The sequence below is a fragment of the Limanda limanda genome, chromosome 3 (genome assembly GCF_963576545.1).
Source record: "Limanda limanda chromosome 3, fLimLim1.1, whole genome shotgun sequence".
Classification (NCBI taxonomy): Eukaryota; Metazoa; Chordata; class Actinopteri; order Pleuronectiformes; family Pleuronectidae; genus Limanda; species Limanda limanda.
This window is the reverse complement of record NC_083638.1, coordinates 18929432-19073610: the sequence shown is the minus strand read 5'-3', so window position 1 is coordinate 19073610 and position 144179 is coordinate 18929432. Positions and strand designations below refer to the sequence as shown.

At 40.6% G+C, this 144179-nt stretch overlaps 8 protein-coding genes across 9 annotated transcripts; 7 read left to right on the top strand and 1 right to left on the bottom strand.

Moving 5' to 3' along the window:
* The first annotated feature begins 52408 nt into the window (after window positions 1–52408).
* Window positions 52409–71661, top strand: chs1 (chitin synthase 1). The gene is made up of 34 exons (XM_061067636.1): window positions 52409–52455; window positions 54523–54658; window positions 56793–56978; window positions 57339–57540; window positions 58834–58994; window positions 59206–59281; window positions 59550–59668; window positions 59957–60134; window positions 60296–60392; window positions 60605–60701; window positions 61119–61240; window positions 61405–61500; window positions 61981–62145; window positions 62251–62398; window positions 62774–62839; window positions 62931–63106; window positions 63264–63322; window positions 64148–64348; window positions 64497–64665; window positions 64852–64967; window positions 66443–66622; window positions 66745–66849; window positions 66957–67074; window positions 67371–67449; window positions 67535–67773; window positions 67968–68086; window positions 68297–68378; window positions 68546–68699; window positions 68870–68974; window positions 69404–69514; window positions 69920–70057; window positions 70196–70275; window positions 70626–70692; window positions 71587–71661. The coding sequence occupies exons 1-34, from the start codon at window positions 52409–52411 to the stop codon at window positions 71659–71661; spliced, it is 4269 nt and encodes a 1422-aa protein (XP_060923619.1).
* Window positions 71662–72877: 1216 nt separating this feature from the next.
* Window positions 72878–81573, bottom strand: ddx21 (DEAD (Asp-Glu-Ala-Asp) box helicase 21). The gene is made up of 16 exons (XM_061067697.1): window positions 81431–81573; window positions 80274–80489; window positions 80020–80145; window positions 79601–79673; window positions 78987–79165; window positions 78741–78858; window positions 78077–78262; window positions 77801–77946; window positions 77340–77489; window positions 76750–76911; window positions 76284–76403; window positions 75970–76043; window positions 75659–75818; window positions 74731–74865; window positions 74141–74185; window positions 72878–74018 (listed from the first exon to the last, which is right to left on the bottom strand). The coding sequence occupies exons 1-16, from the start codon at window positions 81512–81514 to the stop codon at window positions 73752–73754; spliced, it is 2241 nt and encodes a 746-aa protein (XP_060923680.1). The 5' UTR covers window positions 81515–81573; the 3' UTR covers window positions 72878–73751.
* Window positions 81574–83741: 2168 nt separating this feature from the next.
* On the top strand, window positions 83742–85768 carry mpc1 (mitochondrial pyruvate carrier 1). The gene is made up of 3 exons (XM_061067851.1): window positions 83742–83930; window positions 85367–85463; window positions 85632–85768. The coding sequence occupies exons 1-3, from the start codon at window positions 83856–83858 to the stop codon at window positions 85766–85768; spliced, it is 309 nt and encodes a 102-aa protein (XP_060923834.1). The 5' UTR covers window positions 83742–83855.
* A 2711-nt stretch (window positions 85769–88479) lies between these two features.
* kifbp (kinesin family binding protein) lies at window positions 88480–96216 on the top strand. The gene is made up of 13 exons (XM_061067793.1): window positions 88480–88964; window positions 89734–89832; window positions 90095–90174; window positions 90306–90364; window positions 90604–90728; window positions 90918–91011; window positions 91655–91767; window positions 92116–92265; window positions 92567–92641; window positions 93482–93644; window positions 93783–93957; window positions 94050–94235; window positions 94831–96216. Exons 1-13 carry the CDS (start codon window positions 88491–88493, stop codon window positions 94979–94981), a joined length of 1944 nt encoding a protein of 647 aa, XP_060923776.1. The 5' UTR covers window positions 88480–88490; the 3' UTR covers window positions 94982–96216.
* A 4916-nt stretch (window positions 96217–101132) lies between these two features.
* On the top strand, window positions 101133–109274 carry srgn (serglycin). Its single transcript, XM_061067918.1, has 4 exons — window positions 101133–101322; window positions 102973–103114; window positions 108218–108438; window positions 108532–109274. The coding sequence occupies exons 1-4, from the start codon at window positions 101268–101270 to the stop codon at window positions 108636–108638; spliced, it is 525 nt and encodes a 174-aa protein (XP_060923901.1). The 5' UTR covers window positions 101133–101267; the 3' UTR covers window positions 108639–109274.
* Window positions 109275–110643: 1369 nt separating this feature from the next.
* vps26a (VPS26, retromer complex component A) lies at window positions 110644–118317 on the top strand. The gene is made up of 9 exons (XM_061067841.1): window positions 110644–110716; window positions 112281–112430; window positions 113893–113968; window positions 114460–114616; window positions 115165–115329; window positions 115419–115525; window positions 115673–115774; window positions 115937–116046; window positions 116148–118317. The coding sequence occupies exons 1-9, from the start codon at window positions 110714–110716 to the stop codon at window positions 116262–116264; spliced, it is 987 nt and encodes a 328-aa protein (XP_060923824.1). The 5' UTR covers window positions 110644–110713; the 3' UTR covers window positions 116265–118317.
* A 2878-nt stretch (window positions 118318–121195) lies between these two features.
* supv3l1 (SUV3-like helicase) lies at window positions 121196–128691 on the top strand. The gene is made up of 16 exons (XM_061068223.1): window positions 121196–121576; window positions 121688–121765; window positions 122259–122366; window positions 122463–122577; window positions 122751–122919; window positions 123017–123128; window positions 123423–123500; window positions 123753–123844; window positions 123932–124112; window positions 124370–124463; window positions 124992–125111; window positions 125225–125324; window positions 125411–125491; window positions 126465–126641; window positions 126849–126997; window positions 127384–128691. Exons 1-16 carry the CDS (start codon window positions 121321–121323, stop codon window positions 127808–127810), a joined length of 2337 nt encoding a protein of 778 aa, XP_060924206.1. The 5' UTR covers window positions 121196–121320; the 3' UTR covers window positions 127811–128691.
* Window positions 128692–129222: 531 nt separating this feature from the next.
* Window positions 129223–139093, top strand: LOC132998929 (hexokinase HKDC1-like). 2 transcript variants are annotated; one of them, XM_061068681.1, is made up of 21 exons: window positions 129223–129504; window positions 130755–130923; window positions 131042–131199; window positions 131396–131518; window positions 131637–131732; window positions 132020–132119; window positions 133049–133232; window positions 133341–133496; window positions 133585–133818; window positions 134231–134372; window positions 134454–134610; window positions 134994–135142; window positions 135422–135541; window positions 135975–136070; window positions 136328–136427; window positions 136942–137015; window positions 137132–137295; window positions 137565–137720; window positions 137813–137900; window positions 138513–138658; window positions 138746–139093. In XM_061068681.1, exons 1-21 carry the CDS (start codon window positions 129442–129444, stop codon window positions 138879–138881), a joined length of 2811 nt encoding a protein of 936 aa, XP_060924664.1. In that variant the 5' UTR covers window positions 129223–129441; the 3' UTR covers window positions 138882–139093. The 2 variants fall into 2 exon arrangements, with proteins under 2 accessions (XP_060924664.1, XP_060924663.1); XM_061068680.1 differs by having other exon boundaries at window positions 137129–137295.
* The last annotated feature ends 5086 nt before the right edge of the window (window positions 139094–144179 follow it).

Sequence of the window (144179 nt, the reverse complement as noted above, 5' to 3'; positions counted from 1 at the left end):
GTCTGAGGTTTGCTTTCATCTCATAAGTTGGGTCTTAATGCCATAATTTATTGTTACTATTTATAAATTGTGTATTGCCAACTTGTAATTTTCCTTAGTTACACTCTGCCTTGCTGCTGTCCCATTCCTGTATGAGTGTCAGTGCTTCCCGGCTGCATAACTGTGCTGTAAGCTGCTTTGGCACTAGCACTACGCAGCAGTGCCGTGATGCTGCTGCAGAGGAAGCTAAGTCTTCGACAGATAATGGCTTATTGTCTGCTTCCCCTCAACCATCAACAGATTAGAGGCATGTAGACACACAGGCTCTCCCTTTCTCTTTATTTCTCTTGTTCTCCTCCTGGTTTTTTTCTTCTCCTCCTTGCCTCTCGCCCTCTCCTCTCCTCTCCTATCCCTCTCTTCCTCTTATCTCATTTTCCTGCTCTACAAGCCAACCCTCTCTCTCTCTGTCGCTCTCTCTCTCCTTGCACCCATCCCACAGCCTGTATCATTTTTAAACATGTTCTCTCTATTTTCAGACATCATCTTCCGTCTCTCCACTGCCAGAAACACAAGAAAACTGCTGTGTCAGGCTGGCAAACACCCCCCACCACCACCACCACCACCACCACGACAACCACTTCTCACCCTACTTCACTCTTTCCCTCTCCGTGTCTCTCTCTCTCTGTTCTATTGACCATAAAACTGTTCATAATACCTACAGTGGATGATGTGGCCGTCTGACATATAAACAAATGGTCCACGGAAGTGGCTGAGGAGATAGAGAGAAGGGAAAATGAGAGTAGAGAACGGAAGAGCAAAGAAGGACAAAAAAGGGGGGTGAGGAAGGTCGAGGTCCTGTGTTATAAAAAGGATGGAGAGGGAGATAGTCAGAGATAGAAAGAGATAGCAAACTGAGGAATATTGGCAGAGAAGCAAGAGAGCAGCACAGGAAGACGATGAAACTGAAGAAGAAAATAAAAGGTTGGCGAAGAGAGGAGGAGGAAGTGCTGGGGAGTGCAATTGGAGAATAAATAGAGAGGAAAAGAAGTAGATAGAGGGCAGATGAGACTGTGACAGCAGAGTTGTTCCAGTGGTCATATAGACATCTCAATGAAAATGCCAACAACCTAATCAAAGGACTCGAAAGGGCAGAGAGAGAGAGAGAGGGAGAAAGAGACCCCGAACGAAAGTGGGTTGGAGAAAGTTGATGAGGGAAGGACAGAAAAGGGACAGAGGGAGAGAGAGAGGTGGAGGGACGCGGAGGAAGAGAGGGAGGACAAAGTGAGCTATAAAAAGGGGGAGAGAAAAGGCAGTAAATGGAGACAGATGAGTGGTAGGGAGAGACAGAAATGAGCAGGGGGATGAAACATATGGCAAAATGTAGAGTAAAATCATCAAGGATGAACAGACAGGAGAAAAGGGGCAGAAAGATGAATCAAGAGATGAGATAAGAGAGGATGAGTGGAGAGCAAAGGAAAGAAAATGGGGTGAGCTGGAGAGAAGAGGAAATCACTTGCTTCTTGAAATTCAAGAAGCACTGCTTGAAGCTTGAAGAAGCTTATTGTCTAATGTACTGAAGATGTGCTGGGTGGACCTGATACTCTCCAGTGTTTCCTCTTTACACAGTGTTCACCAGCGGCTGCAAATTATCACCACTGTCACAAAGTCGCAATTATACAACTTTGCAATGGGCTTTTAATTTGAAACAACTGACAGAGGAAGTTGAGTTGCATGAAAATTAGCCTGCGTGACACACTTACATGTCTTAAAGCTAGGGTTGGTAATCCTGGAAAAGCAAGAGCAGGCTACACTGGCAACCAATACATTCATCCCCCTCCCATCAAAGCTCCTCATCAAAGCCACACCCACATAACACATGAACTCGACTTCTGCTAGGCAGGGTGCACGCAGGCAGGCAGGTGGGTCCGTGACAGACAGCTATAGTTTCATTCAGTCTGAATTTAGTAATTGCTACTGGGACATGAGGAGGATTTCAACAAATTAGATGAAAAGTGAACATTTAAGTAAGGATGTTAGTTGACCTGCATTGTCCCTTAAAATAAGTAAACACGAACAAAGACTGTGTACTACATGCTTGGACCAACCAGGTGTCCAGACTGGCCTTGGATCACACCGGGACAACATCAGTGGGCCTGTGAGACGTCCAAAAATCCATTAAAGAACCAGTCAGTCTCTTTAGCAGCCCTCTCTTTGTGCTTATCATGAGACCATGCTGCTTGAGTTCTTCTGAACTGGGATCATTTCACAGAGCTGACCTGAGCCCCCACCTCAAGCACCAAAAAATAATCTTGTGGTTGCATTTGAGACCCTCACATAAGAGAGGTGGGCAGACAGACAGACAAGCTCTGTTATTTAGCCGTTATTTGTCAGACAGAAGTGAGCTGCTATCGTTGTTCCGATTTAATGGCCTGTAAAGGACATTGCAGCATCAATTTTCATACAGCGTTGTGTGTGTGTGTGTGTGTGTGTTTGTGTGTTTGTGTGTGAGTCTGATAGTGAGAAAGAGGGGGAGAAAAAGAGCAAAGGTGTGTGTTAAAGTGTATATGTGTGTGCAGCTGATATTGCCACGGCTGGAGTCTTGGAGTCTTTTACAACCTTTCCTTTATTATTTCCTTATCGCACTGCTTAAGGCCTTCCCTCCCCCCCTCCCCCCCCTCTCCTTCTCCTCCTTCCACCCTCTCCTCCTCATCCTTAATCCCCTCCCCGCTGCCTTTGCTCACTCCTCCTCCTCCTCACCATTTTTCTCTGTCTCTCCATCCATCGCTCTGCCCCTGCAGCTGACACGGCGATATTGCTCAGTTTACACTTAGACGTCAGCGTGGCGTGAAAAACTCAGAGCATCAGTTTCAAACCCTTTTCATGTTGTTTTCGTTTTAAATGCCTGAACAGATTCTTTGTTTTTAATGCTGCCATTGTCCTGTCTTGACAATTCATTCATTTGGTTTGATCTACTTTGATTTAGTTTGTGGATTTGGGTGGATAAAATCCTGCTGTTTCCATCAAGGACGACACAAGGAAGCAATAAAACACATTTTAGTCTTGAACCTGAGCTTAACACGAAAACAATTTAACAACCATGATGCGGCAGGTATGTTACTCGGCCTCAGGACCCTGGAATCTCATTCCAAACCTTTTTGTAGAGTTTAACCACAGCTGAGAGACCTTGCTTTTCCTCCATCTGCTCTCTCGCTCTCCTCTCTTCTGAACCGCCATTACTAAGGTACCTTGTAAACGGCCTTCAACAATTGCCTTAGTCATTCACGTAGCCAGCCTGTAACACAACCAATCAGCCACCGAGCCAGTCAATCAACTTAACAACCAGTCCATCATTCCGTTGGTAAATCACGCTGACAGTCAGTCAGTTAGCCTGTTAGCCAGTTTCTCACCTCCTCCCTCTCCCACTGGCTTCACTGTGAGGCTGTGCTGCAGTGGCACAGTGTACCACGGGACCTTTTCAGCACAGCTCTCATGGCTTCCCCAAGCAAACATCTAATCACATCCTCCTGGTTTCTCAACTATCTCTTCCGCAGCCTCCCTTTGTCTGTCTTCATGGTGTTTGTGCCCCACAGGGCCTGATTTTTTTTTTTGTAATGTCCCTATGTTGTAGGTTCAACACTGCTTGCGACCATTACCAATCATTAAAAATTGATAGAATAAGAACGACTCTACTTGAGCAACGATAGCCTGTGGCTAATGCATTTAAACGGAGAAGCACGCACACACACAGGCTTAGTTGACGATGCATAAACACGAATGCGCACTCAAACATGCTGGTTATGAATGTCAGCATGCATAGAGATTTTCCAAATGCTACACTTGCAAGTGCAGAAACACACAAAAACACACACAGGAGCCCAACAATAAACTCCCCCTCTCTGACATTCACACATTTTATATGCTTCTATCCAGTCTGCCTGTTCAAATGAGCACAGGCAGACTTCCAGGCTTTATGTAAGTTTAAATTCCTTCACATGGACACACTCATACCCACTCATGCTAAATTGGGTAACCAAGCAAACACAAATACATAAACAAATTCAAAAATAACACATTCACTTTCAACTTGCAGCACTACATTAATATGACAAACAGCTTGTACGTCGTTCGCATGGCTGCAGTCAAAAAAGCTGTGTGTATACACACAGACACACAAGCACACACACACAACCGCACAATGCCTCGACACTGTGGGCCCCACACAACGTACTTTTAGCTTACGCATGGACATTTACACACAAAGGGGAACTCAGGCACAAAATAATCCTGTCACCGTTCCCTCCTCACACACACACACACACACACACACACACACACACACACACACACACACACACACACACACACACACACACACACACACAGATCTAACCCCAACCCTTTATTTTTCTCTTGAAGACTGAGACTAACACCCACACTCACAGACTGTTTATTCTCCCAAATGATTCATCTTCTGCAGACTTCTCTGCTTCTTTTTTACAGATACAGTGGCAAAAACAAGACTTGCACATTTTGCAGAGCAGTGAACCCATAACGTGAGTGACAGCTGCATGAAAACACTGGACTGTTCAGCAGATAAATGGGAAGCACTTTTTTTCTAAAAACACAAGCAAAGTCAGAGGGAGATGGGGGGTGCTTGTCATTGAGTGTGGAACAAGGAGCCAGAGACACTAATAAACAATCTGAACCCTTTGCCAACCTGGAGAGTAATTATTACTTTGGCTCTATGTATTTCTTTCGGTTTGTGTGTGTGTGTGTGTGTCTGCGCGCGCGCGCGTGTGTGTGTGTGTGGGTCTCACTGTCTCACGCTCTCTCTCCCTAAAAATCACATTAATGGATGAAAGTAGTTCTGCTGCTGCTGACTCGTCGCTTTGAAATGGAAATTTAACTCATTGGCTCCATATGTGGAGGGCACATACTCACACACTCAGTAGTAGTGCAGTACAAGACACACCCACACATGCACAGCGTAGGTGTGCTGTAACGTCTCTCTCACACACACACACACACACACACACACTATGCCCTTAAACCGTGGAACTAAGCGAGAGTAAAAGTGAAATAACACTAATGTAACATTAACAGACACATTAGCCTGCTTAATGTTAGCCCGGTAGCCAGCCATTAGCCTTCAGCTTATAGAAAATATCATGCTAACAGAGATAAGAAAATAATGAAACAACTAAAGTGCTTCATCAGGTCACATTTTATTGAGCGGACAGCAGGACCAAACCAAGAGACACGCAGGTTTAAAGCTGGAAGATGTCACAGTGGACTGTCACACGGGAGGTTTAGTCAAGATACAAAATCTCAACCCTGCTCAAGTGTCCATGAGCAAAACGATGAATCCCTCCCAGTCCTAAATGGTCCTCCACTATCATCACACAGTCATTTTCCCCTACCTGGATCAGTAATTACCATTTTACTTTTATCTGTGTTATTTTTACTGGCTAGCCCTAGGATACACCATAGTAAGGAGCGGATTTATCTACAGGCCGACAATAGCACCACATCAAAAAGAAGGGAAAAAATCAGCAGACGAATTTGCTGATGCAGTGAGGCCAATGCTACAGTGGGCCACGGCAGAAGAAAAAAAAACACATACACATACGCACAGAACATAGGTCCATAAAGTAAGCGGATTTCAATTCTGCCGAAACACTGTTAAATAGGCAATGTGTACCAGTTTAAATGCAAAATATTCAAAGAAGGGTTCAGCAGTGGAGCCCCTTGCTGGTGACTGACAGCATCGTCATCAGCTCAGTCATAATATACACTGTGTCCTTGAGCCCAACAACAGCATTATAACTAGAGTGGCAGGGTGCATTCGAATGCAATACAATTGCTTAGCTCAGAAAAACTGAACACACTGTATATGGCTCTTACCTGAATTGAGCAGAATTGTTCAAAATCAGCTAGAGTGAATCATAACTTCTAGCCCTATTGTACAACCCGATCATGGGGGAAGTGTAGCGGAGTGAAGTTTCAGAGGATGAAATGTAAAGATAAATATAATTTGCCACATTGATGGATTTATGGCAAACTCAGATTAACGCACAGCTTTTAGCTCAACAAGGGCACTGGTGTAAAAACAAGACCTGCTTACAAAGCAGATATACTATAGATATTGCTTTTCTATAGTTTTGACTGAGTTGTCATCAATCCCCTTTTTGTGTGTGTAATGTTAGGAACTGATACCAACCATCGACCATCTCTCTACGTAGTATTTTCTTTCCCTTTTCATTCGATTAACACAATGTGAAGAAAAACTGTTATAATGATAGTGAAAAGCCTGACTTCCCTCAATGGAGTATAAAACCTTGTGCATCGCCTCTATCTGACAAGCCTCCAACCTTGATTCAAGCTTGTATTGAAGCGTCCAACAATGCATTATCTATACCACTTATCCTTTGAGGGTCGCAGGGGGGCGGGGGGACAGACCCGATCCAGGCTGACACTGGGCAACATGCGGAGCTCACCCCATTCAGGTTTCCAGTCCATTACAGGACCAACATACAGGGACAAGCAACCATTCACACCTACAAGCAATTTAGAGTCTCTGCATGACCTAACAGGCACGTCTTCAGAGGAAGGGAGCCAAAGTACCAGGAGAAAGCACGTGGACACAAGGCGAACATGCATGTCTACACAGAAAAGTGCTTACCACTGTACCACCGTGCCACAAGCAATACATGTAAAGAAAAACTGTACATCTAGTTATAAAGTGAGGCTCATATGAACTGTATAAAGCAGGTTATGGCAGCAGAAAGTGTAATGTTTTGGAATATTAGTGCAAAGAAATCCACTGGTGCTGAAGCACAGTTCACCACAGAACAATTCATCTTTTGAGTGTAGACGGATGAATGTGAAATGTTTATGTTCACAGTTTGCGGAATTCTGAGAAAAAACAAGAGAGGTTTCACATCTCACATTTTAATGAAATAATATAGACCTCAATTTCATGCATACACTGAGCTGCCAATGTGCAGTAGAAGCTTCATAAACCCATTTAACCATTACCGGGATGCATTGCACGGTTAACCTGAACAGGAAGTTGTGGGAATAAATGTCCTTATCTGGAATTTGTAAAAAAAAAAAAAAGTCGCTTAGCTGTTGATGTACTGAATCATTTCACAAATTATATTTAAATACATGTTTTCATGGAACGACCGATCTTTCATAATGAATTCCAGTTGAGAGCTTCATTTCATGCTTATTTTTAGAGCTGGCTGAGTAATCCTGCGTTATGAAATAACCCTCAGCTCCCACCGCAGCGAGGCGTCTGCACCACAAGGTACAGGAAAACAGCAACAAACTGCTGCTCTAAAGTGGGTGCTTCAAACGCCCTGTACAAGCAATATACAAACTTTCAAGCCATAATATAAATTTGAATACTTTATAGCTTGTTACAGACCCTTGCTTATGAGATGTGAATTAGGGGATTTGATAGCATACAGTACAGCTATATTTAGATGCTGAATGTATTCAGACAAAGGGAACATTTAAAAAGATAAATTAAGTGGTCTCTGACAGCTAGGTTTACGGTTTCAGGAGAAAATAATTTATATATCTATATATATAAATATGTATAGATTTATACACTAACGTGATGGTTCAGAAAGAGCCTAACAGCTAAAGTAGACATGGCACTTACTCATACATACTAATGGCTGGTAAGACACAATTGGACCAGCAATGCAACAGCACTTTTATGACATTCATAATTCCAAGTCCGGTAATTTCATATGACAAACACATGCTCTTTTATTTCCTGTTCTCCATGCTCTCCTCTTATTTTAAATGATGGATAGATGCAGGATTCTGCAGTGTGTGATGCAGTATTTACAGCAGGCATGAAATATTTGAGTCTAGGCATTAATATCAACAGATTTTAGAGCCCTGTTTGCTCTTGCCTTCAGGTCAGCACAGTGGATTTCCCTCCATATCTGAGGTATAAATTCAGGGCGGACAGGGTTATGATGTCATTACTTAATGCCAGACATTACTAGCTGAGCAGCACAAGATGGAAAAGTCATTCCTGATTAATCGCGTGTGCTGGGGAATACATTTTAATTTTCGTTTTCGCTCTGTCTGTCAGTGCACAGCGGCGCCTCTGCTTCCTTTCCATCTTTAACACACTTGTGCTGATCTCGGCCCCTATCTGAATTTCTCTCTCTCTCCGTCTTCACACATATTCTCCTTCCCTCTGTGTGGGTGTCTCTCACTTGGCCCTTCCCCTGCATTAGTCTCCTGTATGTAGGCCACAGCTCTTTTAAAGGTTCTGTCATTTGAATACTATAAAGATGGATCACTTGCACATTTTTAAGGGCTTAATACTTTCTTTCCCAGCTTCACGAGCATAATAATTTCCCATGTATACTTAGCACATACTTTGCGTGTCCACACTGATGGTTAATTCTAATCTGTGACGCTAACAGCAGCACTCTTTTTACTTCATATGTTCTGCATGTATAATGGTATCGGCTAGATTTAAATGTCAGACTTGAGAGGATAAAAATCAAATGGTTCACAGCTCCCAGTGTTCATTACAGTTGTCCGCAGCCTCCTCTCTGCAGCTTCTTCTCTTCTCGTTCACACACCACCTCTTTGCTCTCCATTGAACTGTGTGCTCTGAGGTAGTTAACTGTACTGAAGTGTATGTGTATTCTCTGGTCTCCCTGGACAGCGAGAAGGACCCTGAAGTACCTGAACATCGTCAGTACTCAATGAGATATCTCACGAAAGCACACACTCTCACACACACAGTATTCCCTGCTCTGTTGTCGAGAACTGTTTGTGGTTTTCAATGTGGCCGAGGAGAAAACATAGATGAACATTTCACTATTTCTGTTTGTGTATGTGCGTGTGTGTGTGCGTGTGCGTGTGCCTGTGCGTGTGCGTGTGCGTGTGCGTGTGTGTGTGTGTGTGTGTGTGCGTGTGTGTGTGCCCACCTTTTAGTCTGTCTCTCCCACGTGAAGGGGGACGTTTTAAGTGCTCCCATGCTTCTCGTATACAAGAATCAGAAAATCATAAAAAAATACACAAGCACACACATATATCCATAAGGAATCTAACACAAACGTGCACACAGACAAACCATTTTTCAATGGCTTTAATAATGTAATGTAACAAAGTATTTTCAACAATTCGATCTTTTGTAAAACATTGCTTAAAGAACTGCAAATGTATTTTACTAAAATGTAATTCATTATCTGTTTTTACACTTTTGGGTAGTCACAAGTTCAACTTAAGTTTAAGCTGTTGACAAATACATTAATTAAAAGAGTATTTGTATTCAACTATACTAGTTTGTTATAAATGCATTTATAATATGTTAAAACTTTTTTGTTGAATTCTTAATGAGAGGACTTTAAGTGATTGCCCTATTCATCTTTGTTAATTAATATTGTTTTTCATTGTCCTTATTTTCAGGTATTGTTTTGTTATTCTAATTTTTCTTTGTTGATATATGTGCGTAAAAAAGGTGATAATGAGAAAGATCAAATATGTAATGAATAGTCTTTGAATGACTCTTAGTAGAAATATTTAAAGAAGGATGACATTAAATTAAGTATTCTAAAATGTTCTATATGTGGTGAATATTATGATTCCACTTATTTATCTGGTCCCAGAGCCTTCTTCAGCGAATGGAATGTGCAGGTGGCATCACATCACCTTAGTCATGTGACAACAGGTGGTCACATATGGAAGGAAGATCATGTCAAATGGGGACATCTGAGAAACTCACCGAAGAAGGCCTTGGCCTCCTGTCAAAAGCTGCTAAAGGACCTAAGTGGATCCTCTATTTAGAATATCTACCACACACACTTAATGTGTCCCCAAGGTCAAGAATGAATTTTTAATCAGTGTCTGACACACACATCAATTTATTTCTTTCACATTTTATTATGCCGTCTGAATTTTCACTAGATTCATTGACACATTTCACATTTCTCCTTTATGTCTCATTCCCTCAGTTTTGTAGACCTACAGTGAATTTGGATTGGGCAGACAGCTCTGTTTTAATTAGCGTGTGTGTGTGTGTGTGTGTGTGTGTGTGTGTGTGTGTGTGTGTGTGTGTGTGTGTGTGTGAGAGAGAGAGAGAGGGAGACAGACAGACAGAGAGAGAGAGAGGATTTGTGTGTCTCCCATGTGTGTCATATTAGTATGCCAGACGGGGGGACAGACAGCAAGTTCCAATATCTTGTTGTTTGGCATCGATTCAATGTCGGCTAATTGTCACCGTGTGCATTGTCGGAAATAGAGACATTTAATCAGTTCTCAATAAAAAGGGAATTAAAATAAGTCTCTCTAATGTCCTACTGAGTGTGTGTGTGTGTGTGTGTGTGTGTGTGTGTGTGTGTGTGTGTGTGTGTGTGTGTGTGTGTGTGTGTGTGTGTGTGTGTGTGTGTGTGTGTGTGTGTGTGTCCCTATGTCAGGGAGTTCTTTGTGTGAGTGATTTAAAAAGCGATTCATACTCTAAAATTAAAATGAATATCTCAGACAAGTTATTTCATTATGTGTGTGTGTTTGCACGGTTTCGCAGCAAAATGTCTTTAATTCCATTCCCTGTTAACTGTAGTTAACATTATTTTAATTATGTAAGCACTAGCTGAGTTTAAGTGGATCATCATCACAGTTGGACACTTGAATGTTTCTTGGCTGAAACAACCTGTTGATGAATTTGTTTTGTTTCTCCAAGTCTTTTCTTTGGTAGCAGAGAAACAAAGTTTGACAGGTTAATTTAAGTATAAATACTGGAACAGTACAGGCTTCATTAATCTATTTTTGTTTTTACATGTTTGAGAACTATTTGAGAACACCCAAGTTCTTTAAAAGAAACCAAATTTGTTATATTCAATTTTTCAATACTTGTCAGATGCTACAGGTGTGAGTGGTGATTATCCCACGGAAAATCCTAAATAACATTTTCAGAGTCAGAACAGAGAAATATTTAAACAGCAAAGAGGAACGGGTTTCAACAAACTTTCTATTGTTAAATAATGGAAAATATTCACTAGGGCTGCAGTCTCCCATTCGACTAGTTGATAGGTCTGTCGGTCGATATGTTCTCAACTTAAGGAATGAAAAGCGATTGATCTAACTTATTTAACATGTACAAAATGTTGTAGAGTGGAATTAGCACCAATGTTTGACACCATATCGTAGAAGACGGTGAGGCTGTATCTTGTTTAGACGGGTTCACCAAAAGTCGAGTGCAAACAGTTCAGAAACCCATAAAGTATTTCATCAGAAAACATCTGCATCAGGAAACTTCATCAACTTTGTGTTACCATATATTTGGCTTACTAATTAGGTTCAATTATTTAATTTGCCCTAAATACTATGTTTGTTTATAATTGATTTAGGCTAACAAGGCTACCAGATACATCGCAGTTGGCGTATTGTGGCAAATCTAGTTTATCCAGCCTAATCAAATGGTTGAAGAATATGTACGATTTCAGCCGTCTGAGGGTTTTTTTAAGTTGATACAGCGCGAATAATCACCTGTGTCTTCAAACTTTGTTCTCCAGCTTGACGCCACATGCCTGGCTCTCATATTGGCTCTTCGGTTTGTGTCTGATGACATCTGACTTTTTATGACATTTTTAGGTGACATTTCGAGCCAATCAATAATTTGTTATGTAGTGGAATTTGAAAAGCGACATCGGATTTAAGAGGCTGACAACCATCTGGGGTTTGAGGTTTGATGGAATAAATAATTGCTAACCTCCGTCTGTCTTTCCAGATGTCTGTCTGTCTGCCCTTTAATTTAGTCTTCGACTCCGTCTCTGTGTGTGTTTGGTTCTACCAAATAGCTGCTGGTCTGCTGCGTATCCCACTGTAATAATGTTTTATAATACTAAAGGACTTTATGTGTGGCCATAATAGGGATCTCTGTGTTGTTGTTGGTTGGGCAGGTAAATTACTCTTCACACTCTACTATTTTTGTTTGAACTGAGAAGAATAACAAAAGCAGCCACTTTAAAATCTGTTTACGGTGGGGGAAAATCCAAAGGCGAAAAATGCAGATTATAAAGCTGATATACAATGAGGGGAAACAAACACACACTGATGTGAAAGATAAATCCCAGGTGATAAGAAGCAGTTGCTTCAATCATAAACAGCTTAAACGCACCATCATCATATTCATCAACATGCACAATTCTCCCACAATCACACAAATCCTTTTCTTTCCAGTTTTACAGTCTGCGTGCATGGCAGGGAATAAAGATAACAGCCACACACACACACACACACTCACACACACAATCTTAACACACGTTAGGAAACTTCCTCTGCAGAGGTAAAATAGTGTAGAAGCACAGCGACTGACGAGGAGTAAAACAAATAACTGTTACCTACACACACAAACAATTATCAGGAATCTTAACACTGTTGGAAACTATTGTCCTCTTAATCGCAGCGGGAGATACCTGACTGGTTTGTGCGCGCGCGCGCGTGTGTTTGTGTGTGTGTCTGTCTGTGTCTGTGTGTGTGTGTGAGGGAGTAGATTAAGTGAGAAACACAGAGGGACAGGCATTGAGACAAAGAGGGAGGAGAAGTGCACACAGAGAAGCTATTGATAAACAGTAACGCTCCCACCGAACGAGCGGAATGTTAACACTTTCTTCCCCGTCCTTGCACAACGTGGGCAACCCTCCATGGCCGCAGACTCCCCATCATCCCAGACCTGCTGGGCTCCTGACTCACAGCATCCATCCTCGTCATGCTCTCCACAGGCTCTGAGACAACCGCTCCACGGTGAGAGTGACTCCACAGAATCCCGTTTCACTGCCAGCCCGGTGTTTCCTCTCTACGTGCCCTGCAGATGACAATTTCACCCCCTTCCCGTCTGTGAGACTCTGTCCAGTCTCGGCTTATACTTTGTTTCCCGTGACACAGGTGATGGAGTTAAACACGCCGAGCGTCGTCTTCCACACCAAACCGGATTTGCTGTGCACACTTGGGATGGAACCACATGGAATCCGGTTTATTTATTGGGATGAGAATGCCTGCACTGTTTCCCAGATGTGATGTTGCGTCCAAGTTGAGCACTGCACTCTGCACACTGTCTTCCACGCGCACGCACGCACACGCAAGCACACACACCAATCTCCTGTGTGTGTGTGCGTATAGGCGCGCTCTTATTCTCTCGTTTGCACTCAGTATCTCGAGCACGCACGCAGAGAAAGCCGCGCACACACACACACGCACACACACGCACACACACACACACCTACACACACCTACACGCACGCACACACACACACACAGTCCGCAGGAACGACTGCAGGAATGATCCACCTCCCCTGACTCCGACCTGCTAACAGTCTGATCCCGTCCGTGCATGATTGCGTGCGCGCGGGCACGTACACGCACACGAGCCATACAAATCGAAAAGCCTCCCAAACTCACCCTTGGACGAGGAGAGATCCCCGATGAGGAGCCCCAGCAGGAGGAGGAGAAGCGGGAGGTCGCGTCCCAGCCTCCCCCTCATCGGCAGCAGCAGCAGCTCGGTCGCTCCCCAATCCGTCATGTTGCTGTTAAATAAAATCCAAGCTCGCTTCAGTGTTGAAGCCTGATCCCCACCTCGCTGCTCTGCGTGGCTGAAGCAAGCGGAGGGGGGGTACAAGAGGACGGCCGCCCCCCTCCTCCTGACTCTTCTTTTTATATGTATAAAAAAACAAAATAAAAAAAAAGATCACACCCGAGGATCAATCACGAATGTCCCACACACACATGTCCATGTCAACGTGTGGACGGGATAACCGGTGGCGGGTTGACGGTCTGAGATCGGGCTGCACGCCGCTGGTGTGAGCTGTCATAGCAGAGACCGGTGGAGCGCAGGAAAGAGAGAGAGAGATGAAGAGATTCAGTGGAGGAGAGTAGAGAGGTGGTAGGTAGGTCCGCACAGCACGGCGAGCGAGCGACGACTGAGAGAGAGGGAGAGACGGGTAGAAAGCACGGGAGGGAGAGAGAGAGGCAGGGAGGGAGAGAGAGAGGCGAGGAGAGGTGAGTTAGTCGAAGTAAGAGGCTGGGAGGAAAAGTGAGAGACGGTGGAGGAGGGATGGGGAGAGAAAGAAGGGAAATAGAAGACTTGGAAGAAAGTGAGGGGAAAGGGAGGAAGGGCGAAGAGGGGAAAGGAGGGAGAAAAGAGAGGGGGCAAGAGAGGCAAGCGGAGAGAGGAAAGAATGAGATTTAGGGAAAGACAGAGGGAGGACAGAGGAAGAAAAGGAGCGAGTTCAAGAATAGAGGGAAAGGTTTCCGTATAAGCAGTAAGAGAGGGAGATGGAGAGTGATGAAAAGAGGGGGGAGGAGTGATTTCAAGAAATAGGTAGGGATGGACGCAGAGAGAAGAATTTAAGGAGAAAGAAAGGAGCGAATTGATAAAAGAGGGATAGCAGGAGGGATTCAGTCAGGGAAGGATCAAGGGAGGGATATTATCAGGAGAGAGAGTAGGACAAAGGACGGATGGAGTGTGGAAAGGCTCAATGACAGAGGAGGTAAAGAGAGATGAGAGCTGAGAAGAAAGTAGGAGGGCAAGTAGGAAAGGGGTAAGAGAGGAACGTGTGAGGTTTAAGGAAAACAAAAGAGGTAGAAGAGGAAGAAAAATTCTATAAAGAGAAATGTCATGAAAAAGATTTTATTTAATAGGTGGTAATGGAGGGAGGAAGGGAGGAAAAAGAGAAACATTTCAAGTGAAAGAGAGAAACAAAAGGATAAAAAAGGGATAACAGGAGGGATTCAGTTAGGGCAGGTGGCAAGGGAAAAATGGTTATGAGAAAATATAAGGATTTAGGAGGGAAGAAGGAAAGAGGGGTGAGAGCTGAATAATAAAGGAGGAAAGGGTGATTCGGGAAAGACAACGACAGAGGGAAGGAGGAGTGGGGATGGAAAAGAGGGAGACAGAAGAAGGGAAGCTGTTTCAGAGGAGGGAGCGATAGAGACAGAAAATGGAAAAAATACACAAGAGGGCAAAAATCAATTACAGGAGAAAGAGAGAGATAGTGTGAGTGAAGAAAGAGGGGGGGAGGGAGAAGAAGAGATGCAGTCATAAAGTGGAGAGGGGGGGAGTAGAGGCAAAGTGAGAGAAAAAGAAGTGGAGAGACGAGGAAATTAAGGGAGGTAAAGGCTTAAGGAGGAAGTGTGTGGTTGGGAGAAGAAGAGCAGAAAGAGAGGAGGGACAGAACAGAAAGAGGGAATGAGCCACAAATAAAGAAAAGAAGAAGTGGAAAGAAGAAAGTGAGGTATAGAAAAAAAGAGAGAAAAAAGAACCAGAGGGCAAAAGGACAGTCTGTCTCACTCCTCCTGTGGAGACCACCCATTCATTAAATGCACTCTCAGCAGCATTCTCAACCGGGACCCCCAAACCTTTCAGCTCTCGTCCCCCAGGGGGCGTAACTGAGCCAGAGATGTGAGACCCATCACCTCCAAGGATATTTATCTGAGATGGTTAACAAAATAAAAGCACTATACGTGCAAGTGTAGGTCACATGGAGACAAAGGAAATCAGAAGGCTGATGATTACTTGCTTGCATCATTTTAAGGTTAATTTGTATTTTATTAGCTTTTTGAACAATTATAGCTCAAATGTGACACTTGGAATTGTTTTTAAATTGTGTCCTTCTGTGTCTTCCGACCCCCTGGGGGGTTCCAACACCTATTTTGGGAACCACTGCCCTATATGTGACAACTAAAAGCCTAGTCTTAAACTTTACCTTAATTGTAACTTGATCCCTTAAATCAAGTCCTCATGGAGCAGGCTGGACCCGGGGGGACGTCAGGTTTGTCCCCACGAGAGACCCCCAGGGGTGAGTGTGCATTTAGTTTAGTCCCCACCTTGAAATAAACCGGACCCCAAACAGTATCGCAGAGATTAACAAATCCCAGTGGTGGTTGTTCCGTGGCACTGAGATTGATTGGCAAGAAGTAGAGTGTGAGTGTGATAATTGTTTGTGTTTACAATTGTGTGCCCAAAATAAAGTACTCTAAAGTATTGGTGTGTGTGAGTGTGTGAGTGTGTGAGTGTGTTCTCCCTGCACCCCAAATGGAGCCACGAGCGACTTATTGATCCCGGTCCCTGGTGGAATGTGCAGAGGATCGCGCTAACAAGATTACAACGGCGCAAACACGACGTGGAGACTTAGCCCGCTGAGCCACCGAGACGCCCAGCAGCAGCAGCAGCAACATTTAGAGGCAAATGCAAATTACATATGTCACTCTAAATGTGATCCATTACAGTATTTCACAGCAGGTGTCACCTAATACTTTCATAGCATGAAAAGAAAAGCCAGCGAGAGGGCGGCCGGAGCACGGAGTGTGGAGATTGACATTTAGCGTTTGTGATATCACCTAGATTTCTGAAAGATGTTTTTCCAAGTTTAGATTTTTTGAGCATTGCTAGAGTCAAAATCATGAATGGTGATTCATAAACGATTCTACTATAGAACACGATATAGATACTCTTATAGATACTAAAGAGACAGGTCTGTATTTGTTGCAAGTAGAAATGGGAAACAGACATTCTGCTAGTTGCTTCGACATTAAAACACAACGATTTTGAACTAATTCTCATTTTGCTTCAGACCCCTAACCAGCACCTTAGGATCCTACAATCACATGTTACAGGATTTATAGGCTTGTTTCTGCTTTAAACAGTTTTCATAATAGATTCGTTGCTAATCTCTTACTATGCTAATTCACACTCATTTTGATGCACTTGGCAACCTCCTTCTTCCTTCAGAGAGTTAAGCAACACATCATTGATAACACAGCCAGTGTCTGTGTGTGTGCGTGTGTGTGTGTATGTGTGTGTGTGTGTGTGTGTGTGTGTGTGTGTGTGTGTGTGTGTGTGTGTGTGTGTGTGTGTGTGTGTGTGTGTGTGTGAGAGAGAGAGAGAGAGACATGGGTTACAGTGTGCGTGAGCCTGGGTGTCATGCTGCATGTGTTAGTATGAGTGTGTGTGTTTCGGTGAGTGGCTGTGTGCGTGTGGGTTGAGCCATTTCACAGCATTACTGTGAGTCATCCATCAAGCTGGTAGCTCTCCGTGCATTGGACTAGGTTAGTCATTTTATATATATTAATAAAAAATAGATTTTTTACATCTACTGGTGGGAGTCTTTATTCAGCATACGCTCCTAAAAGACGATCGCTTTCAACCTCGACAAGAGGGTCGTTTTCACTTCTGCTGCTGCTGCTGCTCGTCAACAGACAGAAAGACAAGACGACAGGAGGGGGGGGCAAACAGAGACTGATACATAGCTATAAAGTATATACAGACAAAGAGATAGACAGGTAAACATGGAGACACACATATAAATAAATGGACAATTTAACTTATAGATGGATAGACATATAGATAGATAGAAGTATAGACATAAATAAAAATAGAAGTATAGACATATAGATAGATGGACATGCAGACATAGATATAAAGATATTTAGACAGATAAATATAAACATAGATAGACATATAGATAGATACACATATAGATAGACAGATAGATAGACATATAGATAGACTTGCAGATAGATAGACATATAGATATATCATCATTTAGATGATAGACATATAGATCACTAAATAATCAGATAGATAGATAGATAGACATATGTATCGACAATAGACATGTAGACATATGGACAGAAAAATAGATAGAGTGATGGACATATATGTATAGACACACATAGATAGATATATAGATATAAATACAGACATATGGATAGACATACATACATATATACACATACATACATAAATTGAGTGATAGATTGATTGATTGACTGATTGTAAAACCATTAGTCATTCGGTCTGTAAACCACCCAGACTCCGAGGGGATCACACATTCAGCACCATGGACAGCTCTTTTCTACAGCTCTGTGTAGCAAGCCTGCCATCTATTGGTCAAAGATGAACTGCAGGAGAGGAGTGAAAAGAACGGCAGACTGGGAGGTGGGAAAAGTTCAAATTCTAATGGTTGGAACAGAACAGACTGAGTAAAAATAAAATAAAATATATTTTTTTCTCTCTGGAGTCAGTGTTGTGTATTTGTCTAAAGGCATCGCTGCATGAGTAAATCCAAGTGTGGCAGCCTTCACATTGTTATTGAGACATTTTGACACATGAGCACAAAGATCCACTGAGCAACATTTGAGCAAATTTATCTTCTAGGGGTCAAACAAAAGGTGATCTGAGAGGTTTACCTGAACCAGGAGCAGCGCAGCGCACACAGATGATGCAGGTGCTCAGAGGCAGCTGAGGTTCATACTATAGCTTCGGGCCCGGCCCTAGATCTATATACTAGTCTTTAGAATACCTCTCAAGCACTGTGAAGTGTATAATGCCCTTGCGATGGTATTTGCTGAAATTGTGCAGTAACAACACAGTAATGCGGCCGGGACATGAGGCGCAACAGGAAATAGTTGCACTATAATATCAGCTGGAAGAAGCACAGGTTGGAGATCTAAGTTTAGATCTGCATTATTGTAGAGGTAGTGAAGTTTTAATCACAAAGTCTATTTCTGAGCAAACCATACGCAGTATATGTACTGAATACTAATGAAGTCACCCAGGGTTGTGTATTCTATTGTGAGTGGACAAAGGAGGGAAAACAAGGTGTACTCATTCACACCAAGGTTACCAGGAAATGTTCACCTATAGCAACAGAGAGTGACGTAGACAAATATATTGCAAACCATTGTCTGCACTGATATTATTTGAAAACAGGAGAAAGACACTGTTCCCTCCCGCCGCAGATATATTTGTTTGCCTTGTTTTTGACCTTGTTATGCAAGAACTGAGAGTACATCCAGATCTAAAGTGTATTTCTATTTATGACTGCTGGGGGGGAAATAGATTGGTTGCTTTGATAATGATGTTTGCATGTTTTTAATAAGAGGTGTTCCTTTATGAAATGTGTTATTGAACATTCTTGCACCCCATGATAAGCAGGACTTACATTACCTGATGGGATTCAAATGTTCACTATACAAAGTGACAGGCCTATACATCAGTCATTTTAAAAACGTATAATTACACAAGAAAAACTGGAAAAATACTAAAGGTACAACAAATAATGATAAGGTTGGTGTTGGTAATCATACCTGTCTCTAGCTGTTCAGTTAAACATGTGGTACAACATTAAAGTCCAATTAGACAGTCACGTACACAAACACTTACATTTCTCATTCATACACTTAATTATAATAATAATAATAATTAAATCTATTCTAAAGGAAAGTGGATGCCTGGTACAGGGGACGCAATATAAAAAACATTTCCCGTTCTACAATGAGTTATTTCATTTTTAATTTGAGCTTCTTTTTGTGTTCCATGAGACCTCTGGAAATTATCTCACAACCACCTTGTCGGTCAGAAACCCAAGGTTGAGAACCACTAACCTAAATAGTATTGTATTGCTAAGCACTGAGTGAAAACAAGCATGTCTAGTAAATGTCTTGGAATCAACAGTACATGCTCAGTAAACTGAGAGATATGAGGTTACAACAGGGAGGCTGCTCATTCTGATGAAAGTGATACTGTTGGTGTTTAATTACAGCTTGTATTATGCTTGGTTTTGGCATAATCAGTCAAAGGGTCCAGCAATGTTTTCTTTTCCAAATTAATTTCCCCCAAACTTCCAAAAGGCAGCATTTCCGCCGGAGACCTCTGTTTTCTACTCTTTTCATTCTCAGTGAAAACAAGTGCGTCTGTGTCTCCAACAGCTTGAACATGTTTGCTTTTTGAGTTCCGACCACAAAGGGCCAGAAGTTAAAATATTCCAACAGCTTTTTGTTTCATTTGGGGTTTGAGACGGATTCTGGGCAACAACAGAAAGCACAATCAACACATGACCCAACATCTGGGTAGCTGAAGATTATTATTCCGCAATTCTGTATTTTTTGTGCATTTGACAAGAATAACAGACGGTCTGAATCAGTAAACTCTGAAACTGTTAAGCATTCAGATATTTTTGCAGACTTTTAAATTGAATTTATTTCAGATTTGAAAGTTAAATCCACTATTTAACTTAATATCTATCAAGCCTAAAATGTGTCTATATTATAATTTTAAAGCACATGGTAGAAATGCCCTAACTCTTATTGAAGGGAACAAATAAAGAACACCACTCTATACCTGTAGTAAAGTTTTAGAAAACAGGCAGAGGAACGCAGTTCTTGTGATTGTGCAGTATTCACCTCCTGACAACAGCTCAACAGCAGCTCAGGAAAAAGAAAAAAAATCACACAGCATCTATTTATAGTTCCATGTTTCACTGCCTTTGAATCCCCATGAGCTTCGTGACTACATCCCCCCCTAACAACTACACCCATAATCACTGATACAGGTGTGTAAAGGGGGAGGTAATGCAGTCAGTTCAATAGTCAGTTAATGTACTGGGTGAGAGGATGAGTAATGAATGGAAAAAGAAGGTTCGTCGTTAGCAACTAACATCTCTGCTGTAGTGAAGCCAACCTTTTGTCATGCTCATCACCTTAGTTTATGCAAATCAACCCAAAACAGCTAGCCTTGCCCCTTACAAATCAGCAGCAGGGAGGCTTTCAATACTACTTAATGTTTGTAAAGTTATTTGATCCCCCTTTATCATACAATATACATACACTTTGTAAAGCTGCAACAACTTAATTATCATGAATTCATCGTAAATTGTTGAATTTTCTTTATTCAACTTCAAAAATCGAACAAGGACAAGAATCACCAGAATGATAGTATAGCGTTATTTTGCCTACAGCAGCACACTGACACATTGGCACCTTTATGGTTATATTGTGCTCAACAGGTTTACTGCTGCTAGCTTCCATTCACACCTAATTCTATGCGGGGATGCTAACGTTGCGATGGATCCAGAATTACTTCTAACATATAGAACTCTCCGTCTCAATCAGCCAAACTAACATGGAACTTTAAAAATGCAGCTCATGTAATAGACCGTTGGAGATACATAAATCCAACTTAGCAGAAATAGTCTTCTGTCTCTCAGCCACACAATTATTTTTCATGGACTTTAAATTAATTTCAGCAGTGAAATATATATCCCACTAAAACTGCAAAAAAAAATTCCCGAATACAGTGTAGATCCAGAACCTGGGAAATGGACAAAAGTTTCCAATCGAATTACACACACATTGAATTCATATGATCCCAAATAGCTTCTTAAATGTTTTTAAAAGTATGTTATGGGAAGCACTAGAGGCCTACATTTGTGGCCAAATAATCTCCCACTGAGTTCAATCCTCTCTCCGCATCAGAGACTACTAAATTAATAAACTGCTCCAGAGGTAAATATCGTGAATATGGAAAGAAAATAAGGAAACATCGCATCGGAGTAAGCTATATGAGGGATCGAGATAATAGATGAGATTATAAGAGAAGATCAATAAGAAATTATCCAGTGATTTAAAAAATGTTATCTGAAATTTACACTCAAACATTGTTTACTAGAAAAGTCAAGCTCCTGGAGTTTTTCTCTCCTTCTCGTTTGATAAATTAAATATGGTTGCTGCTATAGTCAGTGTTAGCAGTTTTACAGCGATTATATAACTTGCCCATGGGCATCGGACCCACCGTCTGTTTAGTTTTTTTATAGACATAAAGCCTATTTGCTTAATTTTTCATCAAATAAATAAATAAAAACACTCTTTGCTAAATTGGCCACAGAGGAGCAGAGAGTGCTGAACACTGCTCCGAAGACACAACACAAAACACAAGGTTACTTTTCCACATTATTACAAAATGTTGAACACACACATTAGACAATGGCGAACTGCCCCAGTCAGTGGTTTTAAAGGAGGGGGAGCATAAAGTTTTATGTTATGTAAATTTTTTATATTTATACATATTTTTAATATTTCTCAATCCCAATGTTTTGTTTTGAGGATACTTGGATATTTGAATTAAAGTTTATTTAGAATATATAGTATATTCAAAACTTTTGAAAACATTTTTACATCAATGTTTTTTATCAATCAAATATGTTTTATCTCAATTTGGAATACAAAACTAAAGACCCTTACACCTCCCAACCCTTTACAATGCCTTGTTTTGACAGAGAAAGGCTAAGATAATATAAAACAGAGAAAGGCAGAAAACGTAAGAAGTGGGAATTGTTTAGCCTGAATAATAAAAACTTAGTGACAAGAATGGGGACAAAATTATTAATCACTTGACAAAATAGATGCATATTAATCTGCTGAACTTTATACCTCTAAAATCCGGTCCCTTTAAAAACAGGATGTGTTACACAATCTTGACATTGCATTTTATTGCCCAATCGTGGTTGTGAAGGCAAGGAAAGGAAATCCCTTAAGGCCAATTTATGCCTCTCTGTTTTTTCTATTACGGACAGATAAGACCACCCTATCCGTCGTGAAACGCCCTCTCCGAGTGCTTCGGACAGCTTTTCGTACACGTCTGATTTTTCTAACTATCCGTCTTCATGTTGGAGACCCGACGGACCGCTCTTGGCTGTGATTGGTCCGCGAACTACATCATTTCCGTATGACGTCATTTCCGTATTTCCGGACCTCAAACTTCCGGTTTACTTGTAGCCACAAACACCAACACAACCACAGATATGAACACAACTATGATTCTACGATTAATGTGACGTGTGTGTTAAGCCAGCGGAGTTGTCCGGCTGACGGTGGCTCGTTCGAGCACTGAGGGCATGTGTGCACGGTCACATACGGTTATAACGAGCTTTCAAAACGGCGCTAGCAGGCTAGGCTAGCGGGCTAGGCTAGCCACCATGCTAACTGCGGTGGTAACAGTGCAAGAACCCGCCGTCACGACTTTAATTCCACTTCTATCATGACACTGTTTCTATAATACCGTCAGGTTAGAAGCAAACACTGGATAGTAGTAGTTAGTGTCGGGAGTCCCTGCTGACTGTGTGTGGAAGCTGGGGGGGAGCTTGCTCCGTGTAGCTTGTAGCTACATGTAGCCTCAAGCAGATTCAAGCTGTGGAATCAGCAACACAGTTCGGAAACAAGACCGGGGAACCGCTGCGCTAAGAAACGATTACATCAGCATCTTGACCCGCTGGGTGTCACTTTATTCAGTTCTGTTAGTTGCCATGGTTCAGTGTGTGGGGACGAGCCGATAGATATAAACAGACACACGTGGACTTCTTCTTCCCAAATGGGGTAGGCTTTTCTGAGCTCGTCTTCCGTTGCGCCACCTATGGGTTTGGCGGGGAATTGTTTTTAGACGGATAGTCGTCGGAGAAGTAAAAATCAAAAAGACTCTTTGTCCCCCGCTGAGACCTCTCCGAGAAACGGATACGTAGAAGTATATAAGAGCCTTTAGAGTCTATGAGGACAGGGTAGCACCCATGCCCTCCAGAAACTCCAGAAAATAATTTAGAAATGTGGAAGTGAAAAGGGTAAGCAGTTTCCAACAGTTTGCACTTAAACCACGGTATCATCGACACCCAATTATATTATGCTCTGCATTCAACTGCAAGCTGTGCTGTGGGACTTGTTCACAACTCCTACTCAAATGACAGAAGCACTATTAGAGCTCACTGCCTTTTCTTCTCGTGTTTGAGTCCCCAAGGGAAGGAGCTGGTTTCAGTATATCTTACTGAGCTAGGGTCAGAGTAGGAGACTCTTAATTGACTCCAGTTGGGTCCCTACAGGTCAAGAGAAGCAGCACATTTTAATGAGCACAGGTGTCAAGGTAAGAAACTGTATTTAATCAATTTGACGGAAATAGTTTCATGTTCATGCGAGAACACAACGTGGAACTACTTTGCGGTGCTGGACTATACCCCAGCTGCTTCCCAGTGTAATCCAATACACACCAGGTGTGTGTGTGTGTGTGTGTGTGTGTGTGTGTGTGTGTGTGTGTGTGTGTGTGTGTGTGTGTGTGTGTGTGTGTGTGTGTGTGTGTCTGTGTGTGTGTGTGTGTGTGTGTGTGTGTGTGTGTGTGTGTGTGTGTGTGTGTGTGTGTGTGTGCGTGTATGTTCCTGTACAAATATCTTTGTGAGGACCATTTTAAGCATACACTATTTTTCAATGGACTTACAGAGGGTGAATACTTAGTTTTATGGTAATTTAAATTATATCAGTAAAGACTTTCAACTTAAATAATTCATTCATCAAGATCTAAAGTTCGATGAAAGTGTCCCCTTCATATTTTTGAGCAGTGTACTATGTCAATGAGTGTGTGTGTGTGTGTGTGTGTGTGTGTGTGTGTGTGTGTGTCTTGCTTTGAGCTAATAGAGAGCACAACTGTTCTCCTGAGACAACACAAAGTCAAACACGACGTCTTTTTGAGAAAGAAGGGAGGGAATATTAAAGTCAGGGAGACAACAAAGACTTTGGAAAATAAAAAGTAAAGAGATGGAATTTGTGAAAAACCTAAACTTGTATACAAGTTTAGACACACAGCAAAGCCGAGGTAGGAAAGGGCAGAGACAAACAAAGCAAGAGATGGTTATAGTTGAGAAAGAAGAAAAGGGGGAAGAGGAAATGGAGAGAAAAAACTAAGCAGGAACCAAGAGGGATGAGAGAAGGGAAAGGAGAAGATACAGTATGTGATGACGATGAGAAGAACAGAAGTCCCTGGTGACTCTAACAAAAACATCTGGCTGCCTGATTAAAACTCCGGTCTCTTGTACGTTCCCTTCATCTCCACAGCAATAAAATGAGTCCACAGTGACTTATCAACCTTGGAGACACCTGCTGACTTTAAATATGACTCTTTAATTAACTGAAGGAAAGATTTACAACCAGGTTTGAAGTCCCAGTGCATATTTGGCCCTGTCCAAATCCCTCTGAGTGATTTAATATGATGGCTGGGTAAACAGGAAAACCTTACATTATTCAGATTGAGTGTTTACGTATTACTCCAAAATGCGTTGCTTGCATTGCAGTTACATGATATAAATGGCCTGAATTAGCTAATCTTCCTTTGTTTTGTGTTTGGTTGGGTTTAGAGTGAAATAAAACCGTCTTTTACATTTGCATGTTTGTTGGTATAAATATTTATATTGGAATTCATGTGGCTGTTACTGTCAGGGAAGGAGACGGCTTCGCAGCAGTCTCACCGCAGGATTGTTACCACTCAGGGAGGAAATTCCTGATATCTGTTTTTTGACTATACTGTTCATAATTGCTGTCATGACATGACAGCAGGTTAGTGGTTTACAAGGAAGAATGCACTGAAAGAAAGAAAAGAAAAACTATCAAGAGAGTTCAAAAGAAAATTGACGGATTACAGAATGGCAGAAATGACAGAGGAGGAGGATTGAGAAGGTGAAATGTGATGGCACTGATGAGACAGTGATTATGTCAATGATTAGGTCGGAGGAGGAGTGGGAAAATTAGTTGTTTTATGAAGCGTTTTAAAAGCAAGGGGGGGAGAGGAATACATTTCTTAACCTGTACAAAGATTCCACACTGCCTTGGTGATGTCAGTCAGAGCCAAACTCCGAGCGGGCTCCAATGATAACGAATGGGAGACAAACTTTACAGACACCATGGCAGCGTCCGGAGAGTTGTTTAGAGCAATATTGTATCAATTCAGGATTTAGTGGTGCCGTGGCAACCGCACAGCACTGAGGAGAAAAGACATTATAGGTGCAGAAATGCTTGGCATTACGACTTGCAAATTAGGATACTACCAAGTTACTGAGGGAGGGAGGGAGAGAGCAAAAAAGGGAGAAGGGTTAGAGAGAGTAAACAGATTGGGAGGAGGTGGTGATGATAATGATGAAAACTGTGTGAGCGTGGTGGGATATGGTGTGGTACTGTAAAGAGGCCCCAAAAAGAAAGGGATGTATGGGAGGAGGGGAATGGTAATGATAGTGATAAGGAACAGATGAGACGTGGTTAAATAAGGAATGATTTGCAAAAAGAGGAGGGGAGGAGGGGGAGGTAGAAGCTCCTTCCATGATCTAGGTATTAACGTGAGGGAGGAGAGTAGAGAAAGTAATCAACAAAAGAGAAGAGGACACTGGAGGAATTGAGGGGAATGAGTTGGAGGTGAGCGAGCGAGGTACGAGTGGAGGCTGGGTGAGGTGTTTGAGTACACACAGCGTGCTATTGACTGAAGGCTTTTCCCGTTAATTGCATATTCCCTGTGATTGCACTGTGAATTGCTGAGCTGAATGAGAATATTTTTTCTCTCACTCTTCTCTTTCAGATAGAGTGACGGATAGAAAAAGGCATAAGTAAGACATGAAGTTTAAAAGGCTATACGGCAGAATTTACATTCATTAGGGATGTCATGATACCAAACATTTAGTAGTAGATACCGATACCGTCAAAATCCAATTCGCTACCACTGCAAACAAAACAAAACAATAGATCCTATTTACATCAACACACACATATGTACATACATACATACACATATATATACAGACATATACATATATAATAATAGTATTGCACGGTTTACCCTTTACTAGAAAGGTAAAGCGATACCCAGCCCTTTAAAACGTTACGATACATAATTTGATTTGTTGCAGTGCCTTCCTGTGGACCTATTTCTTCTCTTGCTGCAGCTGCAAAACGTCCCAGGCAAGGCATGACTGAAAGTCGTGACGTGCGTTCTGCAAACTGATCCACGGCTTGTAGAAAGGTATATAGGTGCCAGTATATGTAGTTAAGAAGCTGGGTTTGAAACCTTGTAAACAATCTGGACAAATGGTATGACCTCCCCTCGAGAAACGTCTTTATGTATACTGAAATTCCCAAGATGTATAATGAGACAAGATCACCAAGACACTAAACCAATTTTCTCCTGCACTAGGGATTCTCTGTACCAGCAGAACTGTCAACACATACATGTCTGTAACAGCCCAGTTCATAAAACCATGCTGGGAAATGAAATCCTGGAGGCTAGATTTGGCCAAAATATCTGGTATCACAGCCGACAATGCGTTAAACGACCTGGATGCCCAGTTTGGGACATAATTTGCATCTTTCAATCAACAAAGCCATGGACATTGATCATGTGGCAAGCTGTCTGTTCCAATTCCACAATATCCAACAAGTCTCCTGAAAGATGAACAGAAAAATTTTAAAGCTGCCACAACACATACTCATTCACGATGAGCCCACCCGATGGGACTACACCTATGATACGGTGGAACGATTCTGTGAGCAGCAGCAAGCCGTCTCTGCTGTTCTGGCTGAGGACAGAAAGAAGTGGCGCATGATTCCCACAGACACGGGCATGACTACTTTAGAAATAGTGATGGGTGTCCTGGATCCACTCAGTGATTTCACTGTAAGTGGAGAGAAAGAAACCACTCTCTCCTCAGTCCTGCCACTCACATGGAAAGAAACAAGCCTGCGAGCCTGAGAATCAGAGATGGCTTTGAAAAGAGATACAATGAGCACAATCTGAAGATGATACTAAACATCTCCACTTTCCTAGGTCCAAGATTCAAGAGTTGTTGTGTTTTCATGGAAGAGGCCAGTTGAGCTTTATAGGGAGCAGCAGCAACCACAAGACACAGAGGAGTGAAGAGGAGGAGCTGCTGCAGGAAAGAGAAAAAGAAGTGACCTCTGCAGTATCACTTCAGAAATAAAGGGAGCAGACTGTTTCAATAAAACACAACACCCCTCTTTACCCACAACACCCACAGATAAATTAAAATTAAAGAAATTAAAGAAAAGTTGTTCAGAGTAAAGATAGAGCTCAATGGCTGCGTTCTTGACAGAAAAAAAAAGATGCTGCTGTTCTACTTAACGCAGATTACTGAAAAGTCTCAGATTATCCGGTTATTTTAGTTAACAACGAATATTGTGATAGTTTGAGCTTGAAGCATATATATGTATACAAATATACATTATATATAGATAAATACATGCATATACTGTATTGAGAGTGAAAACCAATGCCACCTGGTATTGTTTTAGGGCTCACATGAAAACTAAACAATGTCCTTTTAAATAAACGCTGGATTCCCTATATAACAGCAGAGAAAATATTGCCACACCTGGTTCATAGATTATTGAAAGTTGAGAAGAAACGGATGTTAAGAATTTAGGATTTATTAACAGCAGGTGCTTGCTGTGGGAAGCTATTTATGTCCATGAATAGCTCCAGTCCATTTTCAATGCCCCTGCTGATTTCGTTTATACCAGAGGAATTTGTATCATTTTTAAATTAGAATGCCTTAAGCCCAGAATGTAATGGAGAATTTGATTTGATTCATAAATAAGGTTACAGACAGACACAGACACAAATAATGCAATCCAATAAATCCGTCCAAAGAAATGGTTAGATTTCAACATTCACATAATGACATGGATAAAGTAATTTTTCTTCCTTTCAAGAACCATTTCAATTACTGAGAGCTATACTACATAATGTAACAAATGCTAATATAACGTCTCTGATGCAATGGCAGGAACTGTTTTTCTTTGCTGAAATGGGCGTCTGATGTCAGATGGCAGTGATGATGATGCTACTCACACTTGGTTCTCCACAGCAGCCACAAGGGTTCTTCATAAATTCTCTCATTAGCTGTCTCACTCTCTTGATCATTGCACAATGGTCAGACAAACTCAGCAGTCTGACTTTCCTTTTACTTCAACAAAAAACAATAATTTGTTCATTTTATGTGGAAACAGCGCCACTCTGCATCTACTTTCTTTTCATGGCTGTCACAATGATGCTTGTTGCTTGCTATAAATAGCTTTTTAATTACTGGTGTATCTAAGATGTCTCACAGGCCGAAGCCCTAGAGGCCAGAGGTCATCACCCCTGCTTTTGAAGGTAATTCTTTGGAAATTAAGTTCAGCCAAAGATAAAACACGGTCAAATGGTTGCAAGAGGGATCCAGCGGTAATCAACACTTGAAAATATTTGACCCTTGTCAAATAGTATCTGAGCAAACTCCATAAGTCCATAAGTGTTTAATCAATCCGCCTGATAACCTCTCGACTCTCCCTCTCTAACATGAACACGGACACACTCTGCACAAAGTTCCTGCAGATATACACAACCATGCACCTCTACACATTTCCTGACATGACAGCCACCGACACACACAGAGACACACACTTGTCTCTGAGATCAATTTCAATTCTCCAGTTAGGGAACAAATGAGCAGGGAGCCTTTCATTTCTTCAGCCTCTCTCCCTCTTCCTCTACACTGCCCACTTTCTATTGATCTCTGTCCCTCTCTTGTTGTCCGAGTTTTCGTCTCTCTCTTTTTCCATCCTCTCATTCCTCATGTTCCTTTTCATCTATTTTCTCCTTTGCCTGTCAATTTTTCCGTCCATCTTTCATTCTTCCTCTACATGTACCTCCCTGTTAGGTCTCTCTGTCATCCTTGATCTCTCCTTTGTCTCGTTTCTTTATCTCTGTGGGTGTCTCTATTTTCATTCCTCTGTGTTCTCGCTATCTCTAATATCCACGCCCCCCCCCCCCCCCCAACACACACACACACACACTCCCACTCCCACACCTCTCATTAAATGAAGTTCATTTCCAATCCATGAAGAGCTATTGACCCGCTACAGAGGTTGCACACATTGTCAATTTGTATTGAGCAGTGCGTTCTGTCTGCCTGTCTCTTTGATCATCTGTCTTCCTGTCTTGCAGCTCTAGCTGACTCGTGTCTGAGTTTGTTCCTGATGATAGAAGTGGAATTTATTTACCTGAACATGGTAATCCCTTGGTATTTTTCTCTTTTGGCATCACTTTTGACTGATAAACTGTCAGTGCTGTAATGTTTATGCTCTGCAAATCCCTCAGATCACCTCTTAGTCAGCATGTGACAGTGATGTCTTTTTCAATGTATTTCCAGTTGATTTTTTCTGTGTTTGCTCTTGCTAAACCCTCTTTATGCTGCTGCGGCTGTCATAAATAAAACCTTCAAAGCGAGAAATTTTTAGGAAGAAGTGGCTGTCGGAGGCCCTGGGAGATACGGGGCAGGGCCACTTTAATGAAGACAGACTTCATAAATTATCTTCATATAAAAGTGACAAAACATCTGAATGAGGAATGAGATGTTAACGAGTGTTTGAAGTATTTCTAAAGAATTAATAACAACTTTCCGTGGCCACACTCTGCTCATGCTGCTATCTGAACCAACTGAAAATCTGTTAAATATTAGGACACAATAGGAATGGTTGAAGTAACTGTATGTACAAACAACTTTTCATTATATATGAATAGATTGAAGGTTCTTTTAATTAGCATCACAAGGACTGAAAAGGATACTGTGCTTGTGAGTGAACAAAAGACAACAACAAGATGGAGGACATTAAAGCTCCCCAAAAGTGGTATCAAAGCATATTGATCGCCACCTGGTGGCTGGTTGCATTAAGGTCATAAACTACATATTGGCGAATGGGTCAAGTGTATATTTTCTTGGGAAATTTAGTTTTACTATTTGATGCAGAAAAAATTGGTAAAAATGTCATGATTGAGCTGAGACTGACTCAAATTTTCAAGCACCTTTACCAGGGGGACCTCGTCACAGAGGTTCCATCCCTACTATGTTTTTGGATACTGGAAGGAGGAGGAGGAGGAATCATGTAATTTTTCTCTCATTTATTGGCTATATGAGGTCGGTTTGTTTCAAGTTGCTTTCTATACAGAGTCCATAAAAATGCATTCCTAGATTCAATCTGGAATGTTTAGAGTAGACAATACCACATCAGCATTAAATCATATTTCCCATGTTATTGTCATGTGTACTGCCAAGTCAAGTCAAAACAGCAACCTCTGTTTCTGCACACCGTACACGCTTGTGTCTTCTAGCTTCTGTTCTCTTCGTTGTGTTTACGTTTCTTTTTATTCATTAGTTTGCTGATTTATTTCTTGTTTGTTCGTGTTTGTAATTAGGGTTGCAACTATTAACACCTGCTAAACAATTACTTTTAGCCCCTTTGCTACATAAATTACTTTAATGATTAGTTGATTATGAAAGTAGATTTTCAATCAGCTAATTCGTTTATTGACAAAATCTGCATTAAGACAGTGTCAGATCCAGCCATCCGACATTGTCTATTAAACACTTAACCTCACTGCATCGTGATAATCTAATTCTAAAAAAAAAAATTGCCACTGTTATCAAATCAACTACACTCAACAAAATGTAAATTGCTTTTCAGGTTTAAAATTGTTCTTGCAGTGTCCCAAAATATTCATCTTGATTGTTTTTACGGAGCAATGCTTATCTCTTGCCACCCATAAGTAAAATAGGACTTACAAGGTGAGGAGTCAAAGGTTTTTAATGGAGTTGAAACAGTCTTTTAGTAGATTAAAAGGTATTTCATGAGTCGATATACAATCATGGAGATCAATATGACAAAGGGTATCGCCTACTTAACTCCTTAACCTCCTTTGGAGCACAACACAATCAAAGTCCTCTCTGATTTTTATTTAATTATTAGAAAGAGATTTAGGCCCTCATAAGAAACTAATGTCCCTGGAAGAGAAGTATCTGGTGTAAAGATGCACAAGGTTATACATGTTGACTTTTAGGTTCTTCACCTTCTGTGATCACCTTTGCCTCCCGGTGGCTGGCTGCAGTATAAGTCATTAACCCTGCAATGATAGTCAATAGGACATGGTACAAATTAAAAAGTCCATGTACTTTTAAGTTTGGTTTGGTGAGCCCATCACCTAAGTTTTTAACGTTAACATTTAATATGACCTCAGCCTTTGTGAGGTTTCTGGTATATCTACAGTATTTCCTTGTATAAAAGTAGTCCTGTGTACTCAAATAAATACCAGCACAATACAGTATGATGCCCAGCATCTTCCGCTCCTGCAAATATTTAAAAAAAAAACTCTTAAAAACAAAGGAATGGTTTCAGTCAACACTGGAGTTCTTATATTCTGAAATGGTTAGGCTACGGGAAGTGTTGCAAATATTTATGTTCTTGACATATTTAAACATTGGCATTGAAACTTGCGAAAAGATAATTTTTTCTGTCTATTCTGCTGCGATCCGCATTCGGAACACGGGAAAAAAATCTGCAAGACCCAAATCTCTGCAAGAGCAATGCGGCTTCTGTGGCTGAATCGCAGCTGAACCGCGGCTGAACCGTAACCAGTGTGGCGGCTCTAATCTTTTAACATGAGCATGGAAATGAAAAGTAAGCCGTTCCGCGGTACAACCGCAGCCGTTGTGGCCCCAGCGTCAGGGATATTTTGGCTCCAAGGAAGTGGAGATGTGTCATCAATCTTCATTACAATCTATGGTGTAAAACAGACAAACAGCAACCAGTGAATTATCTTCTTTTCCTTAACTTTATTGATAATCTAATAAATGGTAATTTCCAATTACTTGAAAGTATGAAACGTTAGGTTTGCAGTTATGTTCGCATATCTTTAATGGCCCCTCCACTAATTATCAAACATTTAGAAGGGGCCTCTGAAGGTCCCTGCTGCGTTGGACTAATGGCCTGTGTGCATGAAGCATGACAGCCTTCTAAATTAAGACATCCTCTAAAAGCAGGTCAGCCTCAGTGGTAACCATGAGTGCCCAAAACATGACTCACGTGTCTCTGCCTTCATGGCCTAAAAAGCTTTGGATCTGATATCCTGAAAAAAGAAAGTACACATTAATGAATTTTCTACCTTTTCTCTCACCGAGGTCTAATTAAAGTAAACACATGATGTCTTGCTCAGATGGTGGAGGAAAGGGGAAGAATTGAGGGTTTATATGTGTCTGGACTTCTCCAGAAGGCATCTCTCCTAACAGATGTTGTAAAGGAACTAAACACTTTAAGGGAAGTGAGAGAAATTAATTGGTGGTTGAAGGTAAATGCACTTAATTTCAACTTTTATAACCCTAATTTAATGCTCTGCATGTCAGATTTTTTTTGAATTTGCAGTTTAGGAATTATCTTTTCTATTAAAATCTATCTCTAATCTAATCTTTAATGTAGCAAACAGATGTTTATTTCATACTATGACCACATGCTCAGGAAACAGAAGTAACAGAACGTTTTTTAAAGGTTCAGTGTGTAGAATTTAGTGACATCTAGTAGTGAAGTTGCATGTTGCAGGAGAATACCATTCACCTCACCCTCCCCTTCTTCAATTCCTGCGAATAAATCCCTTTCACCTAAATCTTACACACTGAACCTTTAAGTCGCTGTTTGGAGTTAGCAGATAAGAATCCTTTTCCAGCTCAGAATTACTACATTCGTTGCCATTCACTCTCCTCCATGTTTGTTGTGTGTAGCCTTCACCTCCAGACAAAGCACAATCTAAATGATGAACAATATTACCATAGTTTTTATCAAGTTGGGTTTGCAGCATAATGGAAATAAGTGGTAAGAGAATGAAATAATGAAATCAACATTTGACATAATGAATCCAAAATTACATATTAGATGAAGTGACATTGTTTACAAAGTTGATGAAGTATGTCATACATCACAGATATCTACAGCGTCTCCAAAATGTAAATATTAGTACAATCCACAGTGAGCTGTTCTCTTATTAGCACATGTGACAGGAGTTAATTCAAGCATAAGACCCACGCTTTCACGCTCTTAGTTCCACTCCCTTTCCTTTTCTTCTTCACATTTGACTTTCATCCTCCCTTCTTCCTCTATATCCGTCAATCTGTGTACAAAGTATTTCAAAATAAATCAGTAAAGTAATACATACAACCTAAGATAATAACAGGCCACTCTTTGAATGTTGACCGAGTCTTGATTGAATGCTGCAGCTCCGTGACGTAGGTGAAGCTCAAACAATGAAATCAAGCATATATTAAACTGTGCAGACGTCTGCCTGCCTTCCTTCCTCCCACTCTTTCTCCCCCTCTCCCTCTCTCCCCCTCCAGGTGATTGAGTATGATGCTGACATTTTAAATATGGTGAAAGATGGTTGGTAATTATATGTGTACACTAATGGTCAAGTTATTGAACAGCCCTGTTGTTCCACTTTTTATTTAAAATTTAAATGTTTAGTTAATCAAAAAAGAACAAAACTTGCTTTTGAAAGGTTGGAACCAATATATAATTAAATAACTTTAATCAGTTATGAACATAGTCACCAATTACTTTGTTATTGATCAACTAATAGATTATTTGGTAAAGCTTTACATAAAATATTTAACATTAATCAGCCAGTACGTTTAGGTTCATGAGGACAGATTGTTAAAGGGTCTATAAAGTTGACTTTAAACCAGGGGCGTCGTTAGGCCTGTTTTAGGGGGGCTGAAGCCCCCCTAAAATGTTCTTCAGCCCCCCCAAATAATTATTGGGATTTTTTTTTTTTTTTTTTTTTTTTTAATTTTTTTTTTTTAAATTAAACTATTGTTTTACACATGGACAAGTTATTTATAACTCTAACATGCTACATATCTGAGTGCGTTTCTGGTTTGTATGTTTTCTCCCCCTTCAAATTACAATCCAATAGCCTCTCATCATATTTAACAATAAAAGACCGGGCACTAGGACCTTGGGGAGTCTGCATCGCTGCTGCGCTGACTTTCTCACTCTGCCAAGTAACGTCTCTCATCAAGACAGCAGGATTACAGCCAAGGAGTTTAGCTCATAGTAAATGATGCACAGAGTGAAATTGTAAGTACAGGTAGTTACAGAATATGGCTATCTGTAGTTGTTAACGATTGTTACCTGCTTAAATTTAGGTTTACTTGAGGCAAATGAAAGGGAATATTGTAATGAGCTATGTTAACACTAAGCTAGCTAGCTAGCTATTTTGTTAGAAAAGGTCTCCAGTGAGCAAGAGTGTGAACGAGCAAATTTGAAATGTAAGAAATAACTATCAACAGCTTTCTATTCTTTGCATTAATATCTATCTCTAGTATTTTAAAACAATAATATCAGTGCCTTTAGAATGTTGTTGTTTATAATCAGTTAATGCTAGTGGAAACTAAATGTCATAGTGTCCCTCATAACGCTATTGTACCGGTATATCATCCAATTCATTGACCAGATGGATATAAGAAGATTCTTTAGCAGAGGTGACAGCTCCGCCCTAGTCAAAACAAGTATATTCGTCTTTCCTTTACAAGCAGGAAAAATATTTCTCTCTATTTGTGTTGTCAAATTTCACAATGACCCTGAAATTCTGTCTCTTCTGTTATCTTATACTGAATGAATGCAAGCAAAGATACACAGAAAAATCACACTCTTTCTGATTGAACCAATCTATGAACTGTCTGAAACAATGGATATCCTCAGCCCCAAATGAGCCCAAAAAAAATTGCTGCAAACATTCATCTTTCTTAGGGGCTAAGCCCCCCCTTTCTTTCAATCCTAGAAACGCCCCTGCTTTAAACATAGCTTGATGACCTTGGAATGAGCTGAACCACCTCCGCTCCAGGTCCATTTAATCTCTTGGACCATAAACTTTCTCAGCTGAGGGTGTTTTGAGAGCAAGCAATTACAAACTTGTGAAATGTTACAAAGGGGAAGAGCCACTATTTTTCTTCTACTAACACACATTTTGGTGTTCACTTAGTATTGTGTCATGGATAAAACTCCACAGGAGCATGACTACAGAGGGGAGGGGGGGGGTAGAGATTTAGGATTGCATCACCTCCACTTTGACCCCCGGGAGGAGAGACGCTCCCCCACTGAGTGAGGTAGAGGTCAGTGGAAGTTGGGGGGAGACACGACACAGACACAAGAGAAAAAGTGAGACAGAGGAAAATGAGGGTGGGCTGAGGACAGTCGCACATCCACTGAAGGAATTATTCCTCAAATAGAGAGAGAAAACAGAGGCTAAGAGGAGAGGGGGAGAGGTAGGAAGGTAAATTGACTTTGAGGAGGTTAAACTTTGAGTCTATGCCCAGAAGAGACTGATTACGATAAGGAGAAGAAAGGAGAGAGAGAGGAGACACATATTTCATTAAGGAATGGGAGGAGTGACGCAGAGGGAGGGGGGGGGGTGTTGCCTTTTTATTTCTTCTGTCATTTCCTCTTTCCCTCCTTTACCTGCATTGTTAGACAAGCTAATTATGTTAGCAGCTAATTAGCTTGTTTTGAATCACTAAGTCACCTTGACCTACACTTTGACTCATACTGGCAACAAACCGTGCAGTCACACACTGTCAGGCAAACAATAAACACACACTTGCACAAAGACAAAGGCAAAATTAGAAACATGCTCACACGCACACACACAAAACCATGTACAGACACATACACACCTTTGTGTAAGTAGCAAGGAGACAGTTATATTGGATTTGTTTGGAAGGTCAAGCCCAATGAAATTAATCGAGTTCCCTTGCACAATTAAAAAAGTCTCTTGAATGCCTCTCCTTCCTCTCTCTCTCTCTCTCACACACACACACACACGGTGAGGCTTCCCAGGTGATGCATTAGTGTAATTATAAGTTTATAACTCACAACAAGTAATCGGATCATGTCTTACGGAAAGGGAAATCAGATTACACATTACTGTAGTTGGACGACACAGGGATAGAATTACACCATAAAAGAACGTTAACATACCTGAGTGTAATCATTTCATGGCCGTCCCAGTTAGACAGAGTGAGAGTCTGACAAAGGTCTTGTCTACACTACTAGGAATATTTGTTTTTGAACGGATATTTTACCATCCCTTTATTTCGAAGGAGTCTCTGTCCACACGACCCTCGTTGAAGACGATCAGAACACAAAAACAATTACAAATAACGAAACATGCATGCAGGGCCAGTAGGTGGCGATAAAGTCAAAATGAAAGATCAATTGAATACTTGTGAACACGCCAGTAATATTGAGCGAGACAGACGCCTGTGATTACTGCTGCACGATATTTCGTAAAAAGTATCATGATCGCGATATCATCGTGTGTTATATTTACCTATCGCAAAAGACGGCTTTAATTGCGATACATGGTGTTCCATGTGCCCTACATTCACGTTCTGCATGTCAATATACGCAGCCAATCAGATGGAGCTCAGCTGCCCTAGAAAATAAATTAAAGATATTCAGAACATTGTCGGAATAAGAGAATTAAAAGAGAATGGAGAGAAAAATTACGAGCTACTTCTATCAAATCTAGCTCTGCCTCCTCTCGACTAAATTCTACTGTGGAAACTTCTAGTGATCACGTTTGTCTCGGGTCAGATTCATCACTATGAGCAGTAGATTGCATCAAATAATTGTGTAGCTTATTTTTGATCGCAGAACCTAAGGGGAAAGTAACACACACACACTTCATAATGATTTTTCAGGTGTTTAAATGCTGGTTTAGCCTAAAGCATTCATATCAATGTGGTTATTTCATTGATATCATAATATACAATACATGCATACTGTAATATAATACATGCCAATTCTATTTACACCTCTGATTACTACTCTTTTTCAGAGGAGCTGACCTTTATCTTAAGCAGTGACGCATCCAAAATGAAAATTGTTCACCACTACACACATCAAGACTTACTGATTACAGGCTGACATTAACAGAAGGCAATCCTGAATATGTTGTTGCTTTCAGTCATTAAGGAACACAGCTGCATCAGCTGCCACACTTCACATAACCTAAACTGTGATGACTCTGACATTTATAAATCTGAAAACGACACATGCACACACTCATCAGTCATCACATCCTAAACCCTTTCCTTTCCTCTTTCACATATACTAAAGAAATACATATATGAAAAGAATAATAACTTGAATTCTATAGCGCCTTTCATGAGACCCAAGGACACTTTAGATGTGTCAGTGGGGACAAAAAGAAAAAAATACTCTATATATAGATATATAGTACTGAGTCAATAAGAGCAAAATGATCTATAATGAGTGGGCAATCTTGTGCTTTTAAGAAAACCTCCGACTGTACAACAATTTTAAATGCACTCCCACACAATTCCATCCACATGTCTGTCACTAATCTGATGATGCCAGTAGTCACAACAAACAATCAAGACAGAAACCTAATACAGATAAACCCACCTGAGACCTCAACACATAGCCCCTGTCAGGTCCACATTGTTCTTCCTCTAATTCAATGTTGGAGACTGTTAAATCACATAGTGTTTTGGCCAAACGCTTACTTATAGCACTAGAAGAGACGAATGACAAATATTCAAAACTTTATATGTAAAACCAAAGCGCAAATACTGTGATATAAATTCTATTTAGATGCCAACTTGAGATTGGGCTCTTGGCTCAGAGCCGCTCAGTGTCTAAGCACATGGTCAGTTTTATTTTCATATGTTTAGTTGTAGCAAAATCATCTACTATTAATCCCCCCTATGCCTATGATTCACATGAATTAGTCTTGCCTGTTCAGTTTGATCATAAATTTGTCAAGAAAAATGTAACCTTTTTCTTGACAAACAGTCATTACCTGAATGTTGGTGCTGGGGAGTGCACTGTTTTTGAAGGAGTGAGAGAAGATGGATTAATGCCAGTGCAGTCAAACACCCACTGACAAATTTACTCCACAAAATCCCACTTTGTTTCTATTGGCATCACAGGTCAACCTCATGCCTCTGGCCTCAGAAACACCAGACACGGACACCATGCTCTGCGTGATCTCTGCAGTTGACTACACTTTGCACCTGTGCCATTTCTTCAAAAACAAAGAAATCACAGTAAAGTCCTTGACCTAACTTTCCCTCTAGCCATGTTTCACCCTTCTGTCAGCTTTATCATCATCCAGTTATCTCTGTCGTTCATCATGTCTTCATCACATCATTTGTCTTCACACCAAAGAAAGCGATTGATGAAGCCTGCCTGGTTTCTTTTACATTTATATATCACTACTCAGTATAGGTGTTGTCAGACCTTGGCATCCAAGCCTTCAGCTCTGAATGTTATAGGAAGTCAATCAATCAACTTTTCTTTATTTTGAATAGAACTTTTCATCCACGCAATGTAACAAAAAGTAATTTACAGATTAAAATCAATAAAAATATGCATTATAATGTAAGGATCAAAACTGAGATCAGAGTTAAAAAAGACTCAGAAGTGGTTCACTTGTTTACTGGGATTTAGTGCCAGGGCTTGCAATGTCACACTGAGTTTGAAACTTTGAGCTTCATAACGAATGTCTGAATATAAATTAATGAGTTGTCAATAATTCTTCCCATTCTTGGCCTCTAAAATATAATATAAAAGGTAAACCAGTGGCCGTGGATCAGCAGGATACAGAGCAATGTAAAGCTGTGTGTCATCAGCATGGAAATCGATGCCATGCCACCTAATGACATTTCCAAGCGGCAGCATGCACAGGTTAAAAAGTGAAGGACCTCAAATTGAGCTTTGAGGAACACCTCATTTAATTGTATTGCTTTTATATTGATTTTCAATCAATATAAAATATTTCATATTTCATATTCATCCATGAAGATTCTGTGAGTAAGAGAAGATTTGAACCGAATAAAAACCAGAGAGATCAATCAAGTTTTTCGGTAGATTGCATACTGGTCTGTAGTTATGTAACATGGAGGAATTTGAATTATTCATTCCTATTCAGACAGACGATTAACTCTGGTGGTCCTAAGAGCAGTCACAAGAACTACAGGATAATCATTAACAATGTTGAGTTAATCTCAATTTTAAAAATGTATATACAAAATGTTATTTTAAAAGGAATGTGAGAACAGGGTGTAAAAAGCCAGAAGCTTTTGGTAAAGCATGGTTTATTCAATTTAATTTAAAATAACTTGAAAATGGTAATGGTAACGTTTTTGCCCACATGCTGCTTCCCACATAACTCACAGCAAGACCTTGCCCTTTGATCTGCGTTTTATAGGAGCTTGACGCAGACAGATTTGTATATATTGTTGATTTATTTAGTATTTAAAATACATTTTTCAGATTTTATTCCTGCCTATTCTCTCAATTTTGCAGCAAAGAAAAAAGGAGGACAATCCACGGACTATTGAAGAGAGAGGGGCTGTTGAAACACCATGATTATCAATTTGGTATTTCACCAATAAGCTGCATCTGAATTGAATGGCAGAAAAATCCTGGTGGGATGCTTATAAGCTTATGGTTCAACAGAATAAATATACCTGAATAACATTATCCTGCAAAACATCTAAATCTGATTCCTATCTATTCCATCTGCTTTCTTTATGAGCTCTGTTTGCCTAAACAAATTGGATCGTAGCTCTGGAAACTGTCATCATACATCTCATCTTACAGATGTTGTACTGCACATCTGGGCCTTTGTGTGGGACATGCGCTCCCATGTCAGTGTCGACTAGAATCCCCTGTTGTTTGGTTGCTGTGTCTGGCAGGATTGCCAGCCTTTGTATAGAGAATTTACCCTATATATCATTCTCTGACACCTCATTGTGTTTTTTTTATGGGAATCATTATGACAGATGAGATTGTTCAGGTGTTCAGAAATGACTTAAGTGATACGAGTAGTTGCATCAGAGCACAAACCTCCTTAACATTCAGTCCTTACATGTACATGTCATCATATGACTATGAATCAAAAAAGCAACACAGATTGTGTGTATGACACTAACAGGACATTTTGGTCTGACTTGGTTTCTTTGTATATACAATTTCAGAACTGATTTCACCCAACACACTCGCCAGAATGTATAACCATGCATTTTTAATGTAGACTAAGAATGATGAGGTTTTGGATGGACTGCAGCGATGTACAAGATAGAATATAATGAGCATATCGTACGATGCCTCTGTGCCTGTATCACTGCCTAATGAAAAACCTTCATGCACATACAAAGCATGCTTGTCTAAAGCCAGAAGCTTGTAAACTGTGATTCAACTTTCAGCCTGGATGAACAAGACAGGCATTTCCATCTGATTTCACTCTTTCATTCTGTCGCTCTTTCAGCCTCCTATTCGTTTGCCCTCCTCTCTTAATTTGTTTTGCTACCCTATCTCCCTCTCACACACTCTTTGTCTTTCTAACGCCCTTTTCCACCAACCCAAGTCCTTACTTTTCTCCCTCACTGGCTTTCAATTAGTCCTCTTGCCAATTCTTATCACCTGCCCTTAATTTCTTCTTCGCTCTCTTCATCCTTTCAATTCTTTCTTCCTTTTTTCACTTTCACCCTTTGATTTTCTCTGTTTGCTGCCGCAGCTCCTCTCATCTCTCTCCCTTTGCTTCATTGCCCCTCTGTCCTTCTCATCTGTCAGTCTGTCTTCCTTCTGTCCACACGTCAGGGTTCTAGGGCTGCCTAGGTGTGCGGTGTGCGGCCCGCCTCAAGTTGTTTTTTTTTTGGGGGGGGGGTCCTCGTCCACGGCGCTTCACGGCGTCGCTGGTGCGGGGGCTTCCTTTCTCTTGGACCGCGGGGCGGTGTCCGTCGCAGGTGCGGACGGCGGCCCTGGACGCGAGTCGGGTCCTTCTCGCGTCACCTCAGCTACGGCGCCCGCGTGGGGGGAGGGGGGGCCGCTAGACTGAGTCCAGAACATGTGGACATGCTGACATTCTTACATTACAACACGCATGTCTAACTAACGTTTGAGTTTGATTTTGAGCTGGACACCATTGTTTCTTATACTTTAAACTTGTTGCACTTTGTTTAATATGCAGACATAACTTTTTTATTTTGATAAGGGGTTAAATAGAAACTTTGATATCTTTTTGAGTTGCACTGCTGACTTAACTTATATGCCCTCTTTTTTATTTATTTTTATCACGTTGGAGTTGCTAGTTTAAACCTTCAGTTTTGCACTTTAATATTTGAGCCTTTGTTTACATTTTGTTTTGTGCTGCATTATACGATGACATACAGTTTGTTGTTGTCAAAATAAAATTAACTGAAATGAAATGGTCAATTTGATTTTTTTGGAGGAAAATTAGTCGTTTAGATTAATCGACTAATCGATAAAATAGTCGTCCGATTAATCGATAGAAAAATAGTCGTTAGTGGCAGCCCTACAGGGTTCCCTCACCTTCAACATCAAATTCAAGTACTTCTCAATGACTTTCCAGGGTTCAATTCTTTCACATTCAATGACCAACCTCATTTACACAAAGAATGTTTAGAATAAGACAACGATTTTTTTTTTTTTTTAAGACATCAATGAAAGGCTTTTTATATGGGCACCTGGTGTCAACATAGGGGAGCCAACTTGTAAAGAAACATAATGACAGTGGGAACTACGGGTAATCCCCCAGATGAAAGACCTTTTTGCCACAGATAAATCAGGATTAGGTTAAACAGTCAGCTGCGTTGGTCTAGATTAGTTAGACTGAGGTTACTACGAAAACTCATAATGCATTAACAACCGTACAACACTGTGCGGATGAAGACAGAAAATGATTCTTAGAAGAAATTCATATTTTAAATCATGGGTTTTATAAAAACATTATTGGGCCAAAAATGGCTAGGACATGGCAAAACAAATTATTTATGAAATAGCTCTACAACACATTAAAATATGATTAAAAAGCGTTCGGGTAAATAAAATGGCAGCAACAACAACTATGCAATTCCAATATCATCTTATGATTTTACACACACATTCTGAAGATAGAAATTCAAAGAGTCACTGATTAAATTATCATATTATTAGAAGAATGAAAAACCATAACTTCAAACGCCGATCATTTTAACCAAAAATAATCTAAAATCAAGGACTATTTTAATTCCCAAGTCTATTTTGAACAATTTGTCATATTCTGTCAAAGGTGCTTTTACTCATATCTACTGATCTTCTAATACGTGGCAGCTAAAATAGGCCATTTAACATTGGTGCTGTCTGATAAGTAAGAGATAAATGCCACTGATGCATCATGACTAAATATGTCTAATAACGTCTCTGGTACGACAAAAGAAAATGGAGAGATGCGGACGCCAGAAGAGCTGCTGACAACCCAAAACAGATCTCTCACTTTTCCCTGCTCCTTGAATATATTCACCTGGTTGTGGGGACTGTATGATGTTAGGATTATTTTTATGAAGATGAAACTAGAGGATCAACTTCTCCCACAAAGTAAAAAAATGGAGATGCATTCGTTCACTCCACTTGCTCCATTGCCCACGTGCCTGTGGGCTTGATGAACTGTGTTACAGTGATTATAGACTATATGGTCGCTTGCTTTCACTCGCAAATCAACATATTACTAATATTAATATATTAGAGCAATAAGACAGAGACATATTTCACAACACAGATGCAGACAGTTGCACATATACAAAGATTTTTGCACAAAATACATTCATTCAAGCGCTTTTAATGTCTCAGGATTGTTTATTTCCATTTTTTCTGAAGCGTACAATGTTGTTTTTCAGAAACTGTCAAGGATTTTAAGGACCCATGAGAAACCTGTCACTCAGTTTTTCATTCCTGTTTGTGTCCACCTGCTTGTCTTGATTTACTGCACACACACCCAACCATCCGCTTTCTCTTTAATTCACGCTTTTGTTAATTCTCTGGTGAGTAAGTTTGGATTTTCTAAAACAAAGCAAACCCCAAATGGGATTTTGGGAAAAATTCAGAAAGCTTTTTTCTTTTGCTTGCGGGCAACACAGTGGCTCGGTGGTTATCACTGTCACATTACAGCACGGTGGTCTTTGTGGAGATTTCATGTTCTCTGCACGACTGCACAGGTTCTTCTGGGTGTTCTACTTTCATCAGAATCTAAAAATGCAGGTTACAGCCGGTGGGCTGTACACTTTATGTTGTGGGAATGTGGCATGTGCCAATAAATAGAGCATGTGTGACAGGCTAGTCCCCTGCCACTTTCCCACTGCAGGTTTGGATTGGTTTCTACCCTCTGTGACCCTGCACAGTATAAACAGGTAATCAATAGAAGGATCAATTGATTTTGCTTCCTCGGTTGGTTTCATACACTCTGAATCCATGCATTATTTCAAATCTGTGAAATGCATTTCACCACCAGCAACTTTGTAAAGAGGTGGGGAAAAAAACATCTGTACCACTAACAAGTTACAACAACATCTAAGTTAAAACAAAATTTTAAATACGTGGTAAAAACAGAAAATTATACACTTTAACAGGATAGCAATTGCAGGCATGTTTTAATAGATTGCAATCAGTTATACAGCTGACGTATTGAGAATATATCAGTGTTTAAACACCTGCTGGGAAAAAAGGGTCAAAGACAACTCACCAACTCTGCAACAGAAGACACAGGTTCCCATGGTGGTCTCAGAGTCAAAGCATCAAGTATTGCACATTGATTTTGGACGAAATTCAAATCCTGAATCTCACATTTAGTGCAGTCAACAAAACCTCTGCCAGAATTTACCTGGCTCAAAGAAGTTCCTCAGATCTGAGACTAGAATTGTGAGTCAGCAGATAATCTGCAGGAGGTCCAGCAGCTCTGACTGAGGCAGGTGTCAGAGGAGATCCTGAATCCCATCTGTACTTTTCTTTCATCCGTGACTGGACTGAACAATTTCTTATGGGATTCAAAAAAAAAATCTCATCTGAAAACCCCCTGCTGGTGAGTGTCAACAAAGAAAAATCTCTAACCAGGTTCTCACGACTACAGCAGGTGACAAGGCCAGTGACAAAAGTCAGAGTTTGACTGTTTGCTGTTGAAAATTAAAGAGATATTCTGAATAAAATAAGAGTGCAGATGGAGAAATGGGATGGACAGGTGAAACGGTGAGGGTTGTGTTTTTCCATTTCTTTTTCCAACGTTTGTGGAAAGACAGAGTGAGAGCCTGTGAGTGTGTGGGAGTGTTTAGACAATATGTCAGGGCTCAACTGATTAATTTCCTTTCAATATTTCATTACAAGTCGCAAGTCATTTTTTTTTATCTTTCTTTATTGCCATTTAAAATCAAAATATATTGACCCTCTATAACAACTAGTGCAAACGGGGCAGTTTCATAAGACAGTTGTGGTGGTTATGCATGATTATTGGACAACAGGAGGAAAGAACAGTTTCCTCAACAGTGGAAACTTTCTCATAATGATTTGATTTGAATTAGGCCAACAACAATAAACTTTGAAGAGAGATAATCTGGTGATTTAAATGAAAATGAATTTACCCAACCACTTCTTCAAAAAACAAAACAAACATATTTGTTAATTTCATTTCACGCTGCAAACAGAAATCTGATCGCAAACCCAGACAGACGGAGAAGGAAAGGCAAACTGAATACAGAGAGGTGAGTCAACCAAACAACACATCCCAAGCCTTTTCTTTTTTTTACAGCTGTTACACACATCACACAAACGTCTTCTGAGAGCACATCGTCGTCTCCAGCATCTCTCTCTGCAGGACAGCAACAGTATTTTAATGTGATTCTGTCCTGAGATGAACAGAAGGTGGAATATGTCACTTTGGGACTTGATAGAATTGCAAATGACAGTTGGGAGTAGACAGAAACAGACCCGAGGCCGGGCTCACAGCTTGTTCATGACTTGATCAGTAGAGTTCACCCACTGTACACACAGCACCATATGACATTTTGGGGGCCTTTACTATGAAATACATAGTTTGTGTCCTCTGTTCTCATTGAACGAGTCACGCACCAAGCTGTTGGGCGAGAGCAGATGAACACACACCTGTGGCATCAGAGACACTTCCTGTCTTTCTTTTCTCTGGCCTGTCAGAATACTGAACTGACAATCTCTGAGATGCTTCTACTGCAGTGTCACAATTTTGAAATTGCTGCTTGGTCGATGAAGGACATTGAATAATACACAATCCTTTGATGAATAAAAAAAAAATCTATTAAAAACATTAGCCCTTTGAGTAAGGACACAAAGTGGCCATCTCTTTGTAATATCCATTCATCAGTATTTTAATTTAGCTTTTGCATTCTTTTCATTGTGAGGACATGTTCTGTTTCTCATTGAAATGAAATGTCGTAATGGTCTCTGAAACAGGCTGCAATAGATCCAAACTCTGCTGGGAAAAATATCTATAGTCCAGAACGTAACCTATAATATGGAGGCAGTACCTCAGTTTACATAGAGGAAGTCCCTTCGCTGCCTTGTATACTTTCATATACTGCTATTTTACCACAATTCACCATTAGTATAAGAGGAAAAGAGATTGCCCAACAAAGTTCACCGATGTGTGGTGGCAACTCATGTTCAGCAAACGCAGCGCTGCTCTGTCTCAAAACCTGACGACTTTATATATTCACGTTTTGAAGCATAGTTTAAATTTGGTTATTAAGGCTCACATCTTACAATCGGCATGAACATAGCAAAGGCAGAAGCTTAAGGCAGCAGCTAAAAATACTGCACTGTGTTTTTGGTTCTTGTCTGAGTTTTGTACTAAGAACAAAATGCTCTGAATCCAATTAATTTAAGGAAGGCTTCAATCTTTGTTAAATTACTGTTATGTTTTCATGGCCTGAGCTGAAAATGAAAAGAGAAAAACTTGCCCCTGTGAGGATGAAGGTGACTTAGACATCTTTGGTCTCATTGATAATTTACTATCCAGTCTGAGTAATGTCTGCGGTAAGTCTGCAGTCAACAATGACAAGTTACACAGTAAATCTAAATGTGGATGTAGGTCACCAACGTGAGTGAGGCTCTCTCCATTTCAAACCAGTCAGTGACATGCTCACCTTGACCAGACACAGACTCCGTGTCTTGCTCAACGACATGCAGCCTGGTTGAACTACTAAACCAGATATTACTGGATGACCCACTGCACTACTTTACCCTGTCGCCTGTATGTGGAGTGAGACCCCAGTGGCACTGTCAGACATCACCTCCACATTCCAAGATTCAATTGGATTTGATATCATTCAAAAACCATTGTGGAGATCTAAACCAGTTCAAGAGAGCCTGTAGCACCAATATTTTGTCATCTCTACACAGTCAGATGTTACTCTGTTCTAAAAGTCTGACATAGAATAACAGGAACGTAGAGGTCAGTTTCCTGCTCTGCTTAAAAGCGTATTTCGTGATTAACAGTTTATTCGTGGTCTCTCAGAGAATTAGACTCCCACTTTTTCTCTACTGACTGTGAAATCATATCATAGAAGGGGAAAAACACTGTCAGGTTCACCGTTGAGTGGAGAAATTTAATCATGAGTATTTTTGGCTTTGGTCAAGGTGAATTTAAGCACCGCCGGCTGGATGTTTCAGGGAAACAGAGGGTTTTGTAGTTCTACAAAAGACAGCACATAACAATTTTCAAAATACTTTCTGGTAGATGGAACCACACGTGAAAAAACAAACACTGTACACCAGGGATATAGACATCCCTGATCTATCTAGTGTTGCCCAGAATAGCGGATCTGCTACGTGTATGACGCCACTTCGCAGTCCATGATCGTGTTTTTTTGTACAATCTATCCTTCTCATTACTACTACACTGCTAATTGACTGCAAATAGATTACTTCCATCTCTTGCTCCTGGCATAAACCTAATTCAGTGATGCTATCTGTGTAGTCAGTGGACAACTGGTTTACACAACCTGAGGATTTCCACTCAGGTCCTGTCCTGACTCGACCCTTCTTTGCCGTGATCTCAGAAAACAAGTAGGTGCTGGTCCTGGTCATAGTCCTGGTCCAGTAAGTGTAGAACTCTGGCGCAAGGGTTTTCATAAGCAGTAAGCCCTGGCAGCCCATCATCCTGACCCTCTCTCCCCCTTAATGGCTTCCGATTGAGGCCAGAATGAAATATAAACTCCTCCTTCTCACCTACAAATCCCTCCATGCCCTTGACCCACCATATCTAACTGACCTCCTCCACCCCTAAACTCCATCCTGGCAGCTGCAGTCCTCAGACACTGCTCTTCATCTCCCCAAACCAAACTGCTCCTTCCTGCCATTAGTGGTGTTTATTTTCGGTGCTGTTCGGTGCTGTTTCTTCTCTTTTCTCTTTTCTTTATATCCCTAATGACACATGTGAAAATGTCTGTTGGTCTCTTGAGAGGCACTTTATACATTTTAAGTTATAATTATACTAAATTCTACTTTTATCAACTTCCTCTTATTCAGTTTTTATTAAGACTGTTTCAACTTTTGAATGATTAATTTCTGGGTTTCTGATGTACTGTGTTACATGGTATTCACCATAGCCTCTTTATAAAGATGGATGACATGACAGCTCCCCAAAAGGTGAACCCTGAGCGTCTTGATCTTCCGTATGAGACTAGCTGTAATATATAGATCATGAATCCCACCTCCTCCACGTTAGTGGATGGGACATGGTCCAAACTAAAAAGTCAAAGTACCTGTCAAATGTTTCTCAAAGAAGGTTTCTGTCAATTCTTCATCATCGATAGAATGATGTATGTTTACGTACTCACTTTTGCTCTAAGTCTTGGTTAATTAGATATTTGATGCTATAAAAACGGGGTGAAATATCATGAGTGACAGCTGAGACTGGGTCGGGATTGGTGGAGCTCATGTATCGACAGGACCTAACTACCACAGCTCCATCTTCAAATTGCTAATGAGCAGACTCTGGCTCCAAATTATGTCCCAGTGCAGGATGGCAGCACCCGCATCTTGGTTTATAAAAACAAACATTTAAACTATGAAATAAAGCCTCAGATTAATGAGGATTGAAAGTTAAATCAATCACATACACAAGTGAACGTGATCAATCAACTTGAGCTTTTTGTTAAATATACACTATAAAATAATATTCAACAGAGATAGACAGTACATCATGCGCATACTAGTTATGTCTGCATCTAGACTGACCTTTTGAACGAGGTTGACAAGTCTTGTGTTTGCACCATGTATGAAAATAATCTTTCATCTATAATCTCACTGGATGTGTTTTTACCCAGAAGCCTGCAACCTAATAAATTGCCCGGAAAATACAATTCTGCTATGGACATTTCACAGCATTTTATCACTGCAATTGTGTCGACAGGATTGTGCCAATTGTGTTATGTCAAACAGTTTCTTTCCTGTGTTTGAGATTGTAGGAATTTCAAGTGTAAAGTGTAATTTTAAGATTGAGGCCTATGATGAAAGACACTAAAAAAACACTAAAAGCAGACTGATCATTTTGTTGTTTGATTTTGTTTCAGACACAGAAAGCATTTGCACTACATTGTGATGGATTTGATTCTTCTAAACAACAGCACTCTACTTTTGTTTCACTTGATGAAATGTCTTTGTGTCGTAGTGTGTCTGCAGAGTTGCTCTATGCCATTGTTTTGTCAGACTGTAAACATCCACGTACATGTTGATCCAGTATCAGTAATAAAATCAAGATTCTATAGTGGGTGCAACAACCAAAATGCTGAGAAGAAAATGGATTTTAACTGTTAATTTTGTTCACAGTATAGATTGCTACCTTATAAGCAATGTGAGGCTGTTTATCGGAGTGTGCGTGTGAGTGTGTGTTGGGGGAGGGGGGGGCTTACCTCAGTTGATTCTTAGCCAAACAAGAAGTCTGATCTGCACAATCAGAGCAGATCAGTGGCCTCCGGCTTGTGTAGAGTTCTTGCAGTGCATAATTTTCAAAAACTCTCTGATTGTGTCTTCATGTTTCCTTCATGTACTCATCAGCGGTGCCTCCCTTTCCCTTTCATCCTGCTCGGTGGCAGTGCAATTCTACTGTCTGGCTACTGAACATATACCTGCTGAGACAGTTAGAAACTCCACATTGTTGTTTTTTTCAGGAGTACACATCAGTTGTAATGTTCTTTCAAAGCTCCCAACGAACTCACACCAGCGAGCCCTTGGATAATGCACCAAGTTATTGCCTGAAAGTGATTAAAGATCAATATGAGCATTTCACCAGAGTCCTCTGTCTGGCCGATTTCTGAATTTATGGTGTGTCTTATTTTCAGTGTTTTTGTAGCTTTGGTAAGGTTAACTGACTGCTGAGAAATCTGTAGGTCCCCTCGGCTTGTTGGATGTGTAGCTTCTTTTCTCTTCCACCAGCCTCTAAATTACTTCAGGTCTCCATCGTTTCACCCTGAACAGGCATTGCACAAACCGGAGATGTGAGCTGGAAGCAGCTGCTCCCTGTCTCATGTAAGACAATCTAACCAAACGGACCAGACACAATGGGCTTTAAATTGGATTGTATCTACATATATACAGCTGCAGAATAGGCAGTGGCAGTGCCAGGAACTGTTCCGTATATTTTAAGATGTAATGTGCGACAATTCTTTATTAAAATGTCTAAAAACGACTAGAACTATGTTTCATTTTGTTTACTTGTGTGTTTACATTTTCCAAAATGTTTAATTAGATTGACCTTTTAATTGCGTCACGTCCACTTTACCTGTGACTTTAACCCGTCTCTGCTTTAACTTCCGGGGTAAACAATGAATGACGAAGGAAAAACACACTGCTAGCCAGTTAGCCAAGCAACTTTTTTATCTATCTGCTAGGTCATAAAGAGTTTAGGGGGTTCACAGTAGATATTCTCACTATGTTTGATTTAACATTTTACTCATGACCCTACTCTTGCCCTTGCCATGTAACAGCCTCTGAAGAGTTGTTTAATAGGGAGAGTAAACATAGCCTCTCCATGTGTAACTATACAGCAGGTAGTTATTCTCGACACACGTCCATATGGCTGCTAATTACAGTTTGTCATTGAGCCGTTCACAGTGTCCACATCAGAGCCAGGTACTGGGTACCTGTAGATCTACGAGGCACTGGCTGGGAATAGCGGTAACACTGCCCTCGGTCATAATATCACGATGATGTGAACAATATCTCACAGACCACGGAGCAGCACTGTGGAGCTGAGATCACGGCTGCTGAGAACTGACAGATGTCCAACTCTTGACTGACACAGATGCCTGTGCTCTGTGAGCTACCACCACCTCCTTTCAGGGAAAAAAAAGGAGTTCTCTTCTGTGATGACTAAGCTTACAAATTAACTTGCTTTTCCAAATAAACCCATTAAATCAGCTCGATCTCCCACCTCGCTCCCTGGCTGCTGTGTGTTATTATCGTGGGACTGTTCTGAAACTCAACCACCTGAATGTGTGTGTGTGTGTGTGGGGGGGGGGGGGCGGGGGGGGTCACCATGTTGACCATATGGCCGGCTGATTATGCACTGGCAGACCATCTTAATGAGAGTCCACAACCTGACAGAGATATTCTTTTGAGCCGACACACACACACACACACACACACACACACACACACACACACACACACACACACACACACAGACACAGACACACACACACACGCACACACGCACATGCACACGCACACGCACACAACATTGTGAACAATCATAGACATCGGCTGCCATCAAAGCCCTGCACTGACACCTAGTGGCAACAGTCCCACTTACCAACAAGATCAGTCCTTAGTACTGATTAAAGCTTTATTTAAGGTCAATGATGAATTATACATTTTCATAAATGACAGGTTACATGGTAGAATGACATTAAGCCCCAAAGACACTGATATAACCTGTTTAGTGAAAATAACAAGTTGAACAAGGCAAATAAGGACCTTTACTTCAAGTGTGAGACAATAAAACTGGATTTAGTTTGTGATTTACAACCGAGTTCTTGTTTCCAAGGTGCTGGGTGAGCTTTAGATGAAACATAAGCTTTACAATCATTATGTGGGATAAAGGATGGATAAAACCTGGAGTTTCATGCTTCTATTGGGCCGCTGCTCCCCAACCTGAACACAAATTTCAGACACAGAAGTAAACAAAGCTCAATCCATAATACTATGTACTTGCCACATCAGGGCCACAAATAGGGATGGCATTATATTATATTGGATCTGATGTAGGAAACATGTCAGACGCCCAAATAAAACGCCAGTCATCTTCTTGCCAACACTTATCTTTAGTACAGAACACTAAGTTAAATGTTAGCTTAAGCTAATTAAAAACACTACAGTGTGTGTGAGCAGTGCAAATGATCCTTGTACTTTTTACTGGCCCTCATAAAATGGTTATAGAGGAAATGCAATTTTTAGTCAGTGAGAAACTAACACACTTCCTGGTTTTAATTTATGGCTTACATAAACTCTGATCATCAGAACACGCACACGCACAAACACACACACACACACACACACACACACACACACACACACACACACACACACACACCAGGGGGCTGGCCTTTACTGTCTATGGGTGTTTCTTTCATAAACTGGTGATAACACACGAATAGATAAACTAAGGACAGCTTGACGGACTCACAGACTGACGGGAGACTCGTAGTCACACGTACTTTCGATCCCAAAACTAAAACTTTTCAAAAGAAATCCATTTAAATTACCTACATTTGTTTTCATGATTTTGGATTTCACCGCTTTTAGCTGTACTTTGGATGAAACTTCTTTCCTGTGGATACAAGTTTTGCGCGGCGTCGAACAGAAGGTATAATTTCTTTGAAGCAATACAAGACAAGACAGCTGAGGTGTTTGGTGAAGACTTGGGGATCTAATCAATAGAGGAATTCTCAAGATATCAAGGTATAGTATTTCTATTTTCTTCTTATTCATCTATTACACGCATATTGTACTAATTTACAAAACGTCTTATTCGGGTAATTGTTTTAATATGTTTCCTCTTTGACAAAGACTCTATAGGTCACTATAAAGCTGGAGAAGTGGAGGAGATAAGATGATGGACGAACTAAAATACAGAGGGAAAAAAAGAGAGGGAAGACACAGGTGAAAATGACTCTACTCTGGTTGTGGCCTTTTTTTAAAGGTCATTTTCAATTGAAGGCAATGACTCCGATCTAACAGGTTAAATAAAAGAGAACAATAAGTTGTATTTAAATACACAACATATTTTCTGTAAGCGGAAGCCCACTGATCCCTGCCTGGTCAAATATATTCAGAGAAAAAAAAATTGTCAAGCTGACACTTTTGTTTCAGGTAGCAGAAATTATTCTATGGCTACATTGATGTTTTGTGATCCTTGCCGTCTTTGTGAGGCTTTTTGGCAAACTTGATAAAGAATTTGGTTCTGTGCTGTGGCAATATGATAGTTTGCTCCTAAAGTCTCATCTGTATAAATTGTATCCAGATTAATACAGGAAGTAAGCTTGGCCGACAATGATTTACTGATGGAAAAACCTGTCAATGATCTGAATGTCTTTATTTTATTATCTAGGGCAACAGGGCGTCATCTATATTTTTATATTAACATGCAAAGAGTGAATGCGTGGCCCCTGGAACCCCATTGATCGCAGTATGAGCCGTCTTCTGCGATAAGTGTATTGCATACGTTGATATCGCGATGACCATACATTTTCAATATATCATGCAGCCCTAGTCATGAAACCGATTTAGAAACAAATACATTCAGAGCATGTAGCTTTAAAATTAGGCAGCCGTTCCACATCCACACAGTTATTCAACACTTCATCAATATATATTCTTATCATGATGGAAATATGTCATAACATAAACATAATTCCCTGTGTCCTGCCATGCTTCTCTTTACTGCTGTGGCAGATGTACTCCCACAGATACTGACCACTGTTAATGGAGTGTTCCTTCATTTCAAATGTTAAATACTTTTTGAATGACATTCTAAATATATATAGATATATCTATCTCTCTCTATATATATACACACAAAGCATTTGTTTGCTTCACAATAGGCCAGACAAGAAGCCAAGATAAAAAAAAATCAATGAAGGCTCTCTGCTATAAGTTTGTTAAGTAATTTTATCAGTGTCTGTTTAGATAAAAAAAGAAATCTTATAAAATTAGGAGTGGCTTTATAGCATCTAAACGCCCTGATAAAACTGTTTATCATTCTGACGCATACGCCCTAAGAAAACTATTGATAATTCTTACATTTATTGTCATTATTCTTAGATGTAACTATGTGGTTGGGTGAATATATATGTGCGTTATGTTGCTATAAAATAGTGTGATTGAAAATGATACACCGAATTTCTTCCAGCCTTTTAGAACTTGTGAATTAGCTGAAGGTTCTTTAACAATATATCTTAGGTCTTCTAAAATCAACAGTTTTTCCTCTTAAACAATGTAATGACTGAGAAGATGATTTACTGAAGGAAAGTTCACACGCACACGTTCTCATATCACAAAACAACAGCAGCACTATTAGCCAATATTCGATAGCTGCTATGGCAAAGTCAAGGATCAGGCAAAGTGTTATCAACTGAAGGAAGAGAATCCTCACCCTGTAATTATTCTGCACTTTAATCACATTAATCAGCCAGCAGCAGGGGGAGGGGGGGGTGACAGAGGCTGATCGATACTCAAACATGTGTTGGTTCACAGGGTATAATCAGACCTGCTCAGTTTAGTCAGTGTGACTGTGGTTGTCTTGGGTTAAAATCCTGGGACCCAATCACCTGTCATTCAACCGTCCCCTTGTGCTTATCCCATCTGAAAAAGACCTTCATTAGGTCTTGTCAAACTACTTGTTACAGACGAATAGACCCTGTGGGTTACGTTTTCCCCACATATCATCCTTTGGTAGACTGCAATCAGTCTCATCCATATGATCTAATAAAGAATAAATTACAGTTTTTGATATTTCGACCTCTGCTTTTTGGGAAGTAAACTGGCCCATTCTGCAAACTGCAGAGCACAAGGTTTTTACAAAGGTGAAAACTAAATCCCAACATCAAAAATATGTTTTTGAATGTAAGGCAGCAGTCTATAATTCAATGGTTCTCAATAGCAGAATTTGATAAAAGCAAAAGTGACTCAATATACAGATATGTTTGTGCATTGTGAATCTGGATACAGGGATACATGGGATCCATTCCAGCTGAACCCAATCGGAGCTGAGAAGGAATCGAAGAGAAGATGTTTTCAGCTGGCCCAGTATCTGATGGCTGTTATTGTCGGGTTAGCCGTCTTGACAAGTGCTGTTGTCTCTAAGGTAGGATTATCTTCTTGTCTATATACCAGCATGGGTGTCAATACATTAATTTCCACTTCTCTGAGGTGCTGGAGCAAAGGACAATCCCCTGCACGAAAAATAAGTAACTAATGTCAGAAGCCTGAAACATTTTGGTTTTTGATACGATTTTTTTAACTTTACCGACACCACCAAAACCACATTTTAATCATCTTTGTTAAAAGTCAGGGGGCAGCCCTTTCTCTGACAAATGGAAAAACTTATATATACCTTAATCACCATTAGGTTCAAGTATTATATGTTTTTTGTTTCGGGCGGACCCATTATATCTTTTCCTATTATTAAAATTTTTTGTGTATCCATCTGTAATTTAATGTATTTTATTTATACACATAACAAATTTTGTTCAATTGATTGAATTTGTTCACCAAACAGTATTGCTAGTTCTAGGTTTTCTCTGGTGAGGCTGGAGTTTCTGTAAATGCTGTAAAGTGTGTAAATGATGATTCAGTGTTTAAGAGCATTAAATCTGTATAAGAATTAGAATAACAGGATTATTGTTAACTACAAGTTTTGACTTGAACTCCCATTAAGTATTACTGGGGTCGACATTTTGCATTTTGGCAGGTTAGAAATGTATGCTGTTAAAAACAAAAATTGGCAGTTCAACAAACCATTAAATAAAAGCTGTTGTAAATGTATATGAAGTGTTTAATGTGAAATGAATCGGCTATAGACAGTCAAAAACAGCAAAAACATGCCTGAATATATATATATATTTATTTTCCATTTTAAATTCAAAATTTGGTGCAGTGATTGTATATCAAATGCTTTTTCCATGAGGACTTTTAAAGTTTACAAAAACAAGCCTCTTATCTGTCTGTGCATGCCTACTCACAATAACATGAACAATATCGCTGCTATTTATGATAGGGCAAGGCTTACACTTGATCCCTTTGTACCCAAGTCTATCTCTCCGGTGCTTTATCTCTTTCTGTCTCTGTGTGCATTTCTGTCTTCCACTTTGCAGATGCTATCTTCATTTTCTCTATCAATCTTTACCTCTGCAATATGTGAATGTGACGACATCATCCACCTCCTTGCTTTTGTCTCCATTTCCTCTCAGTTTTTAATATACCTCCTGCAGCCTTGTCTTTCAGTCTATTTCTTCGTGATGAATCACTGGACTGTAGTGAATCACAATAACAACCAATTCCCTAAACATTATGCAATCCGAAAACTTGTTTATTTCTCAAAGTGATGAGCTTTTCGTAATGGGTGTGGTTAAAGTTATGAGGTGTCCTTAAAGGCACTGTGTAATGAAAAATACATTGGTGAGGGCCAGCTGTCGTTTTAGTTTTCAATGCTGATAGCTATCATCAACTTGTCAGACACTACCTATGACCATTTCCACCACAGCTTAGTATTTCCGTTGTCTTATATCATAGCCTTCTGTCGTGGCAATTTCTACAATCCCACTACCAATGAAGAAACGAGTCTCAAAAACTCTTACAGTATCGTCACCTTTAATGCTCGAGCATGGTGCATACCACAGGGTTTAGTTTGTAATATGCACCCAGATAGAAAACAGTTCATTACTTTTATACATTCGGCTAACCCCTCCCACTCTGGGGGGGGGTTTGATAAACAGGAAAAGGTTGAGATCCTTTGATCACATGAATACAACAATGCCTAGTCTAGAGCAATCAGAGCAATATGCATTCAGTAGTAAAGGGCTGTGTCTAGAGAAAATCAGGTTACAGTGTCTATGGTAATCAGGCCAATACACATTTAGTATCTACAGGAAGAAAACAGCATAATCAAGGAGAGCAGAGCATTGTAAGAGATGCAATCATGATCAATCAAAAGGGGAAATAAACATGATTATTATGGTCAACTGTTATATTTCGCTTACACTTCCTAATATTTACAGTATAAACAAGATCGGCTACACGCAGGACTTTGCTACAACAAATGATGATAAAGTCAAAAGAAGAGGATCTTTTAAAGTCTCTCTAAAAAAGTTACCCAAAGAAAGAGAGACACACATATAATAATATAACACAATGACATGACACCGCAAACGTTGTCAGTCACAATAAGTCATCTGCCTCATGCTCTGTTGTTAACATATTTGAGTTGTCTGTCCAATCAGGGCTCTCTCCTGGTGTTGTCCACCATGTCATCTCCGACCTCCATGCGCAGCCCAAAGGAAAAACAGTTCTACATGCTGATGCTAGTTTTCTGCTTGGTCTTCCCCAACTTCATGATGTTTGTCAAGTCGCTGTGGAAATGTGCCTTCAAGAGCTTCGTACAGCCCAACATGAAGACCCTGGCCTTTGTACGTGTTTATGAGTCATGCTTTTAGTATGTTAATTGTCTGGCATGTAATAATGAAAAATGAACTATATATCCTTTTGTCTGATTAGATTGTTTACGAGGGACACTCTTCAAGTTTTGATCAAGCAAAAAGTGATTCGACTTTAAAATAAAATAACTTTAAAATTTAGAGGATTTAGAGGTATTTTAAATATGACAAGCTTATTTGCACTTATCTGACGTAAAATCAAATTGCATTGTCAGTCTTATTTTTAACATTTGGATTTTATTCCATTCCTGATAACAAACCAGTTTTCAACCACCTGTAGCCCCAACAAATACTGAATGGGTGGAAATTATGTCATATTTGTGTCTTTTCCAGGTTTGTGCTATCGAGTGTCTGGTGTCTCTGGGCACTTCAGTCCTGGTGCTCGTTGTTATGCCTCAGTTTGATGTGTTGACTAATCTCTTCATCAGTGGAGGAGTATGCATTGTGTCGGCCATTCTGCAGATTGTTTTCAGACTACAAAGAAAAACATGGAAAATTGTCTTCCCTATATGCTCCCTCATTCTCACTGTTGCAGGTAACTACCTTTTTTTCTGAACTGCAAGTCATTTATTATCTATCTCTGCCCGTCTGTTTTTGTTTGTTTGTTTGTTTTTCGAAAAGTTATACTACGGCAACACGTTAAGTTTATATTCACAAATCATAACCTCTCAATGTCATTCACATTAGTATTGTTCAGTGTTCTGACCAGTTTGTTTCTTAGTTCTTATTCCATTCAAAAAGAAAATCAGATTATGGCTGATTTAACAAATCACTACTTCACAAAAGCAGAACATTTACTTCTGTTAAAACCTGAGTCATGTTTATTTTACATCCCTCTTGTTTTGATTGGACACATTTCTGCAGTTTGTGACTTCATGATGTAACTGAACCAATGTGCCTCTCAAACGATCAGTCCCCTCACTTTCTTTCCATTGTGATTTTTCATTCAAGCCAATGTTTGGTGTGTTTAATCTGTAACTGTACGATTTACTAACTGGTACAACACTGACAAACTAAATAGCATTTTCTCAGTATGTTAACTTCCACAATGTCCTTTAATATTAAAACCAGCCTTCAAGAAGTTTCTTTTGAAACTTACTTGCTCTTCACAAATGTATTAGTTGTATTTGACCAAATTTTCTCGGAAGATACATGAGCAGTTTAAAGGGACTCTTACCTTTGTTGCATTTGAGAATTACAGCACATTCGAATCATCCCGCCTTCCTCCAATGCCCCACCCCCTCGTTCCCATCCGCGGTGTTTTTTCTTTTGTTTTTCCCCCTGGGAGCGGCTGTTTCAGTACGCCGTGGACCACTTTGGTCTGCCATCGTCAGTCGCTACGGTCGATACGGTCGCTACTCGCTACTGACTGCCGTGGAATCAAAACAAACCCTATAGTTGAGGACGCGCCTTGAAGACGCGGGCCCGAATGCGCGACAAGAAGCAGACGGGCTTCCTGTCTGTTTCCATGCAGCAAACAGACAGGTCTGTCGGCCAATAAGGTCCTTCGGTCCGAAGAATTTTATTGGTTGAAGTTTTCACTAAATATTACGAGAGTGAAATAATTGTTTGCTTTAACTCCTGGTGGGTCTGTCTTGCATTTTAGAGTGTCATTACCTTATTAATACCAATTTAACCTTATCCACAAAAAGTGTAAAAATGCAACAAAGGTAAGAGTCCCTTTAATGTCTTATCCAGTCAGAAGCTGAAACATGAAACCACCGGTTTGACAACTACTTCAATCCTGCATTTTCTTTAATACACACAGTGGCTTGCATGAGCAAAACAGGTACAATGTAAACTTACTTGTTTACTGATTAACTAACAGGTTACTGTCTCGTGGGAGTTGACTACTATGCGCGTGTGACATCAAAAGTGGATCTACAGAAATCCGACTGCTTTATCTATATTGGACTTGGAATTTTCTCTTCACTCCTCATCTCCCTCTGCTGGTGGGAAAATCCACTGCAAGCTACAAACCGAATGCAGGTATAATGCTTTTTTATTGTTCTGTCTCCACTGCAAAGACACTACTTTTTAAATGTGTTTCGACTCTGTAATATTTTGTAATCTCTAAATGGCAAGCTGCGACTTCCCCTAGAGCTGGTACATGTTGATCTGGTTGGACCTGTATATTTGTCGTGAACATAAATAATGACTTGACATGATAAGTGAGACTCTGCCCTCCATTTCCCTGCAGAAAAAACTGTCAGAACTGGACGGGTTCAGGGACTTTGTGTTTGTCATCAGCAGTCTTCTGAGGATAATCGTGATAGGTAATTATCTGGCATCCATTTTTGCAGCCACACATAATACTCAAAAAAGGGTTAGGGTTAGGGTTAGGGTTATGCTCTTAAAATCTACTGTATTACTTGTTTTGCCATGCTTGGACTGTAAAACATGTCATTTCAAACATTAACAGTGGAGAGCAAACAGATGTGTGTGATGTCAAGGGTGCAGATGGATTTCAAGGGATATTCTCCTGCTGTGATGAAGTCTTTAATTGTTGCTACACTTTGTTTAATGTTTGTTGTTGTGTTGTAGGAGGTGTATACCTGTTTTACCATGTGCTTATCGATAAGTCTATCGTCTGGGCTGACTATAACATGCACGATGATGACTGGCAGTTACTGCAAATAGGACTGGTGCTGTTATTCTTACAGGTAAGTTGGAGGAGGTAATACAAACAGACATTGTTAGAGCCAGACAGATAGAGTGTCTAGCACTGAGGACAGTTGGTTTATATTGTCCGCTGTTGCTCTGTTGTCCTTGGGGGATATTAATTAAGGATTCTTTGACAGGTCAAATTGCATTTTTAAAAGTAATTCATTTTATTAAGTTTTGCCTGACCAACATTTTGAGACATGAGACTGAATAACTCTGACAGTTTGCATACAGTCACTGATTCCTGAGCTGCCATCTTCACTGACATTCCCGTTCTCTGGTCTCAGGCGTTCTGCTCGGCAGCCTGCCACTGGTTCGGGGTGGTGGCCTGTAAGATTCATGCAGTCAGGATGAGCTTTGCGTTGCCAGTATGTTGCGCGGGGCCTACAACCCTACTGTTGGGACTGATACTTTTCATAACCGAGGCACACAAATTGGATGGCGGAAAACATGGGAGTATCCAAGGTCAGTTTATTTACATACATCAAGACAAGGGGAAATGTGTGAATGTTTGGCTTCAAGTTACTCACGTACCTTTGAGGAAACATCTGTACCAGGAAGCTGTGTCAAGAGTTAAAATAATTTTGTTAAAAAACCACAACAACATTTTGTTGTTTCTACTGCAGCGTTTTGTGAAAGCTTGGTCCACCTGAGTCAAAAGAACACAACCCCTGTGGTCATACTCGAGATTACCAGGAGCATCTGTCGTACTTCTCTTAACAGGTACATGTGATCTGAACCTTGGAATAAATCAGTGACTCAGTGTTTGTGTGTGTGTGTGTGTGTGTGTGTGTGTGTGTGTGTGTGTGTGTGTGTGTGTGTGTGTGTGTGTGTGTGTGTGTGTGTGTGTGTGTGTGTGTGTGTGTGTGTGTGTGTGTGTGTGGTTTACATGGTTTGTAAATGTGCTTGATCTGAGTTCATTTTCTATCCGACAGCTATTATCTGCAATGGCCCTTTTCAATGCTGGCACTGGAGGGAGTGTGTATGTGGTCAGGCTTTGTCGCATGTACCTACTACGTGTGGAAGATCAAGGTACCAGTATAACATATACAAACATACACACACAGTCGTGTCTTTAACTTCAGAGGACATTGCATTGACTTCTTTCTTTCTTCAACCTTTACCACAACTACAACCCTTAACAAGTGTCTCTACCTTAAAGTTTCATGGTTTACATTATGGTTACTTTCTTTTTCTCCCTGTAAGGAAAACGGGTTCTCATAGTGTAACTGTATAAACAGATCAGATCCCCACAACTTGAGTAATACCATCCCTCTGAGATTTCTGCCACAAGCCAATAAAATAGATTTCAAACTGTTTGCAGCAAACCCAGATGGACAGTAGCAGTTGAGTGGAAGGACTTGCTGCTATTGACGTTTTATTGATGTTTTATTGATGTTTTTAAATGACTTAAACCTAAACGCTCCTATGGATTTCTATGGTTTTCAGGTGCAGCGTATCGAGAGAACCGCCCAGCTCTTTGTTCGTCGTCTCTATGAATCTGCTTTCATTGACCTGTCTCTGCTACTCAACACTAAGATGAAGGTGCCGCGAGCCCGAAACGAGGAGAGGTGGGATGAAGTACATTGTTTTCAGATTGCATAATAATATATAGCAAGTGCATGTGTGGTATCTGTATGACTGGCTCCATAACAGATCAACTTTTGTTTTCTGGACTGCTGAAAGACGTGTGTTCACAACATTAAATGCTTTCCACCTCTCCTCTGCTCTACAGCCATGATGACATTCAGGAATGCGTGATCTATCTTTGTGCCACCATGTGGCATGAGACCTACGATGAAATGCTCAAGATTCTCACCTCCATGTTCAGGTTTGGCACATGGCCACCTCGATGTACCAGCCTCACATACACAACATGGGCTTCATTTCTTTTTCATGTCGCTTTAGAGAGCAACTCCACATCTTAACGTGTTGCTGTCACTGACTTCCACTGTTTAATTTGTCAACTTGCTGTGGTGACGCCAAGGTAACCTCAAGGGTGTGTCCAGGTAATGCAGCCTTATTGTTGGGTGTGAATGCAGACAACAGGGTTCACCTTCAGCAGTGCAAGATGTGAGCTATCTTTAAGCAGCAAGGCAGTGAAACATCGGGTTTCAGCCTGTTGTTATGTTGCTTTCTATAACGTTAATCATGAATTAAATGTGTCTATGACTTAAGATATAACAGAAATTAGAGGCTTAATATGTTTCTGCTGGAATTGTATTAATTGTATTCTTACTTTGACAGTTTGTACAAAAGAAGAAAATAAACTAAGCTAACAGGCCTCCGTTGCTGCAATTTGTTGTTTCAGGTTGGACCGCTATCGAGGCGATCCAAAGGAGGAACACAATGACTGTTTCGACTTTGAGTGTCACATTTATGTGGATGATGCCTTCATGACTGAGGACGACACGAAGAAGAGGCTGGTTAATAGTTATGTTGATGACTTGATCAATGTTGTCATAGAGGTTTATAGGTGAGATTCTGCATCTGTCTACTATTTATCTATACACGTAAACATTTATCTGTTCAACCACACATCTTTGTCTCTAACCAACCATTTATCTATCCAACAACTCAGGGTGTTTACCAACAAAGAGCCAGACGACGTGTCGATCATTGAGACTCCCTACGGAGGCAGGCTGATGTTTGTAATGCCTGAAGGCAACATGCTTTATGTTCACCTAAAAGACAAAGTAAAGATCAGGAACAAGAAGAGATGGTCCCAGGTATGGAGTGCTTATGGTGGTTGTGTCCGTGTGTATACATGTATCTTGATATGTGCATGTAAATCATAAACGTGGCTTTACGACTGACAAGAGACCGACAAATAATATTGCTAATGTACCAAATACACCGATATGTTAATTTAACATCTCTTTATGGATATCATTGTCCTATATTATCTATATCTGTAGAACTCTCTTTAGTTATAATTGAAGAATGCTTCATAATAATGTGGATACAATCACATTGTTGTTCTAGTTTTTATTATGGTTCCTTGACAGATCAACTCTGTTCCTCTGAAACAAACAGACTTACTTAACCATGTCCTTAACAGCTAGACTTGGATTTTCACATTGTATTATGTCTATGACCTTCAGATCATGTATATGTATTATCTACTCGGGTGGAAGGGTTACATTGTCAAGAACCCTCAGAAGATCCCAGTAAGACTTTTGCCATTTGTTTAAAAAGTGCAATTATTAGTACTTTCACATCATGCATTTAAAATATTGCTCCGTGTAATTCTTTTCACAGCGTCAGAATAACCTATGCAGAGCCAGTCTGATCTCTTTAGATGGGGAAAGTTACCTGTTGCCTCAGTATGACAACGACTACAAGAGGAAATTAATCTCAGATGACCACACTTATATCCTGGCTCTAGACGGAGACACTGACTTCCAACCCAAAGCTGTGATTCTGCTTATAGACAGGTCAGTAACAGACAAACCCTCCAAGTAACTTCTACCATCATCGTTCAGGACAAACATCTCATCCTTTAACAACTTGAGTCATCGATAAACATGCAGACAGTGTTTCACTTATTAAATCATTTTTAAGATTGGTAATAACAATTTTTTTTATTGATAGGTTGAGAATGTATGAAAATGTTGGTGCAGCATGTGGTAGAATCCATCCTACCGGTATGGGTAAGTAGTCTTTTAATTTAAAAATGTTCTTTATCATTTATTTGATGGCTTTATTGTTGTACTGGCACCTTAGGCTGAGGAACCCATCTACTTATAGGACATGTAATCCAGCTACAGGAGATGAACAACACAAAGTCATGCCCTGAATATCACATCGAGAAGCACCATGTGTCTTATCTATACCTTCATTCTTATTTTGAAGCAGACATCAAAATGTAGCTACTACACTGGCAATGCCAGGGGCTTTCTGGGTTCAGTTAGCATTCTCCTCAAAGTCTAAACATACGTAAGTCAGAGGGTTTTATCTAGCTAATCTTTTTTAATACACTTCAAAAAATATGTGCACTCTAATTACACCTTGTGTCGTAAGGATCTCTGCACTATGTACTGAGAAATTCCCGAAAAAAGTAAAAAGAATTATCAAATCATATGAATCAAATCCGATCCAAGAGTTAATGGATCCTAAGTTACTAACCCACCCTTCCAAATAGTTTCAGAAAATCAGTTCCGTAGTTTTTGTGTATTCCAGTAAACAGACAGACAGACAGACTAATGGCAATGCAAACATAATCTCGTTGGAGGTAAAAGGTGGATGGGGGGCTGGTTCAATGTCAGATAATAAGAAATGGACTGGTACAATCCAGCAAACACCCAACGTGTCTCGGAAAATACTTCAGCTTGAAATAACTGAGCGGAAATGATGAACTGATGAACATTGTCTCCAATTCTCTTATCCTCTGCCCTCTGTTTTTTTTCTTCCATGTTCCTGTTAAACTCGTCTCCATGTCGCTCTCTGCTCACCCCCACGTCGGCTCACCATCCCAGGTCCCATGGTGTGGTACCAGAAGTTTGAGTATGCCGTTGGCCACTGGCTTCAGAAGACAGCAGAGCATGTGTTCGGCTGTGTGCTGTGCAGTCCGGGGTGCTTCAGTCTGTTTAGAGGGTCGGCTTTGATGGACGACAATATCTTAAAGAGATACACAACAACTGCGACAAGAGCTGCAGAATATGTGCAATATGACCAAGGTTGGCTCACAGACACAATGTGACAGGCCAATTTTTAACATCTCCTAGTTTTGTCTCATTACCTTTTTTTGGTCTGTTCATGTCCATATAACTTAATCTCTGTTTTGTCCTGTTTTATCCTAACCCTAACTCATGAATACTTTTGTAGGGGAGGATCGTTGGCTGTGTACTCTGTTACTGCAGCAGGGATGGCGCGTCGAATACAATGCTGCATCAGATGCATACACCAACTCTCCACAGGAGTTCAAGGAGTTTTACAACCAGAGGAGACGATGGGGACCATCAACACTGGCTAACACACTGGACCTTCTGCACAGGTCATTACATAAAAGTTTCATTCCATGGCCAATCAATTTCAAAATATTACGTTCAAATTGGACAAATTTCTGGGGTTTCAGACTCATATGTACAAACTTCACCTCCCCCGATCATCTGTTTACTCGTATATTGTGAAATTTGTTGTATTCATAAGCACTCTTTTGTGGTTGGGATTTCAATTATAGTGGTGGAGAGACGGTGAAGAAGAACTCCTCAATCTCCAGGCTTTACATTTTCTACCAGATGTTTGCAGTCGGTTCCTCGATCCTTGGTCCAGCATCAGTGACTCTCATGATAGCAGGTAGGTTAAAGTGTAATACCTCATAGCTCTTCCTTATTGGTGATCATTCAATGACTGCAGAAGGGTTAACAGCTCTTATCTCTGATTAATAACTTACGTCACACATTTTATGAGTCCTTGAACTTCAGCAAAACATTTTCCCAGAATCTTTACAGGACCAGGATTCACAACACTACCTGATACAGATAACAGTTGTGAGAAATTAACTTCTTCCCTATGCAGACAACTGACACACTTTGTCTCAAAGAACTTCACAAATTTGATTCTTCCAATAAATTTGACGTCATCATGAACCCAAGCGAACTCTTGAGACGCCTAAATCTCTGTTGCACTGTGCGATAAAATTTTATGACACTGCATGTCAAATATCTAGGTCTCACATTGGTCATAAAATAGTGGTCACACCTTTTTATCTGTGCTGTATCAGTTTTGAGTCGTGTCAGAGGGTGCAATAAATCCCTGCTGAATCACAGTTCAACACAGTATGTATTTGGTTGGTAAATGTGGACTGTGGCAGCAGATGCATTATGGGTTTTTGGTTATCAATTTGTCCACATGAATGCAAACTATTATTAGAAACCTAATTGAACTTAACTTCTGCAATGTGAACCCAAAGCGCATTGTATTGAAGTGAACCTTAACTGGGAAGCATCTATGCAGTGAAGGAACACAATCTATTCAAGTTTTCCGCTACATTAATTTTGTAGCAGTGTCCCACCGCTGCTACAGAATATATATTATAGGTCCGGTCTCCTTTTACTGTGTCAAAGTCTTGAGTGTCCTTCATCCTCAATCCCAGCTGAACTTGCACTCACTTTACACTTTAACGATAAACACCATCACTATCAGACGTTATCACTCTCACTTTAACCCTGATTTCCTTGCTGTGCACGTCTCATGTTGAGTGTGGCAGGTGTAACTGCATGCGCACAAAACGTTGAACTGTTTTTTTAGCAGAGAAATGTGTGTCTCTTAAACTCAAGAGTGAATCAAACAAACACCAAGTAAACCTCAAATGCTGTACGCGTCCCTGAGGTGGTCTGAGAATTGGAGTGTTCACATATGCGCCAAAAATGCTGACTCATCGCTCTGAGTTTGTTTGATGGGCTGAAAGGGACCAAGTGGGAAAACGTCCGAAGATCACAGATGCAATGACCAAAGTTTTCTTCATGTTTCTCTCACAATGCTCATCGTTTATCTGAAACATCCCAAAGTTGTAAAGTATGTACTGTAAAGTGTAAAAGGTGATATAAGCAGGTTAAATTAATGCAACAGCAGATTGTAAGGCTGCAACATGTTTTCATAATATATCCATTGACTTGACTGAATCAAGACAGACTTTGTAATAACCTTATGTCACTTTACTGGGACTTGAAAGGCAAAACTTCCTCCTTTAGTTTCCACCTAAATAACTTCAACTGTCCATCGTCCTGCATCTGTTTGACCGTCTCTGCATGTCTCTCCGCTTCTCACAGGTGCCTTCCAGTTTGTCTTCAAAATCGAAGGGACACTTTCCATCCTCATCGCCAGCCTTCCCCCTGTGTTCTACGTCATTGTCTGTTTTGTAGCCAAGTCTAATAATCAAATAACCATAGCTGCCATTATGAGTGTGTTCTATGCGTTCCTCATGACCGCATCCCTCTTCTCCATCATCGGTGGGTAAAACATTTAAATAAATACAAACTTGATTTCATGTCACTGACATTTTTATGAAAATATTTGAATATGTATGCTAAACCCTCAATTGCAAAAAATAATCAACATTTTCACTTTTTAGGTGACATAGTGATTCAGGGCACCTTCCTGACCCCTACTGGTGTGTTTTTGGTTTCTATGACAATCATGTACTTGGTGACAGCCCTACTTCACCCAGAGGAGTTTGGTATGATTCTATTTTATAATTCTAAATATTATCAGTTTTTAGTATTTTCCTGAGTTAAATGTTTGATGTTACCAATATGTCACTTATGTTATTTTTTTCTCCCACAGTGATGATTGTCTATGGTCTGATGTACTTCATCTGTATTCCAAGTGGATATCTCCTACTGACCATCTACTCACTGGTTAACATGCACGTTGTAACCTGGGGCACAAGAGAAACCACTAAGTAATGCACTGATAATTATTAGAATGGTGCTTCCGGCTGAAAACGATCAAGTCTAGCAATTTAAATTAACGAAAATACACTAAACGCCACGAATAGTGCTTAGTTGTATTGATTGATATGAAAAGTTATTCTTAACCAATAATTCACTTATCTATCAGATCTATAAGCTGAGCAGAAGGATAAGGGAACTAATTTGTTTCCATTTCAATCTGCATCAACAATAATAATCCTCCATGTCTGTCCGTATTTTAAAATTAGCTTATTTTAGTTTTTTACTTTGTTCCTTTTGTCTATAGGAAAGAAGACGTGAAGAAGAACACAAATATTATGTGTGACAGAAGCTGTACAATCTGCTGTTGGGACATGAAGTGTCAGGTACTGTTACCAACCAGTCACAGAAAACCTTACAAGTGGAGGAATAGATGTCTGGATAAATGTATTTCATCCTTTTGCTTTGCAGGTAACACAGGAAAGCGAGAATCTGATGCTTCAACAAATCACTGGCCAGAAGGCACAGCCTGCCCCAAACTCTCTGCTGACCAACCTGCAATCAACTCAACAAGGGACTGTAAACCTGGAGCTTCAAGTCAAACCTGAAACCACCATGGAAGAATTTTTCGGAAGAGCTCAGTCCCCTCCCAGAGACAAACACAACAAGACAAACAGGGACAAAGACGATGACACTGATTCCAGTAGCAGGTATTTCTCTCTTTTTTCTGTCTTTCTCCAAACCTGTCACGTCAGTTGCTTGGTCAATCAGCCAAACTGTTAGTCAATCATTTTGAGATTTAACTTATCGTCTGTCCTCATATAAGAACACAAAACAATATACTGGAATTATGAAATGTATATTCCCCAAAATCCACAAAAAGTGTCTGTGTGCATGTGCGCAGTGATGACAGCTTTGAAAAAAAGACCCTATCAATGAGTGCATCAATGAGTGCAATCGATGAAGATGAGGATTTCATACTGACTGGTAACCAAGAAGAAACAGAGGAGCTCCCTGTTAGTGGTGAGAAGCTCCTTTAAATTGTATGTGTTCATAATACCAATACTACTAATTATTGCAATTCAATATGAAAAGCCCATAGCATAATGTGTGTGTGTGTGTGTGTGTGTGTGTGTGTGTGTGTGTGTGTGTGTGTGTGTGTGTGTGTGTGTGTGTGTGTGTGTGTGTGTGTGTGTGTGCGTGCGTGCGTGCGTGCGTGTGTGTGTGTGTTAGACTGGGTGACGCCGGTGAAAGCAGAGTTCTTGAAGAAGCTGACTTACGCTAACATGAGAAGGAATCTACAAGCACAAATACGGTAAAAACATTTTTTTGTATAGCAACAGGCCCAAAAAGTGTCAGTGTTTGTGTAAAAGTTATTATTATGTTGTGTCTTAAATTGGTCTCAAATCACTGTTGTATCAAGTAAAACTATACATGCAACTGTATAAAAACGGTTATTCGTTCTTGCAATCTTCTCCTCAGATACACACTTCGCAACAAAAATCAGGATGACCTGTGCGAGGAGTTGGTCTTGATGTTGACAGATACTCTCAATGTAGAGCTAAGTCATGTAGGGCCTGAAGATGTTCTGACAACAAGCCAGCTGGAGGAGTTACAATATGCACTGACAGAGCGGGTGATGACAACTGATTTGATCATCATAAAAAAACAATGTGTTGTTCTTAGAAATGCATAAATATGTATTTTTTATTTCAAAGGCTTTCAATTTAAATGCAAACCAAATTTCACAATTAACTGCAGCGGAGCAATACCTGAATCACTGAGTGAGAGACTCTTATCTTTCAGGCTCGGCGTATCATTAAGACCAGTCAATTGAACAGACTGGAGAAGAGAGTGATGAGAGCCATTGAGAAAACACTCATCGCCCCGCAGGTGCAGAAACTAGATGAGGTAAGATCCTGATTCAGCCCCTCGGTCTGTGAGAAGCAAATACTGAACAGCAGCTAGCAGAGATGAGTCAGCGTCATTTACAACACAAAATATAATTTTCCTTACAATAAACAAACAGCAATTTAAGTATTACCACAACAACACCTCACCTCTGACACGTCTGAGAGGTGTTCAGGTCTTAATGCGGATAAATGTTCCGTTATTATTTTCAATGATTCGTTTATGAGGGTATATTAATAAAAAAGAGGAAGCAACCGACATGAAATACCAAGATTACTTTGTATTGCCTCAGGCAGATGAAAACTCATATTTGGAAAAAAGAGCGATTAGGTCAGTGAACCCTTAAGTTCCTTCTTTCCACTTTTGCCTTAATGTAAATGAATCCTGCAATAAAATCCTGTGCATACGAATTTGTGTTTGTGTGTTTAGGGTGAGGAAGACTTCTGGAACAAATTAATCGAGCGCTACCTAAAGCCTATCGTTGACATCAAAGCACATCAAGACGAGGTGACCAGAGAGCTGAAGTCCCTGCGCAACAAGGTCAGACTTACTGTTACTGAACTGTGGTTATACAATCATATTTACTCTACTGATAGTAATGTCTATTACACCAAACTAATCTTTATTGTTTTTTTGTGCAATTTTATTACCTGGTGGTCAACATGCAGACACCAGTATCTGTTTTCAGTTATTATCACACGGTAATACTGGAACTGCTGACTGCTCCTGTTATGTTATTCAGGAAACCTCCGCTGGTTGGGTTGTTGGGAACTTGACATTAACAATGGCTCATGGGGATTTTAGACTTAGAATTTCTGTCCATTTTGAGGGGACACAAACTTTTTTTACTATTTTGTCGAGCTACGATTACAGTCCATAAAAATGTTTGGTATTTTACTATAGAGTTTCATAAAAATAGCATTGAATTCTCTTTCCTCTCGACAGGCTGTCTTCCTGTATTTCATCATCAACGTGCTGTGGGTGGTAGCTACCTTCTTCCTGCAGGCCATTGGAAATGACGTCATCAGCATCAAGATCCCTAAATACTATCCAAATGGAACTGAAGCTGACGAACCCCTCAAGGTTGGAGCAAACAGACAGAGTCCTAGATGCATGTGCTGCAGACACAGAGATAGTAATCGGAGGACTCTAACATATTTTTGAATGTCTATCAGTGCTGCTGTAAATCCGACTAACAGTTATCACTCCTTGTGCTGACAGGTGGAGCCGCTCAGTTTGATGTTCCTGTTGTCTTTTGCTGTTCTGCTCATTATGCAGTTCCTGGCTATGTTATATCACAGGTACGTGTACACACACACACACACACACACACACACACATAATTCTCATCACTTCACATCCAGTTTTTACAGCTAAAATATTCAGACACATATTTGATAAATATCGCTGTGCATACACTGACCTTGACTAGGAAGTTAACTCTCAGATACTGGAAGTTTGATCCAGTGGCAAAGAAAAATTTTCAAACTAGTTCTGAATATTTCCCTCCACCAAGAGCAGGGGAATTCCGATATAAATCATTCCTTTATGGACAAATATGATATCCCTTGTTGTTTTCACATCTGTTGTGCAGCTTTTCCTTGTCTATATTTTCTACTTGACTTAACACTCGGTGCCTCTTTCTTTGCAGGGTCTACACTCTGATCCACGTAGTGTCCTATCGCAGCACAGAGAAAGACTACAAAGAGAGAAATGATGTAAGTAGCAACACTGAAACAGACACACAGATATTCACAGCAAGCAGCAGGGAAAAAATTGTTTTATTAAAATACTCAAACATGTCAAGTCCCAGATGTGTAGATGCTTGATTATCTTAATGCACTTTGCCGCTTTTGCCCTACAACCAGACATGGTTAAGGAAGAGGAGTTAAATTCGTAATGGAGTTGTCATTTTGAAAACCGAAAGAGTAAAGGATAACTATACAAAAAGGTACTCCCAAACTGGTTCTACTCAATTTCCTGATAAATCGTATTCAAAAAACACCAAAATCGTATCAGTTCATCCCCAAGTCCACGAAAATGGATGATTGGTCATGACGCCTGAAAACATGGCGCCTCCATTGCCAGCGACAGATGTAGCCATATAAAGGAAAAGGAGCACCATATAAAAGTCACCCGAAGGGACCAGACCTCTAACGACTTCTACCTCAGACCTTAATCAGCTGTTTAGGGCCCTGGCTTGTAAACAGACATTATTGGGGAGAACAAGTGATTCAAATTTCAAAGCTTTATAAATACTCCCACTCCTCAACCCTTCTCTCAAAATAAAAAGCTGCCTAGCACTATGATTATTAAAATAATTGATGCCCACAAAGCAGGGAAAGGCGTGAGAGGTGATTTCAGGTCAAGAAGCATTAAGCTGAAGGTTTTTGCATGGCCCTCACTCACCCAACCTAAACTGACAATCTTTTACATTAATAATACGTTTAAAAATACGTTTATTCTTGAAAGTTGGGCGATATTTATTAAAACAAAATATATATTTTTACATCACATGAGGGTCCAGGGCATGGACCAACTTCTCCCATGTGCTAATATGTCATTGTATACAAAACATGACCATCAATTGTTTTTGTATTTCCTTCAACTAGGAGGTCGATGACGATGTCCTCATTATGGAGAACCACAGTGCAAATGGACTCGTCCTTACCAGTGACGACCTGTGAGAGTGAAATCCACCTTTAACAAGTAAAGCCCATTAACCAGTGCTCACTGTCTGGGGAGGCAGAATGGCACAGGGGGAAATGAGATCTAACAGAGTGAATAGGTTTTACTTAGTAAATTCAAATGAGGATGGGAAGTTTACACAGACAGATCTAAAGTAGTAATGTTTTAAAGTTAGTGTGTTTTTCAAATGTTTTTGCTTTTAATAATTGTATTTATTGTTCCTGAAGTATGTCTGAAAACATCAGGTCATTAATTAGATATACATTTTGAAAATCACTAAATCTATATTGTATGGGTTGCACATCTCATGAGGGTAGAAAAAAGGAAACAGTATCAGTTCTGTAAGATTTCTAAAAATGCTACATTTGCACATGAAATATTGTGAGAATTACTTCCATCACTTTATTGTCAAATTTCATGTATTTTATACTCTAAATGCTTTATAGTGAGTTATTGTTTTGCCTGTAATATTGATTGTATTGGTGTAATCACATATAATTAAAAAAATTAAATGCAGTTTCACCATTAGGAGATACTGAGTGCCAGGAAATATATTTGTTTTATTTTGAATAAATGTGACAACTGCAAATATTTGAAATAAGGATTTTTTTGTCTGAATTTGCAAAGATGTGATATAAAATGCCGCCTTTATTGAGACACTGTCTGACTTGAACTACTATTAGTTAAAGACTAATCTTATGTAACTTCACAACCAATTGGCATGCACTACAGGGCACTGCTACTATATGTCCTATGACTGGATTCGAAGCAACTTCTCTTGTGTTCCTATTAAAATGGAATTATTTCATTCTACAATTAAAAAGGCAGTTAAAAATATATAGGGTGTGTGAGGTGGTAAGAGGTGAAAAAAAGGTTTGATGTCTATATACACAAACACACCAGGGGGGCAAGTGGGATTTAGTGAGGTTTATAAAAGGAGGATGAACTGTGTGGTGTCATTTATCTTTTCAAAGGCCTTACAATTAATTATACTTCAGAATTTGTGTTCTATGCAGTATTTTCTTCTCAATATAGTGTAGAGGCAGTCCCAACTCCCCACTTAGATGACATAACACATTGTTAGTGATCCATTCATTCACTGCATCTTCTTAAAGGGCAGCAGTGTGAGGTTCCCTACAACAGTATTACCAAAACTTACACCATAAAACATTAGTATTCATTTCACACCCCTTACAAAAACAACACAAGACAACCTGAGTTGACCTTTTTTTAATGAAGAAGTCATTTCATTCAAATGAATGGAAGCAGTAGACACAGATATTAAATAGAGGCAATTGCAAAGCAATCATCCAAGATATTATTGGGCAGAGAGGTTTCAGCTGAGGGTGAGGCTGCACACCTGTAAAGGTCAAAACCCATTTAATCACTTTTTCAGATTGCAGGGTCGAAACACACACGCCCCCCACATGACAGAGTCGGATATTGCACAATCGGAGCCATCAAGTTGTCATGATTAAAAGTGTTGCATCAGGATGATGCATCTGCCATTTCAGGCAAAGACCCGAGTGCGATTGCCGCTGCTGTTCCCCAAACACCCAATATAACAAAATAAAAAAAATGGAAGAGTGACACTTTACCTAGAACTCAATGGATGACATTTAAACTTTCAATTCAGGTCGTCAATGATGCCAAATTATGAATACAGGTTTGATTCACCTGTGTATTTCTTCCTGTGCTATTCAACACATAGCAAGGGAGTTACGTGCTATTGTATGAATGTAGGGACACCAGTTAAGAAAATGTCATTGCATGAGTTTCATCTAATGTATCAGCTCAAAGAAACACATCAGGCTTTACAAAATGGCTTCCAGTGGTACTGTGTACACTGTACACAGTTTCTGATCTTAAACTCGTTGGATGTGGCAACTTGGAAACAAACCCTATTCCCTAGATAACATGTAATTTAATGTTTGATAAACTTTTGTATACTTGAGAGTTTATATTTCTTCTTTTGTCCTGATGGGAGATTTCCACTGGCCACACATCACACCTCACCACTGTCAGCCAATAAAAACCACTGCCAGCCCAGGGAGCGACAGTCAGTCTAATCAGTCCCCAGGTTGGTGCTTCAGTAATCAAACGCTTCGCTGAAGTTGCGTTTGTGTACTCCTCTGCCGGCACCGACGCCGCCACCGCTCCTGAATCCGTTGCTGCGGCCGCCACCTCCCCCGAAACTACGTCCCCTTCCGCCTCGGAATCCTCCTCCTCCTCTTCTGTCGCCACGGTTACCATTGCCAAAGCCTCTGTCGCCGTGGTTATTGTGCTGCTTCTCCTCCAGATCTGGGAGCTCCTCGGCGGCGGAAAGTTGCCAACGGCGACCATCCTTCCAGCCCTCCTGTTGAGAAAGGGAGCAGGGTGTAAATGATTTTGACTTAAACTAGAATATTTAAATTTTACGTTGGAGAATTCAGACCACCGCTCGTGTGAACAGATGGGAATTTTCACTGTCGTCCTCACCGTCATAATCTTGACTTTGTCAGCTGGGATATCGAAACAAACTCCCTGTTGGAAACACAATATGGGTGAGATGGTGAGTTTTTCGGTTCTTCTGCCTTTCAAAGAGGTCAGTCTCTGTACATGCTGTGCTCTACAGAGAGGTACTTTAGTACTTTGCCAACAGACGATATTTTATTGTGTATCCAGAGTTGCTGAATTTACTTATAAACTGAAAAGTACAGTCTTTGCAATATAAATTACCAGTGGGTTTCTCACTGCATAATTATCTTTTTATGGAACTGGAGGCCTTTTTTTTGGCAAGGCACTAATATGGCCATTAAAAAAAACATTCATTGGACCATTTGAACCAAATTCAAATAATCAATACTCTTCATTTAAAACTGTAGACAAAACATAAAATATTCTCTGCCTGGTGCAAAGATTCCTCCAAAGCCTGCTCATGCAGTGAAAGGTATCTTTTGTTGAAAGCTCTTATATGAACACACTCAATGCCACGCAATGTAATGCAAAACTGCAAATAGAATGTGTCACATGTTAATTGTTCAAACAAGTACTTTTACACATAGGTACATTTTTGTTGGAGTACATACCGTTTTGCCTTTAAGGAAGCACATTCTTTGAATGTGGTTCTCAAAGTCTTCGCCAAGTTGTTCTTTGATGCTTCTCCAAGCGTAACCCAGATTATGCATCTCCTGAGAACACACCATCTGCATGGTGGTGAAACCCTGGAAATATTAAAAGGAATAATAAATTAGGTGGAAGTGGGGTTATACATCAACTAATGCAAAACAAATTAATAGAGTCCAAATATTAAGCTGATAAGCACAACGTTCTGACTTTTTGGATCATTCTATTATTTGTTTGTTTGCCCTACCTGCACGGATAGCAGGGTAGCACAGCTGCAGTGTTGTGATCAGAGACCGTAAATAAATATGAATAATGCTTCTTCACTTCCTCCCACTGTTCAGAAATGAAGCTATAATATCCTGGGTAAGAACACTGTCATCTTGGGCATTTGGAGGCCGAGGCTGTGCAGTAGTTATCAGGTGATGGTCTCATCAATACACATTCTAGACCAATCTTGAGTAAGTTGTGGCTGTCAATCCTGATATTTCACCCCATGTATAAAGCATCAAATAACTAATAAAAAACAAAGTTCAAAGATACATTTTAACATAAACCAGTGTGATAAGAAAATGTAAAATGAAGAAACTATCTTTGAGATAAATCCACTTGACATGTACTTTGAATTTTGGTTTGGTCCATGTCCCATCTAACAGAGGAGGTGGGATTTATTACTTAAACCGCAGCCACTCGAGGTGGCGATCGAGACACTGTCATGTCATGTCGTCCTACTTTATAAAAACAAGTCTATAGTAGTGAGAAACAGTACAGCCTGACATGAGCATACATAATTCTATCTACCAGCTGTGTGTGAGGGTGAGCAATGGTGCTATTATACTGTGGTGTGAACAGTTTTATTGTTGCATACACTTTATGTGTGTGTATATGACTTACAGTATCAGAGTTCAGCAGTGACCTCTGCTCCAGACTTGTGGCTCCAGAGATGTGGGCAAGGGCAGCAGCGAGTGCATCGACGGCTCCCTTCTCCTCGATCAGCTTCTCAGCTGAAGCTCTGAAGTATCCAATAGCTGTGACCGGAACTGAGTCCAAAAACCTGGACACAATGAAGGAATCTGACACTTAATTCTGCGCCATAAGGAAATAGGTTTCACACTGGACAGTATCATGATAAAGATTTCAGTGGGAAAGAGGCTTTGAGGAGCCACAGTCTAAAGTCTACGTAGACACTAAGCCATGCTCCTCACTTGACAGCGTCCTTGCTTGATGACTTGATGATATCATTTGAAGTAGGAACGCCAACTCGTCTGAATGTGATACCCTGGATGGTCACAAAATGAAATGCAGTTTAATAGTCAATACAGAGACAATTGATGTAGTCAGAATGTCTGAACTTAGTTTCCTGGTTCATAAAATCTTTTGTTTTCACACACTATTTGATGGATTATTGATAGTTTCATTCTTTCTCTACATCTTTGTCCATTTTCCATACCATGTGTAGCAGAGATGTGACTAAAAGATTTATTTTATTTTGGTTGACCGAATACAAAAGGACATTTACCGCTTTGTTTTCTACATAGCGCAGCTGGTCTTCCTCTTTCCTCTGGTAGAAACAGATGCAGACTCCAGCCCTGCCTGCTCGGCCTGTACGTCCTGAACGATGGATGTATGACTCCACATCCTGACAACAACCACAGAGACAGCAATATTTTCAGAGAAAGGAAATGCAACAGGCATTTATGATTTTTGTATTCACCGAAAGCGTAAGGTAGTGTGCAGTAAACACATATCCACAAAGAGGAAATTCTTAATACTCAAAATGAAATCAATCAGTGTGCTTAAGTGCACTGCCAATGTTTTCATATTATATTCAACAAAATCAGAAAGCATACAAATGCTCAGTTTTAAATGTATTTACCAATTTGAGTAGAATCTAAACCTTAGAAATCAGTGCATATTCACTTATCTAACCACTAATCAATGGCAACAGTCATACAATCTGGTTAAATACTGGCAACATGTCTCACCTTGGGTGGAGAGCACTGGACCACCAGGTCGATTTCAGGGATATCTAATCCACGAGCTGCAACATTGGTGGCAACCAGGACCTCGAAGGTCCCATTCCTGAAGCCCTTCAGGGTAATCTCTCTCTGTTTCTGAGGAATATCACCATGGAGGGTCTGTGTACTCTAAAAATATAAAACAAAAATAAAATGAGACATGAAAGAGAGAATTTTCTTGCTTCATTGTAGCTACTGCTTTCCATTTCTACTGGACTGTATCAGAGGGAAAATAAGAAACTCTCTTAAACAATATTTGAAGATAACAACAGAAAAACTATAGCTTACAAATGAATGCTTCTTAACTCGCAAATCTAACAAAACTGGTTACTGTGTTACATGACATATCACACTTAACTGTGTAAAGGTGTAATAAATCGGCACTGTGGCTATACATAAAATGTCATGAATTAGGGGTGGGCATTATGGGCCATAAAATAGTTTCTGTGTATTTTTTAGCCTTAGATATTCCATGGCGTCTTTTCATGTGGGTCTCTAAAACGTTGGTATCACACCCAGCCCAATGTGTGTATGTATAGGTAGGAGTGTATATGTACTTGTTTGATTGATGCGTTCATGGAGAGTTCATTGGCTTCTTTCTTTGTCTCAGTGAACACGATGCTTCGGCCGTGTCTGCCACTGTAAACCTGGATGACATCACCGATCACGGCTGCGCGCTGGGACCAGTGACAGGCGATGGCCAGATGCTTCGAACGAAATGAGGAAAGAGAGAAAGAAAGACATTTTCATTTATCCCGCTGGCAGACTAACTCCATCTAGTCCACTGATGTCCATGATAAATACAGTAGTTTTATTGCAAATTAACTTGTGCTTTCCCGAGGGAGATAAATGTGAACTTATTTTACTGCCTCAAATACTTTAATCGCACCTGCTTACAGGCAACTATAAGAAATCAAAGCCTTGGAGCTAAAAATTCTGCAATGCTTTTTAAATCCATCACATATCCAATGCCCCCATCACATCCCGTAGCCCTTTTTACAAACACATGCAGACTTACCTCCACAGTTGTTGCAGCTTTCTGAGTTTTCTTGCCGATCAGGTCAACATGTTTGCATTCTGGTCTCATGTATTTCTTGGCCACTTGGTAGACCCAGGCAGGGCAGGTGGCTGAAAACAGCAGCGTCTGGGGATTGGCTTCGCCGTCTGATGACACACACACAAAAACACACCAATGTTGTTATGTGGGGGGGGGAAACATTTTGTATCTAAGATAATCTGAGAATCTATTCTTCCAAATTTATTTCACAAACCATCACACACAGATTTACTTTACCTTTCTCATATGATGTAGCCAAAATTTCTTCAACCTGTTCTGCAAATCCCATGTCCAACATCTGGTCGACTTCATCCAGAATGACATGCTTCACCTTTGACAGGTCAAGCTTGCTGTTCTGGAGATGGTCTTTGATACGGCCGGGGGTTCCAACCAAAATATCTATACCATTACGGATGGCATCAACTAGACGACGGAAGAGGAATAGAGAAAGTCAATACATAGTAAGTGTAATTATGGTGTGTATTTTCAATGTTTTGATATTTGCTTTCTCTGTTAAGAAAAAGCATCTTTGATTATTATTTTAAAAGATTTATTAATAAATGTTATTATTGATGAACTGTTCATTTTACAAGTATGCTGTTGAAAATGTGTGTCTATAAGATGTATTCAGGTCATCCTCGAGTCTCAGTGAATGTTTGTACCAAATTTGAGGATTTCTGGAGATATCGTGTGCACAGGAATGGGGGGGTTGTACGGGCAGACGTACGATCAACCCCAGAACATAATGCCTCCAGCACCAAGGTATAAAAAAATATATATCAGTTGACTTTACTAACTCCTGTTTCCGCTTAGCCCTGTTAACTCAAAAGCCTCTAATATGAATGTGAAGACTAATGATGAGCACTTCTATGAAAAATAAAAGTTTTAGCATGAGACTTACTCTGTGGGTTGTATGAGCTGCCGCCGTAGAAACAAGTGATGGACAGTTTGTTGGCGACGTCTTTGAAGTCCCTAGCAACCTGGATTGCTAACTCTCTGGTTGGAGTCAACACCAGGACCTACAGACACACAGAGAGGAAACTCAGTCTTAAATAAACACCATGGAAACTGCTGCTGAGACTGACAATGATGCTAGTCTTCAGTGCCAAGTGTGCGTGAGTGAGTGTGATTCTGTGTGTGTTTGTACCTTGGGAGCTCGGCCTCTGGTTGGCGGCAATGAATCCCTCTGGATCTTCTCCACCAAGGGGATGGCAAAGGAGAAAGTCTTTCCTGTTCCTGTTCGAGCTTGAGCGATTACATCTTCTCCATCAAACACTGGATTAAATGTCTTCACCTGAATGTCAAACAGGTAGGTGACTCCCCGAGCTGAGACAGAGAGAGAGATGGAGGAGGGGAAGAAAGTGGCATTAGAGAACAGGGAGATGGTCATTTTTTAACTCAGCTCCAAAGCCCATTGTTAACTCTCCACGGAACAGTTTCAGTACAAAAACAGTTGTGTCTCTCAATCTATGGACAACTTTGAGTCAATATCAGTGATCCACATATTTCAAATCAACATACTAAGTGTGAGGTAGAGTGTGGTCCCAACTTGTTGGGTCCTGACAAGTCTAGAAGGGATCGGTTTCAGAAAAAAAATTTGAAATTATATTCAGGGTTGGGTCAGATTCAGTCACATTGGTTGGGCTATCTGAGAGTGTGTTCGGGTCGACTATGGAGACTAAAACGCCAACTCATGGAATACACCTCTGCTCTCCAGTTTAAGTGGTTAAAAATGAATGATGATGTAAATATGATGCTTACCTTTCAGTTTATTGATGGTGAAGTCGGAGATCTTGAAGTTGGAAAAGGCCCCTTCCTTCTGCTCTTGTGTTTCCTAAACATATAAATACAATCAGCCATGCAAGTGTTTTCTCTCTACAGCCGACTCCAACGTGCATTCATAAAAAATAAAACAATAATAACGTAAAGACAGCAAAAATATCCAGGTTAAAGTTGAATGGCCCTTACAAGCTAATTTAATCAAGTGGAATAATTTTAGTGAACCTTTAGTGGACCCAAAATTAGTTGGTTTGCAATTAACATGTAAGAGATTTGTTTCTCAATTTAGCCGCTTCTCGTGAAGAGAACCCACACCTTTAGACAATTCCATGAATCTCTAGTCTTCTCAGAATATCAGTCTAATTCTGTTTCACACATTTCTTGAATCATTTCAGTCCTACCGTATCTTTCTCGTTGTCACTGGCTGACTCTTCACCCGATGGTAACGGGGTCTGAACAGGGGTGTTCAGGGTGGAATGTCCATTGGTTGCTGCCTCTACGGTTGCTTTCTTTTGCTTCATCTTTTTCTGGAGTGGAGAGAGAGTATAACCAGAGAATGTGTATTTATATTCATATTAATGAATTGATTTTCCGTCGGGAATCACAAAGATCATCCAATGTGTAATTCAAAATGTAAAAATAATAAAGCACTGACCTCTGTGTCTCCTTCAGTGTTCGTCTTAGTCTTCTTCTTCTTTGGTGTTTCAATACCGTTAATGTTGTCGTTAAGGTCTGTGACCTCATCATTGCCGTTCACTTCGTGTCCTGCCAGCTTGTCTTTTTTCTTTTTCTTCTTTGGTGCTGGAGGTTCACAGTCTGGCTCCTCCTGCTCCTCCGTCTGCTGCTTCTTCTTCAACTTCTTGTTCTTGATCTTTATTTTTACAGAAACGATATATCAAATACTGTGCTGCTACTCAACCCTTGTACTTCAAATATCTGTTTTCCACGTATGACACTGCATTGAATTTTATAAAAACTAAGATGACGTCATTCTAATAAAAGGTCAAATTATTCCTCATGTAATGTCAAAGTTATTTTACTATATACTGGACTACTTTAATGGTTAGTTTGGTAACAGAGAAAGTGGCTATCTCTCCCGTTCTAAAATCTCTACGCGCTCCCTGATGGGCCTTGTTGTTGTTATCCCAATCCAACTTAAGATTCTTCGAACTGTTGCATCAACCGATATAAACTTTCTGTCAGTGTTGACTAGTTATCATAACTTTTAATGTTAATAAAATAGTGGTAAAAGTTATCAATAATATCAAAATAAGAGTATCAGAAGTAAAGTCGTGGAAAGAGCAGTTCCACACAACAATGCAACCCGATCTTATTGTGAGTGGATCCCGGAGTCATGGAAACATCAGTGTCGCAGAATAACGTGAATCAATAGTAGCTGTTACAGTTATGATAATTTAAACAATGCAGCTGACGAGCCCAGCTGATCGACGCGCATGCGCAAACCAGCCCAGACACAAACACGTGCATGTGGTGTTTTAAAGGCGTCCATGCTTTTTCGGTAACACGTGGAAGGAACATGTGACTCACCGCTAGCCAGACCCTAGCATAGATGGTCTTAACATGGTGCTAGCATCTCAACAGCACTGGTTCACAGCCCCTCGCTTTAACTACACGATGGCAGCAGCGTTTCACACCACACAACACATTGTTATGTTTGTCTGCTAACAGTAAGCTAGCCGGGCGGCCTAGCTTCCTGGTTAGCACGTTCGGCCACATGTTGTCAAACAGGGAGCCGCCGGGAGCGACGTGGATCTCTCGGTGTTTCTCGGTGTTCGGAGCCTCTGATCTCACCTTCAGGGCTTTCGCCTCGCTGACGGTGTCCATCTCCGCCTCCTGGACCAGATCCTCGGTGTCAAATACGATCTTAGACGGCATTTTTCTTCCTCGATGTTTCCCCTCAAAGCAGACACACTGGCGACTCCACGGACGCGCGGATGGAAAGGAACGCGCAGGGCGGCCCTAGCGGGCGTGTGCGCGCAATAGACATAGAAATAGAAGCGGTAGACAGTGACGAGAAGAGCAAATACTTTCAACTGTAGCACAGACTGTAAATCTGTCCAGGAACCGCTGTGTCTATACTTCACAGAATAACTAAAAGACAAGCTGTTTCTTGTTAGGATTACAATACGAGTGTGATAGAAATATCAATGAGGTTCAAATAAACAAGGGTACAAATATGTTATATTTTCTAAAAATAATAATAATAACAAGGCAAAAAGATCCTTTGATCTTTGACCACTGTCACTGCAGGAGTGGAGTTTGCTTGTTTATGGCTCAGCATCAAAGGATTCATGGTCCATGTATGTTCGCGTTACAGAACATCGTGTTTTATTGGCATGTAATCAAACTTTGACGTCACACCGTGTGACGAAAAATCGATCTGTGAATAGCTTTTAATCTCCATCTTGTTGTGAGGACACTCATCTCAATTTGAAGTTGATCCGATGAAAGCCCTGGTACAAGTACATCAAAGTAAAAATGTGGAATATGGCCAAAATGGCCACTAAATGCAAAATAGCAGGCTTCCTGTTGTGTTTTTCTAATTGCACCCAACACTTTTTTGTTTGTCTTGTCATGATACACCTGTATATTGATTTTTGTGAAGACCGGTCAATGTGAACACGTATCCCCCAGAATACGTAAATTTTCACCACTTTCTAACTTTCTGCAAATTTTGGTAAGAATTTGAGCAAGGTAAAGCCCTCAAAAAGCCAATTCATTTGCCTGAATAATAATAACAATAATAATAATTTTTACAATTTCAATAGGGCCTCATCTGACCGTTGATGTCAGTGCTCAGGCCCTAAATACACATGGCAATATTTAAATACATAATAAGAAACAAGCAAAGACTAGTCATACATTGTAGGTTATATAGAGGTTATAGCTTTTTTGAGGGTGCAAATAGCCCCTGGTCCATTTAGGGCAGAGAGCATGTTAAGGGGAGGATGGAACGCTGTCCTCTCAAAGGAAACAAGCTCTGTTAATCTCCCCTAACCATGACCCTTAACTCCAAACTAAACTAGATTCTAACCAGAAGCTGAAAACCAAGTGTCAACTCTTAGACTGCCCTTAGAAGTTGTGAAGACTGGCCAAAAATGTTCCCAGACAGGAAACACTTATAATGTTCAGCCCAAACAGCATGGCACCTTATAAAACCATACGCTGAACAAAAAAGCTGAGAAATTTTTAGGTTTTGTTCTAAATTTATATTTGAACTTGAAAATGTAATCATAACAATTTCAGTAGACTTCAGTTGATTTTTTTTAAACATTCAACAGCATGATAAGCACTCATTCTTTGTGTCTTTCCATCTTTCTGTCAGTATAGAGTATGTGTTTGCCTACTAGTTGATCTGTCTACCTTCTTATTTTGACCTTATAGTCATATAAGTGCATATGTGTTTAAGTGTTTCCTTTTCGTATCTTTACTTCTTATCCTTTTTATCACATATTTTCAATTCACAGTGGACATTTCAGTGGCCTTCATGGGTGTTGAGCTGCCAGGTAATCTTTGTGCTTTGTAGTAAATGAGAACAGTTAGAGGGTATTTGTCTTGTATTATCTACAGCACATCACAGCAGCTTTCTGTCTTCGGCAGATTATCATTACAGTCATTGTATAACCCTGGTCTTATCTCTGTGTTAGTATTATCCTGTCTGAGCTTATCAGGCGACAGAAACAATCAGAAATGACCCCATGTGACTTGACAGGTATGACAATAGAGGCTTTTAGAGAAATGTGATTCACGGCCTTTCTATAAGTTATTATGATTTAATATTTTTTATTATTATTATTACTACTATTCATTACACATAGGCAAGAAACAAGAAACATTTCAGGTGTTCAGGGGAAGAAAATAAATAAAATAGTAAACAAAGGATAAGATAAATATATTTCAATAATATACACATATTAATCGTTCAGTTATGCTGACTCCTAACATTATATTTCCTATTTTTTAATGCGTAAAGTATACGATTTATTTCTGTCCATGGTTGTAGTAGGTTTATATTAAAAAAAAATATATATCAGGCGACCGGAGCGTCTGCGTCATATCTATGTTCTGCGTCAAGTCTTTACGGCAGTGTCGTAAAGCGCAGTGTTGTTGCTGAAAATTTGACCGGTCGTCCTCTGATTTGAGTCTCCAGTCGTCGTCCTTCAGGCAGACGCTGCTCCTCTCTCGGCTGAAACACACCACAACACAGCGTGCAGCCATGGCCGGTGTTATCGTTAAGAAGTCTTTGGACTACATGAAGAGCAAAGACTTCAGGGATTATTTGATGAGGTTTGTATGAGACGTGTATGTGTTAGCACCGCTTGACGTGCATGCTAACGCTCGTTAGCCTGGTGGCTACATGAGCTGCTAGCTTCTGGTAACTTTTGGTAATATTTAACAACCAGGCTGATACTTTAAACTCTGTCGCCAGTTCCACGCATTCCCGTGTTTCTGTCTGCTGTGTTGAAGGATTTTCTCTGTCAGGACACTTGTGTTCGAAGTGGAGCACGGAGAGAACCTGTCACTCCAGTTTGGATACAGAACATCGACATGTGGATGAAGTAGTTTTTATGCTTTAATGCTAAACAACACTAAAGGGGACATTGGCTCAGTTTGTCTAGAAACAACATGTACAAGTCATACTAGGTTAAGTTTTAATAACAGTGTTGAACTGGGTGTGAGCAAGCAGAGAATCAGTTCCCATTAACTCGGACCATGTCGAGGTGGTGGGTTAATGTGTATGTGTGCTCTGGTGATGTGTGTCCCTGCAACAGATTTAAGCCAAAACTCTGAGTGACGCAAGAGGTCGTCTCTGTTTACATAAAATACAGTTTGAAAGTCAAACAAATGCACTTAACCTGTGGGTGAGCCTCAGAGGCTCTTTATGATGATGCTGGTAAGGCACCCAGCGTCAACTCTGGCTTCCTGACAACACCAGACTGTATTGGTGTTGTGTTTTTGTCATCATGTGTATCCGGTTGTCTTATCAATGTTAAGCTAGTTGTTGCCCAATAAATATGGACCAGTGCCGATATAAGGGAATAGAAAATATTTCATGACAGATATATCGAGCAGCATACATGGATATATTGAAAGAATTTGGATTGATTGCAAGGATGTTGTCAAACCCTTGTGACAAGAAATGTCATTGACTTATATTCAATAGTTAAAACATATATATAACCACAGCGCTATAAAAATACAAATAAATATAAAGAATTTCAATCAGGAAAATAAGAAATATTGTTTACATAACATTTAAACTTAAACACACATGCTTTTTGCATTGTTTATACGCACATAAATGTCTGTTTAAAGTGGCATTAGCTGTTCTGTGTCCTAGATCATTCAGTATGACTTATGTGTTTTTCCTTTTCTCTTCTATGTGACCCTGGATTAATAAACAACATTAAACAGCACGGTAAGCACTCATCCTTTGTGTCTTTCCATCTGTCTGTCAGTAAAGAGTATGTGTTTTTCCACTGGTTTATCTGTCAACCTACTTATTTTGACTTTGTAGTCATACCTTTCAATATGAGTGCATGTGTGTTTATGTGTACAATTTTCAAATCTTTCCTTCTTATCTTTTCTCTCACATTTTAAATTCACATTGTGGATGTAACTGTTGAGAGTTCACAACTTCATTGTCCTGTAATTCTGTTCTGCTGTACAACAAGTATACGATGAATGTTAGTAATATAATTTGTCCATGTGTGTGTTTGAATTCAGCATTTCTGGGGTCCTATCGCAAACTGGGGTCTTCCCATAGCCGCCATAGCAGATATGAAGAAGAGCCCTGAGATTATCAGTGGAAGGATGACATTCGGTAAGAGACACAGACAGATATACAGATAAACACAACAGTACAACTGCATGGCACAAAATACCCACACCTGTGTTTTACATATTTAAGAAGGGGTAAGAAGTGTCCAGGATTTGATTTTAGCTACAAATTTGATTTAATAAATGTCTTTTGTGTTTCCCCCCCTCTCAGCTCTGTCCTGTTACTCACTGCTCTTCATGAGGTTTGCCTACAAGGTGCAGCCACGCAACTGGCTGCTCTTTGCTTGCCATTTGACCAATGAGTCTGCACAGCTAATCCAGGGCGCTCGTCTCATGAGACACAAGTAAGTCACTCTCCAGTCCAATGTTTTTTTGTCTTTGTGGACAAGGGGATTCATAATGAAGAGGATGTCTAAACACATTTTTTCATCCCTGGTTACTTTACTGTCATGTGCTAAAGAAGGGATGCTTGGACCATGTTTTATTCAGTTCGTTCTTTTTGAGCAATATTTGCCAATACATTGCAGATACTGCAAATATTTTTTTGTTTATATTGTTATGGCAGCTTGTATAGCAGACCAGTATTATGGTGTACTTTGACTGCTAGATTATGCCACCATATGCCCGGCTCTGCCAGGTGCAGCATCTTTAAAAGGGACAATTCTCAGAAATAGGAAATTTCACACATTATCTACCCACCACTATGCCGACGGAGGGGTGGGGGAAGTGTTTGAGTCCACAAAACCCTGTTTACCCCAGGCTGAGACACAAAAAGGGTTCTGTTGAACCAAACACTTCATTAGCATAGTGCTTCTAGTCTACAGTCTTTAATAAGTTGACTACAGAAAATTCCCATCCTGTTATTTATTATGCCACCTGACTTGTCTGCAAATGTCTATGATCGTGTACAGGTGGCTGATCAGGCTACTTCTTATACTGTTTACTTTAATGTGTAACTTGTGTGTTTAAACAAAGTTTGTCTCACGTCACCTTATTTATGTCTTGTATGTTCTCTGTCATTTGTGGCAGCAAATATTCAATGGCCAGTTTTTTTTAACCTGGTCCTTATTTTACCACCAAGACTTTTTCACTTTGACTCAATATTTCAATGACTCAAGTTAAGAGGAAACACTTTCTTCTCGGATACACTCCAGTGGAGAAAGTTTAACCTGATGTAATGAACATGTTGTTGATGTTAGGAAAATAAGACCTAGGCTGAAAATAAGTGAACTTTACCGTAAAATTTAGAGAATGAGTTTGTTATTGACTCGTATGCACTGACTGTCTCTGCATTATTTCAGCATGGAAAAGAAGAAGCAAGCTCTTTCTCAGTGACAACGTGAAGCAGATTGAGAAGATCCACTTCATTATGGCACCATGCTGTGACAACAGCCAACTAAACCATCAAGATTTTATCGATTAATTTGAACCGTGGCACTTACCCCATGAATTTACCACGACTCATCATCCTCATGAAGTTTTGGTCACTTTTTACGATACAGACAGAAAAAGCCAATGCTTTTCTCAGTGATTAGGGTCAACTGCTGTGATTTATTTTTAAATTGTTTGTTACATCAACATTGCGCACAAAAATATATTTGAGGTGAATGTACACCAAGCTAACTAGCCTGATGGTTACTAGATGCTTTGCACAGAGAATCCACTGATCATTTAACACTTAAAAATGAGGCTAGAACAATCATTATGCTCAGCCATAACATTTTAATAAGTAATTAACATGTTCAACATATTTTACAGAGAATTTAACCTTAGTTCAGTATATGGACTTCATTCATTAACCTTTACTGAAACACAGGACACACACAGGAGAAAGATACTGTTGCTGTACATTGAAAACAACATTTGAGGATCTGATTGGACATGTTTTACTGTTGTATGATAATTAATGATTGCATAATCAAATGTTTAAATTATAAAAACTTAAATGTTTGTGTTTTTATGTGGTGCAGCTACCCACACACTGTAAATCATTATCATTAGGCTGAGGTCACCAATATATAATCCTACATGACTGGAAAGACAAGCTGCCTCTGTCAGTGCTAACCAAATGTACCACATGCATATTAATTTATTGTCATTGTACACTTCACGTTCTCTTTCCCTGATTCACAATTTTGATTCTCTGTGTTTGTTAAATAAACTGGCTCTAACCAACTTGAACACAATTGACAGCTTTGATGACTGTTTTTCTGATGTTGGACTTTGCGACTGTAGTTCTCTCATTATTCTTGTCTGTTTGCTCCATGATGATTATTACTCAGAGAACAGGCAACCTTTGCTGTGTCAGATATTTCCTAAAGGGGGCCCCTGCGTCGTGTTTACACTCAGCAGTTTGCACTGCAACCTAATGCCCTGTTAAATTAACACTGCTCGTGAAACTTTTCGAAACTTCATATTTATTTGGTTATTTCTCGTATGGCCTTTCACTTTCACACAGATTACAACAATTTTGTGATCTTATATATCCAAACAATTAAACATAAAGGTTCAGTGTGTACGATTTAGGTGAAAGGGATATTGGCAGAAATTGAATATAAAATAATCCTAGTGATGTCTTTACAATTGGGTTTCATTTTAACTGTATGAATCGTTATCTTACCCTAGAACGGCCACTTTATATTTAAATATTGCATATTTACATCAGGAGCGGGTCCACTCTGCGGAGGCCGGCATGTTTTTTTTACAGTAGCCCACACTGGACATACTAAAGACCTTATGAGATTTTATGACAACTGAACGTTTCCACCGGTTCTCTTTCATATTTGGAAGGGGAAGTTGTAAGCACCAGTAGATATCAAATGAATTCTGCACACTGAACCTTTAAAAAGAAGTTAAAACAGTATTGTAGTAGTAGGTCCAGTTCCAGATGATCAATCCTTAAGTGCACATTTACCTCTGAATTGTTCTTATGTAATGGAGTGGATGTGGACATTATAGAAGCGATGCCACGTTAACTCCAGCAGGTGGCAGAAGTGCGACGGTAGCCACAGACTGTATACAGACACGAGCAAGTCGCAGCCGAGCGTCACAGAGGAAGAAGAGGAGCAACATGGCGTCGCTGCGCAGTGATGAGTGGAGAGCGATCTGCGACAGATTCACCAACGCCCAAAACCTGTCGGAGGTGGAATCACGGAAAGACCCAGAGAACGAGCCGTTCCGCTCCAAGTACCAGGCCCGGGAGCTGCTCCGGGAGATCTACTCCGCGCTAAAGGGCTTCGAAGCCGGGGACGGAGAGGACCAGGAGGAGGACCAGGAGGAGGAGGGCGGCGGCGAGGAGCAGCGGCCGGAGGAGCAGCCGGTGGACGGGCAGCGGGAGGATGGGGTCGGGCAGCGGGGTATCTCCGGTGACTCCCCGGCCGGGCTGCGGGCCGCTCGGCTCGGGGCGGTGGAGTACTACCTGGGGGTGAACCACGTCGACACGGAAGAGCTGGCCGGCGGGCAGGAGCATCTGAAGAGCTGCCTGAAGCTGCTGGGAAGATGCTCCGCCTCCTCCCACAACGTGTCGCTGTTCATCAACGCCCGGGTAATGGTCGCTTCAACACGAATCAAATAAAACCGTCCATGAGCCCAGCAGCAGATGTTTTTACTGAAAACAGGAAGAGGCATACACACATGTTTGACTTCAGATTCGAACAATACAGACGATGACATCAGCCTCTCTGTTGATGTCCGGTAGCTGGTGGACTTGTCTTAGCCCCAGTCTGTGTCTCTTCAGACAGAGACAGCTGTGTTGTCCTGTCACATGATCTCTGTCTCTGCCCGGTACAGACGCTCAGCTGCCCAGCTCACACATTAGCTTAGTCACCATAACAGCTAGCTTAATGATAACTCAATAGCTAATGTGGCTATCGGCGAATTGCTAATAGTTCAACTGTTAACGTTCATAAAAAAAACTGTTCAATACTCCAGTGTTGTTGAAACAGGAGCTTTACTGGCCTTTCAATATCCGTCATAAAGACCTGGGTGTCGGTCCTAAAGATGCTTCGCCAAGTTTGTTGTAGTATCTGAGTCTGGATCCTTTTGACAACCCTAATAGATTCTGACTGAGATGCTGCTTCTGATCCACCAGCTTGGTCTTCTACTTCTAAAGGCAGCGTGCACCACCTCTTCCCGTTTGCACACAGTCCAGCTTATTATGGGTCATATATATACTGTATGAACAGCTACAAGAATCCCAGTAAAGCCATCACGTTGTTAGTAGAAGATTCATCTCAAAACCAGATCCCAGTAGTAGTAAGAGATCAGTTGATCAGATGATATTGATCACGTGTGCTGTTTGTTTGTGTCCTCAGAACCAGCTGGGCATCCTGTCGGCCGGCTGGGACGAGACGGAGACAGCTCAGGGATTCCTGGAAACAGCAGAATCCATCTACCTTCGATATATGAAGGAGGTGAGTTTCATCTAGTGACTGCCAGATTTATTAATCATTGTTCATTGGTCTCTCCAGCGTCAAATCATTCATGTGTCTGACTGTTGTTGTTGTGTTTTTGATGTCAACGTTGTGTACATGGCACTTACACGGCACTTTTTATAAACGAAATTTGCTCTTGGTAGCCATAGTGGAGCACTTTTGCATGCAGCCTATAAGTGTTACTCCTGAGTGTTTCACCTGCTCCTGACACCAGAATTCATTCTGTTTTCTTGTCTTCCAGGATGGCAGTCCTCCCACTGACATGGCGGAGTACTTCACTACTGAGGAGAACCTGCTGACACATCAGGAAAGAACCAAGAAGTAAGCTGTAACCTCCAGTGTCCACATAGAGACATGTGCACACAGATCTTACCTGCCTGTAGTTATAATCATGTTGTTACTTTACTTTACCTTCTTTACCTTCACTACATCTTTACTCTTCTACCTACCAGGTTTGAGTTGGCCTACACTCATACCATGTACTACCTTGCTCAAGTCTATAAAAACCTTGGTGAGTAGGACATTGTTTTTACAGAACAGTATTTACTGTTTTGCTCATGTATGAATACTATATCAGAAAATTATATAGAAGCTCCAGAATCTCCATGAGCATCCACTGGTTGTTGCAGAGTTTATGAAGATTTAGGGATTCATATTTATCTATGTGAATAAAATGAAGTGGACACATTTTATGCTAATGGTTATCCTTATTTATTTAAATTGTTATAATTTGTGTGTTTTCTCTTTCAGGTCAAAATGAAAAAGCCGCCACCTACTGTCACAGCACCCTGCAGAGACAGTTAAAGTTAAAAGAGTTCAGTCCGATGGAGTGGGCCCTGAACGCTGCTTCACTATCACAGTATTACATCATTAAGGTAAGGCTGAGATTGATTTTTATAGATTAAAAACAATTTCTTTAAAACCTAAAATATAAAGACATTTGCATGATATGAGACAGAATGTTCTACTGCTTTGATTTTAATACCACAGTTTCCGCTACATGGGAAAGTTCCAGTTTCTCTGTGGTTCAGTTTTACAGTATATGTGTGTGTGAATGTTGTAAGGGCCACTACATGGAAGGCAGACATTGCCTCTCAGCAGCTACTGTCGTAGCAGGTTTGGCAGGAGAGGCTCCTTCTGAGGCTGCAGCACAGGAAAGTAAGTATAAACATTTTTAATTAAAATAAATATTTACATAGGATGTTTTCGTTGTTTTTCAGGACTGATAACACAACTGTGAGCAAAGCCTTTGAAGCCGTTTTGGCTCAGCTCAGTTTAAAGCAAGTTTTTCTAACTGTTGAATATCAAGCATCTGTATGGTGACAATTTCTAGCTTCATGAAAATCCACAATTCTCTTTCCTGTGTGTCACAGTCCACACCAGCAGATGCACCGTGTGAATAGAAAACTCTAAATGTTTGAGTGTTTTTAGATGTTGAAGTTGCTCTAATACACAACTTCAATCTTGTTTCATTGATAAGACTCCACGTTTTTTAACTCCTGACTCAAGTAAGCTTTTGCTTATGACTTTAGTCTCACATACTTTTTCTAACCTACACTGTGAATTTCCAATTTCATTCAGTATGGACCAGAACAAAACAATGATTTGTGTGGTAGAAGTTTGAAGTTTATTGTGTTTGTTCAAAAGTGTAACTTAAATGAAGATCAGACCACATTTGAAGACATCTTTATACATGAATAGGTCATTTCAAAGGGCTTACTTACTTTTCCTTACAACTCTACACATTTCCATCTCTCTCCTGACTCGTCCTAACGTCTCTCACTCCTTCTGTCTGACACAGGTGAGACAGAGAGTGAGTGTAGGGAGCAGCTCAGACAAAAGAGAGCAGATATTGCGAGATGTTGGATCAAATACTGCCTCAACCTCCTGCAGGATGCTAAGAAGCTGCTTGAGGTACTGCATGATTCTGCTTGTGTGTGAAGACGTGTGCGCCTGTGGCTGTTTTACATTAATAGTCTCATGACTGGGACACGGATCACATGACTTACACTCCAGTCTTATGAACAAACAGCAACAGCCACAGTGACTTTACAGAAAGAGCAGCACCCACCGAAACATCAACATTATCAGCAGAAACCCCCAAGAAAAAAGATTTTGTTCCAAAGATTGTTCACCTAAGTCTTAGCTAAAGTTAAAGGATTAAATATCATTACATTAACAAACCTTGATATGCATCTTTGCAAATTATCTTGTGGCTGCTCATGCTTACACAATAATTTAAAATAACGTGTTTTTCACCAGGACAACATTGGAGAGCTGGATACTGATCTTCAAGAAGATTCGAAGAGAGCAAGACGACAAGAGGAGGAGGAGGAAGAGAAAGGCAGGAAGAGCGCTGTGCTGTTTGGCTCTGAAGACACCTTCGACTCCATCGCTAGCCTGGAAGAAAAGGTCTGGATATTGTGTTAGATAATAATTAGACTGCTGCGAGCAATGTCAACTTAAAACTGTTGTTAAGGAATATTTTATACTCCTTTATTGATAATGTGTTAATTCACAGGCTCATAAGTTGAATGTCATGTTTATGTAAAAAAAATAATGGATAATGGATAAAAAGCCAAATTAACTGAGAACGTATGTGGCCAGAACTGAATAACCAAGATGACTGCATTACTAGAGGGCGCCATTCTACAAATGGTTTAATGACTCATTACAGTTGATAACCTCAAATGGTCTCCTTTATGTTTCCTAGGTTTGTTGTTTGTGCCCATTGGACTTCACTGAGGCCAGAGCTGTGTTTCTAGTGGGACAGAATTATGTCACACAGGTATACTCAACACACACACGGATACACACTGTTGCACACCGTCACACACCATCAGGTACAGCAGATGAGCTTTAAAAGTAAACATGAATTTAGTGAAAATTAAGAGACACAAAAACAGTGCTGTAAAGGTCATTGAGATTGAGATGTAGTGGGCAGAGTGTGGAACAGTGTTGTGGTGTTTGGCACTGTTGCCTCACAGCAACACGGTTCCAGGGTAATGTGTGGATTTTACATGTTTTCTCCTGGCACTCCAACCTCACCCTACAGTCCAAATATATGCAAATTGGGGTTATGTTAAAAGTTGGATGGATAATTAATGGTTTGAAATAAGTAAATGCATGAGTGTGAATGTACCAAAGCAGAAGACAAGCCCATTGCACTGCACTTGATCCACTCATCTGTTCCTTACTGTTCTCAAGCACATTCTCTCAAGTATTCTTCCCAAGAAGCAAACCACTGGGTTGATAAATTAAATATTATTTCAAATTATGTTAATTATGATAAATTAAATATTATTTCAAATTATGTCAATTATGTTTCGATTTGATTATATCCAACTTTGAAGTAAATTATTCACAGTGACAAAGGCAGTGGGCGCAGACAGAAGCCACCAGATTTATTGTGAAAGAAATTCTACATTAATTATGAATTTAACAGAGATAGTTCTCAGGCCAGAGCTGCCCCTCAGAAACTTTTGTGTTTCTTCATCCACACAAGTTTACTCCACACAAGAGAGAGCAAATTTCAACTGTGATGGTGAATCTGAAATGGACTGGCTCTTTGTCTTTTACTGATCTGTCTTCGTGACTGTCTTTTGAAACCTTTGATTGTCTCTTGCAGGCCAAGGAGTACTTTCAGATGGATGGATATGTGACGGACCATGTCGAGATTTTGCAGGACTACAGCGCTCTATTCAGGGCCCTAGCTTTCTTTGAGGAGGATCTGGAGCGACGCTGCAAAATGCACAAACGAAGAGTTGATATGTTAGAGACCATCTGTAATGGTACCGAGCTCATTTTGTCCCTGAGTCTCCACTTTGTTTGTTTGGTCCTTTTGAAAATTCACACAAGATCGAATTCAGTTGAAAAAAAGATTGAATAACACATTCTGTCTTTCTTTGTCTCCCCCTGTTTTTCTGTAGACTTAAATTCCCGGTACTACCTAATGATCCGCAGGCAGTTGATGTTTGAGTTGGCAGAGATCTACAGTGAAATGATGGACCTGAAACTGATGCTGGCCAACAGACAAGCTGATACAGAGTCGCTAGATAGCCACACCGTTAAGAAATTCAACCACCTCTGCTCTACATCTGCAAAGTGAGTGTGTGTGTGTATGATTGTTGTACCTATGAGTGTCTGACAAATCTCTGTTACTCAATCTGACTTATTTGTTGTCTTCTCCTCTCCAGGTACTTCCAGATGTTCCTAGACTCTTTATGTTCTCCAGAAGGGAAGGTTCCAGAGCACCTGGAGGAGGAGGTGCTCAGACCAGCTCTGGTGGCTCGCTTCAGAGTAGCCCGACTGTACGGCCGCCTCATCAGCTCTCCAGCCTCTGATCAGCTGGAAAACCTCAACAAATCTCTAAATAACTACAAGTATGAGTATAAATATTTCTTAAATTAGGTAGATAGATACAAAAAAAACTTCTGGGCTACATATTAAACTACAGGATGACAGTAATAGATTGATAAAATAGGTTAGTACAGGAGAAAGAGGAAAATTGAATAAAAGCGGATCTAATTAGTGGACTAGACAGGGAAGTTGAAATTAGTTAAAATTAGAAAGGCACACATTCATGAATTGAGATCAGACACTGCCAACGGTTTACATTAAAGAAAAAAATACATATTTTGTTCGCAAAGTCAGGATCATTAGCAAGATCTGCACAAAATGTCACCTGTTCATAGACATTGGCACTTGAAACATGCTTGATTGTTTTTTTTAGAAAGATCTCAACATAATTTTTCCGGAGAAGCCTTGTCTCACACAGTTAAAGAAAATAAAAACAATCCTGGATCCGCTTCAAAATAACCCACCTCTTTGTGTTATCCTGATATCTCACTCATCAAAACATAATCTCTCTGTCTGAGATGATGAATACAAGGATGTGCTCAGTCTAAATGCAGCCAGCTGCCATGTTTATTTGAGTAACGTGTTGATTCTCACTTTCCCCCTCCACCTGTTGTCTAGGTACGTGGTGCAGTATTGTGAGTCCCATCCTGAGGCAACAGCCACTGTGGAGACGGAGCTGGAGCTGAGTAGGGAGATGGTTGGTCTACTCCCTCTCAAAATCAACCGGCTCAAAGCCCGGATGGCAACAAACAACTCGTTGGTTGACTAATTAATCCATCAAATTAAATTAACCACCTTATAATCTGTCAGACACTCTCCAACAGTTTCAGTAACTTGATGGTAGATGGATTCACCATCTTGCTCCCTGTATATTTATTTGTGATCTTTTTATGTTTTTTTCCCAGTGATTATGCTGCTTTTACCATCGGACACATTACACTCTATAAATATGTGCTTTCCTCTGTGTAATAAAAGGTAGTCAGTTTCACTACCATTTCAGCCTTTAACCTTGGTTACTGTGGCCATACTAATAACAAAAGCTGGTGAGCGGTAAAGAGGGTATTAACTCTGTACCACCAACAGGCTGCTTTTGCTCCTCAGAATTCAGACGCTGCCGCTGCACATCAGCAGAAATAATCCTCCTGCTAGCACACGACTAGACAAAACTGATGTTGGTTTATTAGACGTCATAATTTGCATGATGCAGGTTTTATCCAGTCAAACCTGTGTAATTTATTATTGTCATTGAGGAGTCACACTCTGTACACTAGACACTGTATGTAATGATATTAAACCAATGAAATATTACACCCTAATGGTTCACCCAAAAATGATAATTCACTCATGTACTCACCACTATGCCGATGGAGGGGTGGGTGAAGTGTTTTGAGTCTCAGGGGTAAACAGTGTTGCAGCCAAATCCAATACAATTCTAGTAAATGGTGACCAATTCTTCAGTGCAAAAAAGAACAAAACAGAAAAGAACATGAAGTGCCTCCATACGGCTCCTGTGGTGTCATCAAAGAGTCCGTAAGCCCCGACATTCATTTACACCATGTTTTTAGCCTAATTGTCCTCTGTGATCCACATGCGAACGCAGCCCCACAGTAGGATAACATGACATTTAGGCTAAAACTCCAAAAGTGTTTTGTGGACTCAAACATTTCACCCACCCCTCCATTAGCACAGGGATGAGTAGATAACAAGTGTTGTTAACGTTTTCTGTGAACTATCCTTTTAAGTCAGGGGTCAATGTGCTGCAGTGAGGAGCTAACTGTAAAAAAGATCCTCGGCTTTTCATCTGTTGTATTTCCACATAAGAGAAACACCACTTTGAATTTAATGACTGCGAGTAAAATGCTTAATTTATCTCAGTGTAGTTTGAGAAGTTGTTTTTCCACATTGTTGAACTGCTTAATGCAGGGAAATGTGTCAAATGTTGTCCAATGAAAACTGACTGTGACTATTTGAAGGTGTATAATAAATAAATCAAGTTACAGAATACGTTTTTTTCTTCTGTAGTTTTTTCCTTAATGTTCACATATTGTAACACTGTTATTTACAATTATCACACTGTGCTGACAAGTTAACGGGGCACATTCCTCCTACCAGAGAGAAATGAAATCTGAATTTCTTAGAATCCTCATTTTCATTACGGGAACAATTGCAACACAAGTCAGATGTCTGTGCTGATGCAGTTTCTCGCTAATCATGAGGTCTTGTCTCTCTGCCCTCCTCCATGCTTGTAGCCACAGGACATGTACCCACAGCTTCACCTACAGCTACAAAACCTGTCAAATACTCCACTACACAAACACACACACTAGTTGTGCCCTGCTTTAATGTATGCTCCCATTAACCTCTCTGGTGCTTGTCCCAACCTGCAACAACAACTGATAAATCTGCTCAGCACGTAGACACTAGAAACTAATGAAAAAACGGAATCACAATAGGGCTGAGTAAGTTTACTGGAAATCCTGCCCTTACACGGAATACACACACTCACACACACACAGACCGATTCCTGGTAATGTTATTATTACATTACATTTCCTTTTCATACTAATCTTGTAAAGTCGTACAGTACACACAAACCTGTGTACACACTTATTTTTACAATGCATTTTTACTTAAAATTGTAATGAAAGTAAATATATTTAGTAGCCCTACAAATCTGTTCCAAACCTAAATCTGAATATAACCTTTTAGCATTTGGATAGTGAACATGGGGTCGGTTGTGGCTCAGGAGACAGAGCGGGTCGTCCACTGACCAGAAGGTCGGCAGTTTGATATCTGTCTCCCCCATTCCACATTCCAAAGTGTCCTTGGATTGTTCCGATTTTGTAGCCCAAATTGCGATTGTGATTAATGTGTGATGATTGAATGTGTGTGAAAGACCAACCTTTTAGTGGTCATCGGGACCAGACCACTTTCTTACCCATTAACACACACTATGTACAGTTAAAGTAGCCCATAATAACAATTATGATGCAAAAACAAAGCAGAGAATAGATCTTTTTTCACAGCAGCCATTTTGACATGAAACACACATTTTACTAATCACATAGATGACAGTTCCCAGGCTTCATCACTGTGGTGAAACTTGCTTCACCTCAAATGGTTAAACCTTGTTTCTAAATGAGCAAAAATGAAACCTAACATTCTTATGTGCTGCCAGTAATCTTATCTTTCCTTCTCTATCCACCATTGCTACAGCATGTTACAGCTTTATAATTGTGTTTAACAACCAGTGGTGCAGAAGTACTCAAACATTTTCCTTAAATAAAAATACAAATAAATACAAATGTACTAGAGTAAAAGTACCACATTAACCTTACCTCTATATGAGTAAAAGTAAGTAAATACTTGAATATATTCAAAGTATTAAAGGTACAGTGTGTAAGAGTTAGGTGAAAAGGATGTATTGGCAGAAATTGAATATAAAATAATCCTATTGATGTTTAGTCTAGTGTGTAATAATTTAAATTTTATGAATTGTTGTTTTCTCTACCATAGAATTGGCCCTTTATATTTAAATACATTACGTCGGGAGTGTTTTTTTAAAGTAGTAGTTTTTCTGACAACTGAAGGTTCTACTTCATGTTTGAAAAGGGTGAGTAGGATTAAGCTGCATTGAGCAGCCTGATTGTGGAGAAGACCTGAAGAGTCACAGCTGGAGAAATGCTATGTGTGATATATATATGTGGGCATGTGTACGTCATAAATATGTCACCAGCTGTGTGTGTGTGTGTGTGTGTGTGTGTGTGTGTGTGTGTGTGTGTGTGTGTGTGTGTGTGTGTGTGTGTGTGTGTGTGCTTGCGTGCGTGCGTGCGTGTGTGTGTGTGCGCGCGCTTGTGGGCGAGGTTGGGCAAGCTAATGTGTCATTTCCTGAAGGAAGATGATAGCAGCTGATGCAATCACTTCCTTTGCAGCATCGTCAGCTGAAACAAACTGATTCTCTCTGTCTCTCTCTCTCACTCACACACAGTCACACACACATATACACAAACAGAAGAGGAGTAAGAAGAACACAACGATCAAAGTGTGGAAGCCAGTCTTCTGCCCGCAGAGCAATTACTAGTTTCATAAACCACACTTTGCTATACGGACAGGTGTGTTGCGGTCTCATGTGGCTGCAGCTCTTTAAGTTCAACGTGATATCAACCTGAGATGTTATCAGCTGAGTTCCTCTTATCCCTACTGACTGATGAAAGTGATGAAACGCAACAGCTACATGGAATTTACGTGTTATCGCAGGAGGTGCATCATTAAAATCCAAAGCAGGTAGTTTTCACATAATTCCTCAACACTGTGTGAGTAAAAAGAGGAAGATGAGTATAATGTTGTACTAAGCAAATTGTTAAGATCTAGCTTGACAAAAACCCTGAATACTTGATCCTCTATTTAAGGGGTTTTTCTCAATCGGCTAGGAAGAAAGTAGTTAAAGAATATACATTACATTATATACATGTATCCTTATATTTATTTTTGAGTGATAACACCACTGAGGGATTCCTTCAAATACATCTGAGGGTCAAGAGATGTCAAAGTTAAGCTCCATGCCTCAACTCATGGAGCTTAACTTTGACCACATACAGAAATCAAGGGTCACTTGATTTCTGTATGTGGATTTCACTTTTGGAGTGATAGGAAAAGGGTCTTTCTCCCTCTCCCACAGACTTTCTCTGTGTTTTTGATAAACAGCATTCCTTTCCCTTAATGCAATAGTGACAAGAGGATATTACCTTGAAATCTCTATGATTCATAATGCTCTGATCTGTGTGTGTGTGTGTGTGTGTGTGTGTGTGTGTGTGTGTGTGTGTGTGTGTGTGTGTGTGTGTGTGTGTGTGTGTGTGTGTGTGTGTGTGTACACTCGGTTCCTATGCACATTAGTTAGTGTCCTGATCCATTGGTAAGTGTGAAACTGTTCGTAACAGCTCTAAAAATCAACTGAGCTCCATCTTAACATATAGCCTGTCCCTTCATCATTATCAATTCCTTAAAATCACACGCACATGACATCACATGCTTGCTACATGCACCACCCTCTTCTCATCGGTGTTTCTCTGCCAGCTCCTATAGGGCCACGGAGCCTCCTGACTAACATCTGACTCATTATCAAAGCACCTTAATATTTAAACATGACTCACCAGCCGGAGGCACCAGGACAGACCTGGTGTCAACACTTGAAATGTCTCAACCTGTGTTTACCAGCACAGTCTTACACTGCAGGAAAAAACACACATGCTGATATACACAAAAACAGAGGTGGAGTAAACATTTTTGATGGTAAACTAAATACATACCAAAGCGTATAAATATATGTGAGTTGTGCCCTCAGAAATGTACTTCAGTAAAAGTCCATATGCATAAGCAACATAATGCAACAAAAATAAATGACAGTGTGACTCTATTCAGAGTGTTATATTCAATATCTAAATATTACAGAAATAACTAATATCAATATGGTCTGTATTTATACAGAACTTTTCTAGCCTTGGTGACCTCTCCGAGCGTTTTACAGTACTTTTGTGAAGTTCAGCATCTTGGCCAAGGACACTGCAGCGTGCACAATGGAGAAGACTGGGATTGAACTGCCTACCTTCTGATTAGAGGATGACCGCTCTACCCTCAGAGCCACAGCCACCCCAGTTTGAGAAGTCAGTTCAACAAGATACATTATATCTTATAAGATGGCCATGAATGTAAAATGAGAGTGTCTGGTAACGGTACAGTGTTTCTCTTTATAATCTAATGGAGCTAATGCAAGTTAACAACATACTTTGAGGAAATGTACTTGATTTCAGTAAACTACCTTCAAACAAAAGTTATAAACCTACAAGAGACATTTGGACACACTTGTAAGACACGGCGTACACACAATGAAAGACAGACACACGTACACATGCACTCATGTAGAAGTGATACACACTCAAACGTGGACATGCTATAGAGTGAGTGGAATCAGGAGTGATGAGGTACACAGATGCTGCTGCTGCTGCTGCTGCTGTGGAGTCTGGGGAGTGTGGGACCTGCAGTGAGGACAGGATTCACTACACTCCCACATAATAACTGCTTCTCCTCAACGAGTCTGAAATGATATGATGATGATCTGAAGCAGCAAGAAACACACACAAACACACACACACACACACACACACACACACAAACAAGCACACACACACACACACCAAAACCTTATCCCCACTTCACCCTGTAACTGAACCAGCACAAAAATGCCTTTTCAGAACTGAGCTTTTCTGAAACCATATTAGAGTGGCCTTGAAACGAAAAACACAACAGTGTATTTTTAGTGGAAAAACTAAATAGCTACTATTGGCTGCGAGAGAGGAGAGAGAGACTAGGAACACTAGTACTCTGACTAGTTATAATGATAACAATAAGAGTGTAAAGTTGTTATTAATGATAGCAGCAGCATATATTATTATTATTATTATTATTAGTAGTAGTAGTAGTAGTAGTAGTAGTAGTAGTAGTAGTTGTAGTATTATTATTATTATTATTATTATTATTATTATTATTATTATTATTATTATTATTATTATTATTATTTGGTGTTGTGTTTTTCATTTGTTGTTGTGTTTCGTCTCTTTATTTTGTAATGTGTTGTTGTGTTTTGTGATTTGTTGTTATGTTTTGCACTCCAGGATCACCATAGTTTATGATGGAAAAGGTCCTAAAGAGGTAAAGTAACAGCAGCTAATTAAGTGTCCACCAGAAACACAGAGGCAGAGTTGGCTGCTGGTATTTCCTCAGCCACAGTGAAGGCGCTGTTACGCAAACTCGGACCTGATCAGTGATACTCGGAGGCGGTTAATGCAGAAAGTTTCCACTCGGGGAGGATGTGGAGCCTGCGCGCCCCAGAAGAAGAAGACTGGAGGAAACCATGACGCACAGAGAGGGCTGAGCTCTGCCTGTCAGGGGGGAGCCAGACTTCACAGACACTTCGTCTTCACCACGTTCACACGCTTCTCATCCACCAGCGGCTTTCATTACAGTTTCCTCTTGTTGCGTTGAAAAGAAAGTTCCTGAGGATGAAAGTGTTCCTGCTCCTGATCGTCTCCTGCCTGGCCTTACACCAAGGGGAAGGTAAGTCTGCGATCCATTATCATTAGATCGGGTTCTACAATATAAGAGGTTGAAGTGGAGTTTTTTTATTATTTCGAGTAGCTGCAGAGGAAACAAGTCCAGTCGATGTGTGAACTACATTCCAACACTTAACAATAGCAGAGCCACAACCTTCAGGCTCCATCAGTGGCTTTCTGACTCACAAGTCAAATGAGGGGTAGTTCCTCTCCTCTGGTATTTGACTGCCTGTGTCAGCACAACGGGATTACTCACAGCAACTGACTCCCACTCCTCATCTGTGGACGTCAGCTGGATGATATGTATCTAAACATCTGTCTACAGCAAATATCTCCATCTTTGTGAAATCTGAAATCACTTATCATGCTGCTGTGATGAGAGATGATGGTCCAGAACTTTCTGCTTCACATCATTTTTTATCAAATCGGAAAGAGCAAAGGCCTTTCAGTTTCCGGGTGACGTTTCGATATGGCTTGTTCTACATGTAAAGGGATTTTTTTTTGGACGGTCACCATGACACAAATAGCTGAGTGTGTTTTTCTCTAGGATGGAAATGATGTGGGGAATTCCTGTGTTTAAAAGGGAAGGGGCCACTTTGTGACGTAGTTTTACTCTACTAGGCCTACAACTGGTAGTAAAATGTTGAATGATTGGCTAACCCATCCTGTTATTACCGTTCATTTTTACCAATGTCATTTAAGTCGAGAACAGAAAAGCTTTATAGACTGTCATGTCATGTTTAGACTAAAGTGGTTTCATATCTCTTTTAAAGACATGACAAAAGACGGATGTGTTATTTTCCTCTTGTCAAATTGCATCAGGCGACTCGTCAAATAGCAAAGCACACCTGAAAGCTTGATGCCTAAAGGCACAGGACACCAAAACATACACTCAGTCTTAACATTACCATCAGTCCATATTAGGCCCAATTAGGTCTGGGCGATACAGACAAAAAATAGATCAACATAAAATGTTTCACATCTGTCAATTTTGATAATTAACATGATAAATGTCACAGTATTGTTTAGTTTAAAAACTGGAATTAACTGTTGTTTCAAACTCTTCTTTATGAGCCCTAGTCCTACTTTTTTTGATGAATAGCCTCCATCACAGAAAGTCAAGTAGAAATGTCACAAACCCACTTTTACCACATTTATAAATGCTTAAATGGTGTAAAAGATTGTGTAAAAGATGAACTTTTATGTTACACAAAACCGCTGCTAAAGCGATAACATTATCTTGCTTGTTGTATCAACAAGACACTGCTGTCAGCTAGTTTCACAGGATGCTAGTGGAAAATAACACCTAATGCTTAAGCTACATAGTATCTCTACGATCAACTTGTAGTGATGTGTAGAGAAAAAAAGCCTTGAATCTGTTAGTTCCTCTTCAAACAGAATAAACCGCTCATGAGCTGAAAGCCAAGAGACCAACTGTTGCTTCACAATGTTGCCGAATAATGTGGTAATCTCCAGAAACACCCTGAACACAGAACTGTTAAACCCTAAACGTTGCTGAACTGATCCAGATGAGGATCAGGATGTTGCCCAAGAGCTCTCTGACTTCAGTGAAACTTACAACACGACAAAAAAGAAGCATAAATGAATCATCATTGACTCTTCTATCTCTCTCTCTCTCTCTCTGTGTCTATAGGAGCACCGAAAAGCTACGTCTACAAGTTTTTGAAATGTAACCCTGATGGCAACCAGGCCAACTGTGTGACTCAAGAGACTCCAGTGAGGCCATGGAGGGCAGACCTGCCGGACAAACTGCCCTCTTCAAGCGCACAGTACCTGTTAGTATTCATGTGTTGTGTGCATCTCTTGAAAGACTTAGCAGGCTGGGGATGTGGGGGGTCTTGTTTGCTCAGTGAATTGCTCAGGGGAAGGTGAGAGCTTCTCGGTGGCAGGGAGTTCGCTCCTGTGTTGAAATGAACCAAAACATCCCTCTCTGCTGTACTGCTGTCAGATAAATGCAGACTTTCAATTTAGAAATGCTGATTCCGCTTTGGATCGCTTACTCTGGTTAACACAACTCGAGCGACACACTATCTATCTGGATGTGCGCCTGTGTGTATTTCCATGTGTTGTGTGTGAGAGAGTGTGTAAGTGTGAGGTAGGTGGCCAAGAAAAGCCAAAATAGAAGACGACGTGGAGGGAGAGAGACAGAGGGGTCAGCAGAGAGAGCAGGGAGGTTAGAGCTGGAACAACAAAGACCTGAGGAGTTCATGGTCGGATTTGCATTCGTCCCAGAGCACAGAGGTAGACGTTTAATGAAGATTAAAGCAGAAGAAGTCGATCTGTGGACAGTTGTGTTTCATTTCCCTGTACTTTGGAATGACAATGATGAGAAAAGCTGTTCTGTTTTCAGCACAAACCGAAGATAGTATCCAGATTGTTTCAGTTTTATCGTGATGGTTTCATTATGTACTTATTTAAACTTAGTCAAGATTATTCAAGGTAGATTTCTGTATAGCCTATTTGTATCTCATAAAAAGATGTAGTAAGAAATGAAAAGGGTCTTATGCTAAAAACTGAAAATACTCACTTAGTTTATGTCTGTTTGTCTGTTTGTACGCAACATTACACAAAAACTGATTTCCATTTCACTTGGTGGAGGGATGTGGTATGGGTCAGGAAGGAACCCATTACATTCTGGGGCGGATCCAGGATTTTCCTTAACACTATGAGGCCTTTTTTGACCTTTTCACTGTTTTCTCAGAGAATAATTAATGGATCTTGTGAGAAATGTATAGGGGACAGTGATTTGGTGCAGATCCAAATAAAATGTGAATCTGAATGTGGCTTCATAAGGGGACTGCTCGGCCTTGTCTGAGGTATGCGCTCTACTGAGTGTGTGTGTGTGTGTGTGTGTGTGTGTGTGTGTGCAGTGTTGGGGAGTAACGGAATACATGTAACGGCGTTACGTATTTAGAATACAAATTATGAGTAACTGTATTCCGTTACAGTTACAAATTAAATAGATGGTATTCAGAATACAGTTACATTGTTGAAATCAGTGGATTACATGACGGTACTTCTCTGTTTCACGAGTTTAATCACTGTCTCGTAAATCCACCGGAGGCAAAGCCCCCAGGAAGCAGCTGGAGACCAGGGCTGCAGTAAGAGCGCCCGGACCCCGGCGGCGTGAAGAAGCCTCACCGCTACCCGCTCGGGACCGTTACAGGCCCCGGGACCTTGGCTCTGAGAGAGTTCCGTCGCTACCAGAAATCTACGGAGCTGCTGATCCGCAAGCTGCCCTTCCAGCGCCTGGTGAGAGAAGACCGACCTGCGCTCCCAGAGCTCCGCTGTCATGGCTCTGCAGGAGACCAGCGAGGCATGCAGGGTTCACACCGGACGCTGAAGCGACGCTAAAATAATATCACCCGTTGACCCAGTAGTATAAAAGCATATGGTCACTTGTTGCTCCAACATTAACTGCAACAGCGTCCCAATTTAATGTCATCCATCTTCAAGAACTTCTCCGCTGTTTGCTCCGTTCAATGTCGGGTGTCGAGGGTAAATTACGTATTCTCCGCCCCCCCCCCTCTCTTTATTTAAAACTCCAGGACAACAGAAGGGGAATACAAACTATGGGATGCATGCTTTATCATTTATATCATATAAAATATATCATCAATATCGTTTAAAATCCTTTTTCAGTGTGTTTCCTGGAGCGATATGCTCGCGTCAAGCGCAAAAAATAGACCCGACGCCGAAACGATCGCTGCACGGCGCGAGGCAGCCTTGGCGCAGGGGGGGGGGGTTCAGCCTCCGGTGAGACCCGCACAGAGGTGGGAGTGGATGGGAGCCGGACATCCAGCGGGCCCGCAGCATCGGTGGAGAGAGAGTTTAAACTGCTGCTGCTCCACTGACTATAACAACGCCGCAATCATACACTTAAAAAATGCAATACAAACCGGAAGTATTCCAAGTATTCAGAATACGTTACTCAGATTAGTTAATGTAATGGAATACGTTACAGATTACATTTTTGTGCATGTATTCTGTATTCTGTAACGGAATACGTTTTGAAAGTATCCTTCCCAACACTGTGTGTGTGTGTGTGTGTGTGTGTGTGTGTGTGTGTGTGTGTGTGTGTGTGTGTGTGTGTTTGTGATAGGGACTGGTTATCTCAGAGGGGTTTCTGGAAGCATACTATAGCTCTGTGAAGTAAAAACATATAGTATATTCAGTTCAGGGTACTTGAACTGAATATATTCCCTAATTTATTACTGCTGCTGACTCGCCTATCTCTGAGTTACATTAAAAACGTCAACACTAACATGTATTTGTTGCAGCAACATTTGATATAAAACAGAAAAAAATAGATGGCATTTGCCTGAGCTCCTCTCTTCTTCGGTGCTATGCACCTGTGAACATTAGTGGATTGTCACAAATTGTTAGTCATAATTAATTCAGCATTATTATTTTTCCAGGACATGTACATACTTTCATGTCTCTGCCTTAAATAGTTAAGTATCGGATGTTCCTTCAATGTCTTTTTAAGTTTTCCCATGACCAACTCCATCTAGAGACCAGAGCTGAGAAGGAAAGGAAATATAGTTTGAACCTAAAAGGAATTCAGACCATTTTTATTTAGACTCTCAGTACATATTGTTCCATTTAGTCTAACTTGAAACCTTCAAAAGAGGGACCTACTGGAATAATGAGCCAGTAAAGAAGTGCATATGTGTGTACGTGTAGCACATATGGTATGTGTAAAAGATGTTAATATGTGTCTGCTGGCAAAGTCAGTATCACAGTCTTAGTCTGAGCCCGCAGTTTCCCCTTTTATAGTTCCTCTTATCCTACATTTAATGACAGTTAATGACCTCTGTTTTCTTTCAATAAAGAAAAAAATCATATTTTACACAACCTCAGTTAATGTTAGATGTTGAAATCACACAGTGGGATTGGAGTGGGTTTAAGGAACTCTACCATTATATACTCTCCACATGTGTAATGCCAGTTAGTAGAGCGCACACCTTTACCAAGGCCCAAGGGTCCCCTTACCACTTGTGGAACATTTTGGATTTTAGTTTAAATGACGTGTTTTAGTCCACATAAAATACAAAATTACAAATATGGTTTTATCACAAATAGTTGACAACTGCAATTACACCACAATACTACTTAAAAAACTTGAATTCAAGTTGACACCTTTGTCCTGATCTAAGACCACAATCCTTTGAGTATGCAGTATTTCTAAATTTTAATATTGAGATTCAACTGATGTGTCCTACTTTATTGAACAGTCCAGTCTCAGTGATGCTGCCACATGACACCTGTCTTGAGCTTGTTTAAGGTGAACACAGAGAAACTCTCCCCATTCAGCAAATGAATGTAAAGTGTCAAACACGTCATCCCCCGGCACAGTGACAGTAACCATAACACATTTGAGGGTGGGGCTTAACACAGCGTTGGGTGTTGCTGCGTTAATGTTTTTTACAGTTACTCGACTCATGTTGAAGCTGTTAGTCCAAAAATTTACTTTACTAGGTTTTTTTCACATTGGCTCTTTTCTCTCCTTCTTCCTGATTAGACCTACCAAACCGTGACCCTCCTGTTACCACTGTGTTTCACTTTTAACATGTTTGTTGGTTCATCAAGTTTTTTCCAACATTTCTTCAGCAAGTTTTTAGGATAAAACCGCAGCTCTCAATCCTCCTGATGTGAGACTGCTGATTGTTCGAATATGAAAGTAGAAGCCTGGTGGATCTCCTGCTGTTTAACACGATCATTTACGAGTCATTCATAATATTCAGTTTTCTCGACAGACTCTCCTTTGAAGGGGTCGTAGTAATTGTGGTTGCCAGTTGAATCCCTCAGTTACATGTTCCCCTCTTACACGAGTGTCAGACCTGTGTGACACACAAACACAAAACAATAGACCAGAAGCAGCGGACCACCAGGCGTCACAGCCCACTTCCTCTCAACACTTCCCTCCTGCTTCCTGTCGAGGGTGAGCTGCAAAAAGGGAGGAGGGCTGCGGCTGATGATGTTTTTAAACAAGCACAGAATGATGCAGGAGGCCAGATAAGAGGCCAAGTAACAAAACGGACATTCCATTAGAACAACTTTCATTTCAAAGTTGTTTCCAGGTTCATTCACTCACTCTTTCCAAACAGCCTTTACACTGGTGTTCTTCTTTGACTATTTTCCTTTGGGCCTGTTTGCTATGTAATGTTAAAATTATAACAAGCTTCACACAACCACGTCATTGAATTTAGTTTAGTAGCATTCAGGAAATTGTTTGGTTCACAGATGACAGAGTAGATACCTCTGCCACCCACCTCGTAGGGCTCATAAATACACTTTGGATGTAATTTGTGATCTTGAGTTTGGTTTCATGGCCGAGTAAATTTCAGAGTTTTTCTGTGGAGATCGTGTACATGAGTGGTTTTTCAAAAAGGATAATTGGATTGTTTCCTCCATCAAGGAGGTTGTAATTTCACCCCTTGGTTCGTTGGTTGGTTTGTTTGTTTGTAAGCGTGAATGACTGGACGGATTACCACGAAGCTTGGTGGGAGGATGTGGTGTGTGTCATTACATTTTGGTGCGGATACAGATTAGGGGCAGATCCGGTATTTTTTGTCACTTTAGTCAACACTGTGAGATTGGGTGTTTTTCAACATCTTCGTTGATTTCTCAGAGAATAATTCATTGATCTTGATGATAAAAAGCTGCCATGTTTATGAGTGTGTGCAATTTGGTGCAGATCAACATATTGCAATTGTTGTAATTTAAATACAACAATTGCAATATGTTTTTGTTTTGTATTTTGTCATCTCTGTTCTTTTCCGAAGCGATGCTGTTAGAGTCATGTCGCACTGAAATCTACAACCTACTAAACTCCATCAACATTTCTCAATATTCGACTTTCATTCTGTTTCCAGAGAGGCAGTCCCTGTTGAGGATGAACGTCCTCCAAGAGAGGAGGGAGAGGGGGAACGGCCAGTGATCAGTGGGGAGTCACCTGAGCCTGAAGAAGGTTCTGCAGGTTATGAAGGCTCTGCGTCTGAATGGCCCTTCATAGCTGACCGGGCGTTTGCGAGTGCTGAAAGTGAGACAGGCTCTGGAGAGTCCTGGACAAAGAGCGACATGGACCTATACAAAGGTAATGTTTGTTTTCTACTTCCTCTCCCAACTCTAAGTCTCCATGTTTTCTGCTTCTGTCTGATCTGTCTGATCTGTCCTTATGTGTCTGCAGTTGGAGATAAGAGGGGCATGAGATGGTTGATGCCCAGCAGGTCTGTGGTTGGTGAAGCAAAACCAGAAGAGCAGGAGTTGAGAGAGGACCACCTTCTGCAGCTGTAGGCTGGACACCCACCCTCTCACAGGCACACACATAAACACAAGGATAGTGTCTATTTCATTTCCATCTTATCCATTCAAATCACAAAGTGAATATTGCCTCGCCTCCTGGTGGTGGAGAAACTCTGTTGCTCAGAGGCTGATTTAGACTGATGATCTCTTTTCATTCCCAGTACTGTTGATGGTAATTATTCTCCTCAGCAATGTATCTGCCATCAATTGGCAGTGGCCAATGTTTGTGCTTTCTTGTGAAAGATGTGTGAGTTTGAAAATGCTTTTTAATAAAAAAATTTAAATATGATATCAAACAAGTGTAATACCAGTGCAATAAGATGGCACCTTAGTCGATGACTTTAGTCTATGCAAATATGGTTCAAAGGGCTATTTATATAATATCATCCCATTCGTGTCAAATGTTGTGACACTTACCTGTTTTGTAGCTTTTCCTGGGAACTCCTGGTCTGCAAAGTTGAATGAGATAATTGTGCAAACCAAAACCCCTCAGGAATGAATTTTCGCAATCTTAACCACTGTGATCTGGAACATATTCAAAATATGTATTATGTATGCGTTCCAACACGCTCTGTGTTGTCTAATATGCATTTGAAATTCTTCTATTAATAAAGGATTTACAACAACTCTATTCTGTACTGTTTTCAGTGTATCGTATCCTAACTCTGTTATCAACTGTTGAATAAGGATTTAATGAGATGATGCTCCTCCTATCAACATGAGAGAATGTGTTTGGATACTGGTTATCCTGTTGTCTCTTTATAGAAAATTTAAAGTAATTTGGCTTTATCAATTTGTGTTTAACCATATACGTGTGTATAAATTGTGATATATTGCTGATAGAGCGTGTGCAATTTGTGGCAGCTGATTGAATTTAAGGGGACCTTGGCGGAAACAAAACTTAAATACAAATTTGTATTCCAAAATTAGCTAATCACAGAAAAGATTATATTGTAATTGTTAATATAAATATGTATTGGTCAGTAAATAACAGGAATAACAGCTAAATGTCACCATATTTAGGTTTCTATCTATATTTTTGAACTTTGTAATATTTAAACATTTTCATGAAACTATAAAAGATAAAGTCAATGGTGAATAAAATATTAAATTCAAAACTAAATGTTAAACTCAAATGTAGAATCTGCGTTTAAATAAAAAATCTAAATGATAAATTCAAATCCGATTGTAAAATCTAAATGTAAATATCAAATATAAATGTAAAATATAAATAACAGTTGGCCTAGTTATTATTATTCATATTGAATTACATTTATCAGACATGAGGTTACTTAAAAAAAATCTTTTGAAGCTAAACAAGATAAAATATTATTCTTATTTTTCCAGTTTTACATCTGCCCCATACAAGAATTGTAGGGACTAAATTCAAAAGGAGTAAATTTATAAACATGAAAGTCATCATAATTGTTTACACATGTGTCATCTGCTCATCACAACATGTCCTTACATCTATATATACAAAGGTTTTTTCGACTTACTCGTGTTATCATCCTGTGCCACTGCACTTCACTTTATAACATTTCTATGTAAACCCTGTTTTTATTCTTTTGTCTATCTCAATCTGACCTGCCTGCTGCTGCTGAAACAACTGAATTGTGTGGATCAATAAAGTTATATCTTATCTTTGTTGGATGATAAATGTATAACTGTTTTCAAATATTATGATGACATTCTATTTGTTAACCGAAGTGGACCCTAAAATGTTTATGTTGAGCATTTATGCTTTTTAAAAAAAGAACGTCAACCAATATATCATCGAGTGTATGAGCCTAAACAATGCAGTATCAGGGTGTATTATTAATATGAATAAGGGGTAAAGGGTTATTAACAATAAGTATTGATAAGGAGTATTAATAAGGGGTATTAATAAGGGGAATAATAAGGAGTATTGTCATATGGTCCCCACCTCTACTTCACGCACATGACCCGGGTCACATGACGCGGAGCCCCGGTTCCACCTCCTGGTCCATGTTCACTCACAGCACGGAGCGAGGCTATTAGCTGTTAGCTGCCAGCTGTTAGCTTCCACTGTCCAGACGGCCGACATGGTGAGTGTAAACCCGGACAGTAGCTACCCGGACACCGTGGTGCTGAACCCGCGTGGTAACTTGTTAAAGACCGACATTGAGCTGAGCTCCCGGTTCCTCCTGACCGGAAGCTAACTCGTTTAGCTCAAGCTAGCAGCGAAGCTAGCTGGCTCGAAGGAGTCCGGAGGCCCCTGCTCCCTGTGGGTCTCTGTGGTGTTGTGACTGGCGAGCAGCTGGTTCATAACAACACTGTGCTGGTTGAAAGTGACGGATAACTGAGGTTAATGCAGCTTGTGTGTGTTTATGATACAAACATGTGTGTTTATGATTAGAGATGCTCCAGAGCTCCAGTCAATGAGGCTGTTAGCTCTCGGTTCTGGTTGTCTCCGGGTGGAGAAGTTGTTACGAGCTGTTGTGGTATTAAAGCAACAACTCTTTATGACATATGTCTGAGGAATGTGCAAGTTGTTTGATTTGAACAACATATTTAACACAACGCTGACTTGTATGCAGTGTCATTGTGTAAGTTGTTTTCTTTTATAGCTTCCTACCCAGAGTCTATCTATTAATTTCCTGTCATGGGATGTGATGAATTCAAACTTTTCCCACGTGTCCCCCCGGATGCTGGTGTCTCCTGACGTCTGGATGATCGGGTTCACTTCCTCCTGATCAGCTGCTGCAGCATGTTGAAGTGTTTGTGACTCTGTGTCAGCTCAGAGGAAGATAGTGTGGCTGTGCAGCTGTGGTATGCTATTGAGTTAGTGGTAAATCGTTCTCTTTCTGAATCCTGTCAGGAAGTGAGGTCAGTTTCAGCCTCAGACTGTGATGGCCACACCCTTCAGTGACATTCAAGTCATCACTGTCCTAATACAAGTGTGTCAACATCTCTTTCAGATTAAATAGATAAATGTGATGTGTCAAACTCTTGAATCAATATAGCCATATGCCATTGTGATCTTGGTTATCCTGATTATCAAGACATGCCTTTTGTATTTGATGTTTATATTTATTTTGTTTGATTACGTTTCATTTGTCCTAGATCCCTTATGATATCAAATGTAGAGATCTCCAACAAGTATAAACGTTCTAAACCTTAAAGGTGGTCATTGGCATCTATCACTCCGCTTCAAACTGGCTGTTCTGTTTTCTTTGGGGGGTTAATGGTTTTTTTTAAGATACATTTATTTATCCCACACACATGCACAGACATGCCCAGGCACACTCATGCAAGGGGAAATTCAACCTCTGCTTTTAACCCATCTGGTGCAGGACACACAGAGCAGTGGGCAGCCTTGTACGGCGCCCAGGGAGCAGATGTTAGGGGAGTAAGGTGCCTTGCTCAGGGGCACTAGACAGGGTAGGGAGAATCCTCTTGGATTTTTGGACAGATCAATCCAGGTTCGTCTTTTTGTTGTTACTCCGTGGAGTTGAACAAGAGTCCAAGTCTGCCCATAGTCCAAGTTTCTGCCACTAGTCCACCGCCTCTCCCTTTTTGTATTAACTGTGATTTTAGGCTTAGTCAATTTATTAGTCAAACCACATAACCAGTAAACTTTGTTTTCTGTGATGCATTTTCTTTTTTCAGAGTTTCCTGGGAGGTTTGTTTGGGCCGGTGTGTGAGATTGATGTGCTGCTGAACGATGCTGAGAACAGAAAGACTGCTGAGTTGAAGACAGAAGAGGGGAAAGTGGAGAAACACTACCTGTTCTACGATGGAGAGTCTGTGTCGGGGAAGGTAAGCTGAGTTTACATGATTTACAAAGCAGACTGCAGAGGTTTAGGAAGGGACCCCTACAAATATGCTGTCTCTTTATGTGTTAGTCAACAGAACTCATCTCCTTGAGTCACAGGGATCAAGGAATCCCGTCAGGACCCATTTGAGGGTTTAAACAAAGTCTGGCTCAGGTCAGGTTTGGTTTTGTTGGCTGGTCTATCAACGTGCGTGTGCCTGTACCCAGTTGCAAAGTCCGGCTTGGGTTCGGTTCAGAGACATCTAATAGAATGTCTGTCGGGCTCAGTTTATTTTCTCCCTGGTCTTCACCAGGTTTGCACAGAAACTTCTGGCCTGAGTCGCACTAAAAAGTAGCATTTTGAAAGCGGTGCTGGTCTTGTTTTATCTAAAGAACTCTCAGGCTGCCTTTTAATCTGCCAGAAACTGGAGGATGATGCAGACACTTGCGTTCACTCCCTAACTGCGTCTTACAGCCGCAACATCTTTCCTTGGTTCATCACACTCACAGACTATCAAGGGACCTTTTTCAGAATTGCATCAGTATCAAATAACAGTGGCGAAGGCCACATGAATAACAAATGAGTGCTTGTGCCTGACCTTGGATAAAGATTATTTCTGATACTGAGCTAAAATGATCGTCTGAGATCATATTTCAAAATGAAAACGTATCTGTGAACGTAGCCTCGGTCAACAGATACTGAGCTTCTCTGTCTGTTGTGGGATCCTCTCTTCAGCCATTTTCAGACATGAACTCCGGTAAAATCCAGAGAATTTGTGAGTTTACCTGCCGTCTGTCTTTCACACATGCACAACCCAGAGGAAAGTTTTCTGCACAGACGCGTTCACAACGCGCTCAAATCCTCTGCGCTATTCAGACAAGACCTGTATAGTGAGTGCAGCAGGTCAGGCGTTTAAAGTCAACAGGAACTGCAGCGTGTCTCACTCTGACATTTGCGCTCACACCTGCACCATCTCCAGAGATCATCTGAAGGAACTGCTGAGTCTAGTGCATGTCTGCAAACAGCTTTTGAATGAGTCCTATGGGAAATTTAGGTTGCTCTGATGTGTTTGCAAGATCTGCTCTGAATTCAGGAGAAGCAGTAACCTTTAAGTTTCACAGATGTAATATTGGAGTCTATTCTATATTGCTTGTCATTTCTACCTGATTGGCGGTTTGCCCTCTGTCATTGAATATTTCCTTTTCTCTATCTCTTCGGACTAGCACTACAAACACTTTATTCTGAAAAATGTGTATAAATACAGCACCAGCAGTACAATATGTCGTAACAATGGATTGCTCTCTCCTTTTGGGGGGGGGGGGGATTTGTGTTATATAAAGAGAGGATGTACTGTCTTTTCTATTTCATTTTAGAATGTGTTTTTAAATTGGAAATATTGTCAAATTTCAAGATGACAACATGTTTTTTGTTTCATACTTGAGCTCATGAAATGTATTTCTCGACAGGTGAATCTAAATGTGAGGCAGGGAGGAAAGCGACTCGAGCATCAGGGCATCCGCATCGAGTTTGTGGGACAGATAGGTGAGCATGATAAAAGTGATGCATTCATCATTATCTCTCTGTTGTCTCTTTACTTTCATGTCTCTTCTTAAATGTGTTGAAGAGACAGCTGCTATTTATAATTATGATAAACTAACCTCACCTTTTTTCTTGCTTTAATCTTTGTAGGGCAGTCAGATCTATTCTGATTGACATTTAAAAACCTTTAATTTCTATATCAGTTTGCTCCTTAAACATTTTCAAATGCTTTTGCTTTGTAGTTGTAAAACTGCTTTTCAACATTCGGATTTACTCACGTTGCTAAAAGGTTTACCAGAGCATGTGGTCATCATGTGCAGCCTTTCTATAGCAGAGGTGAACTCTCCTCAATCCCTTCCCCATTAGCTGTTGTGGGATATGAGCTGTTTGCTTTTTAAGCCATAAAATATTTTGAAGGGTCAGTTGTAGACATGTTTATACAGTTTTGCTTTGAAACAACACAATGACTCAAACTCCACTCTGCTGTATTTCAGAGCTGTTCTCTGATAAGAGCAACACTCATGAATTTGTGGACTTGGTGAAAGAGTTAGCGCTGCCTGGAGAACTCACTCAGAACAGAAGCTACGACTTCGAGTTCATGCAGGTGGAGAAGCCCTACGAGTCCTACACTGGAGCCAACGTCCGGCTAAGGTAAGCTGCAGCTTCTGATATATTATCAATCACGTGGATGTATTATTATATCTGTGACTGTGAACACATGTGTTTCCTTCTGACACATTTTCTGGACAGGCAATGAACTTTGTTGTTGAGTATCCATCTTCAATCTTATAGAAGTAAACAGTCAGCACGGCTGCCTTTCTCTAGCTCATCTTGCTCATCTCCCTCCAGGGGGCGACAATGAGAGAACTTTGCAGCGAGGATCAATAAACCTATTGCTGGTATTGATAAATATATCAGAAGTGCTGGGAATATAATTATTATAACAACAATGCAGCATTGCTATCATTTCAATTACAGGAAATATAGGAAATGCAGCTATAACAAATAAACAATATAATATTCTGGATTCTGTTAGTCAGATGTGTATGTATGAGGGAGAAGAAATACCTAAAAGTGTACACCGCTAAGTTTCATGTCTTTTTTTGATGTTGAAGCAATTGATTATTATCTCAGCAGGACACCATGTTCATCACTGTGTTGTTCTTAAAGCTTGTGGTGCCTGTGTGCTCTTCTTGCAGGTATTTCCTCAGGGTGACAATAGTTCGTCGTCTGTCTGACTTAGTGAAGGAATACGAGTTAATTGTCCACCAGTTAGCCACGTACCCAGATATCAACAACTCAATCAAGATGGAGGTCGGCATTGAAGACTGTCTTCACATCGAGTTCGAGTACAATAAATCCAAGTGAGATTCATTTTGCTTTGACATCTCTATTGAAGTGAAAACCTCAAGTCATCAGTTTGAGCAGCTTCTTTCCTGTGTCTCTTTACAAGATACCACCTCAAGGACGTGATTGTTGGGAAGATCTACTTCCTGCTGGTCAGGATCAAGATCCAACACATGGAGCTGCAGCTCATCAAGAAGGAGATGACAGGCATTGGTAAGAGTCCACGATAGCCATTTGTAAAGATAAGCTAAACTTGAGTAGTATCCATCTGTTCCTGCTTCAAAGTTCATCACATTTGAGCCTTTTCTGTTTCTTAAATGCTGTGGTTGGTTTAATGAATGTGTTGGTCCTTCTTGTTAGGTCCCAGTACTACGACTGAGACGGAGACTGTTGCAAAGTATGAAATCATGGATGGAGCTCCAGTTAAAGGAGAATCAATCCCCATCAGACTGTTCCTGGCAGGTAAGAGCTCTTCACTCACTGCCGCTGACATAATGCAACCTCATGTCCTCATGGTGTCCATTTCCCTCATAGCGGCTCTCCTTTAAAAACATTTAAATCAGCATATTACAATTCAAAATTTAGTTTGAGTGACAGCCTATCACATCTTCTGCTTCCTTACAGGATATGACTTGACAGCCACCATGAGGGACGTCAACAAGAAGTTCTCTGTGCGCTACTTCCTTAATCTGGTGCTGGTGGACGAAGAGGATAGAAGATACTTTAAACAACAGGTAACACACTCGTTCACACAGCTGTGGTGCTCTTCATCAGTGAGCTATTATCCTATTAACTGTTCTTTCCCCTGCATTTATTCCTGTGCCTTCTTGTGTAGGAGGTTGTTCTGTGGAGAAAAGCCCCAGAGAAGATTAGGAAAAGAAACTTCCATCAGCGCTATGAGTCGCCCGAGCCCCGAACCCAGCCGGTCACTGCAGAGCAGCCAGAGATGTGAGCGCGATATCATGAACTAAGAACACACACAGACACACCCCAACTCTTCACTGCTGAACCGCCAGAGGTGTGAGAGCTGCCCCAATATCTCCTGGGACTGAGAAATGTCTGTATCCATGAATACACATAACATACCTTCAGATATCCCCCCTTAAACCACCTCACAGCTTCTGATGTGAGCTGTCCTGCCACCACCTCTGTCCCCCCCAGGACTGAAAACACTCGCATACAGACGCACAAGTCTGCTGAATGCTCAATATCAAGGCAGGAGTGCAAATCTAACCAACCCATGAAAGGAACAGTGAGGCAGCCGGTTTGATCCAGGCGTCTCGGACTGAAAACGCACATGCTCAAACACACACACACACACACACACACACAGGTGAAGCCATAGAGTTTCCGTTTGCTGAATGAAACTGGAGAAAAGACAGAAGAGATGTGATATCTACACACGAGCACCACGCCGCTTATGGCTTTCTTCTGCAACAGGAGCTTCTTTCGGTTGCATGTTTGGACGGCACTTATCCAGGAGGTTCTCCGGTATCCTCCATCCCAACCCCCTACAAAATGATGTGTTTCTTTTTATCTATATGGGCTACTAAGTGATTAAGTGCACAAGTCATGGGGATCAGCTTGAATACACTACATGACGGCCTGAGTCGGCACATGAGCTCTATATTTATACATGAGTTTGAATAATGACACCACTGTACTCTCGCTCATCCTTACGCTGCTATGTTTTATTTAATTCTGCTAACTGCTTGTTTCAAGTCAAATCTCAACTTAATTTTCAAATCCACTTTGGTTTCATACAGAAAAGGTTTCAACTCATTGCCAACATTATGAATTCAGTGTCATTCATTTCATTAAATTACTATTATATAGAGCTGCAGCTAATCTGTGAGAGAGATGTGTGTTCTCATTGAGTCTGTTTAACTGAACAGAAAATGTTTATCTGTAACTTGGTGTCAGTTCACATTAATAGATGAAAGAAATGCATTGTCTTCCATTTCTGAAATGTAAAGCTTAAAACAAATTGAAAGGTGATGAAGTTGCCTGAAAACTGCAATTCTGTCTTCACCGCACGATTAACGATTTACATTTTCAATGGAGCGATGAAATGATGCTCGCCACAATCAGCAGACGGCAGTTCCACTCTTGTCACTTTCACCTTATTTTTTACAAGGTGAACTATCCTTTTTTTCAAGCTGGTTTGGTAGACCTAGAAAACTAATGTAATATACGACTCATGCCTGCTGTTGTAAGCACTGCAGGGCGTGCAGCATCAATATACTGTAAAACCCAATTATGTTCCACTGTGATGCTCAGACCGGCAGCTTAGGTCCAGCTTTAAAGACACACTCCTACACGCACATGGTTTGGGGGTGTAACCAGTCCAGTGTTCGGGGTCTATTCGCCCGTACGCTCTGATCTGTGGCCAGTTTTGCATGTTTCCCTTTGGATGCTTAACTCTGTATAAAGGGGCATGGAAGCTGAAATGAAACATCACTCAAGGAAAACTTCACCACCGAGCTCTCCTGTCTGTAATGGAAAATATACTGTCATTTATATATCACTACTTATTTTAATTGAATTTCCTAATACAATATGTTGTTTCTTTTCTTTTCTCTTTTTGGACGTGCAACTCATGCTCCCATAAATGTCTGAACACTCAGAGCTACAACTCAGTTTTTCTTCGGTTCCTTCACGCGAGTGTTGACCTTTGTAGTTTGATGTTCCTTTGTCTGGGAACAGTGTTATTTATTTTCAGTTATTGCTTTGTATCTCTGCCTGTCAGGTTTATCAGATATGTTTTCTGTCTTTCTGAACACGGTGCAGGTAGGGTTTGTTTGGTGTTCTTTAAAAAATAATGAAGAAACACTTAAATGCCAAAACTCTCTGCCCCTGTCTTATCTACTGCATGTATCTTTACACGATGTCGAATCATGCTGTCAATGTGTGTGTGGGATTGAGAGAGACAATGTGTGTGTGTATATACACCGAACCCAAATATATAGCTGAAAAAACAGTGAATAAAGCAAATTTATACTGATTATCTTGTGCTTTTTGTGTTCATTCTTTATTGTTAATTAGTATACACTCCTGATCAAAATCTTAAGACCAGTTAAAAAATTGCATGAATTTGCATTTTGCACTGTTGAATCTTAGGAAGGTTCTAAGTAGAGTTTCAAAATGGGAGAAATGGGAACAAGAGCCCAAAAGTTGTGAGCAGGCAATTTATTGAAAACAACAATTTAACTGAAGTAGGCTGTTCATCAGCTGATCAAAAGTTTAAGACCACAGCTAAAAAAAAAAAAAAAAAACCTCCTAAAACAGAAATTAAAATGTCAAAAACTGACTCAGTAATGAGTAGCTCCACCATTATTGTTAATCACTTCAAAAATTTGTTTTGGCATGCTTGATGCAAGTGTTTCCAAAAGGCTAGTGCGAATGTTGCGCCAAGTGGTGAAGATGGCTTCACGAAGGGCATCCACTGTCTGGAACTGAAGTCCATTTTTGTAAACTTTCCTTGCCATCCATCCCCAAATGTTCTCAATTGGATTAAGATCAGGGGAACACGCAGGATGGTCCAAAAGAGTGATGTTATTCTCCTGGAAAAAAGTCTTGGTCAGACGGGCATTGTGAATTGGAGCGTTGTCCTGCTGAAAAACCCAGTCGTTACCACACAGACGAGGGCCCTCAGTCATGAGGGATGCCCGCTGCAACATCTCCACATAGCCAGCTGCTGTTTGACGCCCCTGCACAACCTGGAGCTCCATGGTTCCATTGAAGGAAAAAGCACCCCAGGATCGTCCCGTGTCTTGACGGACAGCCATTCGGATCCTCCGGCTCAGCGCCAGTGAGATTTTTTTGGGTCTACCACTTGATTTTTTTGTTCCATAACCCTGAGGATCTTTTAAGAAATGCAAAATGACTTTCTTACTGCGTCCAACCTCAGCAGCGATGGCACGTTGTGAGAGGCCTTGTTTATGCAGTTCAACAATCCTACCACGTTCAAAGAAGGTGAGCTTTTTTGCCTTTGCCATCAAGAGATCTTCACAGTGTGATTACTTGACAGGAAATTACATGGAATCCAAATTTTTGCACAGATTTTGGCTTTTAAAGGCTGTGGTCTTAAACTTTTGATCAGCTGATGAACAGCCTATTTGAGTTAAATTGTTGTTTTCATTAAATTGTCTGCTCACAACTTTTGGTCTCTTGTTCCCATTTCTTCTTTTTGCATTTTGAAGCTCTACTTAGAACCTTCCTAAGATCCAACAGTGCAAAATGCAAATTCATGCAATTTTTTAACTGGTCTTAAGATTTTGATCAGGAGCGTATCTCATTGTATATACAGCTCAGGTCTGTCCCACCGTGAAAGCACAGGAACATTTCTGCAGACCTTGCCAAATGGAATCCCCCACAGCTCAGAGCGTTGTGACGTGGGCAAACAAACATGGAAGGAGAAACCAATTTCTGAAATTGACCTTACAAAAAACACACAGCTCTGTGTGGATTCATCATGTGATGTGCACCCAAATATTTATGTCCTGACCCATACTGCATCCTTTTTTCAAATGTTTTAATGAGTCCAGTAGTTTTGTGTAATCCTGCATACTTACAGAAACACAAACAAAAGAAACAGCACGTGTGTGTGCGTGTGTCAGGTGAGGATCCAGAAGACGGTGAGCATGGCCATGATGCCGTTGAGGACGATAGCACCATAACCCACTTGAGATTGATGGCCAGGTTCATCTCTATGAGGAAACACAGAGAGGCAAGGCAGCTTTTAACATGACGTCATCCTCTGCTGTTTACCAGTGAGTTCAAACACAAGGGACGACACTACACACTCGTTTAACACCCTGTTACCTGAGGTGGGCCAGTGACCGGTGACAGGAAACCCTGGTATGAGTCCAGGTAGGTGAGAGTCCACAAGAAGACGCAGCAGATGCAACCAACGACTACTGACAGCACAAGGATGCTCCAGAAACCTGCAAAAATGCAAAAGCATCATCAAATTAGGTTAAATCTGTATTTATTTTGTAAACCCAACTAAAGTGTGAGTAGAAGGACTTTCAGCTCTTTATTACAGATAGAGGATTGTATGGCGACTTTATATAACTGTATGAACTTTAATACTTTTCGTACATCTCTGCTTTATTGTAATGAATTCAAGGTAGGCCCTATGGCATAATGATGTGTTTTATCTTTCTTTTATCTTTGTTAATGTTGAATATTGGTGAGTTATTTGCTCCTGAAACTAGAGACCCTCTTTTGTTTCTTCATGGTATACTATCACTTGCAGGAATAATCCACAGGTGCAATCACACCGGTGTTAGGATTCTTAATGTGTGCTGGGCTCGTTTTACGCATGATAATTTAGCTTTGTTAAATTGGGTCTTAGAGCCTTTACCTTCTCTCTTTTTAATCTGTTATTTATATCAAGTACATGCCAGTACTCCATACTTTGCAAATTATCCTGTGCTGTTTGATCAGTTTTTTTTTAAATCATGTGTCAGAATTGAATAAATTGTCTGTTTTATGAATCATCAGCCTCCCGTCCCGTTTATTCTGGATATATGTGGTGAACCTGATTGGCTTTTAACTGTCACCCCAAACTTTTGACCACTACACATAGAGCAACATGTTTGAGAGGCAAACATCCTTTTATTACATACGATCTTTGGGCTCAACCATAGAGAAGTCATTGTATTTGCCTGTTTGTAATTTGTTATGAACATATTCATTATATATCACATAAATAAATATAATATCAATTCGCTAGTTCAAATGAGTACCTTTCCTTAAACTTTAAAATAATTATTATAATTTCACAATTCCAATTACTTTCTACTTTGTTTTATTTCAGGCAGATTTTTGGCCAGCTACACAGCGATTGGTCCTGTCCCACGTTGTGTTATCCGGAAGAAGAAATGTGTTGACCGTCCTCTGGGTTATTATCGCTCATATTTACACCGGCTGAACAGTATGGAGCGACAGTAAGAAGAGTCTGGAGGTTTCCCACAGACTGTATCGACACCCGGGGTGGAACCATGTCAGTTCACCGGTGTGTGTGGCTGTTTTCTCGGCTGCAGCTCCACGCTAACAGCCGGGCTTCCCGGTTCACCGCTGGAGGCAGCTGTCATGTGTCTGGATGGTTACACAAACACCCGCGGGCCAGACACATTTCCTCCAGCAGCTCTCCACCCAAAGCCCCGGACACCTCCCTGTTCGTGCCCATCTCTCTGAAGACGGACTTCTCTGTGGACGGGAGTGTTGGAGCAGAGCTCACCCAGCCGCTCTCCAAAGGTCAGTGCCTTCAGATCTGGACCCTCCGGGCTTCCAGGTTCTGCGACACAAAACCAGACCTGCTCGTGTTGTGTCTCCATTGACGTTTCAATCTTTGTGTCTGTGATTCAGAAGAACTGCTGAAAGTGTTGAACCGGTTCTATAAGAGGAAGGAGATGCAGAAGCTGGCAGCAGATCATGGCCTGGATGGTGAGGAAAGCAAATCTCGTTTCAGCTGTTGATCATTTCACTCTTTTCATTACAGTGTGTGTGTCAGACCACAGGGTTTAAAAGTGCTGCATCATTACTCAAAGAAATGTAACTAATGCTCCAATGCCTACCACATAATTAAGAATTCATGATCTAATTCACAACCTTTTTTAATATGAGATGTAAGGTTCTTTGTCTGATCTGTCAGAACATTATTTTATATTCTTCAAGATACACATTAAACCAGCGCTGACTCTGTTTAGTTCTCCTGGCCCAGCGGGAGCCCAGGATCAACAGGGGAGACTTGGGATTGTTTCCCTTGCAAAGTTTAGTTTTTCGGAATAAGTGAATTCAGCCTCGTTGGCCGGATTAAAAGACATTACTATTTATTAGCAGAGAATACCTGATTGTTTCAATAGAACAACCGTGCATTGTTCAGTGATTTGTGCTGCAAAGTTCACACACAGTCACGTGTTGTATTTTGTGTGTGTAGCGCGTCTGTTCCACCAGGCCTTCATCAGCTTCAGGAAGCACGTCCTGGAAGGATCAGCTCTCCCCGCTGATCTGCACATCATCCTCAGTGACATCTGCTGCGGAGCAGGTTTGTTCAATTCTGCTAAAGGCTCCAGTTGTTGGCATGAGTGGTAACTAATTCAAGTAATGATTCCATAAATTTGTCATTTCTGCTGCTCTCAAGGTCACGTAGATGACATCTACCCCTACTTCATGCGTCACTCCAAGCAAATCTTCCCCATGCTGGACTGTATGGAGGACCTGAGAAAGATCTCTGACCTCCGGGTCCCTGCTAACTGGTGTGTACTAGAGATCAGGAGTGTAGCTGCTGTTAATGCAGCTCATATCGGATTTAACCCTCAGCAACCACACTTTTACCTCCATCAAAAAGCCTCCAGGTTTAACTATCTGTATGCATGTGTAATAACCTGCTCTAGTGGTCACAGTATATCTCTGTTGGCTTGTTTGTCAGGTACCCTGAGGCTCGTGCCATCCAGAGGAAAGTGATTTTCCATGCTGGTCCCACTAACAGTGGTAAAACCTATCACGCCATCCAGCACTTCTTGGCTGCTAAGTCTGGAGTCTACTGTGGCCCCCTGAAACTACTGGCCCACGAGATCTTTGAGAAGACCAATAACGCTGTTCGTAAACTCTTTGTCTGTTGTGTCTTTGCTATGGTCCATCTCTGTGCATATTCTAAAGGTGCCATCTTTTATATCTTCTGCATGTGTGTACCAGGGTGTACCATGTGACTTGGTTACAGGAGAGGAGCGGACCTTCATGGACTTGGAGGGTCGAGCTTCTGGCCACGTGGCCTGCACCATTGAGATGTGCAGTGTCAATACACCTTGTGAGTAAACACAACACATACTATCAATCAGTAGTGTCAATTCAAAAAGTAAACTAAACTGCTCTGTACGACATTGAATTGTATTTCATTAGATTCTGTTGCCTCTAATCAAAACCGTGTGTAATCATATTTAAACCTTGATTAAAATCTCATTTTAAATTTAGTTCTAGAAATTTGAAGTTACTGTGATGTGGACATTTTTGTTTGTTGCTCTCCTTAAAGAAATACAATGATTCGTATGTTTGCTTTTTAAGTTAAACATCAAGTCACTAACACTGTTCTTTTCGTTTGTAGATGAAGTGGCTGTAATTGATGAGATTCAGATGATCAGAGATCTTTCCAGAGGCTGGGCCTGGACCAGAGCACTAATGGGTTTGTAACACACTCTCAAAACATACGTTGAAGGTTCAACTTCTCACGTGAAGATCTGTGGCATTGTCTTTACCCTCCTGATTAATTTGTCCCCAAGCCAAACTAATAAGCATTTTCTAAAAAACATGAGCTGCAATAGTCAAACAATGAAGATGAACGTTTATTATCTTTTGCTTTGTTGTAGTTAAATCTTTTTTTCCAATGATGATGTTTCCAACCTCCACAGTTCTAATTTTCTGTGTCTTTATGCAGGTCTCTGTGCAGAGGAGATCCATGTGTGTGGAGAAGCTGCAGCTATCGACTTTATTAGAGAACTGATGTACACCACTGGAGAGGAGGTGGAGGTGAGGCTGCAGCATGAAGCGCATCAAGAAGGCTGTGGTTGATTCACTCTCCTCATCACTTTATCTGTCCCTTCATTCCTTTTTAAGGTGAACACCTACAAGCGCTTGACTCCATTCTCAATCCTGGATCAGGCTGTGGAGTCTTTGGACAACTTGAGAGAAGGAGATTGTATCGTCTGCTTCAGTAAAAATGACATCTACTCCATCAGCAGGCAGATCGAGATCAGAGGACTGGAGTGTGCTGTCATTTATGGGAGTTTACCTCCAAGTGAGTGAGGCAATGGTTTTTGATAAGAAGGAAACTTGTCACATCTTGGTGCTTAGTTCTCTTCCTGATTAAAAGGAAGCTAGTAATATGAGACGATATGTTCATCTCTATGGTTCATCCACACCTTTTGTGGATTTGTGAATGTAGGAGCAGTGTCTAAAAAAACCCACCAGGATCTTCCTGGGTTCAACTTGTTTACTACAACAGAGCATCAGCTCTAAACAAAAATCAAACCTAGTTGTTTCTGTGATTAACAGCCACCAAGCTGTCACAGGCCAAGAAGTTCAATGATCCGGATGACCCCTGCAAGATCATGGTCGCCACAGATGCCATTGGAATGGGCCTCAACCTGTAAGTACCGAAGCTGCACCAAGACTTACAGAGACCAGCTCCCTACATCTGCTTGAATATATTTTTTTTCCCATCAAGATCCATGACTCATTTCCTGGGAAATCTTTGCAAATGTTGAAAAATGCTCTTTTTCGCCATGACCAAGATGTGTAGTAATCCTTCCAGAAGAGTTTGCGTAACCTTGCTTTTAATCAAACAAACCAACAGACGGGGGAGAAAACATAAACTCCTTGGGGGGGAAATACTGACATAAAAAGCCGTAACATGACTTCACAGATTTATTTTGTGTGATTCTGAATTTTCTTATCAGTGTCTTGTGTAATCAAGCTTAATTTTGTAAGTTCCATCCTATGGCGACGTTCCAGCTGCCTCCATGTTGAATTTAGTATAAATTGGTCAGTTGTCAATCCAACGCACAGGTGTGAGAACATAACCTCATGGGGGAGGTTATAAGATGCAGGACAGTGTAACGGTCAGATTTTTATGAAGAAGCTCACATCAGTTCTCTGCATGTCCTCTTTTCTCCAGGAGTATCAGACGCATCATCTTCAACAGTCTGGTGAAGCCTAATGTCAATGAGAAGGGGGAGAAACACATGGAGACCATCAGCACATCACAGGCTCTGCAGATAGCCGGCCGTGCAGGGAGGTCGGTCTCATTTCTGCTCAGGGGATCCTCATCATGGAGGATTAAAGGCGAGAGGGAAGGTACAACACTCAAGAACATGTTTTTAAACCCGTCTCCTGCGTGTCCTCTCACAGGTTCTCCTCCAAGTTTAAAGAGGGAGAAGTTACCACCATGCACAGAGATGATCTGCCTGTGCTGAAGGAAATACTCAGTCATGCAGTGGAACCCATAGAGGTAAACACACACAGACACACTCACACACACTCACTCACAGGCAGCAGCAGCAGCACTGGATGTTAATCTCTCCTCTTGTGTCTCAGACAGCAGGTCTACATCCCACAGCAGAGCAGATAGAGATGTTCGCCTATCATCTACCTGATGCTACATTATCCAACCTTGTGGTGAGTACAGTCTTTTCATGTTCACTCTCACCTTTGTTTAAGATGTACTGCCCACTTAGATCTGTTGTTTGACCTGTAAACTAAATGATATGACTGTTCTTTGATGAAATACATAACTGCTGGTTTTAGTGTCACATTTATTACCACAGTTATAAAAAAAAGAAATCTACATTTAACTGTGGAAACCGACTCATAAGGGCACCTAGAGTTTCAAACAGTGATGGACCCTGCAAGACAGAATGCTGATGTAAAGTCAACCATTTGGGACATTTCTACATCTTGACATTTATATGTATTTGAAAAGGTTAACACCCTCTTTTCTAAAGTGGGCATCGTCTACCATTTAGTAACGTCCTGCACCTCCATTTTCTGATACAAGCCACCTGAGATACGGTTTAAGTTCAAGTCCCGCTGAAGTACATTTCCTCTTTCAGCTTTGAGCTTAATTTCTGGGTTTAATAATAGTCCTTTTGTAAGGCCAACCTTAGAAGCATGATTGTCTATGAGTGAGTGATGATGTTACACTGTTAGTCCTTTAGCCAAGTGTTGATCTTTGCTTTTTCAAAATGAATTGACATAAATAGTTTAAATTCATCAGGTGGTATTTACAGACAGTGTTGCCAACTTAGCACCTTAGTCACTAGATTGTCAACTCTTCAGAATGCTTATGTGATATTTATTATTTTCTTTCTTGAAAGCACCTACTGACAAATCTAGTGACCTTTTGCACAAACCTGAGTGACCTTGTATAGATGGGAGTTCCCAGTGTTGCCCTGTGAAAGGGAGGTCAAGCTTCCCCTCCACAGGCACACCTCTCAGATCTCCTCCCTTCGTCCGAACAGAAGCTGACAGAAAGCTTTGCGTGACATGAGACAACATCCCTCTGAAAGTACCTGGTTAAAACAGGGGAGGACAGAATGCTGCTGAACTCCTGACAATCTGAGTGACTCCTCTCTCTGTGTCTCTTCCCCAGGACATATTTGTCAGCCTCTCTCAGGTGGATGGTCTGTATTTCGTCTGCAACATTGACGACTTCAAGTTTCTGGCTGATATGATTCAGCATATCCCACTCAACCTGAGGTCACGCTACGTCTTCTGTACTGCTCCCATCAACAAGAAACAAACTTTTGTATGCACCTCCTTCCTGAAGGTAAGGAGGAGTGGGAGTGAATAAGGGGTGAGGATTAAATTAGGTGATTGAAAAGAGAGCAGAAAGGAAGGAGAGGCAGATGCGAAGTCCCAGTGCTGAGGTGGAATTAGCAATAAATAATGCAGTTACTGGGTTTTTTGGGGTCAGCATTTTGAGCTATGCGTGCTGCCCAGCACTGACAGGTTTGTTCTCTTCCTCATTTTTCAGTTCGCTCGTCAGTTCAGTCGAGATGAACCTCTGACCTTCGACTGGGTCTGTCGACATGTCAGCTGGCCTCTATCTCAACCCAAAAACATTAAAGACCTGGTTCACTTGGAAGCTGTTCATGATGTGTTGGATCTTTACCTCTGGTTGAGGTAACGTTATCTGTTCCTCTGCCAAGGAGGTTTTGTTTTCACCCATTTGTTTGTCCATTAGTTACCATTGTTATGCAAAGATTACTGGATGTATATAAGTTTACATTTTATGTATATGTTATTTTCTTATTTCCAGTTCTATATATTTGGTTGCATTTGTGTTTTCTTTATATATATATATATATATGGTTATTTATGATAAAGTTAATTTTAAAACTGTAAAATATCAATTACATTTCTGTCATAAGGCATTCATAATAAACATCTTTAGAATAATTTATTTAAAACTAAAATGCTAATGCTGAAAATTAATATTGGTCAAGCTCTATTAAAGATTGCTTTGCTCTCTAATCCTTGTGGCTGTTTGTGTCTCTCCCTGTCTGCAGCTACCGTTTCATGGATATGTTTCCTGACACTGCCTCGATTCGAGAAATCCAGCGGGAGCTTGACGACATCATCCAACAGGGCGTCCAAAATATCACTCGTCTCATCAGAGCCACAGACACAACCCTCACTAGCCCAGTGCGGACACAGAGCAGCAGGACTGGACAATTGAGTGGGAACAGTGGCGCTGCAGACGGTCGGTATTTGACCAACAGCAGAGGTCCGAGGGGACCGAGAGACTTAGGAGAGATGACAGACAGTTCTCTGGCCAATCGCCTGGTGAGAGACGGGCTGCTGACGCCTGATTTACTGCGGCAGCTGCAGAGAGAGTTTTCCAAAGATCCAAAGGAGGATTCCTCCAACCAGCAGGTCCTCGATACAGAACCTCACATCAATAACAACAAAGGGAAAAAACGGCGGAAGAAATGAGGATGTGATGTCTTGATGGCTGCACAGAGTCTCTGCTGTTGCCACAGATCCCACTGATGCAAACTTTGAATCATATGTGGTGGTTTGAAATGAATCATGACAGGTAATGTGAATCTGTGAAGGATTATAAAAAGGTTTTAGCCTGAGCTGTAACACAACAGTGGTATTTTAGAGTCTGACATTTACACCATAGTACTTTGACATCGAGGTAGACATGAAATCTCTTTTTCACAGTTCTAAAAGCTCACTCTATTCTTTTTACATATGTCCAAACTCGAACGAGTGATAGTGAACGTCTGTAGCTCAGGATGCTGTGAATGACCTGCTGGCTCCGTGTTCTTGTGAAGGTTCAGGTACCTGGTGAGAGATTCTCTGTTTGTCTGTAGAAACAGAAAATAACTCACAGAATCACCGTGAAAACTAATTCTAGTGTCCAACAGGACCAACATCAAAATGTATTGAACTGACTTGGTTTGAGTTTATAAATACACCCATTGTCTTGGGTCATTGTTGGAGATACCACGTTCAATGTCAGTTACCACTGGGACACACTTCAAACTGGCAAGACACACTGTTTATCACAGTAAAGGATTCAGTAAAACTCTCACTGTCCAATGCTATTTTGGAAACATTATTAAAATGTTCTGGAGTTTACTCAAATCAACAAATACAGTATAACCAACTTGTTGTGGGTAAACCTGAAGCATTCCCTTTCTGCTTCTCTCTAATGAAATCACATTTCCTGTGAGCGTCCAGTCAACAGTTGGAATAGGTAAGAGTGAGCGCAACCCTGTAACTGTCTATTTACAGATGAGATGCCATATTTTTCTTGTTTGTAAGTTTAAGGTGATGACATTTGCAAATAAACATTTGTTTTTTAATGTTTCTTGATTATATGAAAAGGAAAGATAAGTTCATTTAGTGTGGGAATAAAATCCAGTGTGGATGGACTGTAAACCAAAAGAAGAAGAGGTTCAACAGTTCAGCTAAATCCTCTTAAATACAATCCTGGATCTGCCCACTCATCCCGATACACACCTAAATTGAATGGGTTCTTTCCTGAGCCATATGACATCCCTCTACCAAGCTTCATAGAAAGCCATCAAGTATTTTTTGTGATATCTTGCTGACAAAGGTAATTCAAAGACGTTAATTCAGTGTGATTAAATTAACAGATTTTGTCTTTCAAAGAGTCATGAGGCCTTACATATACAGAAAATCACGAGGTTAAAACTGTCACTCATTTCCACAACTTGTTGTGAAACCCATGCATCAGTGATTTACTCATATTTTGGAGATGTTATGATTCAGCAAAAGCCTATCAGGTCACCAGAGACGCCACAAAGAAGACAGGGCTGAAGTCTTAGAGAGAGGAGGAGGTGGTGGGAGAAAGGGGTTTGGCTTGTTAATCATTGAGATAGTGTAGCTGCTGCTATCTGTTCTCACTCAGGACAAAATGAGACAATCGGAGTGAAACACGAGGGAAGAAAGACTTTCTAAATCTTAATATCTGAACACCCTTCCATTACTTATATGGAAACTGTTTACGAACTACATCATGCACTGACAGAGACACGCACTGATAAACAAACCTGCTGGAAGTTGTTTTTGTGGTGCTGTATTTTTACAACATGTTTACTCTTCAGCTTCTTTCCTTCCTCTTCTCCAAAATCCAGGAGGGCCCCACAAAGAAGGTAAGAGACGTCTTTCAGTTTGTTGTTGGCAGCAGATGAGGTTTCATGAGACTGATTGTTGTGATATTTAAATAGAGAGTGAGGGCCACAGGAGAAACATGCAGAGAGAACTCCAGCCTCCAGACGTTCAGTTAAAAAGAGCTTGTTGCCCATGAAAGAGCTGATAATTTACTGGATCAGTCAGATTTGATAATGTTCAGATAATTTCTTGTTTACTTTATTTCTTCTGTTCATGTCATTTACAAAATGACTACCTTGTAATATCCTGATCTGAGCAGCTGTCTCCCTGCTATGTGTAAAAGTAAGAACTCCCGCTCTGATTTCAATTGTTGCTCTTTTCCGTGACTTCATGACGTTTTAAATGCAAATCCTGAGCATGCAAATTAAATTCCAAAGTTTTCCTCAACTGTATACTTTTGTTAATGTGCACAAACACGTTCATAAAATGTGCTGAGATGATCAAGGTGCTGTAAAATAGTTGTTGTGTCACCGCCTGTGTTTTCCTGAGGAATGATTAACACACTCATCTCCTCTGTTAGTGCAAATGAGATCAGCTCACACTCACAGGGGCATAATATTGACTCACTCACGCACACACAAACACATAGTGACAGGAAGCCATGGTGCACGTCAGGCCAGAAGGACCTTGTCCCATGAATGCATTGCCATGGTGATGGTTTGGCTGAGTACATAGCACAGAGTGTTGTAATATTTTATATCATTATGTAGGTATAATAAAAAGTTATGCAGAATCCTACTAGACATTTGAAAGTATTTTAAACCACTACTACTAATAATAATAATTTATGTATTCATATAGCACCTTAAAATGCAGCTCAAAGTGCTTTACAAATTAACGTTTTTTTAAATAATATATAATGAATAAGTTAAATTAAAACAATAGCATAAAAGCATGAAGAGGAACATGAAATTAGAAATAACGAGGTAAAGTTCCTACAAGAATGATCAAATATTCCAAATATAAAATAATAAAAGACCAAAAATCAGAAATGATAAAAAAATACAATTAACCACAATTAGTAAAGCAGCATTACTAAGCTCAAGGTTCTTGAACTAAGAGAAGGGCAGAGTAATAAGGAAGGAGGAGATGTGAGAAGAGGAGATTAAAAGAAGAGATGGATGAGATCTCTCTTTCTTTCTAAGACCCTCCATCTCATTCAAGTTAAGTCAAAATACATCTGTCAGATTTATCCTGGTTTCTGTTTGCTCTGTCTCTCCTTAAAAAAAAGTTAAAGGTGGACAGCTTTCTGCACACAATGTGTCTCCATGACGACCAGCTAAGTGACATCTCGGCCCGTTTCCAGGCTGAGATGAAGAAGGGGCTTTCAGCAGAGAGCAACGCTGCTGCCGCCGTAAAGATGCTGCCGACACATGTTCGCTCAACTCCTGATGGATCAGGTGACTCACATAAGGGATCTTCAGACTTTTTTAGGCCTCTGAGTTGAACAATGTACACATAATGCACACCTATGGTAATCATGTGAAATGTTTTGGTCTCTCTCCTTCAATCCTGCAGAAAGAGGACAGTTTCTGGTGCTGGATGTCGGAGGCTCCAAGTTTAAAGTGCTCCGAGTTAAAGTGAGAGAGGGAACGGGGATCAGGAGAGGAGGAGTGGAGATGGAGGAGAGGAGTTACCCAATACCACAGGAGCTGCTTGTGGGGAGAGGAGCAGAGGTGAGTAGTCGAAGACAGGAAACATGAACAGTAAGAAAGCAGGGGAATGAGGGAATGTGGAATTCAACTGGGAACTGAGAAGACACATCGGGCAATTTTGGTAAAAGATAGGTAAAAACAAAAAAATGGGGTGTTTGAAACTTCCCATCTTTTTCTTGACTTTGTTTCTCTGTGATCTCTCTGACTCTGTGTTCAGCTACTGGACCATGTGTCAGAGTCTCTAAAAGACTTCCTACATGAGAAGAACATCAGCTTGGAGAAGAAACATCCTCTGGCCTTCACTTTCTCTTTCCCCTGCGAACTGTCTGCCCTCGATCAGGTGACATCACTCATTTGTTATTCACAACCTGTACCTGCAGTATAAACCTCTCTGTGTGTAAACATGGCACTGACTTTTTTAGATTTAAATTCTGAAACCCCTCTAACCCCCTCTGTAGGGATCTTTGTTAAGCTGGAGTAAGAACTTCCGGGCTCAAGGCCTTCAGGGGAAGGACGTGGTTCAGGCCCTCAGAGACGCCATTGGCAGAACTGGGGTATGAGCTATTCTTCATTATAATGAGACAGACAGACTGAGACATAACTTATTTTAATTTATTTTAGCCAATACTTCTGTATTTTGGATGTGACAATTGCTTACATCATCTAAACTACAGCACCAATGAGAGACTTAGTCCAGGACTGTATGGGCTTTTGTTTACTAATAGTGAGGTGTTATACTCACCTCATTATATGCACTTATGCACTGTTGTGATTCGACGACTGAATCCTCCGAGAACAATCTGAACTGTGAAGGTGCATCACTCTGTAACTCACTTTGCAGGGGATGAATACAGAGGTGTTGGCTGTGGTGAACGACACCGTAGCAACCATGATGACCTGTGGTTTTGAAGACAAGTATTGTGAAGTAGGACTCATCATTGGTGAGTACATTAGTACTGATTGGTTATGAGAATTCACTCTCCTGTAGTTGATTACAGTTTTCAAGTACATGATGTATTTTCCTTTATTATTATTATTATTATTATTATTATTATTATTATTATTATTATTATTATTATTATTATTATTATTATTATTATTATTATACTTTTACACAACTTAAAATCTTAATTTGAAAGGGATCATGTGGTTTAATTTAGTTCCAAAACAAACCATGAAAATGTGGAGCTGCACAAAGAGTTAGTAGCTTTTGCAAATTATCACACTATATAGTTAAAATATACAGCTTCCATTGCATACAACTATAATAATTAAAATATGGATGATGATGTCCAAGTTTGCAGCTCCACTAAATATATTTTTTCTCCTCTAAATTTCTCAAATGATCCAAAAGAGGTGAAATACGCAAAACAAATTGTGTGCTGGTTAGAACTTTTTTTTTCCTGCCACAGATTTATTTAATCTACTAATAAAACCTAAAATCTGAAATAATATGATCTGACACCTTCCTTATGTTTTTTGTTATAATTCACTTTTGTTGGAAAATCAGCATATTCTGGCATCATATAATGAAATGAAAGATAATGTTCCACTTTGGTTTGTATACTCCTCCCTCTAGTGGTGTGATACTGTACTGTGATATTGCATGCGTGTTGTGTGTGTGCACGTGTTGTGTGCATGGAGACATTTTGACTATCCTTCTTTGGGATTTAGAGTTTAGAATTAGGATAGGGCTAAACTAAACTTAAATTAAGGTTGGTTATGCACTTTTTAGTTTCAGGGTAGACATCCACTTGAGAGGATTTAAGACAGAAGTGAATGAATGAAGCCACTTCAAGTTAATTTCAATGATTGCAACTGACCTAATAAACATAATTGTGTGTATTTGCTGTGTGAATGTGTGTTTTAGGTACAGGCACCAATGCATGCTACATGGAGGAGCTGCGTCACATTGACCTGGTGGAGGGAGACGAGGGCCGGATGTGTGTGAACACTGAGTGGGGGGCGTTTGGAGATGACGGAGCTCTGAGTGACTACATCACTGAGTTTGACAGAGAGTTGGACGCAGCCTCCAACAACCCTGGGAAACAGATGTAAGGAGAGTGATGCAATCATTGTACCTGCAGAACATGAGTGACACAGCATTATTTCCCAAGCCCTTTATTTCTCTGTTAACACACGACTGTAAATTCTAATTGCAGCTTTGAGAAGATGGTGAGTGGGATGTACCTGGGGGAGTTGGTGAGGCTGGTTGTGTTAAAGATGGCTACACTGGGACTGCTGTTTGCTGGACATGTGTCCAACGCTCTGAGGACCAAAGGAAAAGTGACCACTGCACACGTGGCAGCCATGGAGGAGTAAGTCTCTTCTAACCCAGTGTCACTCTGCATCTGCCTGAGAACAGTGAGATGTTATAAAGCTCCATCTCTCTCTCATTTTTCTCAGGTATAAAAATGGTCTGGAGAACACCAGACTCATCCTCAGGGACCTGGACTTGACCCCTTCACTCGAGGACTGCATCGCTGTCCAACATGTCAGCACCATCGTGTCCTTCAGGTCCTCAAACCTGGCAGCTGCAGGACTGGCTGCCATCTTGACTCGAATCAAGCAAAACCGGAAATTGAGGACGTTCAGGATCACTGTGGGTGTGGATGGAACGTTGTACAAGACCCACCCACAGTAGGTTACTACATTGAAAGTCAATGGTGCACATCAAATGTCTGATGAAAGACATTTATCCATGTCACAGTAGGAAAGACGTGTGTATGAATGATGAAATGATAATGAAATCACTGACTTCCATTTAACTCACTTTCATGGTCCTGGAAGTGAACATGCTGTTTCACTGGTCTATTGTCAATATTAGAATATAAAACTGGTACAAGTTAAAAGTTCTGCTTTAGATAAGGCTTTTATCCAAGATAATATACATAAAATACATTACAAGGCATTTAAACCATTATACATATATAGTCTTATCTGTTAAATCAACTTACTATTGTCAATGAGACCTCTACATTGGGAAATCACAATATGTAGTTGCAGCAGGTTACCAATAGATGTCCTGAGAGTTTGACTCCTTGTGTTCCAGGTTTGCCAAACGTCTTCACAAAGTGGTGCGGCGGCTGCTCCCGGAGTGCCAGGTCCGATTCGTCCTGTCAGACAGTGGCAGCAGCAAAGGAGCTGCTCTGGTGACAGCAGTCGCTCAGCGCCTGGCGTCGCAGAAGAGCAAGGTCAGGATCCTGGGTGTTTCTTCACCTGTCTTATCTCCATGAATACAAATCTGACACACGGCGTCTCTGCTTGTGTTCCAGGTGGATGAGACACTGTCTCTCTTCAGGCTGAGCTCCGAGCAGCTCCAGGTGGTGAAGGCCAGGATGAGGGCGGGGCTGGAGGCGGGGCTCAGGGGAGAAGGCCCAGCTGAAATCAAGATGCTGCCTTCGTTTGTGTCCCGCCTACCTGATGGCACAGGTCAGGATGATGGCTCTTTCATCTCCAACAAGAGCAGTAACAAGTGGCCTATAGCCTTTTTCAATTGTCCATGTTAAGGTGAATATAAATTTAACTGAATTGGTTGCAATGGCACAGCAAAAGGGACACATGCAAGAACGGAAGAAGGGATGAGACCAGAAATGAAAAAGTACTAAACAAACAGACGAACAAACAAGTAATCCAGATACGACGCACATAACAAACGCAACTCAACAATCTGCAAACTAAAAGAGGGAAATAAGGCTATTTATACTCTGAAAATCTATCTACTAAGTATATACAGGCATGAGAAATGGTGGGAAAACAAAGGTCAGAAGGACCAGAGTTTCAGGCCAACTAATTCTCTGTGTTTTCTCCTGAAGAGCATGGGAAATATCTCGCCCTGGTTCTGGGAGTCAGCTACTTCAAAGTGATGCTGGTGAACTTTAAAAAAGGTCTGCAACAGAGCTCTCAGGTCTACCACAAGATCTACACCGTACCACTGGAGATCATGCAGGGAGCTGGAGAAGAGGTAAGACACAGACTGTCAACATGTTGGAGTGAGATAGACTGAAGGATCAGCAATGGCAGCCAACACAGACCACATGAAACTAGTTTTAGTAATTTACTGATGAGCAGTTATTGAGTAGTACTATTACTGATCAAACAAGCAGATTCCATGCAAGGTTGTTGAAATGAGCCTGAGAGAAATTTGGAATAAAGTTTCCTCAATAAAACATTACTGAAAGCAAGATACACAGTTTTTATTATCCAAACTTTTCCTTTTCTCTTCTTCTCTGTCTGCCCCCAGTTGTTTGATCATTTTGCGCAGTGTGTCAGTGACTTCCTGGACTACATGGGGATCAAAAACACTCGTCTGCCTGCGGGCTTCACCTTCTCTTTCCCCTGCGAGCAGACGGCCATTGACGCGGTGAGTGTTAAAGTCTGGATCTTGGGCTTGAGTTTGGTCATGTTTGGTTCATTTGTTAGAGGTTGAAATAGCTATCAATTATTAAATTAGAAGCTTTTCAAATGCATCCTTAATATAGGCTACAGCGAAACACATAGAGCAGATCGTCCTCTAACCACAGCGTTGGTGGTTCCATCCCTAGCTCCTCCATTCTGCTTTCTGAAGTGCCCTTGGGCAAGATACTGACCCCAAATTGCACCTGAGGCTGTGACGCACACAGTGTGTGAACATATACTCTATGTGCAGCATATGTGTTTGTGTGAGTGGGTGAATGTGACTTGTACTGTAAATAGCTTTGAGTGAGTCGATAAAACTAGTTGAGCAGATATATAACATATACCAAATTTAGAAAAGTCACTTTTTGCATTTGTGTCCTTTCCCGACCTTTCTGCAGGGCACACTGGTGAGCTGGACCAAAGGCTTCAAGGCCACAGACTGTGAAGGACACGATGTTGTGGACATGCTCCGGGACGCCATCAAGAGACGCAACGTGAGTTGTTTGTCATCACGATCAGGGTTTGTCAGATGAGGTCACAGAACAATGAAGTGCTCCATCTTATTGTTACATATTTTTAACAGTTACAGTGAACCTTTGGGTGCACTGAACAGTTTTCCTGTTAAATTAATTATGATGACATATACGTAATGAGATGTCCCTTTGACACTCTCTTGCATGAGTAATGTACCATGTGCTTACATGCTAACCTTAATAACATGTATGTGATGTGGCTTACAAATATGTTTTAGGAGTTTGAGTTGGACATAGCAGCTGTAGCCAACGACACAGTTGCGACCATGATGAGCTGCGCCTATGAAGAGGCTCAGTGTGAAATTGGACTGATTGCTGGTATGTGGTCTGAATTGATGAACTTTTCTTTCTGGTCCTTCTTGTGCAGCGTGCTGCTTGACACATTCTTTGCTTTCAGAATAATGCTTAGACTGAGTTTAAGGTTATGTTTAAGGTAGCACTTAAGGTCATGATGGTATGTATGATGGTGATTGTTGTGATTATAACCATTTGAGGTTTCAGCAACAAGAGTCCTCACACTAATAATGCTTGCTTTTTGTTTTGTTTCCATACACAACTCAGTCAATTAGAGAGATAATACTGGTTTCAAATCCCCTTTGTAATGTGTGTAAATCGAATATTTTACATTTACGATGGATTATAACTGATGATCTTCTGATATTACCCCTGTAAGATGAAACGTAGCCTAAAATGAGTTTATTCTTGTTATAATTACAACTTTATTCTCATAATCTTCATAAAATAATCATAAAATATTTTCTAATCTAATCTAATGAGTGGCACTAATACTCTGTCTGCTATAATAAATGAACCGTATGATTCTTTTTCACAGGGAATGGCACTAATGTTTGTTACATGGAGGAACTGAAGAACATCAAGCTGACTGAACAAAAGGAAAGACAAATGGTGAGGAGGCCTGAAGCAGCTCTCATTAACAGCTGACAGTGTTCAGGTTTTTTTCTGAGGTTGATTGGAGGATAACTCATGTACTTCACCTGCTCACTGGTGCTCGCATTCAGCAGGACGATGGGTCGGATGGAGAGAGAAAGGCGGGGGAAGCAAGGATACAGACGATGTGTATGAACACAGAGTGGGGGGGCCTGGGGGATCACGGCTCTCTGAATGATCTCATCACACCTTATGATGCTGAGGTCGACCTGAACTCGCTTAACCCTGGAAAACAAAGGTTTGAAACTCTATGCTGACCTTTAATGCTCCCTGCTTGACCAGCATCCACATATTATATTTGTTCATGTAGCACATAGGGATTCAGCTTCATATCTGTGAGTGTGACAAGATTTGAATGTGTGTGTATGTGGACTTTCTCTCACTTTTTACATTAATCACTTGGTTTGTGTTAAGGCTTCATATTTTATAAAACCTGTAACATGGGGGTGGTCGTGCAGATGTAACTGTTTTAACAAATTCTGTGTGTGTGTGTGTGTTTCGGATCAGGTTTGAAAAACTGACCGGTGGGATGTATTTGGGTGAAGTTGTCCGTCAGACATTACTGGATTTAACCAGCCGAGGTTTGTTGTTCAGAGGAAACGTCACCGACGCTTTAAAAACACCTGGAATATTCCAAACCAAATACCTGTCACAGATAGAGAGGTAGGGAAACACCTGTCACCTAATTTGATAATCAAACTGCAAACACGCTTGAATTTATACATTGGTGTGATGTGTGTCTTTTCTCCCCCTAGTGACCGAATGGCTCTACTGCAGGTCAGATCTATTCTCCAGGGCCTCAGGCTCGAAAGCACCTGTGACGACAGCATCATCGTAAAAGAGGTAGGAGACAGAAAAAGACGGGTCTTTGGAACAGTTCTCAGAGCTCATGGACCTCTTTAAAGTCAGCTTTTTTTTTTAAATAAGGTCTGGTTTCATAAATTCTTTTTGATATTTTGTTAAAAGTGGTCAATCTTTCCCCTCTATCACCCTCACACAATCAGATGTCAGAAATGTCTGTGGCCCTCTCATAACTGTAATAAACACAACTGATCATTTCATTTGGACCGAATTCACGTCTTCACAACTCGGAGCGACGTATTGCCGCAAAGGCAGGGGCTATAGTCGTCCTCTACCAGTTGTCAGGGAGTGCTTGCTCATGTCTTTTGGTGGCGTAGCTTTGACGAGAGGGCCGATAGGGGGGTGGGATGTATCGGTCGCTATTATTTTAAGTGTACTTGGTTCTTGCTGACTTTTTCCAGGATTTCCAACGCTAGCTTTTATCTACCTCGCTAAGAAATACTAGTGACCCATCATGCACATTGGAAAATCCTTAAAACAACGAATGAAGCCATAACTTAACCAAAAGACAAAAAACATGTTCCCCATCAATCAGCTGTGAAACTGTCTGGTGCAGTAAACTGTGGGTGCGTAATAATGATTTGTCATTGCTAGGTGTGTGGAGCAGTGTCTCGTCGAGCAGCTCAGCTGTGTGGGGCAGGAATGGCGGCCGTGGTGGAGAAGATCAGAGAGAACCGAGGATTGGACCTTCTCAACATCACTGTAGGGGTGGATGGGAAACTCTACAAACTACACCCACAGTAAGTTATTATTTTGTTTATCTTTGTTGTAATCAATCTCAACAACCACCTTATTTGGTTCTGATGAATTACTGCTGTTGTTTCTAGCTTCTCTGAAGTCCTCCAGGAGACGGCCAGAGTTTTGGCTCCGCAGTGTCACATGACTTTTGTCCAATCTGAGGAAGGCAGAGGGAAGGGTGCGGCCCTCATCACCGCTATGACCAGACAGAAGGGGGAGATGTAACTTGACATGACTTGCTCCTTTTTGTTTTGCTCTTTTGTCTCTTGCTATTTGAATTGTGTGAATGTGAATGTGGGAGAACTTCAGAATGTCATATGCTGGATTCACCGGCCACCACTTTAGACCCGACAGCAAGGGATTAAATCATTGTCTCTAATAATGTTTAGTGAACCAGATTCCAATTTATGGATTTCCCAATAAAGCTTGTAAACCTGCTTCTATATGTTTAAAGATTTGTTCCTTTAGAATGTCCTCCCCTTGTTATTGGCTCTGTATTTAAGATGCACCACACACAATGTGTGACTGACATAACAAATAAACATAACTCTTCCTTTTATTTCTTACGTTAAATCAAACCCTTTCACTTTTCAATCATTAACAGGTCAGCCGTGGGAGAATGTCAGATGTTAATGTTAGCTATGCACTGATTACACTCCTGCCCTCTGATTTCTATATACTGTAGCTATGATATGACTGTACGAAGATTAGAATTATTTCTCTTGTACTTTTTCCTCACTGTACTGTGTTTCCATCTTTTTGTGTCCATAGAAAAATCCCAATGAAGTGTGCGCGCGCACACACTTCAGTATTGATGAAGAGCAGAAGGAGGATAAGAATGCTGCTGACCATAGTTCCCAAAAAGACAAAACAACTGTTGCTCTGTTCAGTGCTTCTGGACGGACTCTGAGTCCTTGTGATCGTCTGTCTGTCGGTCTGTCTCTCTGTCTGTCTCTCTGTCTTTATCTCTGTCTGTCTCTCCGCTCTCGGTCTTTCTGTCAGTGCCATTCTGGTCATTCTGCCCATGTGGTTTATCTGTCTGGCTGGATCCCTGCCCGTCTGCCTGTGTCTTTATCTGTCAGTCTGCACAGCACACACTGAAATGAGTACAGATATTTACAGACAGAAACTGTTACTTAACTTTAACACATTTTCTGTGAAGAATTCAATTTCAATTTATATGTATTTGTGAATATGATGTTTCGGTGAATTTCTAAATATTTTTGGTATAAACAATTTTGTTTAAAATGTTCATTACAATTGCCAACTACTGATCCGATACTATTGCAGTGCAATGGTCCGTTACTCTGATAATCTATTCAAGAGAGATTACATGATGTGTAGAAGATGAAGGCAGGTAGGCAGAAAGCAGGAATGAAAGAAATAATGACAAATGAAATGCAAACTGACTGAAGGAATTAGGAAACAAATTAGAAAGGATTAAAGAAAGGAAGGAAGTGTATGGAGAAAGGGTGCGTGCTAACAGGAGTGAAACAGAAGCTAATCTGTCAGGGATTAACAAATTAGACCGCTACCAGATGAGGGCCAAGTCTCTCTCTCTCTCTCTCTCTCTCTCTCTCTCTCTCTCTCTCTCTCTCTCTCTCTCTCTCTCTCTCCCTCTCCCTCTCCCTCTCCCTCTCCCTCTCCCTCTCCCTCTCACACACTCACACACTCACACACAGAGCAAAATCCCACTCTATCCTAGTGGTGACCTACAGTAACTTCACAGTTGAACTACACATGCAGCGACACAGCTGGTCTGCTAACTCAGTGAAGTGACTGATACAGAGCCGGTCTTTTCCTCTCACTTTCTCTAACAGTGCACTTTCCATTTCCTCTTGTTTGGTCCATCGTTCATCCTGTATCTACTTCCTCTTCCCAACCTTACACGTTTTTCTTTCATTTTAGTTGGAATAAACATTCTTCAGGGTGCAAGGTGTGTGAGTGTGTGTGTGCACTGTTTATTCACTCTCTTTGTGTGTGTGTGTGTGTGTCTTTGTCTCCCCTGTGAAGCAACAATAAGAGCCTTGACACACAAACACACACACACACACAAACACAGAAATGGCCAGTTGAGACGCTGGTTTTTCAGCTCTGGCTCTTTTAAGATTGAGTTCTATGATTTTTAAATACACTAGTCAGAGAGCACCGGCTTTCAATTTTATATATACGGTAACTACCCTTAAAGAAACAATGAATGAAAGTTTGAAGCTGGAATTTGAACGTGTGTGTGGAGTGGACAGTCGGAGAAAGAAACAACTCGAAGCCTCAAAACATCCCTGCGGTGACGACTGTTGTGAGCCGTGTCCTGTGGATCATGGGAAACTTCTCTCAATAAAGGTAACTGAATTATTCAGAGGGTGGAGAACCATTTTCATACCGAGGACCATTTGAATTTTTGGGGCCTTCATTAATTATTGAGCACATATATCACTAATCTCTCTAATGCGATGGTTCTGCTTCTCCTCTGAACATCTGATGGCTGATGGTGTTGATGACGATGTTACTAGCTTGTTCTCTGGGTTTGAGTCAGACAGGCTTGAGTCAACACTGATAGTACATTGAACACACTGTTAATTGCTTACGGCAGGTGAGTGTACTTGTCAGACGCAAACTTGAGTGAGAGTCTTCTCAGAATTAGAGAATTCTCAGGGTTTCATGGAGTTTATAGAGATTGAAGAAAGGGAGTTTGTGGTACGATGCTTTGAGCTTGTTGTTGCTTTGCTTTGATGTACGTTTCCTGACACATCAGCTGGTTCCACATTATACTACACAGAAAATAAGATCTGCCCCATTTATTTACTTTTCATGTGCTGACACCATAGCAGGCTTTTGTTCTTACATGGTAGGAAAATGAATAGTGTTTCATTTGACTTAACCCTCTGAATGAGGTCTCAGTTTTGCTATTAGCTCACTCACTACATAACTTACCTGTGTTACATTATCTCTTCACGTCATCTCTTACCATGCAACTCCAATGCCGACACAAGTTTGCAAGTTATCTTGATGGTATTTGAGAGTATTTTAGTAAGTATATGTAAAGTGTCTATATACAAACAGCAGAAAACCCTGTGACTAGTATAACTAATGTTATGAAGAGAACTCACCTGCAGAGTACTATTTAAGAAAATATTAAGTATACAATTATTAAAAGTACACTTCATGGACTTATATTTGTCAAATAACCATTGATACATGTCAAAATAACAGTTTTCTTTTCTCATATAGACAAATTAATTGTAGAGGAGGCTCTACTGACTTCAGCCTCTATAGACTTTCTTCCATTCCACTCTACCTACTGTTTATTTCCAACATGAATACATGTCCAGGCAGGTTGGCAGGGAGGATGCCAAATGGTATCCAGCGAACAAAGGAAATTGCTGCCCTAGAAAATGTGTGTGCTCTAGTGAGTAGTCAGACATTGTTCAGCAGGACATGGTGATGCTTTCACTGTATAGGCCTAACTTCACAGTTAGTTCTTCTTTAAGTGGTATATGGAGGACAACAGTTCATCTGTGTATGCATTTGTTCTTTAGAGAGTCCAGACAACAGACAGCTGTTGTTGTTGTGATGATGATGTAATGCCTGGCTGACAGGACAGCGCAGACAGAAGCAGCCGTCTGATAGGCTGACCCTGGAGAGAGTGAGAGGCTTTTTTCCCACTTCAGTTATGGAAAGAAGGCGGAAGGAATGATAGGAGAGGCAGGTGCATTCTTTTCTGTTGGAACACAGGAAAATAAGACAAAGTCCAACCAGTCGCACTCATCTGTACTTTTAAGTCAAGTAAGGCAGTTGTTTTGGCTGTCTTCTACCAAAGCAATTAATCACAAGATGAGATGTGTCAAGTTCTGGGTGGCTTACATAGACAATTTGCAGGGGGAAACCTTTTGTTTGCCAATGTGCATAGGCTTTGGTGTGGATAACCCCTGTCTGACATTTGGACACATATTTTGCAACAACCATTTCCAATTACTCCATAATACGTTCGTTTTCACCAGGCAAAAAGGCCATCAGCTTTGCCTTGACCTTATTGTATGTCTCCTGAAGTTTTCTCAAGTCCGTCTGTACCTCAGCAGAGTCATCTTTGTTTGGCAGAGCTGGATATTGAGGTCAGCACTGAAACTCTTCTCCTGTACCAGCAATTCAAAGAGCTCCAGATTTTGATTTAGCAAATTCTCTTCTACTCTTTCTACTGTCTGAGTTTGGATTCCCGCTCACTTGCCTCTAGAATTATAGTGCCATCTGCCACCTTTTCTCATTTTTCATTGTCGCCACTTCCTCACTGGACTCAAGAAAGTCATCATACATGATGAACATTTCTTTCATCTTCTGCAGCTCTTGTCTGCTCTTCTCTTCATTCTCCTTGGCCCTCAGTTCTGCAAGATACAGCGGAAAGTTTACCAGCTGTTGGTCATTCATCTTGTGTGCCATGATGGTGTTTTCCTTGATTTACTTCACTGTTGAGTTTAGTTGTTCAGGGGATTAACCTGAATAACAGCAGACTGTGGCTATTCTTTGATGTAATAGTGTGTTTTGGACTCATACTGGATTGGATCGTCTGGACCTTTGGCAATGTACCAAGACCGTTTTTGTTGGAATGTTATCGATCTGTGGATAATATGATGCTTCTTAGGTGAGTGACGTCGACTTTGTTATTGTTTTTTTTTGCTGGTGGTCTGACTGAGACGTTGATTGTACCGGCTGTGGTGATCGGAATCTTAGCTTTCTAAAGATATGTTGCATCACTACCTATCTGTACAACGCAGTTCTGTAAATAACAATGTTTCACGCTTATCGGTCAAACAGCCCACCTGACGCAACAGGTTAACTCTTTGATATGCAAGCTATGCAAACCCTTTCTAATGCTCAACATGGGTCAAACGTTACCCATATTCAATTCCTGTTTTATTCATGCATGGCTTCTTCTTCATTTAGGAGAAGGCTCCTTTGAGGACATGGAAGCCAATTTTATATGTCATCAAAGGAGCCGTTAATGACAGAAGATGAATTCTTCCATTTCAAAGGAGCCTTCTTCATTACGGAGTGCAGGATTCCAGGACACACCCACAATGCAGCTTGATCCTGTAGAACATAGTCTAGATCAACCGTAAGTCTTAAATGATTGTGACCAGCCATACTAACACTCTGGATAAAGAAAATCTACAGCATATAAAGCAGTCTACTAAGTATATACTGTGATATTTCAAGTTTTGTTATGTTAGCCTAATCTAGCTATGGTTAGCTAACCAGAAAAGAAGCTAGCTAGCTAACAGCTAGTTAGAATTGCTCATATTTCTATTTCTCACTCGTAATGGATTGTTAAATCAGACTTACATGCATCAGATGTGCCATAGCAGCTATGTGAAATGGATGTTTTCCGTAGTGAGCACATACTGTATGGGTCATTTTTTTTTTTTTTTTAAATGTTGGCCTTTTTACTGCCGTTTTTTGAATGGGTAGGAAGGAGAGTAAGCTGGGAAGGAGGGAAAGAGAGAGAGTCGTGGAGGACATTTGACCCATGTT

Coding starts and splice junctions, on each gene's coding strand:
- mpc1 (XM_061067851.1), top strand. CDS start 83,856: ATGGCCGGTGTTATCGTTAAGAAGTCTTTGGACTACATGAAGAGCAAA. Junction 83,931..85,366: donor GGGATTATTTGATGAGGTTT/GTATGAGACGTG, acceptor GTTTGAATTCAG/CATTTCTGGGGTCCTATCGC. Junction 85,464..85,631: donor CAGTGGAAGGATGACATTCG/GTAAGAGACACA, acceptor CCCCCCTCTCAG/CTCTGTCCTGTTACTCACTG.
- kifbp (XM_061067793.1), top strand. CDS start 88,491: ATGGCGTCGCTGCGCAGTGATGAGTGGAGAGCGATCTGCGACAGATTC. Junction 90,729..90,917: donor CACAGTATTACATCATTAAG/GTAAGGCTGAGA, acceptor GAATGTTGTAAG/GGCCACTACATGGAAGGCAG. Junction 91,012..91,654: donor TGAGGCTGCAGCACAGGAAA/GTAAGTATAAAC, acceptor TGTCTGACACAG/GTGAGACAGAGAGTGAGTGT.
- LOC132998929 (XM_061068680.1), top strand. CDS start 129,442: ATGTTTACTCTTCAGCTTCTTTCCTTCCTCTTCTCCAAAATCCAGGAG. Junction 131,200..131,395: donor TTGTGGGGAGAGGAGCAGAG/GTGAGTAGTCGA, acceptor CTCTGTGTTCAG/CTACTGGACCATGTGTCAGA. Junction 136,428..136,941: donor TGAAATTGGACTGATTGCTG/GTATGTGGTCTG, acceptor TCTTTTTCACAG/GGAATGGCACTAATGTTTGT.
- srgn (XM_061067918.1), top strand. CDS start 101,268: ATGAAAGTGTTCCTGCTCCTGATCGTCTCCTGCCTGGCCTTACACCAA. Junction 101,323..102,972: donor GGCCTTACACCAAGGGGAAG/GTAAGTCTGCGA, acceptor CTGTGTCTATAG/GAGCACCGAAAAGCTACGTC. Junction 108,439..108,531: donor CGACATGGACCTATACAAAG/GTAATGTTTGTT, acceptor ATGTGTCTGCAG/TTGGAGATAAGAGGGGCATG.
- ddx21 (XM_061067697.1), bottom strand. CDS start 81,514: ATGCCGTCTAAGATCGTATTTGACACCGAGGATCTGGTCCAGGAGGCG. Junction 79,166..79,600: donor CACCATCAATAAACTGAAAG/GTAAGCATCATA, acceptor TCTCTGTCTCAG/CTCGGGGAGTCACCTACCTG. Junction 78,263..78,740: donor CAGCTCATACAACCCACAGA/GTAAGTCTCATG, acceptor TCCGTCGTCTAG/TTGATGCCATCCGTAATGGT.
- supv3l1 (XM_061068223.1), top strand. CDS start 121,321: ATGTCAGTTCACCGGTGTGTGTGGCTGTTTTCTCGGCTGCAGCTCCAC. Junction 122,920..123,016: donor TTGAGAAGACCAATAACGCT/GTTCGTAAACTC, acceptor TGTGTGTACCAG/GGTGTACCATGTGACTTGGT. Junction 125,492..126,464: donor CTACATTATCCAACCTTGTG/GTGAGTACAGTC, acceptor TCTCTTCCCCAG/GACATATTTGTCAGCCTCTC.
- chs1 (XM_061067636.1), top strand. CDS start 52,409: ATGGACGAACTAAAATACAGAGGGAAAAAAAGAGAGGGAAGACACAG. Junction 59,282..59,549: donor TCTGAGGATAATCGTGATAG/GTAATTATCTGG, acceptor GTTGTGTTGTAG/GAGGTGTATACCTGTTTTAC. Junction 66,850..66,956: donor ACTTCACCCAGAGGAGTTTG/GTATGATTCTAT, acceptor TTTCTCCCACAG/TGATGATTGTCTATGGTCTG.
- vps26a (XM_061067841.1), top strand. Junction 113,969..114,459: donor CGAGTTTGTGGGACAGATAG/GTGAGCATGATA, acceptor GCTGTATTTCAG/AGCTGTTCTCTGATAAGAGC. Junction 115,526..115,672: donor GAAGGAGATGACAGGCATTG/GTAAGAGTCCAC, acceptor CCTTCTTGTTAG/GTCCCAGTACTACGACTGAG.